This window comes from Centroberyx affinis, unplaced genomic scaffold, assembly GCF_046629955.1.
Source record: "Centroberyx affinis isolate AG114_WGS23_722 - 3 ecotype Tasmania unplaced genomic scaffold, CSIRO-AGI_Caff_v1 ptg000269l_1, whole genome shotgun sequence".
Taxonomy (NCBI): domain Eukaryota; kingdom Metazoa; phylum Chordata; class Actinopteri; order Beryciformes; family Berycidae; genus Centroberyx; species Centroberyx affinis.
In genome coordinates this window covers 60,606-193,774 of record NW_027278949.1, presented here as the reverse complement: position 1 = coordinate 193,774, position 133,169 = coordinate 60,606, and the positions used below count along the sequence as shown (strand labels likewise).

Genomic DNA, 133,169 nt, shown 5'->3' with positions numbered 1-133,169 from the left:
TGTTGGCGTTCGTTTATGTGCTAGAAGTGTGATTTTCAGACCTATGTCAACATACAATGGCAGTGAATGGAGAGAGAAAAAAACACAATTCTCCAATCTCCTCTACTGGAACAGATAACAGAGAATTTGTTTTTTTTTTGTGGTTTTGGAGTTTTATCATGGAGTAAGCTACACAACCCAATGTACTACCAAAGTTCAGCATTATTTTAAGAACATGCTTGTGACACACTTACTGTATGTTGATGTCAGTATACACCAAGCTTGATGAAACTAAAGGTAAGATATTGATTGTATGTTATATATACGTATGGACCATAGTAATCTTGACTTATTTTTATTATTATAGATAAATAAGAGGAAGGGACAAGAGGTGCTGTTTTTGTGTTCGCTGTGTCAGATGGTGAGCGGCCGAGTCACTGAGTAGCCTAGATGCCATTTTGCCATGCGTTTGCATCCTTGGATTTTGTCACCAGCTGACTAGTGACTTTCTTACATGTGTACATGATGAACATTTGTAGAATACTTCTTGGCTTGCTTGGATAACTGCATTCGCTGCAGCAGACAGTTCCCATTTCCGGACATTTCCCTGGACAATGTCTGTAGAATCAGAATCAGCTTTATTGGCCAAGTATGTACACATACAAGGAATGTGACTCCGGTTTTTCATTGCTCACAATGAACTTACACAGAATAAATATACAGCTAAAAACAAGGACAACAAGATGAACCGAGGTAAACATAAACATTTAACTACTATGTACAAATATGCATATATATAAAAAAAGTATAAGAAAGTATATATATATATATGTGTGTATATGTATACACATATGTAAACAACACTGGGACAGTAGTGCAATGGTGCAGAGTGCAAAGATGCTGGAATAAATGCTGGAAAAAAATGCTGGAATAAATATTAAATATTATATACACAAATCAGATATTGTACAGATGATGATGATGATGGGGGAGGAGGAGCAGGAGGAAATCCCTGTTCTGGGCACATGGATAGTTTCTGTCACTGTGTGACTGATTTAAGTGTTCATCAGAGTGATGGCCTCTGGGAAGAAACTGTCCTTGTGTCTGGTTGTTTTGGCGTACAGTGATCTGTAGCGCCTACCAGAGGGGAGGAGCTGGAACAGGTTGTGTCCAGGGTGTGATGGGTCTGCAGTGAACTTTCCTGCCCGTTTCCTGACTCTGGAGATGTATAAGTCCTGAATGGAGGGCAGGTCGGCACCAATGATTTTTTCTGCAGTCCTGACTGTCCTTTGTAGTCTGTTCCTGTCCTGTTTGGTGGCCGATCCAAACCAGACAGTGATGGATGTGCAGAGAACAGACTGGATTCTTGCAGTAGAACTGGATCAGCAGCTCCTGAGGCAGGTTGAACTTCCTGAGCTGGCGTAGGAAGTACATCCTCTGCTGGGCCATTTTGATGAGTGTGTCTATGTTGGACGCCCACTTTAGGTCCTGGGAGATTGTGGATCCCAGAAACCTAAAGGTTTCCACAGCAGACACGGTGCTGTTGAGTATGGTGAGGGGGGGCAGTGTTGGGGGGCTCCTCCTGAAGTCCACTGTCATCTCCACAGTTTTGAGCTTGTTCAACTCCAGGTTGTTATGACCACACCAGAGGGCCAGCTGTTCAACCTCCCGTCTGTATGCAGACTCGTCACCGTCTTGGATGAGGCCGATGACAGAGGACATTAAGAGGCTGCATATGCAAAGTAGAGGCAGCATTAGAACTCACTGTGACAGAGAAAAAACAAGCAATATTTACAATATTAGAATATCACAGTATATTAATACAGTAGTTACAGTAGTATATATGCAGGATGAAAATGTGCTCATATTCACATTAACAGGCCTACAGCCAAGTCTGTAGGTGTGAGGTCCATCGTAAAAGACTATACACTTTATCAAATGTATTGAAATGACCTGTGTAGATAACCTGTGCACACCCTGCAAATTTGGATGTGTGCAAAACTAGCTGTAAAAAACGATACACCTTATCAAATACAGCTGTAGATAACATGTACAGAACCTGCAGACTTGGATATGAGTATTGTATTACTAGCTGCTCATCAAAAACTCCCAATGGAGGAATCAAATATACAGAAACATCACAATGTTCAAGGTGCATGTGCATTGTAGTCTGGTCTCAATACCATTTATATCACTTCATATGGATGTACAGACAACATATGTACAGATCAGTAACAATTAGGGCCAAGATGATATACTGTATATCGAAATTCAATATATAGCAATACAAAAATGTGACAATACGTATCGTGGGGCAGCAAAATGAATTGTGATTTTAGCTCCATTTTATTCTGCTGTAGTAATCACAAATGAGACGCTTGCCCATCACAATTTCACAAGCTCTCCTTTCAAATTATATTATTTGCACTTTGCACCAAACATTTGTGGCTCAGAAATAAACATAATTCTCCACAGTCAGACTTTGTTGTCACTGAACTTTTATTTATTACATCGTCCTTGACTTGGTATTCTACATTTAGACTTGAGACTTGACTTGAGACTTGTGCCTCAAGACTTGAGCCTGACTCGGGACTCGAGCAAAGTTGACTTGGTCACACCTCTGAATGTTTACTTCAACTCATAGTGTTGATCAAGTAACATGTTCAGTCATAAAGCTGTGACTTAGGCTCCTTGTGTCTGACAGAGGAGGCTGCAATACTAGTAATTATTAGTAATTTGTTTGCTTTTGGGTTGAGCCCAATAGACTTGAGACTCAAGAATAGATTTAAATTCAAATTACTTCATTCCTTGATCCAACTATTTGCATCTTTCACCGTATCCAGAATCCCGCTGCAAGACTATAGTCTACACAAAGTGACACACACCGTTCAACACGCACAAACACACACACAGACACACACACACACACCTCAAAACCTGTCAGCTTCAAATTGCATTATTGTATTGTTTCATTAGACAGCATGTGTTACTGTAGGCTCAGTGAAAAACACACAAGTCAAAAAATACCAGGTCATTATCGATAAACCCACATAAAAGCAGCCAGAGAGCTCATATGAATCGGCGCTCGGGAGATTGAGCGGTCTTGAGTCAAGTGTGTGTGTGTGTGTGTGTGTGTGTGTGTGTTTGTTTACCGACTGTCTAATGCGTGTGATTCTACTTTTGACTGTTGCCCAATGTGAATAGTTGCTTTGTCTAGGCATATATGTTGTCTGCTTTTTTTTTCAATTTAAAGTTAAACCACACAAGACTCTGTTGTTCATTTCCACAGCAATAAATGATCTGAAGCAGAGTCTGATGAGACTTGTTCAAGTCATGTTTTATTTACTGCATTATGTCATGAAGCTGATACAGTTTTTTACTGTGAAATGGATGCATTTTTATATGAAAAGCATAAAGCTGTGCACATCACATTGTTTATTTGTTCATATGTAACAGAAGTTTGTGACATAAAATTTTGCTCCAAATTATACACTAAACATGATTTTTCAAGGGTTCTTTATGGGCTATGGTCTATACAACTATTTGAAAATAAGAAAACAAGAAAACATCAGACTTCAAATCAAATTGTTCCTACAAAAATCCTATAGATTGTACCTTGTCCCGAGATAGTATTGTATTTTTTTTTTTTTTAATATCAGGTATTTCTGTTTACTTAAGAGTATATAGCGAAAAACAAACAGGAAATATTGCAACAGTCTCACAAAATATTTCTGAAATGGAGATTACGTATTGGGGACACAAATAATGGGAAGATTACTTTCCTCCACCATGAAAAAAGATTATGTTACAATAGCACAAATTGGACACATCATTTTCACATTTGTCACATGAAACGGCTAGCCAACAGTTAAGTTTAGCCAAGTAAAACAACTTTGGTTAATGTAGGGTGATAATGTTTGGCAACTAAAACAATTTTGTTTTGGTCATGGTTTAATAAGAAAAGTGTTGTGAATGAAAACTACACTCACAGAAGAAAACTTTCTCATATGAAGGAACTGAATCCAGGATTTGAAGGCGACTGTAGACACCCATCTGTCACCCCAACCTCTACTGTCCCCTTCTATTGCACTACTTCTTAAGACGATTATTTTTATGGTATTTCTGCTTTATACAGTACAGATAAGAGAGACAGGAAAGGGGGATGACATGTGACAAAGGTCCCAGGCCGGAACCCAAGACGTCACGATTACACGGTGTGCGCCTTAGACCGCTGACCTACTGGGACGCCTCTATGTGGTGGGGAAATAATAATCATTTTACTTACTTTTCATGTACACCGTATGTTACTCGCATTTTAAGACATCAGGCTCATTTCACTAAATTTCGTGAGACCAGGCTGGAAAGATAAAAAAAGAGAGAATGTCATGGAGCTCATTGGGTTTGCACGTGAACAAAATGGCATTTGAATATGTTTTTTTAATTTTTGAAGAAAAGAAAAAGGCTTGATTTAGCTTTGCTTAACAGAGGTTTCTGCTGTCAGGACACTAATGAGCCTGACGACTGAAATCAAATGCGTACCGTCCCAAAAATGTAGGGTTATTCGAAACACGACGCCCGCAGCGTTTAGCTTTGCGCTTTGGCCGCTGGTTGGCTGTCACAAAATGGACAGGGTAGCAGAGGTTCTCAATAGCATCACAAGCCACAGTCACATATCGGTTGCGTTTAGTTAAACTCTTAATAGTGCAAGACGGGCTGGACGTGTTCACTTTGACGACATATACCGGCATGGGGCTGGCGCTGATGCACTTGTTCCCTTCGTATCGAGTGCCGGAGCCGCGGCAGATCTGCAGGACTCTGTCTTGGTTTGTTTTTGTCGATGAAGGTCTGCAGCGGAGTTCTGTGGCAGAGCTTTTTCTTCTCCAGGTAGCTATAGAATGACATCAATAATACAATCAAACTGACTGTACAGAGTTATATCCACTGTAGAAGTCCTGCTGTTTTCAGCATGCTTGCTAAACTACTGCTGCACTGCTGCTCGATCCCCAGTTTTTTTTATAATTTAATGACTATTTGAAAATTCTAAAATCATGACCCATCCCTACTTAGGACGGCAGCGGGGAGACAAGCGGAAGGCGAGGAGGGCAGGTTAAACTGAGAAATGAAACGAGGCCTTTGATACAGCACACAGCTGTTGCCATATTGAACCTGAGATCTTCTGCTAGTAAGAGAGTCTGTCTACCTGCCAGGCTATAATGACACACAATTCATTTGTAGGAAACCAAACTGACCCTTGCATCACAACCACATGACGCTGATATGTGACTAAAAATAAATGCTTCTTTTTCACTCATTAATGTACAATCTAATGTGCAACTGTATTTTCTCCTGGCTTTTCCATGTCTGGTTTACTGTTTAATTCACCTTATCCATGCAGGCTCCGAATTTCTGTCAAACTTCTCCCTCAGGAAATGCCTGTAGACAAACTGGTTGTATGCATTGTTGTTGCTGCTCTTCTGACAAGGCTGTCGATTGTACTGAGGTGGCGCCAAGCCGCTTGTCATGTTGTTGCCATGGCTACAGTTGACCACTCCCTGCCACGCTTGAACAAGAGCTAGAGGGAGGAGAATGGCGGTCAGAAGAGTGATGTTCATCCTGTGGAGAGAGAAGACAGACAAAGAGAGTGTTTTGGGGGGATTCATTTGATGTTTCAAAATCAACAACAAATGAATAATTGACAACTGCTGTACATGCAGGATCTGAAATTAATCTAGCAGATTAATTAACATTAATCTAATTAATCATCATAAAATTAATTAACAGATTAATTAGCCAGATCTCAGTTACAGTCTTTGGTCGTTGCCTAGAAGTTTTGACCAAGAAAACTAAGCTATGTGTTCACACATAGTTCTCATAGTGATTTAGAAATGTATTGTTATTGTTTTTATAGAGCAGCTAACTTTATTTGATATTAGGTTTTTAGCTATCAAGCTATCAAGTTTGATAGCACTAATTAGCTGGAATTGATCGAAAATCAATGGTAAAATGACTTCAGAGCTTGTCATCGACAACAACGATGGATGAAACTGTTCTCCAGGCATCGTTTTTGAGATGTTTATTCCTGTAATCATTCAAATAAAAGTTGTAGAGAACCGGGAAGCTTTGAATGGCTGTAATCAATTTCTTGTCCTTTTTGCACTTGCAAGACAGAACTATTAATCATGATATCAAATCACATTGGTAGGGAAACAAGGAAGTGCAGAAATCTGGCTGTTGATAGTTGACGACCACAAAAAGTTAAACCATGGCCAACTTTTGTCGCCCATGTTTGAACTAGCTAACTCTAGTTGAACAAACTTCTTCCTGATGCCTTCCCCGCTCCCTCCCCAACTGCACCTTCACTGGCCCGTGTGACGCATACAGTTTGAGATCACCCTTGTTAACAGGAGCTTCCCTTTTACTGAAACAACTGTTGGTTGTTAGAATAGGGTTTTAGTGATAGTATGTTACTTATCGAGTCTACAAGGAACCAATGAGAACCTTCAGGACCTATAGGACCCGGACCTGGCTATTTTACATCAGTGAGGAGAAGCAAATAATCACCCTCAAGGAGCTAGTCTTGGAAGAACATATTAAGAGAAGATATTCTTTAAATGCAGGTTAAAAAGTATATGTAATTCAGCTGTAAAAACAGTCACAAACAAAATCAGATCGTAATAATATATTAACTCAATCAATAAGAATTTGAGGGAGAGAGAGAGAGGGAGAGAGAGAGAGAGAGAGAGAGAGTATTCTCACTTACTCTGAAAGCTGTCAGATCAGCCAGCCCAAGAAATGAGTATGGAGAGAATTGATGTGTCTGGAGAGATTTGATAACAGCTGATGCAAGGTTTCTGCTAGAAGTCCTCTAAATGTCTTCCCCTTTTTATACCTTCTCTCTCTCTTGCATATGTTTGATTACAACCAATCATCTCATCCCAAAGCAAACAGCTTACAGTTTTTTCTGATTGCTTAGGCACTATCTTTGAAACTATAGGCTATTTTTTGCAAAACTCTAACCACAAAACACACTAACACTAACACACTAACCACAAAACCTTACACCAAACTAGCAAAACATTATACATCTCTTGCAAAAGCAAACAATTCTTGCAAAACTCTTCAAACTCTTTTAAAAATTGTGTTTTTGCGTCAATACAGTACACACAAACCATCATTTGAATAAGCACACAAAGCACCAACTACGCACTGATAGTATAAATGAAAAACACTTGTGGCTTTTGCTTTTTCTGTGTGCAGGGCATAGCAGTTTGCAATAAAGTTTTGTCATACATGTAGTAAACACACATACACACAGGTATCCAAATGTGTAAAGTATGGATGTGTATTCCGAACATAACACACTATCAATACAAATAAGGGGAAAAAGTAATTTATTTTTTTCTCAAAATGTTCTACAGTAACACTCCTCAAACAACAAAAGCGCAGTAGAAGAAAACAAAAACATTTGTGCTAGAAAAAAAAAGAACAGAAAAAAATAGGCTAACAGTGTTGTAAAAGAAACTTTTTACAGCTGAATTCAGACAAAACTGAGATACTCATAGTTGGTCCTAAAAATCAGAGAGAGAAAATCTACTCGGACTTGGCAACACTGTCTCTGAAACACAGTGAGCAAGTCAGAAACCTTGGCATTATTTTGGATACTGATCTCAATTTTGAAAATCACATTACCAATATCACTAGAACAGCGTTTTATCATTTAAAAAATATATCAAAACTTAGAGCATTTATATCTCAAACTGACTCTCAGAAACTAGTTCATGCATTCATCTCAAGCAGGTTAGACTACTGTAACGCTCTGTTTGCAGGATTACCTAAACAATCTGTAGGACGGCTCCAGCTCATTCAAAATGCAGCAGCCAGAGTCCTTAGACGCACACGAAAATTTGAACATATTACTCCGGTACTGAAATCTCTTCATTGGCTCCCTGTACAATACAGAATCACCTTCAAAATCCTGTTAACAGTCTATAAAGCACTTAATGGTTTGGCTCCTCAATACATTTCTGATTTGCTCACTGATCATAACCTGATCAGGCCTCTCAGGTCATCAGGCAGAGGTCTTCTAGCTGTACCCAGAATTAGATCCAGGTCTGGTGAGGGTGCCTTCAGTTACTGTGGTCCTGCTCTCTGGAACAAGCTGCCTGCTGACCTGAGGTCCATCACAACTGTGTCCACTTTCAAAAACAAACTAAAAACTTTCTTATTCTCCAAAGCTTATGATTAGCTACTGTGTATGTATTTGTGTATTTGTGTGTGTGTGTGTGTGTGTGTGTACTTGTATTGCGGCACTTGTATTTTTGTGAATTTGATTGCATGTGCGGCTGTGTGACGGGGCGGGGGTTTATGTTTGATTTATTGGGTCTTATTGCTGTGTGGTATGTTTAATATAACTTGGGTGTATGCTTCATTGGTTCTGTTTCAGCACTTTGCTCATGCTTATATTCCTATATTTATGTTGCTCATGTTACCTTTATTCTCATGTTCTATGCCTTCTATGCCTTTTTTTCTTTTTCTTTTTTTTTGTCTTTCAATGTAAAGCACATTGAGTTTACTTGTAATGAAATGTGCTTCATAAATAAATTGCCATTGCCATTAATATATCAAGGGCTACACACATGCTCTATTTAGTGTTCTGTGAATGTGACGATAATGGTCAATTACAACACTGTTAGGTTTCATATCAAACATTTTTTTATCTGTCAAAATTAATCAGCTTTTTTTGATCTTGATGATAGACAATAAAAATTGAATACATGTCAAAAATAATATAGTAACAAAATATCACTATCCCTCAAATCTGTGTTAAAGAACGGCAATAAACTAACACTAGCAACTGTCTTTCTGTTTTTTACTTATCGGCCAATCGCAAACAGATTTGCATGTGCAAAGAGTGTTATTTTTTTTCACTGTGAAACTGATGTGTCGTGTGCAACAGCTGTATTGCTAAACTAGCTAGCTTAAATGAAAGCAATTGAAGGAGGGGATTTGCAATATGGCTTGGAACGTACATTTTGTAAATTAAATTTTGAACACCAGCTCAGGATAAAAAATGAGGGAATTAAGACCTACTCCTAAACTGGACATAATCCATTAGAGTAATGGTGGATCGCGTTGCTTCAATGTGGATACCTACCCAGGAGTGGAATGGCTAACAGGTAACAGTGCTGAATAAGCTCTTTTGTTGGATCACAGGGGATAATAATCCTTGGATTACACACAGGTTTGACGAAATTAAGAATTTGTCAAGGACCATGAGGAGGCATGGTAAGCAATCAAGCTAAAGCTGTTTGGGCGTGTGAGAATTGATGAAGCCCTTAGCCAGGCAGCAGCCATCAGGACACGGTCATACAGGGTGACTTGGCTGATGGCCTGCCAGAAGTGGTCAAACTCCTGAAACCATTCCTGTAACAAGTGTCTCGGGTTGGTGTCTCAGCTGAAAGATCCTTCTCTTGCCTAAAACGAGTGAAAACCTACTTGCGCAATACCTGTGGACAAGGACACACCTGGGGACTATCTCTCTGGAGTCAACATAAACACAGGCGTTCAAAAAGAAAGGGAACACTGACAGAGCCATAGACACCTTCGCTTCAAAGGACAGGAGGATGGACTTCTTGCACAAGTAATGGGGGAGTCAGATTGCTTTTATTTCCCCATCATGTGGGCTCACTGAAGCCAAATGCATTATTTCACACCTTGTTATGTAAACAGAACTTCTCGTGGAGGGTGTAAATAAATGGGAATTAAAATATATTAATTCTATAAATTGTAGCTATTGCATCTGTTGAGTAATCTCATAGTGAAATAGGATAATTTTGGGATGTATAATTATTATTTGCGTGTTGCCCATTTGCTGTGGTTATAGGTGACCATGATATCGTCTAGGTACATGACTGGTGGTATTTATAATTTACTGTCTGTCTCGAGTCTTCTTTGGGTGAGACTTAGGTCGTTTTTGTAAGTGATGCTTTGAAATAAATGGGGCCTTTTACACCAATAGCATATAAATATTTATTGAAGCATTGTGTGCGCGCTCACAGGGAATCCTCATGAACACAGGGACAACAAACTTCACGCTGAAAGGGTTAGGTATTGAACCCAGGACCTTTTTGCATTAGTCTCTCTTTATTTTAAAATTAAAGACAGCAGAGGTTCTTTCTGTAGATAGATAATTCAAGTCACAACCATACATCAGTAACATTGAATTTCTTTACTGTATTTCATCATACTGAGCATTTCTACATCAGCATTGCCCACCAAACACAGTGAATGTTTGAACATTATAGAAACCCTGCAGTTTAGTCTGTAGAGCTCCGACAGTCAGATTCTGCACTCCACTATTTTGATCAGACCCAATGAAACCAGAAGAGTGATAGATCCCATTATTGTCACGGTAACAGTAAGCACTCCAATAATACCCAGCCTCCATAACACGCCCTGCAGCAATCTTTTGATTTCCAGGAACCACACCAGTAACTACATAGGAGTTGGGGTGTGTAGATAGGATGTTAACCAGGCTCAGCTCGTGTGCCTTCCACTTGCCACGGTTGAAGCTGAGGTCCTGAGGGGCAGCGTTGGTCAGGGTGAAGGTGGCCTGCATGGCACGTTGAGTGGCGGTATGGGACACCGGGTAGAGGTGGCCCTTGTCACAGCGGGTGCCATCGTAGTCACACACCACGGCCTGGCGATGACCTATGTTATTGGATAAGAGGCTGGTTGGTGCAGTCATGCACGCTCCATTGATACCATCCAGCTGTGAACGACAAGTAACATAGTGATAGCAGCTATATTGTATGTTTTTAACCCTTATTATACAATGTTGAATGGCTGCATCTTCAATGTCTGCATGTGGTTACTTTAAACCTAAATTTAATGTAATCCTGTTGCTCCAAAACATCTTAAAACAATGTAATCTTTGATCAGTTGAATCAGTTGAGGTAGTTTAACTATCAAAATAGCAGCATTTTGAGGTGGCTGGAGCAAAATGAGAGAGTTCAACAAAGTAAAAAAAAAAAGACGGACTGAACCCAGTTAAATTTTATGATGATGAAGAATTTTTAAAGGTCCCATATTTTACACTTTCCAGTGTTTTATTTTATGTCTTGAGGTCCATTAAAAACCGTTTGTGTGATGTCATGTACCAAAAACACACTCAATCCATTTTTACACGTTCATTTTCCAGCACCTCTCTGAGCCTTACCAAGAAACAAATGCTAAATTAGTCTATTATTTCTTACAAAAATGATAATGAGCGTACCTTTGTGACGCCACAAAGTTACGGAAGCAAAGTTGATAATTTATTTATTTAGGTAGTAACACAGCAAAGCAGAGCAATGTTAAAGTGTAACAGGAGTTACTGGAGTTATCTTTGGCAAGATGATCAACTGTAACAAAATCATTTAATTCAAATTTAACAGCACATGAATAGGCTTTTTCCCTTTTGCTTGTTTATTTGTTCACTAATTGTATAATCTTGGTTTAAATGATTTAAATTTAGCTTTAAATCATTAATTTGTTAAGTTGGGGTTAAATTTAAATTGTGCAACACGGCTCTGATTCATTTTAATTTGCTGTATTAACTCATTTTAAACCCTTTTATTAAATTCTGATTGCAACTAAACTTAGATTAATTTAAACTGTGTTGGTGCAATCCAGCCTACGCAGAGCAGTTGGAGGGGGTTACAAATATAAATACCCTCACATCTGGGAAATGCCCATTACTGCACCACAGTGGGTTTTTCTTTTACTGTTCGTGAATGATCAGTTTGACTGGATACATTTGGGTTTTCATTGCCTCGACAGTAGTTAAGTGTGGAGCTTCTTATTCACTTGTAGATATTTTCAGCTGAATGATCTGAAACAGTGACCTGCTTCTAAAGTTTGAAAACAGCATCGTTTAATGACATTTAACCAGGTCTCTGGAGCGAAATCTTTGGAATCAAGTGTTAACAACAACAACAAGAGTTTAACATTAATAAAACATTACTGAAAATAATTAAAGTTAAGGCAACAATACCTGTGGCTCAATTAACCATTTGTCTTGTCTGGGCACGTGTGGATGCTGAAACACATAGGCAGAGTACACTGGGATCCTGTTCTCTGTGTCGTAGAGTGTAGCGTAGAAGTACTCAGGCTGGTTGTTTCTGGTTCAGGAGACACTGACATATCTGCTGGTAGCGGTTGTTGTTTGTGAGGATTGTTGGCGGGATACCATTCAGAAAGAACTGTGGACAGTTTGCAAACAAGCTCACTTCTCCTTTTGAGAGCAGAGGAAAACAGTAGCAGAAAAAACTACACGGAACATATTGTCTGAGGTCTGTTCTTGGGTAGAAAGCTGTGGAGGTAGAAGTACTGACTGGTTTATATATGCAGGGCTTCCAACCCTCACGCATTGAACAATTTGCTCCACTCACGCAATCACACCACACTTCATCCCTTCATCCCCAAGAGGATCTTTTTGGATTAAGGGGAACCTTGACAATGGATATCACAGTATCACATTTGTTGCTGTTGCTGCAGCAATTGCATGAAACAAAATTTTTGGTGGCTTTGAGTTTCCATGGTTATTTACAGGTTACAAGTTTTATGACCGTTTGGCCCTTGAAACCTATAAAAAAACAAGTGTATTATTTGAAAAATTCATGGGCATGAATGAGAAAATGAGCATTATTTTTCTCCATTTCTGAAAAACTGCAGTTTTAGACTGACAGAAGTGACATTCATTTACATTACATTTCAGTAATTTAGCTGACATTCTTATCCAGCGCGACTTGAATGAATGAGCAGGTAGGGGTTCAGTGTGTTGTTCAAGCACACTCTGGTCCCATTCCAGTACTCATATGCAGTATACAGGCCCTCCTCAAGTTCTATTTCACACAGGCTTCGCCCTCTAACAGGGCTCTATTGGCTTAGCCACTCATCTAGTCGCCTCAGCGCACTGAAAATTTTGCATGCACGTATACACCCTCTATGGGGCCCTCGCACTATGAATGGCGAGTGGCCCGTCATTCAGCATCCACTTTTTCTTCAGCGCCTGATGAACAAGTTTGCCTAGGATGGCATCGTCTGAGACCAACATCGCTAAATACTGCCCGGGGCTGCCCCGGCCTGATCGCGACGACGGATCCGCATGAGGCGTGTTTCGAGTGCCTCGGCCCGGAAACACGGCGTGGACGGTGTCTCCGACTCGCCGGACTGCAGCAGCTGCAGGGCTCTCTCCATGGTGAGACGCCGGCAGCGTTGGGCTCATTTCGAACGCTATCAGCATCAGTGTTCCCCTGAAATAGCCCTGGTCCTCTCAGCGCTTCCGCTGCCGGCTCCACCCTTGGTGGCAGAGGATGAAGAAGGGATGCCGCCGGGGGACAGCGATGACAACATCTTCTTATTTTCGCTATTATTATCAAGTTTTATGTGAAGCACTTGGTGCATGTAATTTCTTTGATGTAAAGCACTTTGAGCTGCATTTCTTGCATGAAAGGTGCTATACAAATAAAGTTTATTATTATTATTAAGTTTATTATTATTAACATCTCCTCCATCTCCGTCACGGCTGCATCCTTCACCTCCGCCGCTCTACCTCATCCATCGTTGAAACAAGACTTCCCCAACGTGATGAGGACGGCCGCCGAGAACGTCGGGATCCCGCTTCCGCCCCCTGAACCCCCTCACGCCGCTGATCTCCTGGCCCAGGGAGTCTATCAACTGGCGGCAGAGACCAAGCCGGTCTTCGTCGCTCCTGCCTTGGACGAGGTTTGGGCGGCTGTGGAAGCATCCTGGAAGGAGCCGCTCCGCTGCAAGGCTCCTATCTCTGGCCTCTCTGATTTTTCCAATGTCCAGCGCTATCTGCCGCTCTGGTGTTCCCCCGCTTGATGACGCGCTGGCCGCTCATTTTTCTCCTGGCTCAACCGGCTGGTCTGGCAGCAGGAGACATGTTCCTCCTCAACCCAGAGACAAGGAGACGGTGGAATTTTATGGCAAGTTTTTCCACCTGGCGGCCCACACGGCAGCCATGGCCAATAACCTGGGGCTGCTGGGGGTGTCCCTATCCACCGTGTCCACTGGAAAAGCCTTCCTCTCCACTTCTGAATTGGATCATGTATCCCGTATTGCCCGTATTCCTCCCAGGACCCAAGGGAACGGCGTATGGCAGCGTCCAAGAGGCGTGGACAGTGTAATGTGGCTTCCTCTTCCGCTACGTCCTCCTCTCGCCCCCCGCTGGTTTCCGCGACACAGCCCGCCCCGCCACCGGCTCACTCCGATGCCACTGGCCCAGAGAGGACCCCGGGGCTCCCGTCGACTGTTGGCTTGTTCCTGGAAGGCTGGGAACCAGCCACCCAGCGAGAAGCGATACTCACTGCCGGAGGGGGGAACCGACCTGGCTTGCGAGGCTTCTGGTCAGCCCCAGCCTTGTGTTAGTGCCGTTGTCCGCGCATCCCCCTACAATGTTCCTGGATATGTTCCTATTGTGCCTTGTGTGAAAGATGTCTTTGTTTGTAATAAAACAAATTACTTCTTCCATAAAAAGCCTATTCCTATCACCATGACGGCCGTTTGCTCTCTGTCCTCCTCCCACAAGGGAAACCGGCCAGAGTGGCGATCACAATCATCATTTTGTTCTCTGCTCCCTTCCCACACAGAAAGCGCGGCGGAGCAGGGATCGGTTCGGTGGTTCGGTAACCCCCTTCCCCCCAGGTCTTCGGGCCGAAATGGGGCGGCTGATGGTCTCAGTATCACCAACCCACCCTGCTGTCTCACGGGACAACAGGAAGGAAGCCGGAAGGCTTTTACTGCTCTGCCTGTCTTCCACACGGAAAACACAGCAGAGCGGCGAACGACTGATACGTTGCGTAACCACTCCCCGCTCTCCGGTCTCGTGAGTTGGCGTGCGTTGGAGGCTGGTATCGGCAACGTTGACCCACCCCATCGTGCTTCGGGACGACGGGATGCATTGCCGGGAGTCGCTCCGAACTCTCCACCTTTTTTCCATGAAAGAACGGTGGATAAACCACAGACCGGCACGTCGTTTCTTCGGCCGCCTCACTCGTCCACAAGAACGCGGACTCGATGACGGCAGAGCGGCCTCTCAACCATTTCGGCCGGCGGATGAGCTCCAGACGGCAGATCCATTGTGAAGCATGGGGAATCAGTCGCCCAGGTCGGCCTCCTGCCTCTCGTCTCCGACAGTGGGCTTGATTTCTCCTAGACGCCGGCCAGTGTATACAGAGCGAGAGCAGACGAGTATTCAAAATACTCCGCTCCCCAGCTCATTGGACCGTTCTGCTGATGTCATCGTTGCGTCCCCTCAGAGACAAGCGGATGTGTGTGAGGACAGTCTCACACAGCGTTGTCAACGGCGTTTTCCCCCTCCGCTGCCTACTCCGCCTCAAAGCGAGTAGCGGACATCAAAGGGGACTGTGTAGGCTATTACACTCTATGGCGAGAACACCGTCTGCTGATTCCAGAGCCAGGCGGCCCTATACACTCACTACGCAAGTTGCGTAGGCACCGCAAATTACGCAAGGGCCCCTGTCAAAGCGTGTGTCAATGTTTACAACTTTGATGAGAGGATGAAGCGAAACTATCCTTCTGGTCACGGAAAGAGGGAAAAAAAACATCATGAGAGTGAATTGCGGCAAATAACCAGTAACGTTATGTTGATGTGCTAGCTTGCAGTGCATCTCTTTCTAGTCTGTCTGTCTTGCTAACCCAGCTGCAGTGCACCTCTTGGTCTGTCTGTGTCTTGCTTGCTTACCAGCCACTTCCAGGGGTGTTCTGTGACTTTGTGCCTGACAAAAGTGAGAGTGAAATACAACTATTTCACAACTAACCCCGGTGTGTAAAAGAGCAATACAGGAGATCATTCCTGCCAGGTGCCATCAGACTGTACAATTCATCTGCCTTTGCCAGGCCTGGTGACATTACACTGTCTGTGGACTAACTTTTATTATTTAACTTGTCAAGTATTTATATATTTATATCTTTATTTATTCATCCAGTCAGTTGCTTTTTAGCCAACATAGCCTCTCGTGTTCTTATCTGTTGCTTTTTTTTTTAATATATTTTGTCAACTGTGTGTCTTGGACGACTCAATTTCCCTTCTGGGATCAGTAAAGTTTTCTATCTATCTATCTATCTATCTATCTATCTATCTATCTATCTATTACGTTTGATAAACGCCAACGGGCAACGGTGTTTATAGACTGCTGCTCAGAAAAGATAACCGCATCGCGTATGAACATGCGTTTATATGCGCATGCACAAAATGAAACTCGCGCTTTCCAGCAGCAGCCTCTGTGGGGACCAGTCCAGACAATATATGGGCGTGATGGCACTCCTCATAGGCGCACATAATTTTAAAACACGACAATGATTATCTAGTCTCTCAGTCAAGGTTTAGTTACAACTCTGGACTAATGCAAGATGGAAAGCAATGGATTGATATTGACTATTGATTAAATATTGAATTTCAAATGTTGATTAGCTGGGCATACTGGGCAATATGGATGCACATTTCTCAGTAAATAATAAACATCAAGTATTCAGCCAAGCCATGGTATAAATAGTATTTTATATTTGAAAATGTATAAAAGGAAATTAGTCCAGGCATTTTACCCAAAAATGTGGGTCAACCTCTCACAAATTGCAACAAAAACAAACTCTATGGATTTTGTGTCCTCAATATGTTCTGAATGAGAGAAAAAAAGTCCTAAGGAATTGTATGAAGGGAAAGTTTTGAAAATCACCTAAATATGATCCTACAAAAACGCCTTTTTAGCCTTTTTTTTTTTTTACAATGTAAGTCTATGGGAGGACTGTTCAAACCATGCCCACTTTGAACTCTAACTACTCTTTCATACTTTAAGCTAGAAACTCCATTCAAACTTTGACCAGGTCACCACTTTTAGTACTTTATTACTGTTATTCAGCTTTTTGATACCTTTTGTACTTTTTGAGAAATCGCAGTTTAAGTTTTATACTTTTTTCAACCTTTATAATGGGATCCTATGGAGTCAGCCTACAGTGTGTGATGTCATAACACACTCTAGCAGACTGTACAGGCTGTACTTTTTACTAGATTCACACATTTTAAAACTGTGACAGTTCACACAGCTTTAACACTACATATAGTGCAGGAACAAACCCTCAAAAAGGGCCTTAGTTTTTGTTCTTCCCCTACCCGGGGTAGAACAAAACATGACATTGTTTTTTCATAACTTTGACATGTCCCCTTCATGAAATGGATGGTCATAATTTTTCTTTTTACTGCAAAAGTAATTAAAGTGAAGTGATTCACCACATAGGCAAAAAAATGCAAAAAAAAAAACCCTGCCCTGAAAGAGGGAGTACCAAGTTAATCCCGTGTCATTTTCTACCTACTGGTTGCATTTACATCATATTTGCACTGATGGTCTACAGGTAGTGTCCCTACACTCCAAAGCAGTAGTCACTGACATTGTCTCATCAAAAACAACAAGTAATAGTTTGTCACTGAGCACTATTATTGTGACTATCCAGTGAGTATAACAAAAAAGTACACAAAAATGCCTGCCTCGTAACAGGGAATACCAAGTTGATCCCATGTTTTTTACCCACTGGTTGTATTTACATACTTCATATTAGCACTGATGGTTCTCAGGTAGTATCTCTAGACCTCAAAGCAACCTTAAATTAACCACAATGTCCAAATCGAGGGCTTGGAGCCGAAGGGGCGTAAGTGCGATTTTAGTCGAATAGTATTATATATCAATTGAAAGGTCTCAGTGAGATCTTTTCAGTGCCAAAAGGACACAACTGAAATCATGACCCATAAGTTTTAATAACAAAAACTGAAAGCCGTAACAGTAAATGTAGGGTTTTGCTTGCTGTCAAAAGGGTGTAACTGCACTCACGCCCTTTTGACACCAAGTAAAACCACTTTTGACACTGAACAAGCATTGTGGGTAGAGGATTCTAACAGCACTTAGGTCAGCTCAAATGCATGCTGACATAAGTAATGCTAGCATGGCAGCATGATCACATCATTTTTAGTATCCTATTCATATCCTAATTAATATTCTAGGTCAATATTAGATGAATGTAAATATGTTAATATTCCCATTAAAAACTTAGGCCTATAGATTCAAAATGTTATTTTATAATGTTAGGAGTGTGAACTGGTCAAGATGAGCTCTGATAGTCAGACTGCTGCTAGCTGAAGTTCTCCCTCAGTGTTATGAGGAGTTTTACAGTCTGTGAATGTGTCCCAGGACACATCAATAAGTGATGTGTACAAAAATGTATTATACTAGCAAAAGAAAAAAAATACTAGTTTAGAATCAAAAGTAGTTTCTTATGTCTATAGAGCTTTATTAAAAAGGTTTATTAAAAGTTTTTAACAGAAAAAATGTATCAATCAATTTGATATGTTCCATGTAGCGTACAATTTTAAAGGCCTTGGTGAAAGTTGCTGAGCATTACTTCAAGATAAAGATATTCATTCTGATCTTGTTTTATATTTCAGTGTTGATTGAAGTGTAATTGCTAGAATTGTATTTAAATGAATGTGCTTTACAATTGTTTACTTACATACGCCCATATTCTGCATGGCTGTATTGGGACAATGTTTGTGCCAAAAAGGCGTATTTCACTTTTTTGCCATTTTTAAAAAAGTTAACAAATATAATTCAACTTAAACTGTAGCAGTATTGTTTTTATAGTAATGCTCAATCTGATAACACAAAAAGTTAAAATATTGTGCTTAGTGTGTGGTTACGGCAGCTGATCCAAGTTTGATCAAAATTTGTTTTGGCTCTCCTGTAAAATCTACTATAACGCACTTACGCCCCTTTGGCTCCAAACCCTAGAAATATGGTTTTATTGTGAATCAGCAACATAAAGTGCAGTCATAGGTGGGAACATCAGACAGAGACATTTCCAAAGAACAATTATTTTGCTTGCATTAGTGAAATCATTCATTTATTTCATTCATTCATTTCATCTAATCCTCCTGGCCATTTTCAAATCCACCTGCTTTCAATGAAGTGTCTTGAGAGGGAGAGAAGAGGAAACATAAGAGGCAGCAGAACACATCACATCACAGGAACCGGAAGTGTTCCAAATTATAGACTGTACACAGCTGTGGTAACAAAGAAGCCCTTTGCTTGTTTGTTTCAAACTACATCGTCAGTGCAGCACCTAAGAAACTCAAAGACCAAGGACATGTACTGCTCATTTACTATGTCAGTCGAGGGTTAGGGTTACATGCAAAAAGAACAATATCCTAACCCTAACCCTCTATTAAAACTGTATAGGCGGAATTGGGTACTTTTGACTGGGGTCCCCCAGGACCCCAATACATTGGTATTTTTAAAAAGCACTAATTAAAACAGAAAGAGAAAATAATGATATGAAGTCATTAGGAACAAATTGATTGACAAAGTCATGAAAAATTGGAATGATAGAATAAAAACACCAGTGAGATATGACAAAAAGTATAGCTCTGGGGTCTGCGGGTACCCCAGTCGGTAGGATTAAGGTTAATTACAAAAATAAACTCAAAACTGGATTTCTCATCCCCACAAACCCCTGAAATGTGGTAATTTGTGGGAGGTCAAGTTACATTATTACTGGACTAAATCGGGGGGGAAATTTTGAATGGGCCTGATGCAGCTGATAAAATTAATAATAGTAGGCTATTGTTATCTATAATTTACAGATAACAATATGTGCTATGCTTAATTGTTGGATTGTAGTGGGAGCACTGGGGTGTCAGTTGTGACTGTGTGGCAATGGCAAATGGTTTGCATGGTTATTATGGCTATCTATTCTGGATCTCCGTCCGCTCAACACATGCATCACCCAGAGACCATTTTGCATGCTTACTGTGAAAAAGACGCTGGAATTGGTACAGCCAGGCGATTGGTTCACCACAGTGGATTTGAAAGATGTTTACTTTCATGTCCCAGTGGTGCCGAGACACAGGAAATTCCTGCGTTTTGCCTTTCAGGGGGTAGCATACGAGTACAACAGACTACCGTTCGGCTACTCCCTGGCCCCCCGCACTTTTTCGAAGTGTGTGGACACGGCGCTCGCACCCCTGCGCCGCCAGGGAATACGGGTCTTCTTTTATCAAGACAGCCTGATTGTCATGGCCCGCTCAAAAGAAGGGGCTATTTTCCATACAGTGCAATTGGTGCAGCACTGAACCAGGTTAGGTTTTGCCATCAATTGGAAAAAGAGCGCACCCATACCAAGCCAACAGGCAGTGTATTTGGGAGTGCAGCTGGATTCCGCCACACTACGGGCGTGTCTGTCAGATCCCAGACAGACGGCCGTGTTGGAGGCGGTTCGGCGACAGGGCGGAACAGTGACGGCTTTGACCGTCATGCGGCTCTTGGGTCTCATGGTGGCGGCTCACCCTGTGTTTCCACTGGGGCTGCTCCAATATGAGACACCTACAGAGATGGTTTGCCAGATTGTGTTTGGATCCACAACGTCACAACCGTCACATGGTAACCATCCCCCCAACAGCCAGGGAGGACCTGGCATATTGGGGGACCCCCCAAATACTGGCAGAGGGAACACCGCTGGGGAGAGTGACCTCCTACGTGTCGGTGTTCACAGACGCCTCCCTGATCAGTTGGGGGGGAACCTGCCTGGGGCAGTCAGTCGGTGGTGTGTGGCCTTCAGCGACAAACCAGTACATCAACCTACTAGAGTTGAGTTGCAGTCATGCTGGTCTTACAGCACTTCCTGCCTCTATTACAGGGGAAGGATGTGCTAGTGAGGACGACAACCGTTCGACGGTGGCCTACATCAACAGACAGGATGGAGTGCGGAGATGAGACAGCTGCTGGTGGCTCTGCCCTGGACAGTTCCCCAGTTTTGGGGGGCATTGTCTCAGGCGAATGGACTGTAAAGACTGTATATAACTGGGATCCAAAAGTTGTGGCGGTATTGATTTACCAGCCTTACAAAGTTGTTGAACCTGCTCCTCGCACAAGGCTGATGATTGTAGTGAGGTATCACCAAGTCACTTGTCATGTTGTTGCCATGGCTACGGTTGACCACTCCCTGCCGCCCTTGAACAAGAGCTAGAGGGAGAATGATGGTGGTCAGGAGGGTGACGTTCATCCTGTGGAGAGAGAAGGGAGACAGAGGGAGAGAATTTTGGGGGGATTAATTTGTTGTTTCAAAATCAAATAAACAAAATGAATAATTGACAATTGCAGGGTCTGAAATTAATACCAGCCAAGTGCCAAATGGCAGTAAAATTTTTCATTGGCAGGTAAATCAATACCGCCACAACTTTTGGATCCCAGTTATATACAGTCTTTTGTCTTTGCCTGCTCCCAAATAGCTAACTAGCCTAATGTGGGAGGCGAGTCACCTTGCGAGGCAGCTGGAGAATCCATCTTGCCAGGCTTCAAGTTATGCATTTGTGGCCTAACCACAGTGGTTCGGACCAATCGGCATCCTATGAGGGCAGCTACGGGCGTGGTTTAGGTGTTACGACAGCGAGAAGCCTCAAGTAGGCTAGTGTAGATGCTGCTATAACGTCAGTTATTTCTGAACTGGAGAGTATTTCTTCATTGAAAGAAGAGCAAAGAACGGCACTGAAGGCTTTTCTGGATGGAAAAGATGTTTTCGCTCTTCTCCCGACTGGCTTCGGCAAGAGTTTGTTTATATGGTTTGTTGATCTGATTGGTTGAAGTTAGCCTGTGATAGACGGTGATAGACAGATGGTTCATCCAATCACCTGCCAAGTATTTTTTGAAAGTGCCTGCCCTTTTCCAAACAGTTTCCAAGGACCACTTCCCAGATGGTTCTGTGTAACAAACCATCTGGTGCGTCAGGTTAGAAGGCGAGAGCCTCCGATTGAATCTGTGTACTAGTCTCATGTAAGTTTTGACCAAAGAAACTCAGCTATGTATTCACACATTTCGATATATTCTCGTCATGATTTAGTGTCATATTATTTTTGTTTTAAATAGAAGAGGTAACTTCTACCATCTACCCCAATAGTGGATGCAACCGTTCTCCAGGCATCGTTTTTGAGATGTTTATTCCTATAGTCTTTCAAATAAAAGTTGCAGAAAACTGGGAAGCTTTGAATGGCTGTAATGACATCTTCTCCTCCATTTTGCACTTGCCAGGCTGAACTATTGATATCACATTGGTAGGGAAACAAGAAACGCGGAAATCTGGCTGTTGATGGTTGATGAGTGTAAAAAGATCAGCTGTGATCAACTTTTGTCAGCCATGTTTGAACTAACTAACTCTAGTTGAACGAACTTCTTCCTGATGCCTTCCCCGCTCCCGCCCCAACTGCACCTTCACTGGCCTGTGTGAAGCATACAGTTTGAGATCACACTTGTTAACAGTAGCTTCCCTTTTGCTGAAACAACTGGTTTACCTGGCTAGTAACACCAATGAGGAGGAGCATTAAATTAAATATATGTAGGTCAGTGTATGTGTACACAAAGGTATGTGTAAAGAAAAACTGTAAGTGGGTTTGTGTAATAATGCTAATAAAGTTATATTCTTTTCTTTTGCTCTTTTATTCTTTTCATATTTCCTTAACCTGACTTGAACCGAAAAGTGCTTGGTAAGTACTTAATAAATCAACAGCTGATTCCAGTGAATGGAGAAGTATTGCTTTGTGGACAGCCATGTGTTAAGGTGTCAGGGTGGGTGTTGAAATGCAACTGACGCAGCTGATTCCAGTGAATCAGCTGTACTTCTCCATTCACTTCTCAGCTGTTGATTAACTACTTACCAAGCACTTTTCGGTTCAAGTCAGGTTAAGGAAATATGAAAAGAATAAAAGAGCAAAAGAAATGCAATAGAATTTCAACAGTGAGTATGTTGAAATGCTATTGCTGTCCTTGGATTATAGGTCACGGTGAAGTTCAGTTCTTCAACTCTATGTCAAACCCTCAAAATACAGAATATATCAAGCATGCTCTATTAAATGGTATATGATGATAATGGTCAATTACAAGAACAACATATTTCATATCAAACATTTTTTTATTTGCAAATTTATTTGAATAAATCAGTAATTTGCAATCTTGATGATAGAGAATACAAATTGAATACAAATATATATGTACTGTATATACAGTATATATCTTAACAAAAGATATCAGTACCCCTCAAATCTGTGTAGGAAAAATAAATGGCCAGAATATAGAAAATTACCCCTAACACCAGTTATATTACATGTAATCTCCTTCACTATAAAAATGTGGATAATTGAACTCGATATACCATTTGAGTACAAGACTACTAAATGTACCATAAAACATAATATCAGCTTTTTTTTCTTGTGTGTTATATGTACAAGCCAGTGTTTAACAGCAAAAGTGATCAGTGATATAACTGTCCATGATTCAGAAAATATACTGCATACATTGTAAATGTATTAAAATGACACAAAAACAGAATATATGCATTACCTCCCCAGCTGTGTAACAAAACACACACATACACACACACACACACACACACACACACATAAGCAGGCCACATACATACATTTACATTTTAGGCATTTAGGTGATACCATTATCCGGAGTGAATTAGTGCAATAGTAGAGTAAATCTACTTCCTAAATCACCATCATCACAAGTAACCATGAGATCATCATGTGAAAGAGAAGTGGTTGTATAGCTAAACATTGGGCCACCTATGCTAAAAATGTATGCACTCATGGTACTGTAAGGAGCTATATGGGGAAATGGATTAAAGTGTCCACTGAATGGCATATGTTATATGTAAGTGCTACAACAAGATACAAATAAGAGCTAAGGATAGACGTAGAAGCATTTTTTGTATTGCATATCCAACAGTGCATTAGAACTCCTACACTCCAATACAGCAGTAACACACCTGCAAAAAACACACATGTAACACTTCCATCAACGGCTCATGTTATGTGTACTATTGTTCCTACAATACTACACCAATATGCACTGGATGAAAATGATAGAAGAGACATTCCATTGAAATAAACATGTCTAGGAGAAATTATGATCCTCTTCAAAGGTGCATAAAAGACCTGGATATACCTTCCTAATATATATATAATAGTCCAACCTCGACAATCTAGATGGATACAAGTTTAGAAACAGGTAAAAACACACAATTAGAGAATGAGTCAAATAACTCTTCAGCAGGATATCACTTTTAGTTGGATATGTATTGGGGGAATATGCAAAAAAATTAATCAAACAGGTCGCATATACACATCCAGTGTTTCCCCTTCTTTCAAACCCAAAAAAATAAAAGTTACACAAGTCAAACAATACACAACATTTCAAAATAGATTTTACAGAATTAGGCTTGTTCAATTGAACCTGGGTGCTAACGATCTCGCGAATCCAGCAGTCTCGCAAGGTTACCTGGGTGCACCCTTACTAATAGTTTTATGCCAGCTTGCAGCAGTTTGTTGGCGCGCGAAATCGTTGGAGCTCATAAAAACAAGATGGACGGAGTGACGAAACTGTCCTCAACTGAAACACAGCTTACTCACAGTACAGGAATCACTTCCCTGTTGCTGATCAAATCCAACGCTGGTGCAGAAAACACACCGGAATCTCACACCTCAAGGAAACGTCCACCGGAGAATCCACAGTTCACTCCCGAATCCGCTGCACGTTGTCCTCACGGCAACTCTTCATCAGAAGGGCACGACGATCAACACGCCATGCGGACTTCTCCTGAACTCTGTAGACAATCTCACATGCAAGGACAATCTTCAAGCAATGAGCAACGACTGGTTTCATGGACCCAACAACGCAATAACTTCACTAAACATTGTAAAATAAAACCCGACAGCTCTCCAACATCTCGTCTTTCTGTTTTTTTTCCTTCTCCAACATGGCGCGTTCCCCAAAGGTTTTTCTAGCTTCCTATTGGCTAAGAACTTAACAAGCATCGCTATTGGTTAGAATTAGCTCAGGTAACCATAACAACGGGGAGTAATGTAGGAACTCAACACTTTGTTTAGAATGTTCACCAACCTTAAAATGTACTATGCAGAGAGTAAGAAAATACCTAATGCATTACATGACATTATATAAAATGGTTAGCACTACTGATGACAGTAATAAATATAAGATGCAATACACTGCATTAAACCCAAATACTCACAGCAAAAGGCTGTAATGTAAATAAAAAATAACAATACATGGTTATAAACCCAGGGCATTAACAAGGGTATTACACACACATACACACATTCTTCATGACATGAAGAATCTCTGATTGTGTTTCACAGCAGAGATGATCAGAGGATCAGAGTTTTTCTCATTTTGTTTAATATGTGGACTGAGATATGGGTAGAGCTCCCCAGTGAACGAGCACCCTGTAAAAGAGTAGATGTGAGAACGAGCCTTCACATCATAAAAGGACACAAGGCCGTCTTCGTAATCCACAAACACTCCCACATTCTGAGGTTTCTCTATCAGGTTAAGGCGAATTGGTGGGGCTGTCATGGCTGCATACTCTTTGTCATTATAATGTGCAGTAACCCAGTATCCGTCGTCTGGGCTCAGGGAGAGTTTCCCCTTGAGGTTTGCATTCCCTCTCGCCACACCCAGATCCCATCCTGTCTTGTTGGTGACCTCTACCTCCCAGTATGACTTCCCAGAGTTCAACTTGTTGAGACCCAGGACACTGCCAAAGAGATCAAATCCCTCCGGAGCATCAGGTACTTCCTGGATCTCGCCTCCGTCTCTCACTTCCTTCCCATCGTCTGACAGAATAAGACGTGTGTGTGCGGTGGTTGGGTCCAGCTTTACATCCACTACAGTTGAGATACAATCATGACACAACACTTGATATGGCTAAAATGGTGATGCATAAACTGTATTTACTATACGTACATATGTTAAGGATTATACATGTTACTTTGAAATCAATCTAAATGTTCTTTACTTCTAAAAACAATAATACCAATCCTTAAGGAAACCAAATCCAAGGGACTCTTCATGAAAAAGTTTGACCAATGTAGACCAATGGTAACAAGGAGGAATTACTTATGTTACATCAATATTTGAATAGCACAAACCCCAATATTAAACTGTCCGTTGACCACAGCAAGGGGGAAGGTACATTTTCTGGACATCAGTAAAGATTATCATGGCTTTCTACATACCCCCATCTTTAGAAAAACTATGGACAGAAAAACTGTCTTGCGTGCAGATTCAGTTTCCGAAGCTGGGGAACAATAGTCTGGTTAAGGGTGGGAAGAAGGAAAAAAGAGGAGGAAAAGAGAAAGAAAAAGAGAAAAAATGTGGAAAAAAACAGAGAAATGGAAAAGTCCAAGCCTCTCACGCACATAGTGTTTAATTGATGTAGGCTAATTCATGAGAATAAATACTAAATTCATGAAAATCTCTTCTTTTCTCCTTTTCGGGGAAGCTTGGTGAAGATCCAAAGGTCGCAGGTTCGATCCTCACCTTCGGCATACAAAAATAAAATGTTATTAAAAAAATCCACTTTGTCCTTGTCGTTTTCATCCATCTAAACAGATCATAAATTGCTCCATTTCACCATGTAGTCTAAATGCTGTCCCAGTGGACATTTTGCTCCACCAAGAAATATTTATGGAATAACACTGTTACAGAGGAACTATAGTGAAATAGAGCAATAAGGAAGGCTTGATGTTACATGTGGAATACATGTATGTTCAATTTTTCTTCCACATTACACATTGTGAGGTGGTTTGGATCTTTGAAGTATATGAGCTTGTTTGGTAAGTAATTCAAATCTATTCAGCTGCATGAAAAAAAGTTTTATTTAAATAAATAACTGAACATATGATTTGAGCATAGAATGCAAATGTACAAATATGAATAGAAATACACAAATAATAATCATGGAGCACTATCAAGAACATAAACATCATTAAATGAACATAAACATCATCAAATGTGCAAATATGAATGAAAATACACAGATATTAATCACGAAGCACTCTATCACGAACACAATATAATTAAAATCAACACATAAATAACCAGCCCAACATATATTTTATGTAAAAAAAAAAGAAGAAAACATAGACTGTATGTGAGAAGCCACCTGTCAGCTGGGACAGCCACAGGCTCTGGAGGCTCCTGGCTGGAGGCTCTGGTGTGGGAGCCTGGTGGTTGATGAGAGCTGGGGCAGGTGGGTCATACCACAGGTTTAGGTCCCGACTGAGCTGATGATTTTCCCACAGTGAGGACACAATCCATGGAGGAGCAGCAGCTAGGTGAGGAGGCAGAGCAGCAGAGGGAGTGGTCACACTGGGTCCTGTAGTGGTGGTGGCATCAGCTGTAGGACCATCGGACACACACACACACACACACACACAGATACAAAAGCTATCAGTTCAAAAATGATCCAGCTCTGTCAACACTTACAGAGCTAGCTGTGAAAGAGGACATCATGGAGACAGATGCCTTGGTTCTCACAGAGGCAGTAGAGGAGGCAGCAGGGAGAAAGGGGGGGCGGTTTGGATCACAGCCTTTGCAGGACTAGATGGGTAATGGGGTCTGGGAGAGGTGGTCCTCACAGCGGCTGGTGGAAACAAGTGTGGTGGCTGCAGTGGTGAGAGGATGCTTCAAGAAAGAAGTGTCACACAAAAGGCAGTTTATGGGATGCAAGAGTATATCAGAATGTAAAATTTCAGCTATTGACAAATACTTCATCTGAGAGAGATAGTCAGTATTTAACACAAAACCATTCATGCCGCATCAAACCTGAGCAGGAATCTGTGCCAAGTTAAGGTCGGGCTTTGCAGCAGCACTATGTGTCCCACCAAACTGAGATTTCACAAACTGGGGGAGATAAAGACAGAAAAGCACCAATCTAATCAATCAATAATCAACATTAAAAATTGAATTCAGTCCTCTATCACTCCTCTATGTATTCACCGTTCCTAAGGCAGCAGCTGAGACAGAGGGGCGACAGCAGTTCGGTTGTTATGGCCGGTCCAGCTTCAGGGGCAGATGGTAATTGGTGTTTGCTGGGGGGCAAAGAAAAACGCATGGGACAAAAAAAGAAATTCATTACAATCAACACACTCTACCTCCACTCATATTTTATGTCTGTCAGTCAGCTATGTTGACATTACCTTCACAGAGTGGAATCTACAAACACATTGGTCCCCCAAACAAAGATGTCTGCCCCTTCAGCTGAGCCGGACACACAAGAAATGTAAAAAAAAAAGACTTACATCTACTGGCACACTAAACTAATACGCTCTGACCTGCAATATCATGCAATAGCTTGATTCAAAATTGTTCTCTTTCCATGTTATGTTTGCATGTCGATCATCCTGTATAATAAGAACTCAGAAACACAAACAGCTTTACCTTTTGATAAAGATCAGGCCATTTTTTCTGCCTTGGGGCAGCAAACCTCTTCAGCCTTGCCATCCACTCATCATCTCCCATGGCCCTATGTTTTTTTTTTTCTTTAGAGGCCATCTGAGGGCAACAGAGAATGGAAATCAAGTCAACTCCTCAATATTATGACATTTACAGGATCTTGTTATATAGGCTAGCAAGTATTTAACAGGAGTTCCAGACCAACAGACCAACTAAAATTCATTGTCATACCACATTTACACATTTATCATAAGGTTACCATCAATAATGTATAGGTAGACATTGTGACTCATCAATATTCAATATTTTTTATCTGTTCAGTTATGTATTCTGATCAGTTATCTTAGCCATTTACCTAAAAAAAATTAAAAATGTATTTATTTAGCTTTGTGTAGGGTTTCATTCCAAAATGCTACATAACAAGTTTGAATACAGTCTACATTTTGGCTAAACCCTTCCAGTTTTACTGGAATGAATGAATGAATGAATGAATGAATGATTCAATTAATTAATGAATTAATCACCCTCCAAATGTCATGGTAAGGATCAAAATAGCCAGTAACTTCACTAATATTCAATTATTTTACTTTCATGTCAGCAGTTCTTTTGTCAGAGAGATTGCAATATCTTTCGAATGGAGGCTATCTCACTTTGGAGGCTTTTTGTCAGCTTTTGGGTGGGTGGGGCATACAGGCCACATTGAAGTAAATGAAACGTATATACGGGATTCAAACTTAATGTAAGGAGTAAATGCAGACAGTATCTGAGGCTGACCAAAATGCATGGAGAATAAATGAAGCAACCCTGCCCTCAAGTGTTGAGCAGAGAGACCACTGCACAGCAGAAACTACACAAAACTAAACTATGAGTGAGAGTGAGACCCAATCCCAAAAGGCAAATGAGGAGCAGACTGCAAAAAATCTCCATCTTAGAAATCTCCATCCCAGTCATTCAGTCTATTATTGAGTCCTCAAATAGTAATTTTCTTAAAAAATTTCTGAAAATCTGCCTTAGTCTGTCTTGTTTCAAATGAGACTAAATGACGTTTTTTGAAGTGTAAACGTCATTGTGTATGTGTGTGTGTGTGTGTGTGTGTGTGTGTGTGTGTGTGTGTGTATGCGTGTGTGTGTGTGTGTGTGTGCAAACATGTAGGCATGTACTGTGGGTATAAAAATGCTGTACATCATATAGCTGCATAGTTAATACTGTTACCATATTTCTTAATACTCTGCCACACTTTTTGTTGAGTAATACACCAATATTGTGACTACAGTCCTTCTTGAAGGAAACCAAGAGCAGAAAGCTCTGTGATAAAACTTTATCTTGACCTGTGCAAATATTTTATAGCCATTGCAATGTATCCTATGCAGCAGGATAAAACGGAAGCCGTTGTACTTCTAAAAGCAAGTATACTCTTAATCAACTGTATACTTTTACCCTTAATATTGACCCGTTTCTATGGTTTATCACCTCTTGCAGCTGTAGGAGTAAAACAAGGAGGAAAGGAGGAAAACTATTCTGTGATGAACCTACTTATTTTGAAATTTGAGTAACTTTGTACAGACATAGCTGTGCTATACAACAAGTATGGAAGAAAAAATGCATTCGTTATACTTGTTCTGTGGATACTAACGGCAACAAATAATGCAAACAAGAAATCTTTTTTTCCACTTCTCTGCAGTAGTTACATGTCATATTACTGCAAGGCAAATTGCGGCATTGTTGTGATCTGCCGTACTTGATAACACGGCTAACATCAGTCATTTTAAAGCAGACAACTACTGTGTTTGCCATCAAAAAAGCTCCACATCTATGCATGGCTCTTGCAAATATTGTTCACTTGTATTGCAACAGCCACAGCAAATTTGAATTTTCCAAAGAAGTTCTCAGAAGTGGAGCAACAGAACAGGCATGGAGTAAAACATACTTAGGACTTATTTAGTATGGGCTTCTGCATACTCTTCTTCATTTACTTTGCTTGTTTTGTCAACAATGTCTGGCGGACGTTAGAGGAATTTCTGCTGCCACCATTTCCTTATTGGCTTCAAAATTCACCTGCGGTTTTGGCCGCTTGGCCCCAACTCCGATGATATAATTCATATTGACATGGAACTTGTTTTTCTCTGTAGCCTATAAGTGTTTTCAGCTGAGAGGAATGAAATGAGACAAAGGTCCTGAACCCGATTTGAACCCAGGATGTTGCTGTTACGTGGTTTGGGCCTTAGACCACTGAGGCACCAAGAAGTCCCAGAACCCTTCCCTGTTATGAACCAGGAAATGCTCTTCTGTGACGTTCTTACCTCATGACATCACACCAACCCTGCCATGAATAACCCCCTCTGTCATTTGAATTTGTTAGGATTTTAAGTAATGAATTTGAACCAGAAATATCATAAGCTTTATAGGGAGTATATATATAGCATAATTTCTAAAAAAAAAAAAAAAAAAAATGAAACTAAACTAAATGATCACTATTTATTAGACCACCTATCACAGGGCGAACACAGATAGACAATCACTCACATTCATACCTATGGAAGATTTAGAGTCTCCGATCCACCTGACTTGCAATGTCTTTGGAATGTGAGAGAAAATCAGCGCACCCATGGGAAATCCACATGAACACAGGGAGAACAAACTTCACACAGAAAGGGTTGGGAATTGAACCCAGGACCTTCTTGCTTTATTTTAAAGTGAAAGATAGCAGAGCTTCTTCCCACTCAGACAATTCAAGTCACAACCATACATCAGTAACATTGAATTTCTTTACTGTATTTCATCATATTGAGAATTTCTGCATCAGCATCTCCCAGGGAACACAGTGAATGTTGGAACATTATAGTGACCCCGCAGTCTAGTCTCTAGAGCTCTGACAGACTGCAGATCCTCCACTCTTCCATTTTGATCAGGCCCAATGAAACCATTAGAGCGGTTCTCATTAGGGTGAAGGCAACAGTAAGCATTCCAATAAAACTGAGCCACCCTAACACGTCCTCCAATCTGTTGATTTCTGTTGATCACACCAGTGACTACATAGGCCCGGGTGCAACCCTGCAGGATGTTAACCAGGTCGCCCTCGTGTACCCTGCAGTAGCCAGTGTTGAAGCTGCTGTCCTGAGGGGCAGCGTTGGTCAGGGTGGAGGAGAGACCGGTACTGTGCGCCCGGTTAGGTTCTCTCTTTCCAAAATCAAGAGGGCACATTTAGGCTATACCTGGATCAGATGCAGCAGTCTCATCGTCATGTGACGTCATGTCGGTGTCTCCCTCTTTTCTAACACAACGCCGTTCCCCCCGTTATCGAGGTGACACGCCCGTCAAGAGGAGAGAGCGTGTCTCCTCACCCCGCCGGTGCACTGAGACTGTCGATGCGCAGCAATGCGCTTCTTGCTGTCATATTTTATATCGGACCATTTCTTTTTTATATTTAGTTGTGTAAGGGGTCAGGTGGTGTCGGCTCTGTCGGAGCTGGCGGCATTAACTGCTGCTATGACATTTCGCCTGAACTGAAGCCACCGGGTAAATTTATCTTTTTCGTCTTGCTCCGGCTTTGCCATTTTGTCACACAGAGAATGGAATGACAAAGCACTTTTACATGCACATCAGGGCATTCCATAGTTTCATTAACCATATGGTTAATTGTGAGAGTTAGGTAGAGCTCAGTGGGTTATTGTGCTGTTTACGATGCAGCGCCACAGCGGAGTGATGCCGCAGCAGTTACAAATGACAGAAATCCATTGAGTGTCGTAGAGTGTAGCGTAGAAGTACTGCGGCCGGTTGTTCTGGTCCAGGAGACACTGACATATCTGCTGGTAGCGGTTGTTGTTGGAGGAGTCAGTGAGGATTGTTGGTGGGTTATTCAGACTGTGGACAGTTTCCAAACAAGGTCACATGTCATTTGGAGAGCAGAGGAAACAGTAGCAGAAAAACTACGTGGAACATATTGTAACACTGCGGCGTGGCTAATAGTCAAAAGGAGAGTAATTCCTTTTTGCTAGCTGAACCGAGCCCAGATGTATTCCCTGCCCAGCAAACAGTCTACCCGGAGTTGGAGGTGATCCCGGAAAACAACAAAAAGGGCGGCCAGTCCCACCGACTAGTCTGATATTCTCAGGAGGAAAGCAAACAATTTAACATTTTTTTCGCAGGTGGAAAAACAACGCCACACACCCTTCTTTCCCAGAGTCACTCTGTTTCTCCCGTCCCATTCCTACCTGGGCCAATTACCCACTACTGTGAACAGCTCCCTCACAGTCACAGTTTTAATTGCTTGAGACTTGACTTGATGCATGAAGAGAAGACTTGAGACTTGACTTGGGTTCTGCTGACTTGGGACTTGACTTTTACTTCTGCTTCGATGACTTGAAAAGATTTCTAAAGTCTTGACAAACGATCGTGGCCCGGATTTACTAAATGTTTGCGCCAGTGCAAATCGCATTGCGGGTGATTAGACCTTGTTCTCTGCACAGCGCATTTTGCGCCTGAAATCATGAGTTGATCTGGGTGCGCCTTTTTTTCGGTTTGATATAATTGCATATGCATTTGTGGGTGTTATGGTTAGGATGACGCGCAACATTAAGGGAGGGTTTTATGGAAATTGGCAGAGGATGTGATTCATCAAGAGGCAGAGGCCGTTAAGACCTGTCGATTGCGCACGGAATTTAAGACCTAGGAGAAGCACGTCTTATCATTTTTTGCGCACAGAATGGCTCCAACGAGACTGGCTCTGGAACCGGCTCTAAGATCGAGGTGACACAGTCATCTACACATCATAACGTGTAGACATTAGATCGCATCCCTATTATAATTCCAATCAGGTTTTAAACGGGTATGCTGATGTAAAAATACACCTTACGCATCATTGGCAGAGTAGCAGAATGCGCACTCAATATGCAGACCATTACCTCAATATACAAAAAGGAAAACGCACGCTCGCACATTCTTGTCTGGATTTGCTGACACTTATTATGACCCAATATCTGAGCGGCATGGCCTTGATGTAAACAATGCAGCTAAAACATGTGTGCTAACAACCTCTCCGTGGAGAGGTGTGTGTGCGGCTTCATACCTTCACCAGGTCTCCATCCCCCCCCACACTGGCACCTGCGTCTCAGTCAGGCTCTCCTGCTGCTCCTCCAAGGGAGTTAAGGCTCCTCTTTGGCTTTATTTATGGTAAGTGTAAAGTTTCTGAAGAAAACACCTACACACATAAACATCACATGCCATAAGCCATAAAGCCATAAAGCCACATCACATAAGCCATAAACATTACAGTAAGCATTTTGACTCACCCCATATCATACCAACGCTTTTACCTCCGCTAAAACGCGCTTGTGGCTACCCAACTGCATTCACTGTATTTGTTATATCGTTCCAGAGTGACTTTTTACGCGCGGGTAAAACATCTCTTCTTTCCAGCTCTTTGTGATTTTCTCTGCCACCAACACTTCCAGCTCCACTGGAGAGAAATTTGCGCTTCTTTTGTCCATCATTACGTTGCCGCAAATAGGCTATTGTGCGCATTGTTTGGCCCTTATATTTGCGCAATCGCAATTATAATTAATTATATGCCCTTCCGCTCATTTGCGTGCGCTACTTTAGTAAATACCATGCGCTGGCGGTACAAATGTCACCCGCAATTACTTTTGTGCTGCGCCTGGAATTACGACATGTTAGTAGATCCGGGCCCTTGTGTTTGTGTAAATGACTTCGATTGAAAGTGATGAAATTTGTTCCAGCAGACGACTGAGTTTAAATTCTGTTATCTCAATTTGTATGGATTCATTTATTGAAGTTGAAAGTGATTATAGAAATCAAACTCATGATGCTCTTACCAAGTTTGTATCCTATTAAAACCATATTGCATTGAAAAGTCCTAGATAGATTGAGTTTTCTTTAAGATATTAAATTGATACTGGACTCTCGATTTGTTCTGACTTGACTTAGGCTACTGTTCTACATTTAGACTTGAGAACTGAGTATTCTCACTTACTCTTAAAGGAATAGTTCACCCAAAAATGAAAATTCAGTCATCATCTACTCACCCCCATGCCAGTAGAAAATTGGGTAAAGTTTGTTAGTCCATGCAACAGAGTTAAAAAAAAAAAAAAAAAGTTTTTTGATGTAACAGAAAATAACCATAAAATGTCTCCATGCAGCTCTTACAGCATACTCCAAGTCTCTTGAAGCCAACCGACCCCAAAGTGACTTAAAAAGATCAACATTTACACCATTATTTAGCTGAAATCGCCACTCTAGCTGTTGATTTCAAAATATGTCGTTTGCGAGCACCCGGCCGCGATAGGTAAGATTAGCTCGAATTAGCAGAAACAAAACTTCCGGTTTGGCCGTTTAGCCTTCAAAATAAAAGCGTAAGGTTTGAAACTAGGTAGAAATACTGTTTTAAACCAATTACTTTGTATTTAATCGTCAAATTCAATAAGTGAGCACCCATAATAATGTTTGATGTCCACTTTAGTCTTTGTTCTGTAATACATGCAGCGTTTATAGTTAGAAATGGCACATTTTATGGCATTTTCATTATTATGACATCAAATGTAGCTCTCCCATTTTATACCTTCTCACTCTCTCTCTTGCATATGTTTGATTACAACCAATCATCTTGCCCCAAAGCAAACGGCTTAATAGTCAATCATATAACAGCAAAATCATTCCATGATCATTACCACCAAACTTGTGAAGGTTAATGTATGTGTACACAAAGGTATGCATAAATAAAAGCTGTAAGTGGTTTTGTGTAACATTGCTAATAAAGTTATTTTCTTTTGCTCTCTTATTCTTATTATATTTAATTCCTCAGCTTAACCTGACTTTGTTGAACCGAACAGTACTATCAGCAGCTAATTCTAGTAAATGGAGAACTATGGTTTTGTGGGCAGCCATGTGTGAAGGTCTCAGGGTGGGTGTGATTGAGTGCAAGAAAATGCTAAGACATATACACCAGGGCCCATGCAAGTAAAGTATGTTCAAATGTTATTGCTGTTCTCGGATTAAAGGTCAGCTCTTCACTCGTTCTCTTGCCTAAAACGAGTGAAAACCTACTTGCGCAATACCTGTGGACAAGGACACAATGGCGACTATCTCTCTGGAGTCAACATTAACACAGGAGTTCAAAAAGAAAGGGAACACTGACAGAGTCATAGACACCTTTGCTTCAAAGGACAGGAGGATGGACTTCTTGCACAAGTAATGGAGTCATATTGCTTTTATTTCCCCATCATGTGGGCTCACTGAAGCCAAATGCATTATTTTACTGCCTTGTCATGCAAACAGAACTTCTCGTGGAGGGTGTAAATAAATGGGAATTTCTATAAATTGTATCTGTTGAGTGTCTGTTTATAGTAGTAATCTCATAATTTTGGGATGTATAATTATTATTTGCGTGTTGCCCATTTGCTGTGGTTATAGGTGACCATGATATCGTCTAGGTACATGACTGGTGGTATTTATAATTTACTGTCTGTCTCGAGTCTCCTTTGGGTGAGACGTAGGTTGTTTTTGTAAGTGATGCTTTGAAATAAATGGGGCCTTTTACACCAATAGCATGTAAATATTTATTGAAGCATTGTGTGCGCACTCACAGGGAATCCTCATGAACACAGGGACAACAAACTTCACGCTGAAAGGGTTAGGTATTGAACCCAGGACCTTTTTGCATTAGTCTCTCTTTATTTTAAAATTAAAGACAGCAGAGGTTCTTTCTGTAGATAGATAATTCAAGTCACAACCATACATCAGTAGCATTGCCCACCAAACACAGTGAATGTTTGAACATTATAGAAACCCTGCAGTGCAACCTCTAGATCTCCGAGAACCAGAGTCTGCACTCTACCATTTTGATCAGGCCCAATGTAACCAGAAGAGTGATAGATCCCATTATTGTCACGGTAACAGTAAGCACTCCAATAATACCTAGCCTCCATAACACGCCCTGCAGCAATCTTTTGATTTCCAGGAACCACACCAGTAACTACAAAGGAGTTGGGGTGTGTACCTAGGATGTTAACCAGGCTCAGCTCGTGTAACCTCCACTGGCCACGGTTGAAGTTGCTGTCCTGAGGGGCAGCGTTGGTCAGGGTGAAGGTGGCCTGCATGGCACGTTGAGTGGCGGTATGGGACACCGGGTAGAGGTGGCCCTTGTCATAGCGGGTGCCATCGTAGTCACACTCCACAGCCTGGCGATGACCTATGTTATTGGATAAGAGGCTGGTTGGTGCAGTCATGCACGCTCCATTGATACCATCCAGCTGTGAACGACAAGTAACATAGTGATAGCAGCTATATTGTATGTTTTTAACCCTCATTATACAATGTTGAATGGCTGCATCTTCAATGTCTGCATGTGGTTACTTTAAACCTAAATTTAATGTAATCCTGTTGCTCCAAAACATCTTAAAACAATGTAATCTTTGATCAGTTGAATCAGTTGAGGTAGTTTAACTATCAAAATAGCAGCATTTTGAGGTGGCTGGAGCAAAATGAGAGAGTTCAACAAAGTAAAAAAAAAAAGACGGACTGAACCCAGTTAAATTTTATGATGATGAAGAATTTTTAAAGGTCCCATATTTTACACTTTCCAGTGTTTTATTTTATGTCTTGAGGTCCATTAAAAACCGTTTGTGTGATGTCATGTACCAAAAACACGTTCATTTTCCAGCATCTCTCTGAGCCTTACCAAGAAACAAATGCTAAATTAGTCTATTATTTCTTACAAATATGATAATGAGCGTACCTTTATGACGCCACAAAGTTACGGAAGCAAAGTTGATAATTTGTTCCAAACTAGTTTATTTAGCTAGTAACACAGCAAAGCAGAACAATGTTAAAGTGTAACAGGAGTTACTGGAGTTATCTTTGGCAAGATGATCAACTGTAACAAAATCATTTAATTCAAATTTAACAGCACATGAATAGGCTTTTTCCCTTTTGCTTGTTTATTTGTTCACTAATTGTATAATCTTGGTTTAAATGATTTAAATTTAGCTTTAAATCATTAATTTGTTAAGTTGGGGTTAAATTTAAATTGTGCAACACGGCTCTGATAAATTTAATTTTCTGTATTAACTCATTTTAAACCCTTTTATTAAATTCTGATTGCAACTAAACTTAGATTAATTTAAACTGTGTTGGTGCAATCCAGCCTACGCAGAGCAGTTGGAGGGGGTTACAAATATAAATACCCTCACATCTGGGAAATGCCCATTACTGCACCACAGTGGGTTTTTCTTTACTGTTCGTGAATGATCAGTTTGACTGGATACATTTGGGTTTCATTGCCTCGACAGTAGTTAAGTGTGGAGCTTCTTATTCACTTGTAGATATTTTCAGCTGAATGATCTGAAACAGTGACCTGCTTCTAAAGTTTGAAAACAGCATTGTATAATGACATTTAACCAGGTCTCTTGAGCGAAATCTTTGGAATCAAGTGTTAACAACAACAACAAGAGTTTAACATTAATGAAACATTACTGAAAATAATTAAAGTTAAGGCAACAATACCTGTGGCTCAATTAACCATTTGTCTTGTCTGGGCACGTGTGGATGCTGAAACACATAGGCAGAGTACACTGGGATCCTGTTCTCTGTGTCGTAGAGTGTAGCGTAGAAGTACTCAGGCTGGAGGTTCTGGTCCAGGAGACACTGACATATCTGCTGGTAGCGGTTGTTGCTTCTGAGGATTGTTGGCGGGATACCATTCAGAAAGAACTGTGGACAGTTTGCAAACGGGGTCACATGTCCTTTGGAGAGAAGAGGACACAGTAGCAGAAAAACTACGCGGAGCATATTGTCTGAGGTCTGTTCTTGGGTAGAAAGCTGTGGAGGTAGAAGTACTGACTGGTTTATATATGCAGGGCTTCCAACCCTCACGCATTGAACAATTTGCTCCACTCACGCAATCACACCACACTTCCTATTTTATCACATTTGGATAGAAGTACACTATTTCTCAATTTTTTGGTTATTTTCAGGAGCCATGTTTCTGCTAGCACGGGTACTCTGCATGCATGGAAGTATTATATTGTCAAAGATCACTGGTACACTCAAATTGACTATATAGAGTTATATCCACTGTAGAAGTCCTGCTGTTTTCAGCATGCTTGCTTGACTACTGCTGCACTGTTGCTTCATCCCCAAGAGGATCTTTTTGGATTAAGGGAATCCTTGACAATGACTATCACAGTATCACATTGTTGCTGTTGCTGCAGCAATTGCATGAAACTAATTTTGGTGGCTTTGAGTTTCCATGGTTATTTACAGGTTACAAGTTTTATGACCCTTTGGCCCTTGAAAGCTATAAAAAAACAATTGTATTATTTGAAAAATTCATGGGCATGAATGAGAAAATGAGCATTCTTTTTCTCCATTTCTGAAAAACTGCAGTTTTAGACTGACAGAAGTGACATTCATTTACATTACATTTCAGTAATTTAGCTGACATTCTTATCCAGCGCGACTTACAATGAATGAGCAGGTAGGGGTTCAGTGTGTTGTTCAAGCACACTCTGGTCCCATTCCAGTACTCATATGCAGTATACAGGCCCTCCTCAAGTTCTATTTCACACAGGCTTCGCCCTCTAACAGGGCTCTATTGGCTTAGCCACTCATCTAGTCGCCTCAGCGCACTGAAAATTTGCATGCACGTATACACCCTCTATGGGGCGGCCCCTCATTCAGCATCCACTTTTTCTTCAGCGCCTGACAAACAAGTTTGCCTAGGATGGCCCTGGCCTGTCGCAACGACAGATCCGCATGAGGCGTGGTTCGAGTGCCTCGACTCGGAATACACCGCGGACGGTGTCTCCGACTCGTCGGACTGCAGCAGCTGCAGGGCTCTCTCCATGGTGAGACGCCGGCAGCGTTGGGCTCATTTCGAACGCTATCAGCATCAGTGTTCCCCTGAAATCGAGCTCCGCTGTGATGACAACGAGGCGGAAGCCGGCGGCGGCTCGCCCGAGCCCTGCTCCTCTCAGCGCTTCCGCTGCCGGCTCCACCCTTGGTGGCAGAGGATGAAGAAGGGATGCCGCCGGGGGACAGCGATGACAACATCTTCTTATTTTCGCTATTATTATCAAGTTTTATGTGAAGCACTTGGTGCATGTAATTTCTTTGATGTAAAGCACTTTGAGCTGCATTTCTTGCATGAAAGGTGCTATACAAATAAAGTTTATTATTATTATTAAGTTTATTATTATTAACATCTCCTCCATCTCCGTCACGGCTGCATCCTTCACCTCCGCCGCTCTACCTCATCCATCGTTGAAACAAGACTTCCCCAACGTGATGAGGACGGCCGCCGAGAACGTCGGGATCCCGCTTCCGCCCCCTGAACCCCCTCGTGCCGCTGATCGCCTGGCCCAGGGAGTCTATCAGCTGGCGGCAGAGACCAAGCCGGTCTTCGTCGCTCCTGCCTTGGACGAGGTTTGGGCAGCTGTGGAAGCATCCTGGAAGGAGCCGCTCCGCTGCAAGGCTCCTATCTCCGGCCTCTCTGATTTTTCCAATGTCCACGGGAAAGGCGCTATATGCCGCTCTGGTGTTCCCCGGCTTGATGACGCGCTGGCCGCTCATTTTTCTCCTGGCTCAACCGGCTGGTCTGGCAGCAGGAGACATGTTCCTCCTCAACCCAGAGACAAGGAGACGGTGGAATTTTATGCCAAGTTTTTCCACCTGGCGGCCCAGACGGCAGCCATGGCCAATAACCTGGGGCTGCTGGGGGTGTCCCTATCCACCGTGTCCACTGGAAAAGCCTTCCTCTCCGCTTGTGAATTGGATGAACAATTTAACCAGGGGAATCGCCGCCGCCGCTGGACGTGCCATGTCTCTGGCTACCGTTGGTACTCGGCACATGTGGCTCAGTCTGACTGCCCTTAAGAAGGACAAGGAGGACCTGCTGGGTGCTCCGCTGTCGCCTGATGGGCTCTTCGGCACATCCGTCACCTTGGTTACGCAGCGTTTCCAGCGCTTAGAGGAGGAAAAGGCTCAGCTGCGCTGCCATCTGCCGTTGGCATCTTCTTCTGCCAAGCAGAAGACTTCCTCCCAGGACCAAAGGGAATGGCATACGGCGGTGTCCAAGAGGCGTGGACGGCATAATGTGGGCGGCGTAATGTGGCTTCCTCTTCTGCTATGTCCTCCTCTCGCCCCCCCGCCGGTGTCCGCGACGCAGCCCGCCCTGCCACCGGCTCGCTCCGATGGCGACGCTCCTCCTCCGCCACCGGCCCAGAGAAGACCCCAGGGCTCCCGTCGACCGCTGGCTTGTTCCTGGAAGGCTGGGAACCAGCCGCCCAGCAAGATACTCACTGCCGGAGGGGGGAACCGACCCGGCTTTGCTCTCTAGGCCAGAGCGGCGTTCACAGTCATCATTTTGCTCTCTGCTCCCTTCCCACACGGATAGCGCGGCGGAGCGAGAGCGGACAAGTTTTCAAAATACTCCGCTCCCCCGCTCATTGGACCGTTCTGCTGACGTCATCGTTGCGTCCCCTCAGAGGCAAGCGGACGTGTGAGGACAGTCTTTCTCACACAGCGTTGTCAACGCCGTTTTCCGTCTCCGCTGCCTACTCCGCCTCGAAGCGAATAGCGGACGTCAAAGGGGACTGTGCATTACAGTCTATGGCAAGAACGCCGTCTGCTGATTCTAATGCCATTTTTGCCACTGAGCAAATAGCGGCGGCATCAGACAATGGCTATACGAGTGTGGAGGCGGGGCTTCAGATGCCGGCGGGCCATTCATTGGCTGCCGAGCCTCTCCAGCCCCTTTGCCTCTGGCCCCGTTCTGCCCCTACCGGGCAGCTCGGTGGCGGCGAGGGCCAAGGCTGCATACAGATAATTTCTCTCCTCCGCTCTACAACTGTCTGCTCGCCCCCTGACAGATTTTTATGACAGAATGGCGAACCCAGTGTGTGTTGACTGAACGGAAGGACAGGATGTTACGACTGGGCTATTCACTCCAGTTTCATTGCGTACCACCCCCATTCACAGGAGTGAGAGAGTCGATCATAACTTCTCAGGAAGGCATGAGCGCCCTCTCCAGGGAGATACAGGAACTACTCCAGAAAGGAGCAGTGTCTGTGGTTCCCCAGGAAGACAGGAAGAGGGGTCTCTATCCCGGTTATTTCCTGGTCCCCAAGTAAACCGGAGATATGAGACTTATTCTGGATGTCCGTCCGCTCAACACATGCATCACCCAGAGACCATTTCGCATGCTTACTGTGAAAAAGACGCTGGAATTGGTACAGCCGGGCGATTGGTTCACCACAGTGGATTTGATGCTTACTTTCATGTCCCAGTGGTGCCGAGACACAGGAAATTCCTGCGTTTTGCCTTTCAGGGGGTAGCATACGAGTACAACAGACTACTCCCTGGCCCTCCGCACTTTTTCGAAGTGTGTGGACACGGCGCTCGCACCCCTGCGCCGCCAGGGAATACGGGTCTTCTTTTATCTAGATGACCTGATTCTCATGGCCCGCTATTTTCCACACAGTGCAATTGGTGCAGCACTTAACCAGGTTAGGTTTTGCCATCAATTAGAAAAAGAGCGCACCCATACCAAGCCAACAGGCGGTGTATTTGGGAGTGCAGCTGGACTCCGCCACACTACGGGCGTGTCTGTCAGATCCCAGACAAACAGCCGTGTTGGAGGCGGTTCGGCGACAGGGCGGAACAGTGACGGCTTTGACCGTCATGCGGCTCCTGGGTCTCATGGCGGCGGCTCACCCTGTGTTTCCACTGGGGCTGCTCCATATGAGACACCTACAGAGATGGTTTGCCAGATTGTGTTTGGATCCACGACGTCACAACCGTCACATGGTAACCATCCCCCCAACAGCCAGGGAGGACCTGGCATATTGGTGGACACACCAAATACTGGCAGAGGGAACACCGCTGGGGAGAGTGACCTCCTACGTGTCGGTGTTCACAGACGACTCCCTGACGAGTTGGGGGGGGAACCTGCCTGGGGCAGTCAGTCGGTGGTGTGTGGCCTTCAGGGACAAACCAGCACATCAACCTACTACAGTTGAGTTGCAGTCATGCTGGTCTTACAGCACTTCCTGCCTGTTACAGGGCAAGGATGTGCTAGTGAGGACCGACAACCGTTCGACGGTGGCCTACATCAACAGACAGGGTGGAGTGCGATCCGCACCGTTGTTGAAGGCTGCCGAGAACCTGTGGCGCTGGGCCACAGAGCACCTCCGTTCTCTCAAGGCGCTGCATATTCCAGGCCTGGAGAACACGTGCCTGCTGAAAAGGGGGCTGGTGCACTCCACTATTAAAGTGTATGTGTCGGCAATCTCTTCCTGTCATGAGGGGTTTGGAGAGAGGTCAGTTTTCGGCCATCCCCTCATGAAGGGTTTTTTGCAGGGGGCTAGGAGAAAACGCCCAGTGGTGCATTCCACTGCCCCCAGTGGGAACTGCCTTTGGTCTTGGAGGCTCTGTCTAAGGACCTGAGTGGCGCCACACTCAGACGGGCTAGTTAGCGATTTGGGATCCAAAAGTTGTGGCGGTATTGATTTACCTGCCAATGAAAAATGTTACTGCCATTTGGCACTTAGCTGATATTAATTTCAGACCCTGCAATTGTCAATTATTCATTTTGTTTAGTTGATTTTGAAACAACAAATGAATCGCCCCAAAATTCTCTCCCTCTGTCTCTCTTCTCTCTCCACAGGATGAACATCACTCTCCTGACCACCATCATTCTCCCTCTAGCTTTCTTTCTCCCTCTGAGAATAATAAATAGCATCAATGGCATCATTTTCTCTACTCATTTGGCTAATGTAACCTTGTTATAATGTGACTCGTGCAGGATCACAGTAGGCCACCAGTACCAGAAGATAACCAGCCAAAAACAGATCTTGTTTATCTTTTATTGGGGTAGCTAATGTTTGTGTGTGTTGAAACTCTGTCTCCCCTGTCAGCAGCAAAATAAAACTCGTGATGGATTTCATCACCCTACACCACCAGTCAAGTGTTGATAAATGTCTGCTGTGGCTGGTATGAAAGATATGTGCTTTGAAGTGTGGTCCAAAGTAGCCAATAAGGTTAAGACAGCAATGTGGTGTATCATATCATGATTAACAGACATATCAACCGGAGATGAAATTTATCAGCATTTGACTGGTGGTGTAGGGTGATGAAATCCATCACAAGTTTTATGTTGCTGCTGACTGAGGAGACGTGGTTTCACCACACACAAACATTAGCTACCCCGATAAAGGATAAACAAGATCTGTTTTTGGCTGGTTATCTTCTGGTACTGGTGGGATACCGTGATCCTGCAAGAATCACATGTTAACAAGGTTACAGCTAAATGTGTAGAATAATGTGTAAAATGATGCTAGTCCTACTTATTATTCTCAGTGTCAACTAACGTTGAAACTTAACTTTATTGTTGTGGATCCTGTACAGCTGTAGTGAGGATGGACAGCTCCCTTGCAACTACAGCATGAGGGGCTCTCACCACCTCTGTCACCAGAACGGTCCTGTTACAAAGACAGCTTTCTCTTAACAAGTTGTTTGGGGCTGTAGTAACACACTTTAACTTTGATAGGCCTGCTGCTGAACATGGTAAAAGATGGCTACATTTTGATTATTTCCCATTTGAAGTTCTCTTCAATCAGCCAGAGATCGATAATCGTACGACCATCACACTGCATAGGAGATTTAGGATTGGTTTATTTTGTTGGTGACCAGCCGTGATTATCACCAAAAGTTATATATCCACCATAGCACTTACTACTAGTGTGATCTAATGTTGCCAAGAAGCCGAGTCAAAATGATATTGCTGTATTGTACTTTCACTGCCACAGCATACAGACATGAACTTGAACTTGAACCTGTATGGATTGTACACTAACAGAGTAGTTAGCTAACTAAACATCATGCATCAAGCTCAAAACGTCTTAACTCATCCATATTAGCTACATATTATAAACACCAGTGGTAGGAAACATAGTGACATCGACTGGTAAAAATAGGCCTAACTGTATTGCTAAATCTCCATAGGGCTGTCAAAATTTATGCGAGACACTTTGTTAAAAACATGGGGCTGCCCAGTCCATGTTGAGTCTCTTTGTCTTCTTGTAGTTGTTCCTCTTCTTCTATGGCAGTAACAATCTCTGCCAAAGATCCTCTGCCACAGTGATAGCCCACTCCAACACTAGGAAGGCTTCCGTCTGGCCATTTTCAACTGGTGGAGTCACGGAGGCACAATAGAGCTGGCTAGTCGAGTGGTAATCCCAAAATCATCAAAGTGTTTTGGACATTCATTTGTAGTACCCAGATTTCAAAATAGCTTGTTCCATATGGTTCTATTCATTCAATCAATCAGAGACTTAAACAATAAAATAAATCATACAAGACTGTATTCCTAACAGCCTTAGCTCGGTAAAGTTTTGATCAACCGGCTGGCGGATTGTCACACTCTGTGGATTCTATGGTACTGCCCAAACAAAATGTTCTCCTTCAAATGTTTTGGGCGGAAACTGAATCTGCATGCAAGACAGTTTTTCTGTCCATAATTTTTCTAAAGATGGGGGTTATGTAGAAAGCCATCTTTACTGATGTCCAGAAAATGTACCTTCCCCTTACCGTGGTCAACGGACAGTTTAATATTCGGGTTTGTGCTTTTGAAATATTGATGTAACATAAGTAATTCCTCCTTGTTACCATTGGTCTACATTGGTCAAACCTTTTCATGAAGAGTCCCTTGGATTTGGTTTCCTTAAGGATTGGTATTATTGTTTTTAGAAGTAAAGAACATTTAGATTGATTTCAAAGTAACATGTATAATCCTTAACATATGTATGTATAGTAAATACAGTTTATGCATCACCATTTTAGCCATATCAAGTGTTGTGTCATGATTGTATCTCAACTGTAGTGGATGTAAAGCTGGACCCAACCACCGCACGCACACGTCTTATTCTGTCAGACGATGGGAAGGAAGTGAGAGTCATACTGGGAGGTAGAGGTCACCAACAAGACAGGATGGGATCTGGGTGTGGCGAGAAGGAATGCAAACCGCAAGGGGAAACTCTCCCTGAGCCCAGACGACGGATACTGGGTTACTGCACATTATAATGACAAAGAGTATGCAGCCATGACAGCCCCACCAATTCGCCTTAACCTGATAGAGAAACCTCAGAATGTGGGAGTGTTTGTGGATTACGAAGACGGCCTTGTGTCCTTTTATGATGTGAAGGCTTGTTCTCACATCTACTCTTTTACAGGGTGCTTGTTCACTGGGGAGCTCTACCCATATCTCAGTCCACATATTAAGCAAAATGAGAAAAACTCTGATCCTCTGATCATCTCTGCTGTGAAACACAATTAGAGATTCTTCATGTCATGAAGAATGTGTGTGTGTGTGTGGTTTTTTTTTGCAGGTGTGTTACTGCTGTATTGGAGTGTAGGAGTTCTAATGCATTGTTGGATATGCAATACAAAAAATGCTTCTACGTCTATCCTAGGTGGCCCAATGTTTAGCTATACAACCACTTCTCTTTCACATGAGGATCTCATGGTTACTTGTGATGATGGTGATTTAGGAAGTAGATTTACTCTACTATTGCACTAATTGTAATTCACTCCGGATAATGGTATCAACTAAATGCCTAAAATGTAAATGTATGTGTCCAGCTCACGTGTGTGTGTGTGTGTGCATGTGTGTGTTTTGTTACACAGCTGGGGAGGTAATGCATATATTCCATTTTGGTGTCATTTTAATGCATTTACAATGTATACACTATATTTTTTGAATCATGGACAGTTATATCACTGATCACTTTTGCTGTTAAACACTGGCTTGTACATATAACACACAAGAAAAAAAAGCTAATATTATGTTTTATGGTACATTTAGTAGTCTTGTACTCAAATGTTATATCAAGTTCAGTTATCCGCATTTTATAGTGTAGGAGATTACATGTAATATAACTGGTGTTAGGGGTAATTTTCTATATTCTGGCCATTTCTTTTTCCAATAACACAGATTTGAGGGATACTGATATCTTTTATAATACATAATGTATACTGTATATATTTGTATTCAATTTGTATTCTCTATCATCAAGATCACAAAAGGCTGATTTATTCAGACAAATAAATTTGCAAATATAAAATGGTGTATTGTGGTTTTATGATACTGAAAGCTGTATATTTTAATTACACTGTACATGTAAAAACCCAACTAGGGACAAGAGTTGAAAATTAGCAATAGCTATAAACTCTCTGTGCAGCACATCAGTTTCATGCTCTGTACTGGAACTATTTTAAATTGCATTGTCCCTATCAAATAAAATTCAAACAAAAACAAACAAACAAAATGTATGGTATGAAACATAACATATGTTGTTCTTGTAAATGACCATTATCATCATATACCATTTAATAGAGCATGCTTGATATATTCTGTATTTCGAGTGTTTCACATATAATTGAACTCTATAACTGAACTTCACCATGACCTATAATCCAAGAACAGCAATAGCATTTCAACATACTCACTGTTGAAATGCTATTGCATTTCTTTTGCTCTTTTATTCTTTTCATATTTCCTTAACCTGACTTGAACCGAAAAGTGCTTGGTAAGTAGTAAATCAACAGCTGATTCCAGTGAATGGAGAAGTGAATGGAGAAGTACTTCTGGGAAGCGACTTGGTGACACCTCACTACAGTCATCAGCCTTGTGCGAGGAGCAGGTTCAACAACAAATAATTCGGCACTTGCAGAACAGACGGCAGGGTCTGAGCAGGGAGTGAATAGGAAGTGATTGTGGGCAAATTTGCTGTATTTGTTGTTGAACCTGCTCCTCTTTTTGGATCCCAGTTATATACAGTCTTTTGTCTTTGCCTGCTCCCAAATAGCTAACTAGCCTGTGGGAGGCGAGAGCCTCCGATTTAATCTGTGTACTAGTCTCATGTAAGTTTTGACCAAAGAAACTCAGCTATGTATTCACACATTTCGATATATTCTCATCATGATTTAGTGTCATATTATTTTTGTTTTAAATAGAAGAACTTCTACCATCTACCCCAATAGTGGATGCAACCGTTCTCCAGGCATCATTTTTTAGATGTTTATTCCTGTAGTCTTTCAAATAAAAGTTGCAGAGAACTGGGAAGCTTTCAATGGCTGTAATGACAACTTCTCCTCCATTTTGCACTTGCCAGGCTTAACTATTGATCGTGATACAAAATCACATTAGTAGGGAAACAAGAAACGCGGAAATCTTGCTGTTGATGGTTGATGAGTGTAAAAAGTTCAGCTGTAGTCAACTTTTGTCGGCCATGTTTGAACTAACTAACTCTAGTTGAACGAACTTCTTCCTGATGCCTTCCCCGCTCCCTCCCCAACTGCACCTTCACTGGCCTGTGTGAAGCATACAGTTTGAGATCACACTTGTTAACAGTAGCTTCCCTTTTGCTGAAACAACTGGTTTACCTGGCTAGTAACACCAATGAGGAGGAGCATTAAATTAAATATATGTAGGTCAGTGTATGTGTACACAAAGGTATGTGTAAAGAAAAACTGTAAGTGGGTTTGTGTAATAATGCTAATAAAGTTATATTCTTTTCTTTTGCTCTTTTATTCTTTTCATATTTCCTACCTCAGCTTAACCTGACTTGAACCGAAAAGTGCTTGGTAAGTAGCCATGTGTTAAAGTGTCAGGGTGGGTGTTGAAATGCAATAGCATTGTTGAGGAAAAAGTTCAAGTTCAAGTTGGAGTCAGAGGTTAATCTTACTTGAGTATATATTTATTAAAAGGAATCTCATGAGAGGAAGAGATGCACACAGCTCAGAGGCTACATACACTTCTTCCAAGAGGAATAGAAAAACCAGTCCTTTATGTCAGTGGTTCTCAACGTGGGGCCCGGGGCCCACCAGGGGTCCTTGAGGGGATGCCGGGGGGTCCCAATGCAAATTGATGAATTGTTAAACTTCACCAGTATTTCATTTACAAGAAGTTTACACAATTAGAGAATGTAGAAGAATGACTGTTTTAATCATAGCTTCACTGTTATCTCTCTACTTACAATACAGACAGTCATGGAATTCAGGACAAAATCATATCTCACAATAAAAATATTCTCAGATTTGGGTCCGAGAGACAAAATCTCATAAAATGGGGGTCCGTGGCTCTAACGTGGACTAAATTAGTGGTCCTTGACATGAAAAAGTTTGAGAATCACTGCTTTATGTGTCTTCCAAGGACGTACAGGATGTGCTGACATTAGAACAGATAAGTTAGCGCTTCCACAGACATCTCGGAGACATCCAGGAGCCACTCTGATAACAAGACCTCTGGCACAGTAAGTTATGGCACAAGGGTTACAGTGAGGTGACCATTCAGCATGAAACCTTACATTCCCTGAGGGGACCCCAGGTCAGCTGTTAGCACATGTATGTTCAATTTTCTTCCACAAGCATCAACAGTGAGTATGTTGAAATGCTATTGCTGTTCTTGGATTATAGGTCATGGAGAAGTTCAGTTATAGAGTTCAATTATATGTGAAACACTCAAACTACAGACTATATCAAGCATGCTCTATTAAATGGTATATGATGATAATGGTCATTTACAAGAACAATGTATGTTATGTTTGATATCATGCATTTTTTTATTTGCAAATTTATTTGTCTGAATAAATCAGCCTTTTGTGATCTTGATGACAGAGAATACAAATTGAATACAAATATATACAGTATATATATCTTATAAAAGGTCAGTATCCCTCAAATCTGTTATAAGAAAAAGAAATGGCCAGAATATAGAAAATTACCCCTAACACCAATTATATTACATGTAATCTCCTTCATTATAAAAATGTGGATGATTGAACTCGATATACCATTTGAGTACAAGACTACTAAATGTACCATAAAACATCATCAGAAAATATAGTGTATTGTAAATGTATTAAAATGACACCAAAATAGAATATATGCATTACCTCCCCAGCTGTGTAACAAAACACACACATGCACACACACACACACACGTGAGTTGGACACATACATACATTTACATTTTAGGCATTTAGTTACCATATCCGGAGTGAATTACAATTAGTGCAATAGTAGAGTAAATCTACTTCCTAAATCACCATCATCACAAGTAACCATGAGATCATCATGTGAAAGAGAAGTGGTTGTATAGCTAAACATTGGGCCACCTATGCTAAAAATGTATGCACTCATGGTACTGTAAGGAGCTATATGGGGAAATGGATTAAAGTGTCCACTGAATGGCATATGTTATATGTAAGTGCTACAACAAGATACAAATAAGAGCTAAGGATAGACGTAGAAGCATTTTTTGTATTGCATATCCAACAGTGCATTAGAACTCCTACACTCCAATACAGCAGTAACTCACCTGCAAAAAAACACATACATCCACTCATTCTTCATGACATGAAGAATCTCTGATTGTGTTTCACAGCAGAGATGATCAGAGGATCAGAGTTTTTCTCATTTTGTTTAAGATGTGGACTGAGATATGGGTAGAGCTCCCCAGTGAACGAGCACCCTGTAAAAGAGTAGATGTGAGAACAAGCCTTCACATCATAAAAGGACACAAGGCCGTCTTCGTAATCCACAAACACTCCCACATTCTGAGGTTTCTCTATCAGGTTAAGGCGAATTGGTGGGGCTGTCATGGCTGCATACTCTTTGTCATTATAATGTGCAGTAACCCAGTATCCGTCGTCTGGGCTCAGGGAGAGTTTCCCCTTGCGGTTTGCATTCCCTCTCGCCACACCCAGATCCCATCCTGTCTTGTTGGTGACCTCTACCTCCCAGTATGACTTCCCAGAGTTCAACTTGTTGAGACCCAGGACGCTGCCAAAGAGATCAAATCTCTCCGGAGCATCAGGTACTTCCTGGATCTCGCCTCTGTCTCTCACTTCTTTCCCATCGTCTGACAGAATAAGACGTGTGTGTGCGGTGGTTGGGTCCAGCTTTACATCCACTACAGTTGAGATACAATCATGACACAACACTTGATATGGCTAAAATGGTGATGCATAAACTGTATTTACTATACGTACATATGTTAAGGATTATACATATTACTTTGAAATCAATCTAAATGTTCTTTACTTCTAAAAACAATAATACCAATCCTTAAGGAAACCAAATCCAGGGGACTCTTCATGAAAAAGTTTGACCAATGTAGACCAATGGTAACAAGGAGGAATTACTTATGTTACATCAATATTTGAATAGCACAAACCCCAATATTAAACTGTCCGTTGACCACAGCAAGGGGGAAGGTACATTTTCTGGACATCAGTAAAGATGGCTTTCTACATACCCCCATCTTTAGAAAAACTATGGACAGAAAAACTGTCTTGCATGCAGATTCAGTTTCCGCCCAAAACATTTGAAGGGGAACATTTTGTTTGGGCAGTACCATAGAATCCACAGAGTGTGACAATCCGCCATCCCGTTGATCAAAACTTTACCGAGCTAAGGCTGTTAGGAATACAGTCTTGTATGATTTATTTTATTGTTTTAAGTCTCTGATTGATTGAATGAATAGAACCATATGGAACAAGCTATTTTGAAATTTGGGTACTACAAATGAATGTCCAAAACACTTTGATGATTTTGGGATTACCACTCGACTAGCCAGCTCTATTGTGCCTCCGTGACTCCACCAGTTGAAAATGGCCAGACGGAAGCCTTCCTAGTGTTGGAGTGGGCTATCACTATGGCAGAGGATCTTTGGCAGAGATTGTTACTGCCATAGAAGAAGAGGAACAGCTACAAGAAGACAGAGAGACTCAACATGGACCGGACAACCCCATGTTTTTAAAGTGTCTTGCATAAATTTTGACAGCCCTATAGAGATTTAGCAATACAATTAGGCCTATTTTTACCAGTCGATGTCACTATGTTTCCTACCACTGGTGTTTATAATATGTAGCTAATATGGATGAGTTAAGACGTTTTGAGCTTGATGCATGATGTTTAGTTAGCTAACTACTCTGTTAGTGTACAATCCATACAGGTTCAAGTTCAAGTTCATGTCTGTATGCTGTGGCAGTGAAAGTACAATACAGCAATATCATTTTGACTCGGCTTCTTGGCAACATTAGATCACACTAGTAGTAAGTGCTATGGTGGATATATAACTTTTGGTGATAATCACAGCTGGTCACCAACAGAATAAACCAATCCTAAATCTCCTATGCCGTGTGATGGTCGTACGATTATCGATCTCTGGCTGATTGAAGAGAACTTCAAATGGGAAATAATCAAAATGTAGCTATGTTTATGTCTTTTACCATGTTCAGCAGCAGGCCTATCCAAGTTAAAGTGTGTTACTACAGCCCCAAACAACTTGTTAAAGAAAGCTGTCTTTGTAACAGGACCGTTCTGGTGACAGAGGTGGTGAGAGCCCCTCATGCTGTAGTTGCAAGGGAGCTGTCCAGCCTCACTACAGCTGTACAGGATCCACAACAATAAGTTAAGTTTCAACGTTAGTTGACACTGATAATCAGACGACAATCACAGTGAATAGGAGATTTAGGATTGGTTTATTTTGTTGGTGACCAGCTGTCACATTTTAATAAGGTTACAGAGTAGAGTTAAACTAGATTGGTATATATTGGTATTGGTATAACTAAGAAATTGTGATGTAACTGGTGAGGATGGGATAATACGACCTATATTGATAAAACATTTGAAATTTACATTTTCTAAATCAACAAAACCTTCAAAACAAAGTCTCATACCAAGTGCTGGACCAACTGGATGGTCAATGAGAGATGCTGTTGTGAATCTTTTTTTTTTAAAGGATCCTTGAATTAATGAATGAAAACAGTTTGCAGAAAAATGGGAAGTTTTGTTTTGAATTATTTTTGCAATCTAATGACACCACTTCTTCTGTTCTTTTTGCCTAACCACATGTTGTAACATTATCTGTCTAACAGATGGCGAAATAGAGGCCTATTTAAATTCGAAATTTACATTCTCTAATCTTGATCTTGGGATGTCTTGTTTTAGAAAATTTAGTCAAAATCAGCAAGATCAGTCTAATCCTGTATTGAAAAAAACATGATTCCAAAATCTGTAAAATTCTGCTCCAGATGAAAAGAAAAAGTAACGCAAATGACACAGTGCAAATAAATGCAAATAATAAATGTAGATTTGGATAAGTCCATGGATATATTCCAGAGGTACGTAATATCTGTGTGCAACATCATCAATAGTGGGAGCCTCCAGGTTGTTATGTGATTGTTGATCTATGTTATCATTGTTGATGTATATACTGTCAAGTTTTGTTGTTTTAAATATTTTTGTCTACATGCCTATATGAATAACACTGTACAAGTAGCAATGTTGGACCAATGGAAGATATAACCACACACTTATATACAATATGGCCAGCTGCCATACTGAATGGGAACATGTTTGATACTCTGTACGTTTTTAACCTTGTTCACTTAACAAGCCAACGGATTTGAAGGCTTTTTAACTTTTTCATGAAGAATACTTCGGATTTGCTTTCCTTCCTGATGTACTGACCCCACACCAAAGAGCACCTTCTACTTTAGGTTTCACTACCATAATCTTTCTTTAATGTTTTGAACCACTAACCTCCAAACTTGGGAATCCTCTTGAGTTCTGTGGAAAAAACAATATTGATTATTATCTTAAAATGAGTGAATATATTAAATACAAACCTTGGTCAACTTAAGAACTTACCAACAGAAGAGAGCTTTTCCAGTTTCTGTTGAATTTGTTCCATCATGGTTGATGTTATAGTTCTCAACGTACCGAAGGAGAACGAAGTGTCAACAGTTACCTTTTTCCAGTCTCTACAATCATCCAGGCCTGTTACAGGAGAAACCTACGTGTGTGTGTGTGTGTGTGTAAGGGGAAAGTATACCAAGTTGCATCGTCACTGCCAATTCATTTCAAAATGAAATATAAAACAGAAACAGAAATATTATTGATCATTTTGATGCTAGTTGTTTTTTCTACAGCCTCACCTGAAAGTCGGAGTTTCTGTCCAACTCAGCGATGGTCTTTTTGAGTTGGTCGATCTCTGTCTGCAGCTCTTGGATCAGATGTTTTGCCTCTCTCTTTGCTCTCCGTCTCCTAACAAACAACATATGACATTAGGTGGTCGTACTGTACGTACATTTTTAGCAAGGATGGACCCAGTGCCTGGCTCCACCCAAGGAACTACACAGGAAATGAAACTCCTAACCCAGGAAGTTTTTTTGTATGGATAAATAAACGTTTTGTTTGCTGATTGGTTATCCAAACATCCATTCAGTCCTGGTTTTACCTAGTAACAGCTGATGTACTCTGCTATGATTTGCTGCCTAGTGAAAAATGCCGTCTGACATGTGGCAGCATTTTGAGAAATTAGAGGACATTATATGTCACTTGCAACCATTGTGTTTGTTCAAATAATAGTTTTACATGGAGGTAGTTCTCTCCAAATGTAATAAATCAAATTAACTCAACAGGTCAGGAGTTTTAAGGAGATTTCTTTAAGTTGAGAGAGTTGAGAGGTTTCATGTGTTTAGTCGTTGGGACTCAGGCTTTGTCGCCCCCCTCTGGCAAAAATGAAAACCGTCCTAGAAGTAGACTACTGAAAATCTAACTGTTGTTCACTATACTGAGACACACAGCACCAACCGGCAGAGCGGGAGGGTCGTCACAAAAAATAATAATAAAAATATAGTTAATTATCGATAATCTTGTCCCAATATATCGATTTTTTTTTTAATTGCTTATCGTCCCAGCCCTACTGCTCTACCCTCAGAGCTACAAGGGACCAACCTGTCCTCCAGAGGTTGGAGGGCCTTCTGCCGAGCCTCCTCCACCTCTCTCATCACCTCTGAAAACACAGTGTTGATCTCCACCCACTCGCGGTCCAAGCCGCCCTAAAAAGAGTGATGGACAGGGAAGGAAGAGTTATCAAATCATAGAAAATCAAATTCAGAATAAAATATTTTAAAAAAAGATTTAAAAAATCTGAATCTGTGCTGCAGCTTACCTTGCAGGCTTTCACAGATTCTCTGATTTCATCCACCTTTTGTTCTCTCATCTGCATTTTCTGCTGTAAGTAAGCTTTGATTTTGTCTTGTCTTGCCTTGATTGAATATACACAAAAAGTAAGTGTATGCACACATACATGCACATGTAAGGACGACACGCACACGCACACACACACACACACACACACACACACACACAATGCTAAATATGATGAAGACTGACACTCTTTGGCTTAAACATCTAAAATATCGCAGGTTTGAAAGGGGAGGGGGATTGTCATGCCTGTCACAACTGTAGCTACAAATAATTATTAGCATTTGTTTTAATGTGCTTAGAGTACCAGATGGGTGGGGTTTACCATATCAGTGCAATTTAGAGGTGTTGGGTAAGTGGTCAATCAACAGTTATACTAAATTGACTTGTGAATACTTCTGTTATGTCTAAAATGTTGTGCGATCATTGTAATGTCTTCTGTGCTTTAGCTTCTCCCATTTGGCTCCTTAGTAAGTAAGAAAATTTAAAATACTATAAAGGGTCTAAAAACAATACAATAGTGGGTCTGGTACCTGTGAGAGTTTTTCATTCTCCCTGTCTCTCTCCTTTGGTCGGACTGCTGTTTCCTGGTATGTAGTAGTCGGAGGCTCCCAGACCAATCGCTCCACCTGCAAGATATTAATGTAAGAACTCATGCTGGGTCCAATAAATTAATAATAATATTATAACACACTTCATTTATACAGCACTTTTCAAACCAGTCAGCAATGGAACAAGTAAAATAAAAAAAAATAAACTACAAAAATGGTGCACATCACAAGCCACAAAAGGGTTACAAAGAATAAATAGAGGTAAATGTGAGAATAAATGAGGTAAAAACAAAGTACATGAAAGCCTATCTGGAGAAATCTGGTGTACCTGCAAACCAGTGGAGAAATCAAGCGCCCGACGCACCGCCTCTACGTTAGCGGCTTTTTGGCGGGCGCGGGGTGGAGTCTCATCCGTTCCAAGCACTGTGGGGAAAGGAGATGGTCGCCGTCAACCACAGCTGCCTCATTTTTGTCATGAGTGTCATGCTATCTCCTGTTCTGAATAAACAGTAATGCTGGTACTTACATGACGTGGTCGGATCCTCTCTTGTGGCCGTAGCTGGTGCAGGAGTCGTTTGGGTGTTGGTGCTTGGTGACATTGTCACATTCTGTCAGGGGGAAAGGTGGAAGGGTAATAATTATTTAAAGTGTTTCACTCCAAAGTGGTATTTATATTAACTTTTTTAAGAAACAAAAAGAAATAACTTACTCAGCATAATACATAAGCAGTGACAAATACAGTACATCTCCAAAACACACTTCTGTCTTGATAGCAAAGGTATTAAATTATGCTATGACTTCAATAACTATCCATAATTATTTTTATTTAATTCTGTTACTTCTCTGAAAATTCTTCATTTTGTCCTGCATTGATTACCCTAATTAAGTTGAGTGAATGACTGAATGACTGAATAACTGAATGAATAAATGAATGAATGAATGACTTCTAGACAAAGAGATGATACACTCAAAGCAGTTTCAGTGAACTCAGATGTCATGATGTATAAAAGAACCATACCGGTTTGCTAACTGGCCTTTGCTAGTTCTCATAGCCGTATGGTCTGAATATGCCTCTTGTGCTTGCTTGAACTTACCTCTGTCTTGACTAAGCCACTGTTGCCCTGCCAAACGGGCCTTTGTTGGACTCCCCCCGACCTCCAGAGGTACTGTTCACTCTCTGGGATCCTCATTCCCATCGGTGTGCATCCCATCTTCCCCTGGTGAATTCTCAGGCCCTGGTAACTTGTCATCTTGGACCAGCCGCAGTGGCAAACCTGGAAGCTCATGTTGGCTAAGGAATCTGTTGTGTCTGTTTGAGGCATAACTGGAGAGTTAACTTCCAAAAATGCTATCAATTTAGAAAACAACAAACATAACAAAACCTAAAGTTGATCGTTAAAAGGAATAGTTCAACTCAAAATGAAAATTCAGACATTATCTACTCTACTGAAGTTCGAGTCAGCTGCTGTTGGTCCATATCAGCTTTCTTCCAAACTAGTGAAGTTAACAAGGCCATCTTTTTACAGCTTCAATGTCCATCTAATTTCTTCAAATAGCTTGTGCAGCATAATCAAAGTGTTTTGTAGAGAAACACTTGCACTGTGGGTCAAAAAGTCTATTATTTACCTCCTGTATTTTCCTCACTGATGCTCTGGTTGCAGAGTCTTCCACCAGAGTGCTGTAGGGTTTGTGTGCAACCAGAGCATTGCCAGTGAGGAAAATATAGGATATTTTTCAGGTAAATATTTGACTTTTGAATGCACAGTGAAATTGTTTCGCTACAAAACACTTCAATTATGCTGCATGAGCTGTTTGGAGAAATGTTGTGGACATTTTATGCTTTTTTGGCACTGTAAAAAGATGTCTCTGTTAACTTTAGGAACTATTACACCATCTACCCTGTGACACCAGATTTGACACTATGCATACTCACCATCCTTGATAGGGGTGTAGATATCCAGCCAAGGTTCCTTCTGTTTGGCTGGAAGTCCTCGATTTCCCCAGAGGTACTGTTCACTCTCTGGGATCCTCATTCCCATCGGTGTGCATCCCATCTTCCCCTGGTGAATTCTCAGGCCCTGGTAACTTGTCATCTTGGACCAGCCGCAGTGGCAAACCTGGAGGCTCATGTTGGCTACGGAATCTGTTGTGTCTGTTTGAGGCATATATTCATACATTTTATTTATGCTGTTATGTTAATTTTTAGAAAACAATTCTTGTTATTCCGAGATAATAAGAAAATGATCTCATTATCTCGGGAAATGATTAGATAGAAATAGATAATGAAATAAATAACTTGATATCTCGAGAAAACAAAGAAAATGAACTTATCACAGGAAAACGGCGTAAATAAAATGTATGAATACATGTCCCCAATGGGCTTCCGTATTTTTTGATACTGAGAGTGTTGTGCCTCCTCTATGTATTATAATTGCACAAATTGCCCTTCCAAAATATGTTCACTTTTGACTCGTAACACTGGCAAACCTGGAGACGCTTTTGTCTGAGTAGTGTTACTTCAACATGAGACATGCTGTATTTTCTTAACTGGTAAATACATTATTATTTTTTATTTTTCCAGACATGTGAAGTCATATTCATTATCTGGAATAGGAAAATGATTTTTTTTTCTCCACAACAGGCTTGATAGATAGATACAGCTTCTGCCTTTTCATTTCTGTATCTTTCATATTTAAAGGCACTTCTCCTCATGTTGAGCCCATATCAGGAAGCTCATGTCTGATGATTTTACAGGCCTGTTTTTCTCTTTCAGAAGAAAATTTACCAGCTTAGGATGAGTGTAGGCTACTTCATGATTTTGCCTCAATTGCTCCATCTCACAGGAGAAAAACTGTCTCAAAAGCTTCCCTGACAATTCTTTGGAACACTATTTTTGTGAAGAGGCTATCTAAGCTTCTGGTTATATTGTGAAGTACTGAGTCATAATGCATTTCCTCAAGCGTGTTCTCAAACCATGATTGAAGTGGCTTCATTTTAGATGTTTGTGCTGTTTAGCGATGACAGATGGTGCTGTTTACCATTTGTGTACAGAGTGACTGAGATAGGACAGTGATTGGTCGCCCTCTAGCGGTAGAAATATATATGAAACTCATCTCTAAGTACTGTACATATACAGTAGTCCACCAGTCCCAATTTACACAGGCAGCAAACACTGCGGTTAAATGGACAAATTAATTCAATAGATGTTTATACCAACATCTGCACCAACATGAACACCTGTGTAAATAATGAGCCGAAATTAAAGCTGAGACGACGCCCATAGGCTCTCTTACCATTTTATAAAATGCAGACCGAAATATCTTTCTGATATCAGTTCAAACAATTTCAAAAGCTATTTACGTACTTTCTCTTGTTCAAGAATTTTTCAGTAATATCACGTTAAAGTTTTGTGTTCGTTTGAACTTGTCCACCGTTGTTGTTTGTTTGTTGGGAATCGATTTGAAGAAATAGCATGTAATTTCGTCGTTTCGTTTCAAAACGCCATATTTTGATTTGTGGGGAGGAAACATTTTCATGAGATGTAGGGTATCAGTCAATATTTTGTTACATAGGTAGGCCTAATCCCATCCTGGAAAATGTGGGTTATTTTAGGATATTTTCTAGTCAAAAGTGAAAACGTTTTCTGTGAGTTTTTTTTTTATGATTTTAGCAAACCTTTATACGTACGGGGACGAGGTGGCCGAGTGGTTAAGGCGATGGACTGCTAATCCATTGTGCTCTGCACGCGTGGGTTCGAATCCCATCCTCGTCGACGTGTTGTTTTCATGTGACCGCGAGGCGGTGAGTGCCCATCTGGAAGCACTGACAACGCTCCACCCCACCACACACACACAGACACAGATATCTATTGCTTTCATACACTAGGGAACAGTATTTCAACCGGTGTCTATAGTGACCATGGGTCGAAGTAATTATGCATAGGGGTACATTTACTCACGTTATTGTAACTGAGTAGCTTTTTGGTGTAGCTGTACTTTTCAAGTTTTTTTACTTTTACCAGTACGTTTTGTGACTCTTGTAACTTCTAAATTTTCCCAATTAAAATAAATTAGTTTGAACTCTGTCCTCTCCTCCTTTTAGAATTGCGTGGAAAAGATCACAGCTAACAACTTTTACTTTTCTAAAATATATATATATATATATATATATATATATATATATATATATATATACGCCTATAGCTCTAACTTTTACTCCGAGTACATTTTAAATGAGCTATTTTTTAGTAGATTTTTACACCATTAGGCTACCTTTACTGATAGTAAAAATATCAGCAAAGTAACAAGGATGTTCTAGTATTCTTTCCACCGCTGATAGTGACACACCTACACATTCTGTGGTTTGTTTCAAGGGTTAAGGAAGACTTCAGAAAGGTTTTTAAGCTTCACCAATTCGCCTACCTTGCTGCCGTGCCCATTTCCTGCCTTTTGCTGTAATGTCACGCAACAGTGAAATACAAATGGTATAGCCTAATTAAGCAGAATGACAATCGCATGGAATTAGTTATACAAGTTTGAATCAGTGATACTTACTGTATATCAAGTAGCAATTGATACAATACAAAAAATGCACACGATCACAAGTTAGTAAGATATAAAAATATAATAATAATTCTAATTCTAATCATTCTAATCATTCTGCCATTTTGCCTATAGTCGGCTACATCTACAGTACAATCGCAAATATTTATATTCATGTCATGACTGTAATGTCTATTGTATTGTCTTGAACCACATATTGCGAGTATTGCACATCCCACAGCGTATTAGCATTAAAAAATAATAAATAATAAGAAGAAGAATCAATTATACAGTACCTTACGCTCACTAACCCGAAGCTCCTCTGTGCGTCTGTCCGTCTTCAGTTTCCTCTCTCTGCCTGTCTCTGTTTACTCTGTAGATGTTACACTTACTTTCAGTTTCGTTTCTGCCTAAAGAAACGACCCACTTCCTTTGTCCCAAGCACATCAACACTTGTTGTAACATATCTTATGGTAAAATGTTGCATAACACTAATCTGGCAAAAAAGGTGGTGACTTTACAATTCATTTTAAATACTGTGACAGAGTCAATACGAAGACCATCAAAAAGAAACAAAGTTTGATTTGCGTTGGTTTTTATTTGGATTGAGATGAATCTGTATTTTTGTAATATAAATGTTCATGATTTACAAAATGTGCTATACAGTGTGGGGATTTAATAGCCTACATACTGTATGCACACACACACACACACGCATACACACACACACACACACACACACACACACACACACACACAGAAAGGATGCCAAATATCAGAAACAGCAGCTTACAAACATACAATACTTTGCATATTTGTATCATTTTAAAGGCCTTTATTTGACACTGTTATCCAGAGTGACAATTGATAGAGTGCGACAGTAAGCTTCAATTCCTAGATCATCGACATTACAAGCAGCCAAGAGTGGTAGCGCTCTGACAAGATACCTAGCACGATCTTAAGTTAGAGAGTAATAAAGGGGCGTAGCTAGGAATTATGGGCCCTGTGCACAGGAGGTGGCTCTGGGCCCCCCTCCACTTTCCCCTCGTCCCCACACCACAAAATCATTCACTGATTAATTATCGTACACATCGCTTGAAATTATGGGTGTTAGGTACTAGGCTGATAACACTAATATACATACTTACTACAGACAATTTTGTTTAATCTGCACAGGAAAGATTTTATTACGTTGGAAGGTGGTTATGTTTTCACCCCTGTTTGGCTGTGCTTTAGCAAAGATATTTCAAATCCCTCTGGAATCTGGGATTTCCACCATTAGACAGTAGTGTAATGAGAGTATTCAATAGTTAGAAATATACACATACAGAAGGACCACATACAGCAATGTAGTCCAGATACTTTAGGGGCCTTTCCTCAGCCTCCTTCTCCTCAACTTGGGGCCCTGGGCAGATCAGTACCACTATTTTCCCCACTACAGCACCACAGGCTCTATAGCTGAACATTGGGGCCACCCATGCTAAAAATATTATGCAATCATAGTACTGTAAGGAGCTATAAGGAGATTTAGACAAATGTGTCCAATAAATGGCATATGTTGAAAAATAAAAGCTAAGGTTTGACATAGAAAGGATTTTTTTTTTTGAATTGTAGATCTTACAGAGCATTAGAACTCCTAAAAACACACCAGTAACACACCTGCAAAACACGCACACAGACATTCATGACATACTCTTTAACGCCATTTCACAGCAGAGATGATCAGAGGATCAGAGTTTTTCTCATTTTGTTTAAGATGTGGACTGAGATATGGGTGGAGCGCTCCAATGAACGAGCACCCAGTAAAAGAGTAGATGTGAGAACGAGCGTTCACATCATAAAAGGACACAAGGCCGTCTTCGTAATCCACAAACACTCCCACATTCTGAGGTTTCTCTTTCAGGTTAAGGCGAATTGGTGGGGCTGTCATAGCTGCATACTTATTGTCATCATAATGTGCAGTAACCCAGTATCCGTTGTCTGGGTTCAGGGAGAGTTTCCCCTTGCGGTTTGCATTGCCTCTTGTCACACCCAGCTCCCACCCTGTCTTGTTGGTGACCTCTACCTCCCAGTATGACTTCCCAGAGTTCAACTTGTTCAGTCCCAGGACGCTGCCAAAGAGATCAAATCTCTGCGGAGCATCAGGTACTTCCTGGATCTCCCCTCCGTCTCCCACTTCCTTCCCATCATCAGAAAGACTGAGACGCGTGTGTGCGGTGGTTGGGTCCAGCTTTACATCCACTGCAAACCATATATGGAAAATTATTTTATGATCTGATACAATAAACTAGAAAGTCTGTCATTTGTAAGATATTTAGAAAAAAGAGTATACAACTCACCGGAAAACTTTGGAACTCTCTGAAGTTCTGTGAAGTGAAACAATTGCATTAGAACATTTAGGCCTACCTTTACAAATACCTTTACTACTATTTACCTTCATATTTCATCTCTTACCAATGGATGTGAGCTTCTCCAGGTCCTGTTGAATTTGCTCCATCATGGTTGTTGTGATTTTTCTCATGGTGCCAAAGGAGAGTGACATATCAAGAGCTACCTCTGTCCAGTCTCTGTGATTAACCAGACCTGCAAGAGATGGGTAGGTCTGAGTGAGAGAGGGAGACAGAGAAAGAGAGAGACAGTGAGAGAGAGAGAGAGAGAGAGAGAGAGAGAGAGAGAGAGAGAGAGAGAGGGAGAGAGAGAGAGAGAGAGAAGGAGAGAGAGATAAGAAGACAAAAAGTTAGGCCAGCAGAGAGGACAGATATGAGAGCAAGCAAAATAATTACAATAGGAAAGATGTGATAATATTCCATCTTGGTCACTGTCCGCCATTGTAATTACTTACGAGGTAGCATACAAGTCCATTTGTATTGTCAGCATAAAGTCATAACTGTGACATTTTAATATAAATAAATCTCCTTTTTGCTACTCTTTATTACTGATTGACACAACCTATAATACCCGGCTCATGAAAACTTTTGTTGTTGCTGAACACTTGGTTTAAGTTAGGTCTTTCTCAGAAAAGATTCTCTGGTATGCGCAAAGTGATGTGTTTTAGTGTGAGCAGCAACAGTGGTTTGTCTGGGATAAATAGCAGAAATCCTTGGTAGTTTGCATGAACAGACAAAGACAAGAGCGGTACCTACAGAAATTTAAATTTCATAAACAGAAAATCCAAGGAAAACGACGTCATAGTACCACCCACACTGATTGGCAAGTTATCTCTGGGAAATGTAGTGCAAAACACCACAGCAATAACCCCATAGCACCAAAAATAAGGCCAAAATCAAAAAAGTGTGAATCGCATGGATTACCACTTTAAGTATTTGGAGTGTGACTATTGTGCAGCACTTGAAACAATACACGCTCTCGCATCTTCAACTGTGAGTGTACACAACATTCAGATTCACAATCTTTAGATACTGAGATCTGAAAACATGTCTCATCTAAAGACTGAAAGGATAAGTTCATTGATTTTGCACCTATATATAATTTGTTGCTTATGTACCTGTAGCACTTGGACCCACAGCTCCTGTTGCTAGGCCTCTTGCTGCTAACAATGAGTCCAAAAAGGATTTGTCAAAATATCTCCAAAAAAGCCATTTGTAGGCTCCACAGGGGAGTTGAGAGAAAACGGAAAAGTTGCAAAGTACATAAATCAAAATTAGCTCTGATTTCCTGACACAGTTCTGCCATCACACACACTCACACTAATCAGGAAATCACTGAACTATTTTTCTCTGCTGTGGGGTGATCTAGTTTTGGGGACCGTCAGGTCAGATGGTAAACAGTTACACATGGAGCCAGGTAGAGTTTGGTAGAAGACTATCTGCTGAGTGGAAATGGTGCAGTGCTGCTGCTTTCCAGGCTGTGAATGTAAATACGCCATATCGTTTTCACAGACTTGCTTTCTTGGAGCTATTTTGACAAGCCCCATTTGGACTGCTAGCAAGAGGCAACGGCAGCTCGTCGTTTCGACCATCAGCTGACTCAGGAGCTAAGTAGTTCAAGTAAAAAGCAAAAGACAAATTATATATAGGTCCAAAATCAATTAACTTATCCTTTAAAGCAGACTCACATGGTTCTTTGTTTGAAGGTTTTATTTTTCCTCTCACCTGCAGAAAATCGATATGATCCTCTAGAGCAGATACGTCGTCCAGCTCAGACATGGCCTTCTTGAGTTTGCTGATTTCTGCTTGCAGCTCGTCTGTGAGTTCTTTTGTCTCTCTCTCCACAACGTCTCTCCTGTCCTTCAGCGGCTGAAGAGCTCTCCTCTGGGCCTCCTCAACAGCGACGATCACAGCCGTGAACACAGCGTCAATCTCCCACCAATCGGTCTCCATTCGGTCCTAACGATGGGAGAAAATTCAGGATTGTCCACTTGTTTCATCTTATTGATTTCCATAAATATATAATACGGATTGTCCCAAAGGGGGCGCTATTATTCAAGTTCAAAATTTATAACTCAAATGTGATATCACAGACACCACTGGTCTGATTTTGATTAGATTTGGAGGGATGACACATGTTTTCACTGGCCTAATGGTGACGCTATAATTAAAGGTAAACATTTTTTAAAATTTGATAGGCCGTAACTCCTACACTGTAAGTCTGATTGAAACAAAATTTGTTACACACTTCTAGCTGTCCTTACAAATTGATACACTGATTGGCCTAATAGGGCGCCACAATTAAAGGTAAAATAAAACAAGGGATGTTACATTTTGGCCCTGCTTTCTGGCATTTAAAAAAAATACACTGAATGGCATGAAGAGGGTGCTATAATTAATCGTCAAAATGTCAAAATTTGAAGGTCCATAACAAAATGCGCTTTGCATTGTTTGGCCCAAGGGTGTCTGCTTCATTTGTGGGGGACAACATGTTTACTTGTTTAACATATCCTTCCTTTTAAATGCCATGGTGTTGAAAAAGACTTGACTCGCTCTTGTCTTGGTCTTTACTTGGACTTGCCCCCCTTTGATCCTGGTCTTTCAGTCCTACAAGGATTTCTAGGATCTCATGATCTCAGGATTTCAGTATGTCTCTCATAGAGCTTACCATGCAATCCTTCAGAGATGTACTGATCTCCTCCACTTTCTTTTCCCTCTTCTTGATTTTCTGCTGTAACTCTGTCTTCGTGTTGTCAAGCTCAGCCTGTAGCAGACAAACATGCAAGTCAATATCAAACTTTTTACTTTCCATGGTACGTACTGTAATACAAAATAACACACAAATAAAATTGTTCCACATCTTATAATTATGTTTGGAATATATGTCTCAGGCACTGCATTTATCTAATTTACCGTAACATAATAAAACAAAATACACATTACTTTTTAGACTTGAAAGAGTAACAGCAATAAATAAATAATTTGTCCCACACAGCCTCCCATATATTACTTCACCTTCTTCATATTCCACTCCACTGCCATGGAGACAACCTCCAGACCTTCCTCCATGCAGAGCGTACAGATGCATCGCTGCTGTTTCCGGCTGTACAACTCTAGGGGGCGACCATGAGTCAGGCAGGCCTTCTTATCCATGTTCTGCACAGGCTCCACCATCCTGTGGCCCTTCATCCTTGGAATAGAAGAATGAGCCTCCAGGTGGGTAGAACAAAATGAGGCAAGACACACAAGGCAGGACTTCTCAGCCTTAAGCTTTCTTCCAGTGCAAAGGTCACAGGCCACCTCGCCAGGCGCCCCAGTGTACTTGTTGCCCTGTTTTTCCTGGGACTTTTTCACCTGCTCGACGACGTTCCTCAGGACAATATTTACTTCTGGGGTTTTCCTCAGATCATGCTTGCACAGAGGGCAGCTCGTGTCATAGTAGTTGATGTTGCAGTCCAGGCAGGACTTGCAGAAGGAGTGGCCACAAGCCGTAGCGACAGGATCCTTAAATACATCCATGCAGATGGAGCAGGTTAGATGCTGGTCCAGTGAGGCAGGCATGCCGGATGGTGGAGCGGAAGCCATATCTGGTTGAATAATTAACAATGACCATTTGAATTGTGAGTACTTGTACTTGCAACCTTTTAATATTTAACAGGCACTTTTTAATATTTAACAGGCATATTTCCAGTATTTGCTTGCTCTCTACTGGCTGTAATGCCATGAAGCTCATTCCTCTGGGCTCTATTGGCTTAGCCACTCATCTAGTTGCCTCAGCCCACTGAATGTTTGCATGCATGTGCTCAGCCAATCAGTGGTGTTCTCTGCTCTGAGAGCTTGCTGCATTCAACATTCAAGCCTAACTAGCCGGTGGAGTGTGGGCTCGAGAGAGATGGTTAGCCTGCCCCTCATATCTGTCTCTTGTCAAACACAGAGATGACAGTGCACAGGTAGCATCATGAGAATGGTTAAAGGATGTAGTGGTTTTAGTGAAGGGATAAAATGCTTATTGCTATAAACAATGCTGCTGCATTCTGCCTTGCTGTCATTGCATTCCAACTGCAATTCTGGGGAACGGTGGATAGGCGGAGCACTATGGGGTTGAATAGGCTCACCTGATTGGCTGAGCACATGCAAATCTTCAGTGTGTGGAGGCAACAAGATGAGTGGCTAAGCCAATAGAGCCCTGTTGGAGGACTCCACCTGTGATCATAGAACTAGAGTTACCATGCATAACTATCACTACACGCCCACTGGCTAATTCAGCCTTGGGTGCTGTGTGTACTCGCCCTAGCAGGCAGTCACGAAAGCAGTGAATCAGAAGAAAACATAAACATTAAATCTGTTACCTAACTTCGCATTGAGGTATGAAGTCCCAGTCTATAATATACAGTCACACTGGAGTTTTATTGAGCAATATCTTAAATGGCAGTTATTCTTGCAATAAGTAAGTAAAAGTAAGTACAAATAAATTGAAAAGCATCTTCTATTATAAATGTGTTGCTTTAATTCCCTTATTTACTTAACATAGTACCTTTGACCTTAAAAATCACATGTACTCACCATATGTAGAATAAAGTATTGGCATTACCTTATCAGCTGATGAAATTCTCCTTTCCTTACAGCTCCTTGGGTCTTCTCTCTCTCTCTCTCTCTCTCTCTCTCTCTCTCTCTCTCTCTCTCTCTCTATCTCTCTCTCTCGCAATGTGTGTCCTTGCATGCGTTCTTCCTTGTTCTTTCTGTGTTAAGTCTCATTTCTCTTGAAAACCTCTGCCAGTCACATGGTTTTATGGAATGGATGGGGGATAGGCAACTCAGCAACCAAATGATGTGGGTGTGTTTCTCTGTCCATGGGTGTGTTGCATTTTGAACAAGTTTTGAACAATACACAGAGCACACATTAGACCTGCCAAAAAGCTATGCTGTGATACTGATTCATTCTTTTTTGTTTATAGCCCTGCCATTAGCTTAATGCTAAGCCTATCTGAGTGACAAGCTTCATTTTTCAGCTAAAAGCATAACTCCAAATAAACTTACATTAATCTTTTTTTTTTAAATGTTTATTTATTTCTGTTTATTTTTTCCAAGCTCTCCGAGTCACAGTGTATACTGTATGTAGGGGATAGTCTTTTCAAAATTCAAACATTGTGTACTTATTCTTTTCCTGTACTGACAATAGGAAGAGGAGGAAGCAGAGAAGGGGGCAGTAGGCCATGGCCAAAGGAAATAGCTAAAAATTCTGCCTGATATTACCCATTATTAGCCAGCTAGCTTGGCTTTATACAGTTAGCTGGTGGACAGGCATGGTATTAATACCTTTTAGGGATACTTTTATAAATTTCTACAGACTCTACAGAAATTGTTGCTTGGCACTTTTTCCTGCACTGTTAATAGGAGGAGCAGGGAGCAGCAGCTGATTCTGCACTGGTGAGGAGTAACTAGCTGGCCAAATAGCTATGGGATAAGATAACAATGAAGTTCATATTCTGCTTGATTTCACTTGTCACAGATAGGCTTTACACAGTTAGCTGGTTGACAATCAAAGCATTCATTACAATTATAGGGATAGGCTTGTCAATTTTCTCTCATGCAAACTCATACAAACACTTACAGCATTTTTTCCTGCACTGTTAATAGGAAGCGCAGGGAGCAGAATAGGCCTATAATATCTCATTAATTATTTGAATCTTTTTGCAGGATACACTTAAAAATCTAATTGGGCAGGGTCATTCCACAAAGCTGGTAAATAAATGAATAAATAACTAAATGAAAAAATAAAATTGTCTTGAACCAAGCCTGTCCCCCTCACTTCTGAAATGATGGCTCCGCCCCTGCACATGAATCTTGCCAGTCAGAAACATCTGTCCGTCACCACTCACTGTGGTTTATTTAATTTCAGTCAGACAACTCACATATTGAATATAAAAGTTTTTATTGAGAATAAATGTAAATGCAGACTTTATTTTGTCACCAGGCTCTATTTTGATCATTCCGTGCAAGCATAATGTTTTAGAATCATTCAAAGCAAGCTGGGACCCCCAAGAATTCACCCACAGCACAACCAAGCCGGTATCCCACTTTGTCTCTCTGCGGGGAGCCAAAAGAGATATACTATACTTGAAGAAAAAGTATGTGCATAGTCAGGGCTGGGCCCTGCAACACCTCCACAAATGAATTTACTGATCAGTTATTGGACTCATCCCTGATTGAAATTATGGGTTTTAGGGACTATAGCCTATATTTCTGATTGGTTGCCATAACCATACTTTCCCCTGTTAAAAATCTGTCTAGGAGACACAATTTTGTTTTAGTTTGCACAGGAAAAACCTAGCCAAATTTTATTACCCCCACCCACAAAATTGGAAGGTTATTATGTTTATGTTTTCAACCCTGTCTGTCTATTTCTCTGTTTTGTTAGTTAAGATACAGTATCTCAAAAACCTCTGGGATCTGGGGTTTCTGAAATGATTATAGTTTTTCAAGTGAAAGAACAGGATGACATCCCATTGCTACAACTTAGCTGCATTTAGTTCCAGCATGTTTACCTTGTTGGAACACATCAAAATCATTTTCATTTATGAATTTAAAATCTATCATAAACAAACTCCAGCAGATGTTACTTGCTTTTTGTAAATAGACTTGATTGCATTACTGTGAAAATAAGTGATAATTTAGAATTTTATTATGTTGGACTGCCAACATAGTCCTACTTCTAATTACCACTTGGAGGTTGGTTGGCATGTTTGATATTTTTGAGAATGTGAGCTTAAGATAACTTTAAATGGATTTTTTTGTATTGCATATCCTATGCATTAGAACTCCTACAACACACCAGTAACACACCTGCAAACACACACACATTTTTCATGACATGAAGAATCTCTAACGGTGTTTCACAGCAGAGATGATCAGAGGATCAGAGTTTTTCTCATTTTCTTTAAGATGTGGACTGAGATATGGGTAGAGCTCGCCAGTGAACAAACACTCAGTAAAAGAGTAGATGTGAGTACAAGCCTTCACATCATAAAAGGACACAAGGCCTTCTTCGTAATCCACAAACATTCCCACCTTCTGAGGTTTCTCTATCAGGTTAAGGCGAATTGGTGGGTCTGTCATGGCTGCATACTGTTTGTCATCATAATGTACAGTAACCCAGTAACCGTTGTCTGGGCTCAGGGATAGTTCCCCCTTGTGGTTTGCGTCACTACTTGCAATCCCCAAATCCCACCCTGTCTTGTTGGTGACCTCTACCTCCCAGTATGACTTCCCAGAGTTCAACTTGTTGAGACCCAGGACGCTGCCAAAGTGATCAAATCTCTCCGGAGCATCAGGTACTTCCTGGATCTCGCCTCCGTCTCTCACTTCCTTCCCATCGTCAGAGAGAATAAGGTGTGTGTGTGCGGAGGTTGGGTCCAGCTTTACATCCACTGAAAACCATATATGGCAAATTATTGTATGATGTGATAGAACAAATTTGAAAGTCTATCCTTTGTAAGATATTTAGAAAACATAAAGTATGCAACACACCTGCAAACTTTGGAAATCTCTGAAGTTCTGTGAAGTAAAACAATAGTATTAGAACATTTAGGCCTACCTCTACAAATAATTTAAGTACCATTTACCTTCATATTTCATCTCTTACCAATGGAGGTCAGCTTCTCAAGTTTCTCTTGAATTTGTTCCATCATGATGGTTGTGATTTTTCTCATGGCGCCAAAGGAGAGTGACGTATCAAGACCTAACTCTGTCCAATCTCTGCCATCATCTTGATCTGAAAGAGATGGGTAGGTCTGAGCATGAGAGAGAGAGTGAGAGAGAGAGAGAGAGAGAGAGAGAGAGAGAGAGACACAGATGCACCAACAACAAAAGATGACAAACAAAGAAGTAGGCAGAAAGGAGGAAAATAAAAAGATATACAAGCCAGCAGAGGACACAAATGAGAGCAAAACCAAATAATTAGATAGTTGTCATTTTCACTTTTTATTACATATAATGAGGGAGCATACGGTCCATTTTAATAGTCAAGTTAAAGTTGGTGACATTTTCATACATATTCTTACATTTGCTGTTCTAAACATCCAGTTTAAGGTAGGTCTTTCCTGGGAGAAATCCACTGGCACACTTGAAGTGTATTCTATTTTTCTGGCAAATACTGTAACTGTTCCAAACAGGTCCCAAGTATTCTAACAGTATGAAAACACATTAGCAAGTAATGTAGCAATGGCTATAGCCAAGTTAAGTAACAAGCATGCTAATGTTAGCTAAAGTAACTATATTAGTATGTCATTAAAACCACCAGTGCATTCCTCTCACCTGCAGAAAATGAATGTGATCCTCCAGAGCAGATATGTCGTCCAGCTCAGAGATGGTCTTCCTGAGATTGCTGATCTCTGCTTGCAGCTCGTTTGTGAGTTCTTTTGCCTCTTTTTCCACAATGTGTCTCCTGTCCTTCAGTGGCTGAAGAGCTCTCTCCTGGGCTTCCTCTACAGCGGTGATCACAGCTGTGAACACAGCATCAATCTCCCACCACTCACTGTCCAGCTGGTCCTAAAAATGGGAGAAAATGCTGCATTGTTCATTTGTTTGATTGCACATTCACACCAAAAATGTTTGGACCACTTCAATCAAACTTTGGACTTTGGAGCATTTCCTCCTTTAGTTCGGGTTGTTTGGGCAGGTGAGAACAATTCCATTTGAATTCAGGTGTGTACCAAATTACCACACTGAGACCACCTGAAAATGCAGGTCTCAGCCCTCATCCAAGTGGACTGTGGTGCGGTTCGTTAGAAGTGAGAACGTAATCGTACCAACTAGGAACAACCCCAAAACATGGTTGGAGTATGTTGTTTATTGTTCAATCGTTTATTGTTTGGTCGTTGTTTTAAAGTGATGTTGAACCCCCAAATTTGCGATTCTCTGTTATCTGTTGAGGTGATTGGAGAATTCTCTAATCGTCTCTACCGTCTCTAATTTTTCAACTATGGTTCGGACCAAAGAAAACGGACTGTAGGTGTTAATCGCACCTGATTTTGATGAAATTTGGAGGGATGACACATCTTGTTACTGATTGCCCATGGGGCACCTGCATCATTTGTGGGGGACAACATGTTTACTTGTTTAATATATATTGCCGTTTAAATGAGTGTTGAAAAAGACTTCACTTGGGGTGTCCTGTCCCGTGGTCTAGAGTACGTAAAAAGACTCGATTACTTCTGGTTTTGGTCTTGGACTTGGCCCCCTTTGATCCTGGTTTTGGTCAGTCCTATCAGGACTTGTAGGATCTCATGAGCTCAGGATTTCAGTATGTCTCTCATAGAGCTTACCATGCAAACCTTCAGAGATGTGCTGATCTCCTCCACCTTATTTTCCCTCTTCTTTATTTTCTGCTGCAACTCTGTCTTGGTGTTGTCAAGCTCAGCCTGTAGTAGACAAACATGCAAGTCAATATCAAACTTTTTACTTTCCATGGTACATGCTGTAATACAAAATAATGAAAATCCAATGTTCTCTCCACACCAATAAAACAGTTTGATGTTTTATCAATGTGTTTGGGCTATATGCCTTTATCAGGTTGCTGTCTATTTGCGCCTTTTTTGGATATGTTTGTAACTTTACACATGTACCTAATGCATACAACTAATATACCATAACGTATTAAAACAAAATACACACTACTTTTGAATCAGTAAGTAAATAATTTGTCCCACATGTCTCCCATATATTACTTCACCTTCTTCATATCCCACTCCGCTTCCATGGAGACAACCTCCAGACCTTCCTCCATGCAGAGCGCACAGATGCATCGCTGCTGTTTCCGGCTGTACAACTCTAGGGGGCGACCATGAGTCAGGCAGGCCCTCTCATCCAAGTTCTCCACAGGCTCCACTAACCTGTGGCCCTTCAGTCTTTTGGTTAATGAATGAGCCTCCAGGTGGATCGAACAATATGAGGCAAGACACACAAGGCAGGACTTTTCAGCCTTAAGCTTTCTTCCGGTGCAAATGTCACAGGCCACCTCGCCGGGCACCCCAGTGTACTCGCCGTCCTGTTTTTTTTGGGTCTTTTTCAGCTGCTGGACGAGGTTCCTCAGGACAATATTCACCTCCGGGGTTTTCCTCAGATGCTGCTTGCACAGAGGGCACATCATGTCGTTGTAGACGATGTTGCGACGCAGGCAGGACTTGCAGAACGAGTGACCACAAGCTGTAGTGACAGGCTCCTCAAATACATCCAGGCAGATGGAGCAGGCCAGATGCTGCTCCAGTGACACTGGCATGCTGGATGGCGCAGGAGAGGAGGCCATATCTGGTTGAATAGAGCGACATAAGGTTATATATGGGGCTTCAGTTTCAGATTATTATATTATGTTATTATGACTGATGACTTTTTTGTTGTGTACTCAAATAAATCATTCAATCAAACTTTATTTATATAGCACCTTTAGTGCAAGATAGCAATACAAAGTGCTTAAGAAGATAAGAAGATCAATAAAGAGATAGAACACAATAATGAACATCAGAATATACAGAATATATTAATAGTATTAATAATCACAGTAATAATAAAAATATTAATAGTAAATAATAACAATAATAATAATCATAATCATAATAATCATAATAAAGTACAGAAAATAGTAAAGTAAGTGTTTAGCTTTTTAAAAACTAGTTTCTCAATGATTTTGCTTAAAAAAGAAAGATTTGAAAGGATCTAGGTTATTTTCTTGAGGAGAGGATCCACAATCAGCTTTCAGTGCCAGAGACAAGATACCAGTAAACAGGGATTGGAAGTAGGACCTCAACCTATACCCAGTTCCTCTCGTCTTAACAGTGGTGGGGATTGGGTCAAGTGAGCAGGAGGAGGGCTTACTACTTCTTTCCTGAGCATTCCATCATCAACTACAGCAAAATGATTCATCTTTTGCCAGAAAAGGCAGAGGGTTGGTTTATAGCCAACCTGATTTCTGTAATCTTGTTTCTGAAGAACACTGCAAACTCTTCACATTTTGATGTAGAGATGAGGTCAGAGTGGCTTTTTAGAGCTGGATTTATAATGTTTATCTAAGTGAACAATGATTAACAATTATCATTTGAATTGTATTTCTATTTGTGCAACTTTGTAATGTTTAACAGGGCATATTTCCAGTATTTGCTTGCTCTCTATGGGTCGTAAGGTCATGAAGCTCATTACTGTTTCTGCTGTCTTGGCAACACACTTGCAATGAAACTGTTGTCAGCAGGTCACTTACCTTACCCTTTCTTTAAAGGGGCAGTGAGTAAGATTTTTACTGACCCATAACACAATACCCGTGACTCAACGATTGCATCACCAGATGCTGAGATTTCTGGCTTTCAAAACTCACTTTCCAGCCTATACTCTGTGGAGGAACAAAATGTCTGCACACTTAGGTCCATGAGAGTTTCTTTATTTAACCAAGCTTTCAGTCTAGTTGACCTTGATCAGGGCAACTATTTAAGACACTCCTGATCCCCCCCCCCCCCCCCCAACCTATTACAGTATTTCACATCGTCATATGTTACCCCTTCACTGGATGTTTCTGTTGGATCTAATAATGGATATCTTAGCTAGCTTACTTGTCTCTGCTGTAAAAAAAGGGACGGGGGGTGGGGGGGTGTTCCAGAGATTTGTGTAGGAGGAGGAAGTTGTATCAATATTGTTGCAGTTCCTATTGGTTACCAATAGAGGCTGATAAAGTTCATAGATTACCTTAACCAGCAGGGTTTTAGTAGATAAAGAGATGCAATGCACTAGAAAAGTCTGAATGTTTACCAATAGGCATATTTTCTTTCAGTATTGTGCACAACAGTGAAATATGTTTGAGTGTACGCTAATACTGTGATAGCTGTAAGGTATAACCAGTTACACACCCACAGGATAATTCAGCCTTGGGCGTTGTGTGTACTCGCCCTACCAGGTAGTCACGAAAGGATTGAGACACAAGAAACCACAAACATTTAATCTGTTAGTTAACCGCATATTATAAAGTCCCAATCTATTAAACTACAGACAATCACAGAGTTAGAAAGCTCCTTTTATTGTAAATACTTTGGTTTTATTTCCTCAGTAGTTTTTGACCTTAGAGTAAAAATCACAGACAATAATTAGCTTGCCATTCTTCCCTTTCTTTGGAAATTGATAGCATATTTCAAAGGATACAAGACATAACTGTATACGCATAGAATAAGCTCATAAATTAATTATTATATATGGAATATAATACCACCATTACTGTACCTTATAGCTGTTGAGATTCTCTTTGCCTAAAAGCTCTTCAGGTCTTGCTCTCTCTCTCTCTTTCTTTCTCTCTCTCTCTCTCTCTCTCTCTCTCTTTGTCTATATCTCTCTCTCCCCTCCCCAGCGTGTGTTCTTATTTCAGTTCTTCCTCCCTGTGTTAAGTTTCATTTCTCTTGAAAAGCTCTGCTAGTCACTTCCTTTTCTGAATGAAAGAGGCAGGTCGGCATCCAATTGTGCCCCAAATTATGTGGGAGGGTTTCTCTCTCTGTGGGTGTGCTGCATTTTCAACAAGTTCACACAGAGCACACCTTCGACCTGCCAAGAGGCTTTGCTGTGCTATTGATTCATTCTTTTTTGTTTACAGTCCTGTCATTAGCTTAATGCTAAGCCTATCTGACTGGCAAGCGGAGAGTGAATGATATCCTCGATTTTCATTTTTGAGGTAAAAGCATAACTCCAAAAAAACTTACCATTAACCATTTAATTTCTATTTATTCTTTTTTTTTTTTACCCCCAAGAAGCAGTTTATTTTTTTGCATGGTTCATAATATGTTAAAATATCAATGATATTTAGTCATCTGGTCTAACAAAAACATAAAAAAAAAGAAAAAGACACATAATTGACATTAAAATGCTACAAAAATAAAACAAGAAAATCTAGTTCTTGAAATTTCAGTGTTACCTCACATTTTTACACACTGTCTAATACTATGCAAGTCAATAGCATCTTCTTTATTTGCATGTTACATGGTTGTTGTTAAATACAGATCAATGCCAAAAGAATAATATATCCTACAGGCAATACATTCATATGAATCCAATCAATTGGTAAACCAGACATGTCAGTCTCTTAGTCACTGTAGTTTATATCATTAATCCTTTCAGGAAAAAACAAGTTTGTCCCCCAACTCTTGAAGCAGTCCTCATCACTTGTGACCAGCCATTGGGTGTCTAGGTAGGTGTGTAAATCGTTGTTAAGACAAGACAGTGTTGTGCTTAAATGTCACTAACCCAGACCTGTAGGAAGTGGAGATTGTCCTCGGTGTCAGAGAGCTGCTCCAGCTCAGCGTCTCTTCTCTGTAGCTCAGTGATTTCCTCCTCCAGCTCTTTGACGAGCCCCTCAGCTCGTGTCCATGCCTCCTTCTGATTTTCTCCAGTTCCTTCATTGAGGTCCACAGATAGTTTGATGTGTTCAACTTCACCCAGTCTCTCCTGAATCATCTGCTGAAGTTTCATCCTCCTCATTTTTAATTTAACCTGTGGAAAAACATTAAATAGATCAGCAGAAAAAGTACATACTGATACTAATACTATAATTTATTTAAAGGTGCGACGTGTAAAATCTTTTAAACATCAATATATAATTGCCTGATTAATTAATTGTGATACCGTTGTATAATAACCGCGAGACCATGGTCGACATGATTGATGGTCTCTATCTCACACAAGTGGTATTGTTAGTGCTTGCCTTTCTCAAAATTAAGACCACATTTCCAATAAACCTTGTTGCTTGCTGTTGCAAAGTGTATGTTGATACTTGTCCCCTCTGTGTGGCTTTGTTTTCTCTTTTGCTTCACTGAAGACAATGAACACCGTCTGCTGTTTACAGTAGAAGAACAGCGCCCTCTTCCTATTTTGTGCCGTAAATCCATCCAGCAGATTTCCCACCAAGACCCTGTGGTACACAATATAAAATAGACACTCCTCTATATTGGTAGCCCAGTAGAGGCAACCAAGCTTCTCAGTGATGGTTTTGTTGTTTACAATAATTATACTAATGTCTTAAGATTAATGTGGTAATGATTTATTGATGTTAAAATTCGACATGCAACACCTCTGAATTGAATTAATGTTACAAAATACAAAGTGTGGGGTGATGAAATCAATGGCTAAGCAGCCCATTCATGTTGCATTGCTAGTGCTGCACCACAATAACTGAACTGTGTGGTGTTTCTAGATGTGGTGCGCTTGGTTGATTAGACCAGTGGTTCTCAACGTGGGGTCCTGGGTCCTTGAGGGGGTTCCAGGGGGTCCCCAGCAAATTGATAATGTGTTAAACTTCACCATTATATCATTTACAAGAAGTTAATACAATTAGAGAATGTAGGAGAATGACTATTTTGATCATAGTTTCTCTGTTATCTCTCTACCTACAATATAAACAGTCATAGAATTCTGGACAAAATCATATCTGAACAATAGAAGTATTTTCAGATTTAGGTCAGAGAGAAAAAATCTCATCAAATGGGGATCCGTGGCTCTAATGTGCACTAAAGTAGGGGTCCTTGATATGAAAAAGGTTGAGAATCACTGGATTAGACCTTACCTTCTTCCTTGCAGCTTCCTTGGTGATAGAAACAATGTGATGGCCCCTGTGGTCTGTCTGGACACACATGGCACAGATGCACGTCTGATCGCTCCTGCAGAACCTGACTAACTGCTTCCCATGCAGTCGGCACACAGAGTCCTCCAGGTTCTTCAACACACTGATGAGACGATGGCGCCCAAGCACCGCATCCCGGTAGTGAGGCTCCAGGTGAGCGTCGCAGTATGAGGCCAGACACACCAGACAGGACTTAACTGCTCGATGCTTTGCCGGGCAAAGATCGCAAGGCACTTCTCCAGCTCTTAAAGGGACAGCTGCGTCCTCACTCAAGGCACCAGCAGGTAGCGTTTGGTCCATTTTGAGTTGTGGCCTGGTGGGGAACAAGGCCTTGCAGAGGGGGCACTGGCAGGCCCCATGGAGCCTCCAGTATTCTCCTATACATCCCAGGCAGAAGCAGTGTCCACATGGGAGGGAAACGGGCCTGGTGAATTCTTCCAGGCAGATGCAGCACTTGGGAAGCTCAGACATTAAGCCAAAAGGCAGTGACTGACTGTCTTTGTGTGGGGGAGTGTGTGTGTGCATGCACAGACACACATGCACACGACTTTAGGTCAGATATGGCCTGGTTTTAACTTTCACAGATTTCCAAGACAAGGCGGTGTATTATTCCACTGATTGCTCAACGTGTATCTGTAGAAAACAAGGACTTTCGTTTTAGCACAGAGAAATACAGCTACACCTGACAGCCAGCTAGCCTGATTTAAGGCCTGTTGAGTCTTGTTGATAAAAGTGTTATTCTGGAACAGTCAGAATACAAGACGTCACTTCTGATTCTGGAGTCATGTTTTGAGATGAGTCAAAATGAGACAATAAAAGATAATAAAATAACAACAGAGATCAGAAAATTGGTCACACTTCATTTGGGATAGTCCAATACTGACACTCAACTTACTATCAACTGACTATAATACGTCACTACACCACTACTATAATATGTCATATGTCAAAAGGTCTAGTAAGTTTCAGGTGACACAGTAGTGTGAAAAGAAAAAGATTTTTTGTCACCTGATATTTAGTTTAGTATCAGCATTATCCAAAAAGCGTTACCAGAAATTAATTTATAGCTGTGAGAAATCAGCACAATGCCCACCACTGACTAAAACTTACATCCAAAACATTCACTGCAGACAAATATAGATTCTAGTTGAATGTCAACAAACATGAGTCATCACTGCCACTTGACAAAAGCTTACAGCAATAATAAACAAAATCTCAAGTCTTTACATACAGAGAACTGAATATTAGAATAGAAATAGACAGTTCACTCACCTGTCTTGTGTAAAAACCAGATTGTCTTTTCTGTGGCTCTAACAGTGCTGAGTAAAGTGATGCTATTGGTCCGTTCCTACTCGCTAGGCACGGACACACTATCAGTACTAGGAAAGAGGGCGGCACTGTTGGACTATGACACACTCTGTCATTTCCTCCATGCTCATAAACTCTACCTGGAAATGCAGGTGTGGTTCGTCATAACAAACCAGCTGGATCTACAGTCCACACGATCAAAATAAAAGCACTGAACTCATGCATAATTCAGCACTAATACAAATGCACTTTTGCATAATATACAGAGTGTATTGTTTATAGAATCTTTATTTTGATGGGCAAATTGGATAAATGTTCACAAAAGATATTAACATACATTTAAAAAGGAAAACATGTTAAAGAGAAAATTACAAATAATTTGTAATGTAGCTGACCAGATACCATCCATACTTTTATAGGAATCCTACATTTGTTAAATTAAAATAATAAGCTGTGTACATTCATTGCTGTGCCTTCTCATGTAAAGATAACATTGATGAATAACTGATAACATTTATGTGTGAATGATCAATTTTAGAAGTAAGAGATTCCACAATATGTTGATAATCAATCTCAAATCTCAGCCTTTCTTTTTTAGATTAACAGCCTGACATATTTTAAATTATGCAGTGTTTTTTTTTTGTTTTGTTTTTTTAGCTTTTCCTAATTGGATGTAATCCTTCAATGCATGCAAATGTAATTCAGTATAATAGACTTAGGGTTAGTTAATATATTTATTCCTTAACCAGCCTTTATTTTGACAAAGAAAATATATAGATCCTCAAAAAATTGTATATAGATATGTATGTATATATGTGTATATATAAAACCACTTTTAAAGGGAAAACATGCTAATGAGGAAATTCCAAAATTATCAATCATGTAGCTGACCAGATACCCTCATCTAAATTAAAATTATAAGATGTGGCCTTGCTGTACTCATGTGCTCATGTAAAAATAATATTGATAAAACATTAATAACATTTATGTATGAATGATTGATTTTAGAACTGGGATAGATAATCAATCTCATATTTTTTTATGTTGTTTTTTTCCGACGACTCTGCATCTTTTGAATTATGCAAAGTGTTTTGAAAGAGTTTAATCATCAATTGGAGTTGTGAGGTTTCACGTGACAACAGCACTATGCAGTTATTCTTTAGCTTCAGAGGCAGTGTGTATGCGAGCGAGGAGATACGCTGTATAATCTCCTATAAAGGTAAGAACCAAAGGCTCTGATTTTTTTGCCTTGCTGTACACATAAAAGTAGGGGAACAGTTTTTCAGTGAAAGACTCTCCTTTGAAAGAGTAAATATGTGACTTCTCATTCACGTCATAGAAAGAGACCCGGCCTTCCTCATAGTCCACATAAACTCCTACTTTTCTTGGCCTGGGATTCAGGTGAAGGGTTTTGTAGGTAGTGTTGTTAACTTCGTAATCAAAGCCACTCTTTTCCAGGGCAAAGAACCCATTTTCTCTTGTCACGTTGACCTTTCCCTTCCTGGATACTGTTTCCTTGGCTACGCCGACATCCCAGTCATTCCTCAGGCCCACCTGGACTTCCCAGTAATGGCGCCCAGAGTTGAAGCCCTCCTTCCCTAAAACCATGGGACGGTCAAACCTCTCTGGGTTATCAGGCACTGGATTTGCAGTTTTTGATATCTTCACACGTGTGTCGCCCTCAGAAAGAGAGAGGTAGCGACTAGCAGTGTTTGGATCCAGGGTGACTGACTCTGAGAAAAAGAAGTTTAGTTAAAGCACAGCTCTTATTTTCAATGACCATAATTGCAATTAATTGCAAATAACATTTTTAAAAGTCAATTCAAGTGACTGGTCTCACCTTTAAACTCTCTCATTCTGTTCAGTTCTGTAACATGTACAAACACAACACCGCAGTTATTTGGGAAACTCTTAAGCCAGAGATTGAAGCAACATTTCACTGATAAAGCAGATGCGTCAGATGCTCACCCATGTTTGTCAGAGTTTTCAGTTCTGCTTGAAATGCATTCACAAGATGAGACACGGCTCTCCTCACCATCCCCACACACACATCTGAGTAAACCCTGATCTCAGACCAGTCCTTGGTAGTTGGATGGGTGCAGAGGGCCTGGAATGTCTAAGATGATTAAGAAACACATGATCATGAATGGCATGGGTTTATTTTTGATTATGTTTTATTTTAATCTCAACTGTCTGTACCCAAAGAGTCATTCTGCAACTTGACATGCTGTCATTGAAAAAAAACAAAACAGTTTGAATATACAATCTTTTTTGGCAAATAAGCTCTTTAATCAACTTATTGTGTGACAAGAACATTGGAAGCATATCATGGTGGGTAGACAGGTTTTAATGAGGGGGTGGAAGACACCAGGGAGCCCGTCCTTTCAGGACTGGTCTACTGAAATTGGCAAAGTAGCCTCTTATGAGCAAATGTCTTATAGATGCACTGATAGGTAGGACAAATATATCGAAAAATGGGGAAAATATATTGTATATCTAAGTTCAGGTAACAGTGATTGTCCTCTGTTTGGAGTGGTAGCACAATAGGCCTATATGTTACTTGGAATGTATCACTTGGAAAACCTGGCTTACTACTATTAATAGAGGTCCCGTTTTGGTGGGGGTTTTTTTTATTTTTATTTTTTATGTATTTATTCTTTTAAATACATAAATAAATTTAAGTTCATTAGTTAATAACATTTTCTTTTCTTTGTCTTTTGTAAAGAGTTTTTTGATGTTTGTTATTCATGTTTTTTTGTCTGTGCTGTGTTAAAAATTTGAAAACTTTAATAAAATATAAATAAAAAGATAGGTAGATAGATAGAGAGATAGATAGATAGATAGAGAGAGAGAGAGAGAGAGAGAGAGAGAGACACACACACACACACACACACACACACACACACACACACACACACAATTATTTTTCTGTTATTTCTTTTTATTTAATAATTTTATTGAAGATTATTCTCTTGTTACATGCTTTGGCAATATTTTTTGTTTGTGAACTATCATGCCAATAAAGCACCTTGAATTGAATTGAAGAGAGAGAGAGAGAGCAAGAGAGCGAGAGAGAGAGAGAGAGAGAGAGAGAGAGAGTGAAACAAAGTAGGCAGAGAGAAGTGTTGCAGAGTTATTGTATGTTGTTTTCTTATAGTAGAGCTGACTGACTTGCAGAAGGTGAAGGTTGTCCTCAGTCTGTGAGAGCTGCTCCAGCTCCGACTGTCTCCTCTGCAGTTCGGTGATTTCCTCCTGCAGCTCTTGAATCATTGCGTCCGCTTTGTTTTGGGAGCTTCTCAGCTTCTCCTCGATAGACGCCTGCAGTCTCGTCTGCATCAACTGAACACGACTCATCAGAGCAGTGAAGAGCTTATTGCTGTCTTCCATCTCTTTATTTGCTTTCTCCTATAATAATAATAAAAAAGAAAATCAAGTCATTAGTGGAGCTTTACATTAAATGCAACATTTTTGGCAAAACAAAATTGTGAACATCCAGAAAGTTTTCCCAGTACTCACTGTGCCCATCTCAGAGGACCGTGTGATTTCCTCTATCTTTTTCATTCTCTCCTCAATCATCCTATGAATCTCTCCTGTTTTGGACTCAATCTTCTCCTATAGACAGAAAATATAGAATCTCAAGATGAAAAGTTGGATCAAATCCCATTATCCTTTGAGGCACACCCACAAGCTCTCTGGGATATTTTCCACCTGTACATTTAACTGAATAAATTAATATCTTACCTTCTGCTGAGCCCCCTCTTCTTCAACCGGCACTGTGTCATGGTGTCTGTGGTCTGTCTCAGTGCACAACACACAGATGCACATCTGTTCATCTCTGCAGAAACGTTCCAGAAATCTGTCGTGCTTCTTACACACCCTCTCCTCCAGGTTCTCCACCGGGTCGATCAGCTTGTGTCTCATCAAGGAGGGAACTCTCTGGTGAGGCTCCAGGTGGGCTTCGCAGTACGAGGTCAGACACACCAGGCAGGACTTCAGGGCCTTGAACTTAATTTCCGTGCAAACATCGCACGTCACCTCCCAAGCTGCGGCAATGCACTCGGGTACATCAAGTTTTCTCTTCTTTATTTGCACCGAAATCTCCTCCATGACTGAGTTTGTGGAGACCTCGGGCCTTGCGTAGAATCTTTTATTACATTTTGGGCATTGGCATAACTCGCTGTTGTCCCAGTGCTCGCTGATGCATGCCTTGCAGAAGTTGTGTCCACAAGGCGTGGTAACCGGATCGCTGAAGACATTCAGACAGATCCAACACTTGAACTGATCCTCCGGCAATACGGCGTGAATACTAAGTGATGACATTTCTACGGGAAGAAATGTGCTTTGTATGAATGTTTCTGGTCTTTGAGGTCTTTTACAGTATGCACAGTAGCCCCATGATGGGCATAAACACAAAGATAAGGACACTATAAGGCAAAATTTTAGATGAAAAGTCAACTTTGGAATCTATTGAATGAAGTCTATTTTTAGGATGTTAACAATGTGAATGCTGACCGCGCCCGATGACTCACTTGCCATGAATCAGCTTGCAGATCTTTTCCCCGAATCCATTCATACAGACATAATGTTCTGTATTTTGTGAAAAATGGAACAAAACAAAACGGAACACATTTGGATGGAAAAATAACTCACCCGATTCTTGATTGCTCTTTGACAATGTTTGGAGATTTTCCTACTTACACATACAAGAACTTAATTACGGCACCACAAACAATTCAATACTCTTCATCTCTCACGTGGAAGTGGTTTTAAACACAAGCCTCAGATGCTGGGGCAGCTCTAGTCGCTCAAGTCTTGAGTGGGTGTGGTAAAGTGACATCACTTTGCTGAATAGAAACCGAAAGCATTTTCCAACAGTCCATCAATCCAACTTAAATTAAATTAAACCAGAGCTTCTGAAATTTTGGGAACATTTGACACGATATTTATTGTTATAAACCATGAACACACTTCTCTTCAACATACAACATTTGGCGCATTAAAGAGGCTAAATCAAATTAACATGCAAATCACTAAACCAGAGGAGTAAAAAGTAAACTGTTTCATTCTTCACTTTTCAGTTATGATTTAGTAAAGTGTCATGCGTTCAAGGCTTTGCAGCATGAGTTGGACATAGATGCATAAAATGTACAATTAATATATTTGTCAAGCTACACTATTACAAATATACATACAAATAAACCAACAAACCACAGTCTCATGAAAATAGGTTTAAAAGGTTTGTCTACCACAAAACAGTTTAGCTTTCATTCTCACAGGAGCTTTCCAGTTTTTCTCAAACTTTTTCCTTAGCTTTGCTTGATTAGAGTCTTCTCGCTGACGGGACAGATCACCATGGTGTCAGAGGCTTTGTCGCAGCAGTACAGGTAAAAGAAAGGCAAGATCTTGTCCATGAATCTATCCTTGAACGTGTAAATGTGGGTCCGGGCCCTCACGTCATAAAATGACACTTGCCCCTCCTCGTAGTCCACGTAGACACCCACCCGTTTGGGCTTGTTGTCGAGGGTCAGCAGTAACGGTGGGGACGTTGACACCCGGTACTCCTGGCCTTTCTTCATGGCCAGAGCCCAGTAGCCTTGGGCGGTGCTTACAGAGATCCTCCCCTTTCTGTTGACAGAGGATCTGGCCACGCCCAGGTACCAGTCGTCCTTGTCCCCCACCTGGACCTCCCAGTAATGTCTCCCCGAGGTGAAGCCCTCGTGGCCCAGGACGATGACCACCGTGTCAAAGCGATCAGGGTGGTCAGGGAGGTCCTGCCACGCCCCCAGGTGCCTCACCTGACGTCTGTCCTGAGAAAGCTGCAGCCACGGGTTGGCTGTGTCGGGGTCCAGAGTTAAATCCGCTAGGATTGAAAGAAGAGAAAGATACAAAAGGATCAGAGAGTTTTGTGAGGGTTGTTAGATCTTAGAAAGGTGATTAGCACAGTGCCAATTGTAACAGGAGTTTTCCCATATATATTATAACGGTGAAGGTGAAAAAGAGTGATGGATGCAAAAAAATTTTACCTGTGTATTTCAGAATCTTTTTGATCTCTGTAACATCAAAGTAAAAAATTATCGTTAGACATGCTAAGTTTAGGCGATTTGATATAAAAAAATAAACAGTAAAACATAAATGGGCTATGGGATTGCTTAGGGAAATCCTACCACTTTCAGCCAGTTTGTTTATCATCTCGTTTAATGTTGCCTGCAGTTTGGACACAGCTCTCCTGGTGATGCCAACACACATGTCAGTGGGAACATTGGTCCCAGACCAGTCTTTGACAGATGGAGGAGTGCTAAGGGCTGGGAAACTCTACAGAGAAATACAGTACAATAAATGAAATATAAGTAGGTTTTGATCCAAAATGAGATATAGACAATTTTAATGAGCATGGGCTCCCTTGCTTACAATATAGAAAAGTTTACAATATAGTAATTGTGTAATCATCTGTGTTTTAGAAATATTAAGCAATAAATATCAGGAAACCTTTTTCCAAAATGGATATACAGTATTTTGGAATTAAACCCTTCAAATGATCTTATTTAAATAAACTGTAAACAAACAAGACCATTGCTGAGAAGATTGGTAGCCTCTACCGGCCTCTACTGTGCATTTTACATTGTGTGCCACCGGGTCAGATTTGGTGGGAAATCTGCTGAATTGCTTTACGGCACAAAACAGGAAGAGGGCGCTGTTGTTCCAGCAGAAACAAAGCTAAAGCTTTCAGAGTTCCTTGCAATGACAGATAGTCTGAACGAGTGAAATCTTGATGAAAACATCACTTCCACCTTGTTTATCCTTCTTGTCAAAGCAAAAAATAAAATAGGGAGTGATGCCACGGAGGAGGGACAAGTAGCAGTTGTCTTCTACAGAAAACAACAGGGTGTATGAGATGTGATCTTAATTTTGAGAAACACTAGCACTAACAATACCACTGGTGTGAGATAGAGGCCAATCTTCAAGACCATGATATATTGATGTTTAAAAATGCTACACATCGCACCTTTAAAGCCTGTTTTTAGGGCAAAATTATCCAAATATATACAAAAGTGACACCCAACTTTGCTCTTCACAACAAAACGCTCTCTCACCTGTAGGAAGTGGATGTGGTCGGTGCGTGCCACGTTTTCCAGGTCTGTATTCCTCCTCTTCAGCTCAGCGATTTCCTGCTCCAGTTCGGTGATGAGGCCCTCGGCGCACCTCTCCGTCTGCCTCTGCTTCTCCTCTATGGCCAAGACCAGCTCAGCCTGCGTCCTCTGGATGGAGCGCACCAGCTCCGAGAAGACCTGCATGCTGTCCGCTATCTCCTTCTGGGCGCTCGCCTGGGAGTGGAGCGTGACAATCATGGATGTCAGTTGAATTTCATTTTATTTAGAGCTGATACCAGTTTGAATTTTGATGACTTTGGCGACCCCTTGAGTCCCTTGGTGGTAGTGTTTTACATCTCTGTACTCGCCACTGCCTGCTTTGGTTTAGGCTCTATCTTTGCCATGAGTCAATCCTGCATAATTTCTAGGGAATCATAGCCAGGGGACACAGAAAACACAAAGCTTAAACTCTAGCACACAAGCTTTGGTCTTTTTGGTCTTCTCTGGACAGAAATGCTATTGCAGTAGGTATTGTTATAGCCTCATAACATTGTAATCAAATGTAACAAAACATGTCAGTGAATTCATTTACATAAACGTTGAATTCTGAATCCCAGCTCTTATCCCAATTATTAGGTATTTTTGGGATAAGCTCTTCCTCTGCCTCCTCATATCCCAATCACACATATCCCTGCGTATAAGAATAAATAGAATATTCTGAATATTATCATGAAAACAGAACTTACACTGTGAAAGGCCAAATATTAAATGGATAAGGAACCTATTACCTCAGTAGTTCAGCTAATATTGGGCGTATCTCAACTATCATATCTTGGTTTCTCATCATTGGGGTATAATCTTATCTGGGCTATTGTAAACAGGATATGCTGTTTACTTTAGTCGAATATTAATTCCCATGTAAATATACTTACTGACACTATTAGCATACTATACCACATACAGACTTGCAAACCATATATGCCAATTGATCATTTGATCCCATGAAATGTTGATCCCATATGAGTCTCACTTTGTTGAGCTCCACAGAGTGTTTGATCTCCTCCACCTTCTTCAGTCTGTCCTGGATCATTTGCTGGACGTCTATTTCTGTCCTCTTCAGCTGCGCCTGCACAAGAGGATTTCACAAGCAGGTTGCAATGACAATGACAATGACAAGCGCGCACTTGTTAACTTGATAAAAACATCTGTGCTGAACTGCACTTTTATCGTCATCATAGTCTTATAGGAAGAGGTATTTCATGTTATTTAACATTATGTAACACAAAAAGTAAGAGAAAAAGTTTGGTGTGTCAGTAGGGTATTGCAGAAAGTGGTTTTGCTTTACTGGGTAGTATAGATAGAAAATGCTTGGTCCCTATCAGAAAATGATCTCTGCAGCAGATTGGACTATATAAACATTTCTGAGAAGCAGAGCTGCTCTGGAGGCAGAAATAATCTGATTGGTTGAGTTAAACCTCAATGGGCGGAGCCAAAGAACCACAGTTTTTCTGAGCGCAAGTTAGCTAACTGGCTAACTTGAATGTCAAAGTAGGAACTCTGGTCAAAATATAAATAAACAAATATGAATGGCTTTTTTCATTCATTCAAGATCATGGTATTGATGTTAGAAGGTCAGAACTAGCATAGCTATAGGCTAGTATGGCTAGTTTTAACTTGGAAGATAAGATAGGCTGGTGTCTCCTCTCTTGCCCGTTGTCTTTTTTCACTGGACTTTCACCAGTCTCGTTACCAGAAAAACTGTGATTCTTTGGCTCCACCCATTGAAGTTTAACTAAACCAATGAGATTATTTCTGCCTCCAGAGCAGCTCTGTGTCTGAGAAATGATTGTATAACTAAAACTCCAATCTGCATATTTGAGTAGTAGCCATTAAATCCCTCTCACCTTTTTCTCTGTCCATTCCCTCTCTACAGGGACAGTGTAGTGCGCCCTGTGGTCTGTCTCGGTGCACAGTACGCACACGCAGGTTTGATCCTTCTTACAGAACAGCTCCAGGAGCCTTTCATGCTTCGGGCACATCCTGTCCTCCATGTTGGCGACAGGCTCCATCAGCTTGTGCTTGGTGAACCTGGCCGTGTGGGACTTGAGATGCTCCTCGCAGTAGGAGGTCAGGCACACCAGGCAGGACTTGACAGCTTTCGGCCTGTCTTCCCCCAGGCACACATCGCAGAGGACCTCCTCCCAGATGAGTGGTGGAGATGAAGTTTGGGGAGCTGGAGGCGGGGGAACTTGTGGCGAGGGTGGGGGCGTCGTTTGGGGCAGCGGTGGTGATGGTCCTTGAGGCGTGGCTGGAGGTGACATTTCGCACCCTGGAGGTGGAGATGATGGTGATGGCGGTGGAGAGGTTTTGGGCACATGCAGCGGAGGTACCAATGGTGGTAATTCCTCTTGCAGTCCCATGAATGGCTTCTTCTCTGCCGGTTTCTCCTTTGAGCCTTCTTTCTTTCTCCTCTCCTCCTCCTGCTTTTGTTTCAGCTCCTCCAGAACCTGCTGCTTCTGGTCTTTCTCCAGGAGCCTCTCCTCATCCTCCTTTTTCCTTCTGTCCATGGTCCACTTCTTCTCTTTCTCCACTTTTACCTGTTCCTCCTCCTTGCTTGCCTTTACCTCCTGCTGTTGCTCCACGCTTCTAACCCTGATCTCTTTGAATTGCTCAGCGATTTCCCTCAGAACAGTGTTAACGCTAATATCGGGCCTTTTGTAGAAGGACTTCTTGCACATAGGGCACTGATACAAAGGGCTGGTCTTCCAGTATCCCAGGATGCAGCTCTGGCAAAAGTTGTGTCCACAGGGGATGGATACAGGGTTGGTGAAGACGTCAAGACAGATGGAGCAGTGCACCTGCTCTTCAGAAAGGTTGCCAGTAGTGGCCATTCCTACACGGCGGAGAGGCAGGGTCATTTTCAGCACAATCAACCCGCCTTTGGACGGGGCATCGAACCTGCTGTGATATCGAGGTCGCTAGGGTTAGATGGCATTAATTTAATTTGGGTCACTTGCATGCCAAACTACTAAGCAAAGCACAATGAGGCTCATTTATAATCCTAAATCCAAGCATTTAGGAATTTTAAGATGAGTTGATCTGAATGAATTGAATTGATCTAAATTCCAAAAACAGTGGGTCACGTTGATTTTCTCCAATTTTCTGTGATATATTTAAAACTGTTTTGTTTTTTTTAAACTGTTTCAAATATATCACAAAAACTAATTTCTGTCCTCACCTAAGGTGTTAATGCTAGAGGTATTTCTGTCAATTTTGACACAATTTTTGAAATTACTGCATTATCAGATCAGAAGTCTAAGATAAAATCAAAGAACATTTATAAATGAGCCCCAACTAGTCTCTGAGGAGTGTTGTTTTTTGTCCTTTTATGAACAATAGTTCTTAGTGGAAGGGTCACTTGTGATGTTTAAATTTTGATCATTTTTGACATTTGCGTCTTTAATTGCCCCTCAAGCTGAATATATTGTGCAAGTTTAATTAGCATATACACTGTCAGCATGTCTGTGGAGCTGTTATTATGTGAGTCTGCTTTTTAGCACGATGAGAGAGAGAGAGAGAGACAGAGAGAGAGATAGAGATAGATTATGAATACAGGGCTAGAAAAAGGCCTAGCTATTCATGGCAGGCCAGACACAAATAGCTAACATCTTTCCAAAAATATTGGTCTAGCCACTAACCCATCTTGCAGTGCTTCCCTCTTCTAAACCAGAACATATTTCTGGCTTATTTCAAGGCATTTAATCACTGCAGTGCCTCAAAAAAAGATAAACTATTATAGCTGTGATCAAACTCTGACGAAGAGCAGTTGTTTCATGAAATGTCGATCTGCTCGGTGTTAATAAATTGACTGCAACAGAAGCCTTAGTAGGGGTGGACTGTGTTTATATTCAGATCTAACCCTTTACTGTACAAAATCAGAATGGCATTTGAAAAGAGCAAAAGAGAGAGAGCAAGAGACAGACAGAGAGTGAGAGAGGGAGAGAGAGAGAGAGAGACAGAGAGAGAGAGAGAGAGGGAGAGAGAGCTTTTTTTAAAACCACATACACAAATATAGCTAAGCACCTCCAGGTCTCAGCTCCAACCAGCCATATGCTATTAAAAAAAAAAAAAAATCCAAAATACAAACAACACTCCCCAGAGAGACATACTGGTGGGTAGAGAAACCCTTTACATGTGTAGACGTGACAGTGCAGAAAACCAAGAGAGAGCAAGCACAGAAAGAATGAGAGAGAGGGGGAAAGGAGAGAGAGAGAGAAAGAAAAAGTAGATATGGGGACACTCACCAGAGAGCAGCTGCCTCCGAGGCTCCACTGTACACTGTGACACACGAGACAGGCTGTAACCACCACCACCTCTAACACCCAACCTCCAACACACACACACATACACACCTCAGTCCCAAAATATACCCCCCTCCCTCTCCTTTTACCCCAGATACAAATTTACACTCCTCTGGCTTGGCCCTCTGAGGAACGGCTTCAACCCTTCAGAGAATACTCATGCTTCTGTCTAGACTTGGGTCAAATAGTTGTAGCGAATAATTACGAATGTTTGCTCGAAAATGATCAGTTTGGAGTGTGAGGTTGACCTTTACCATATAAGGACAATTCAGATAGTGTCAGGTCAAGTCACAGAAATAGTACAAATCGCTGTTGTGGTGTGAAAACCTCATAACTCCAATTTTGGTGATTTTGATTTTCATGTTTTTACTTTAATTGAAGTATTACACGTTCCTCTATGAGTTGAGAAAATCCTCCGATCTCTTGAGCTTATGAAACCCTTTCAAAACCCATTGGATAATGTCAAAAATACATTGTCATCAAGCTGAAATCAGTTATTTTTATTGTTGACATTTTGGAGATATAACACTTTAACTCATATTAATACTTTGCTATGATTGTCAATCTTTCTGGCAGTCTTTGTCGAAAGTGGCAACCTCCATCCATCTGTCACCTAACCAGGCTAAAATATGCATTAATAAAGATTTGTTAGTACTGTTTTTCCGCTTCTGTTCCTATGTTTTTGATGCAATTTAATTATATTTGAGGAGTGATTTTGAGATAATTTCCTTATTGCACTCAATTCTTATTTTTCTCAACTCTCATTCCTCTCAGATTTGCAGTGAATCCTCGCTCAGTCACACATTTTAATTATTTTTCTTCAAGCCCCTGAAGCATCCTGAAGGAACATACCAGCTCCAGGAGTTTCTCCCTGGCCTGTTCGGTAGCTGACGCTGCACTTTGTAGTATCACAAAAAATCCTGTATATGATTGTGACTTATGGTAAACATCTTTATTGAACAGGTTCAGAACAAAAGTACAAAAGCAAACATTTCATATAAAAGTACAGTAGTTCAAAGGGCCAATATTTTACTTTTGATATTTTAAAATGCTTATATGTGATTGGTTGAACTTGCCTGGTCTAGTGGAATAAAGTTTTATGTGCAAATATCTCTCATTTGGCTCTCCAGGCAAGCCCAATCAAACCTATAGAAGTTAAAATTACATCTATCACTTGTAAATAAGTTCATTTCTTTACTCTAAACTCTCCAAAAGCTTGACACAGTAAAACATAGACTTACACAGTAAGGAAAAGTGCCAGAGGTGCAGTATTAGTCAAACAAGCATCCCTTAACCATGTTCAGCTAACCAGGGCTGCCTAAAGTAAGGATCACGGGCCAAATTTGGCCCTTGAAAAATATATTTTTACTCCTCCAAATGTTTCCTTACAGTAATATTCGTTTTGGTCATTTTTGATGCAATTAAATTACATTTGAGCAGTAATTTTGAGACAATTTTCTTATGCATGTTAACAAACACCATGATGACATGAGAGTAGAAGAAGAAAGTAATGGCTACTTGTTACATTTCTAAATAACCAATGTGCAATCATGTCTTTGTTTCATATACCATCCATGTTACAATTTTGCCCATAGCGCTCTATTGTGAAAGAGTTGAGCTCTTTTGAGCTAAACAGGCATAAGTAATATAATGTTTGTTTTCATTTTACTGCGAAACAGTTCAGTTAAGATTTGCCCTTATCTAAATGTGAAGTCTTTTATAAGAATGAAACAGCTAGCAGGAACCTCAACCACAGATAATCTGAGCTAATCTGGCATGAATACAGAAAGAGGGGGGTCAAAATTGTAATTGGCAGCAAACAAACCATGAATGATCGACTGTGATGTGAAGTGGCCTTGATGGGGTCAGGGTTAGGGCATTTGTTTTCCTTCATTACTCTGTACACTGCAAAAAATAACAAAAAAAAAAAAAAAAAAAAAGGAAAAGAAAAATGTATCTTGATAAGTCATTCTTGCATTCAGTCCTTAAAACCTGATTTTACTTAAAATTAAAATCTTAAGAAATCTGCCTATGGGGTGATATAGTTTAACTGGTTTCCAATGCAACTGCACTTCTGCATTTTCTAATCAAGTGACATTATCTTGATGCAAAATGATTTAGGCCCACTTTATTGTATTATATAGGCATAAAAGTGCTTTGGAAACTAATTAAATTATCTGGCATTTAAACTTGGAACTTGGAAACAAGTGAAATTATCCACTGGCAGTTTTTTTTCACTTGTTTAAAAGAAAAATATTTTTATTTTTTGCAGTGTACAGCACATTGCGACAAACCTGTTCTGTCAAAAGCACATTATAAATAAATGTAACCTGACTTGAGCTGACTTGATTTGCTTTTGACTGGCTGTTGATGTCAGGTGTGTTTGACGGCGCTTATGATGAGCGGAGCGGAGTTCTTCCCCTCCTGGTTGAGACAGGGGCTGAAGATGGGGTACAGGCTCTCGTTGAAGGTATCCACGAAGGTATAGAGGTGCAGACGCGCCTTTACATCATAGAAAGAAAGCTGGCCTCCTTCATAATCCAGGAAGATTCCCACTTTATTTGGTTGCGATGGCAGCATGAGGGGCAGGCGGGCCGCGGCCAGGGCCTTCACCTCCCCGTTCTTCAGCCACAGGCACCAGTATCCGCCCTCGGGACTCAGCTTGATCTCACCCTTGCGGCGGGCCGAGGCGGTGGCCACGCCGAGCGTCCAGGCCGTCTTGCGCCCCAACTCTACCTCCCAGTAGTGACGTCCCGAGCTGAGGCCCTCTCGGCCCAGGACAAAGAGGGCGGGGCTGAAGCGCTTTGGACCCTCAGACTGGGACGTTTTGCGTTCCTCATACCGCACATGGCGACCGTCATCAGACAGAACCAGGTTCCTCTGGGCCGTGGCTGGGTCCAGGAACACCTCACCTGGAAATAATAGAACAGGACAGAATAAGAGACTGGGAGAATAAGAGACTGGGAGAAGAGTTACTAACATTTATTATGAGAAGATCAGGAGATTACTAAGAGTGTACCCTCACAATAAACCATTTCTTATGCCTGAACGTTAATGAAACAGAGAAAGAGAGACAGGCATGAAACAGCATACATTAGAATCGGTCCCTTCAACAGTCATTTAGGGTACTGCAAACCTGTCTAAAAAGTAAAAACTGACAATTTCTTCAGAGAGAATGGGTAAAGAAAGCCTGATGGGCACTATAGATAATCAGAAACCCCCAAAACTCAACATGATTGTACAGAATGTGCTTGGACCCTAGTTCACCTTATAATTTCAACTCTATTAAGGAGATTTTTTTCATCTTGAACCTTAAGGCTTCAATAGTCTGGTTTCCAGTGTTAATCAGAGCTGTGTCACTGAATTTCACCGAAAACAAACTTGTGAATGTGAATCTTTTGAAATTTGTTGCTTTGTTGATGGTGCTTCTGATCATGTGACATGAGCAATTGCATTTGGCTGTGGGCTCCTGGTTTGCACAAGCCCCACTTGTCTGTGCTGTGGAGAAATGGCTTTTGTCACTGTGTTTCTATGAATTGTTCAGTGCTGCCATCCTGTGGACGAACGAGGAACTGAGCAGACTGAACATCACATTGAGTTGATATTGGGGCATGATTGCCAAATAGTCCTGCTCTTTTCATGACACTCTTCCCTGAACAAAGCATATTTGCAGTAAGTAATGGAGGTCGTACTCACTTGAATAGTTCTGCAGCTTCCGTAGCTCTGAGAGAGAGAGAGACAGGGAGAGACAGAGAGAGAGAGAGACCAAGAGAGTCAGTAGCCTAAGTCTAAAGAGTCAAAGTCAAAGCAGATGGCACGTGTGGGAGGTAAACATACTGTGCTAATCCAGTGCTCTAAATGCTCCAGACATGTGGTGCTGTCACTCAGCCCTCTGCTGCTGCCTCTTCATTATTTCCAGATGGCTGAACTCTGGCATCTAGCACTATCTCCATCTGCCCAGTGATCCTGCATGTATAAATGTGTGTGTGTGCGTGTGTGTGTGTGTGTGTTTGTGCATGTGGGGGTGCAATGATGAGTCACTTTTCTATTTCAAAGTGCTAGTCTAGTAACCTACATATCACTGCTCTGAATCTTGCACAAGAAGTGGGGTTAAGCAGAGGAAGTGGATGTTGAAGACTAACGTTGCATACATAATGCTACAGAACACCTCGTGATGCATGCTTGATATGAATGATTTACATTTGACACTGGCACTGACAACACCAAATTATTAAAATACAGTAGTTAAAGATTTTTTTTCTTGCATTGTACCCATTCTTATGTTGAAAGTATATGTAGAAAATGTATAATGATAGACAATTTTTATATAGGCTATCATTCCAGTAGTACATGTGACCCATCATGGAAAAACAGGCCCATTTTGGGAGATTTTTGTTGTTAATAGATTATTGATCTTTGCATTCAAACCTTTAAAATAGCATATTACATAATAGGGGTCAATAAATTAGTTTGTTAACTGAATCAAAAAGTGCCTTTAATTGATCTTTTTCTATGTAAAATGAAATGAGCCTGGGTTCATGCGTTCACCTTTAGTCACACGTTATATATCAGTAGTAGGCCTTGAACTAACTGTTGTCACTTTACGTGATGTCCTGTTGTCCTTGTAGCATACAGTATGTGTCAGTATGTCCTGTAAACCCTGTACTTTGTCATTATGTCCCCTGCACAGACAAACTCCTGCTTCTTTATTCCATTTGCAGACACATAGTAAATCTTTTACAAATCACCGAATTTGACCGCAAAAACGGAGCGAAAAATTAACTTTGGCCACGCATGCCCTCACCTTTTCCGTAGAGTCTTTTGAGTTCGACCTGGAACTTGTCGATGAGGCTGCTGACAGAGGAGCGGATGGTTCCCAGGTAAAGGTCGGTGTTGATGCTGACCGCCGACCAGTCATTAGGCTCCGGTGCGGGAGGCAGCGTCGTCACGTTCTATGGGAAGGCCGGGGAGGGAGAGAGGAAAGGTTAGATAATATGAAACTTTAATGATCCTTCAGGGGAAACTGGGTCATTCCGGCAGCAGAGAATAGGATCTAGCTGAGAATACAACAAACAGAACATATTGAATATCAGGCTAACACATAGCTCCAATTCTCTCTATGTTGACTATTGGCAGATTTAAAGGTTTACAGTTTTACAGACTAACAGATGTTGGTACTATACAGATCTATCAATTTGCAGTGTGATAATAATGTGCATCATTGGCTATCTGTATTATGAGATTACAGAGCAGACGTGACAGTGTGCTGTGTGGCTGTTCACATTATCAGACTTATACTTATGGCTGAAAAATGGGGCAAGGGTATTTGTTTACACCTATTCATTTGTGTTTCAGTAAGCAGCTGAAAATGTATGTCATAGGTGTAATACACACAGAAAAATAAAGGAGCTGACTAGAACAGAAAATGGTTCTTCGGAGTCGTTCTACAAAGAATGTCTATTGGATGGTGGGTGATGGCATAAATGTGGAAAATAACCAAGCCCCTCCATAGTATATATTGTGCAATTGCAAATGAGACTATACAAGGGCAGATAAACATAAACACAATGCAGGTGTCTAAGCAAAGAACTGCAGAAATGGTTCTTTAAAGAACCTTGGTCTGAAAGGTTCTTTGTTATCACTCCGAAGATCCATTTTTGGCACCTTTATTTTTCTGTGTGTATTGGTCCATCAAAGCTACCTGGAGGAAGACCACTTTGTCATGGGTCTGTGCGAAAGCGTCCAGCTCGCTGCTCCTCCTCCTGAGCTGGCTGAGTTCGTTCTCCAGGCCGCGGGCCAGCTCCTGGGCGTGGCGCTCCGCCTCGCGCTGCCGCGTGGCGATCTGCTCCACCAGCTCGGCCTGACTCTGCTCCACCAGGCGCTGCAGGTCCGCGTACACCTGCCAGCTCTCCTCTAACTCCTTCTGAGCACTGGTCTGCAGAGGAGGGGAACACAAGGGACAGGTTAATGTGAATACACATTATGGTCAAGACCACATTAGTCAATTTCAAACCTGATCCAATCGAGTTCAAGTCAAGATCAGCTCCAAAGGGGGTCGAGACAAAGTCAAAAGGGGGTTGAGACCAAGTCAAGACCGAGCATATCAAGTCCTATTCAATACCAAGACCAAAATAAGCAATAAGCACTGCACATGTATTTCCAAATGTACATATTAGCTAATCAATGCACAGAAATTTGAGGACCCATTCTGTACTATACACAAGGATAATTCCTTCATTTTTTTTCTAGTGCTGGGGACAAAATAAACAAAGTTGGATCGGAAGTTGGAAGTGGAGAAAAACGTATCTTTGAACAATTTTAGATAGGCGGGAAATAGTCAAGTCAACATCCAATAGTGGCCGAGACCAAGACAAGATGAGTCCAAGATGTCAAAAAAAATGTTCTCTAGACCACTTTTCAATTTACCCACTTCCTATAGGTAAAGAAAACCTGATACCTGAATTTAATTTAGGCTAAAAGGGCAAATCTATGGGTTCTCAATTGGGTTGGATGGGACGCTCTTCTCTATTGCAGCCCCACTTTGTGATTAAGTTAATAAGATGGGTGTGTTTTTACATAAAAATCTTGCCTAGTGCAGCTTTAAAGTTTAATCTAATCTAAATAATTTGTCTGCACAGTACTCACTCTCTCTGTTTCTGTCTGTCTGTCTGTCTGTCTGTCTGTATGTCTGTCTGTCTGTCTCTCTCTTCAACCTTTGACTCATATAGGGACCACACCTATTGTTGTTAAAACCTTAAAACACAATTCACACTTTTCTACAGTAAGAGATGAAGCTGTGAAGTGCTGTAGTTTCAGCAACCATCCTGGGTCTTTTGTGAGATTGAGAGTGTTGTACAACTGGCCGAACAGGTTTACGCTTTCCCCCACCCAGCCACAGGAAGCCACCTAGCTTCTCATGTCAGACGAACCCCTGCATGGTTTTTTAATATTTTTCTCTGCTCAAATTACATGTTCAACCCTCCCTAACAGAAGGTGCATAAGAGTCATTGTAAAGTTGTAAGTTGATGGAGTGTAGAATGACATTCTTGGTGTCTTGAAATTTAAAACTATTCGATGATATGTTTCTTTCTTTATCTCTCTGACTCTATCACTAACATGCAGTTGCGGCTACACACACCCACACACACACACACACACACACACAGATGCGCAGATATACACACACAACACACGCTGATATCCAATCCCTCAGTAACTGCATCCTCATTGTATTTTTAAATGCCGATCAAGCTGACCTCACTCTCTCACACTGTTCCATTTACAGTCAATAACCAAGCAGGAAACCAGCAAACAAGAGTAGCATTGATCCTGGGAAATTTTGCAAATCAGCACAATTGCAGCTAAATATACTGTATGCGCTGAAGAACGACAAAAAGCTGCATCATGTTCGTTTGGCATATGAGGAAATGTGTTTCTATTTGATGAAGAGTGGGTCAATGTACAGATTTATAGTAAAATACTCTTTTGATACTTTTTACTTTTATGTAATTGATTTTCTTTAATTAACTTTTTACTTATAATACATTTTCTCACACTCGTATTTACTCTCATGCATACACACTAATGTAAACCATCCAAATTCTCAATAATGATTCAGTCATATTACATATCAGCCTGTTGCTATCTCTACAGTATTTGTATTTCCTGTACAATGCTCTGTATTTGGTGTATACGAACAAAAGCAGTGTAATCCTATTATTTTTGCCCAACGTATCTTTGAGGGAATTCTAGACAGGCTGTAATTACAAACAGGGTGTGGGAAACTGAAGGTAAATGTGTACACTGGTCACACCAGTCTGACGGCCTCAGCCATGGATCTCAGCATATATACACAAGAGAAAAACAAACCGCACAGGCAGGCCTCCTCCTCCGCTACCACAAAACATGAGAGGCATGAGAGAGATGTGCTGCATCATACTTGGACAGATTTCTTGCCAAATGTGTTTTTTTTATTATCTAACATAGACCTCCAGTATCAGTTTAGTGGGCAACAATGTCCTGTAACTGAAACTGCAATGTCCTTGATCCCATTGGCAGCTCTGTGTCCTGCCAAAGTGCAACACCCTGAACCCCTACCTGCTCACTATTTGTAAGTTTGTCTGTTTAAGAGTGTTTTTTGCAGTGTAAAATGCAAATGACTAGTAGTAGAGTAGACTAGGCAAATATTTAACATGCAGTACATGAGGGAAACATAAACAAAGATCAAAATCTGTCCTAAATAAAAAAAAATGCTCATGCTCATAAAAATGCTCGAACAGCATCTTTATTTAGAGACTAGCTACTTCACTACTTCTTCAACAGATTTCAAACTTGCATGTATCTGCTCTAAACTACTATGTCTGGTGGCTGATATTGGCCTTTTATGTATGAAATTTGGATATTGGTAAGTCAGAATCGCCCCCCTCTGATATGATGCAGTTTGTCTGATTACATGTATATTTTATAGTTGATTAATGCTACACTGGTTGTCTATAGGAATCCAACTGGAATTGATTCTATTGTTATAAAATATGATTCTGCACTAATGTTTTGGAATCTAACAAATGCATGAATATGTACAGCTAAAATTCTGGTGGAAACAGTGAATTCATGTAAGGGCTATCAGCAGCTTCAAGGCAAAAAGATTGGTATTGGTATCAGCCTTCAAAAACCTGAACAGCTGAAAACTGACACCAAAAATAACAAACATGCCTCTGTTTTCCTTTATTTACCTTGGCTAGGCTGACTGAGCCCTTTATCAGCAGCACTTTGCAACACTTACACACAGGTCAGTCACTCACCTTGATGACCTTGATGGATTGTTTGATTTCCTCCAGTTTCTTGGCCCTCTCCTTGATCAAATGTTTCAGCTCCGACCTCCTCTTTCCCAAATTACTCTGCAAGAAGAAGAGAAAACACCCAGGATTTTTTTTTTTTGTAGATAATGGGAAATGGCGTAAAATATATAACAGTGGTTTGGCAGTGTGGTCTAGTGGTTGCAATAGGGAGACAGCTCCATGACCTGAAGGTTGCAGGTCAATCAGTGTGGCCATCAACAGGTATGGGTCCTGCTGAAGGGCCCTTGAGCAACATATAGAATCCATACCTGTTCATTCATTGTAAGGCGCTCCGATTAAGAACGGCAGTAAATGTCGAAAATATAAATGGCTTCAGGTTGCTACAAAGGCCATCATTAATGTGGAAAATCAATTTTTGAACACAGTTTTACAGATTGGCTGTTAGAAAATCTGTGTTATAATATATGAGTAGTAGTAGTAGTTTTTATCATCTAGATCATGGCTCATGACTCCTTAAAACGAAGCAATGTCTACTCGCAATCCCGGTCACAAGCATATAGAGTTTAACCCAACGAATGATTTTCCCTTTTCAGGTTGTTTCATTTGATTCATTATCAGAGGAGGCACAGAGGCTAAAAACAATTCAGTATTTTAAAAGAAAAAAAGAAAAAATTAAGGAAAAATCAGAAAAAATAGATATGATAAAACATTTGTATAGTAGAAATATGTTTTTTTGAATGACCAGAGCTTACCATCTTCTTCTTCCACTCGCGCTCAGTGGAGACGATGTCGTGGGACTTGTGCGTGGCGTCGGCGCAGGCGGTGCAGATGCAGGTGTGGTCGGTGCGGCAGTACGCCTCCAGCAGGCGCTCGTGCTTCTTACAGATCTTGTCCTCCAGGTGGAAAGTGGGTTCGATCAGACGATGGGAGGTCAGCGACTTCACCTGGGGAGAACGGCATGGAGGGAGGTGAGCGATGAATTCGTAAATGTGGGTAAAGCCAACTTGTGACTGCAAGACTGTCTGGGAACAAATCCCTCAACAGCTGCATTCATTTGCCCTTGAGCAAGGCTCTTAACCCCCAACAGCTCCAGTGAATCTGCTGCTCAGCGGCTAACAGCAGTAGGCTGTTTGTGCCAGGCAGCTCCCAAGCCCGAATGTGTCTGAAGTGCAAAAATATGGAGCAAGGCATTGATGAAAAACAGCATGCAAGCTCAGCAAGCCTTCCCTAGATAAAGGTAAAAAAAAAACATGCATATATGAACAAGAGAAGAGGATGGTAATCTAAATAATGAATGGATGAGTGAGCAGGAATGATGAAATTACCATACTGGAGATGCTGAAACAAGTATATTTTAGACATTTGAAGGAAAATTGTATAAAGTCTGAAATAATGAGTTGCACAATAAAACATTTATCTGTCTTTTTTTTTTTTTATGTATGTATGTTATGTTCCATTTGCTTATTAACGTAACAAAAAAATACATGTTTCATTCATACTATATCCAACACCCCCATCATATAAGTTTGGGTGTATGTGTGTATGTGTGTGTATGTGTGTGTGTGTGTGTGTGGTGGATCTGCAGATTGAGCATCAGTATTATGTGTAGGTAATTACTAATAACATGACATACAGACACCAACCTCAAATGTAACATAAATAATACAGCGATGAAGTATAAAACTATAACAATGCTGATAATAAATAACAAATTAAAAAATAGTAAAAAAAAGATTTTAATTAATAAAGTAATAATTAGTAACTCAAGAGGAAGTAATCTTGACATAGATATTCACTGCCGATTACCTCTTGTGTAGTCATGTACATTAATTTGAATGTCAAGCTCATATACATGTATATACTGTGTATATATGGCACACAGGCACAGTATCCTTACTTTTCTGTGTTTGTGTAAAGACAAATGGGGAAAAAATGTGAAGACACAAACTGACCTTCTTGTGGTGCCTGAGGTGGGCCTCGCAGAACGACCCGGGGCAGTTCACACAAGACTTCAGCGCCTTCAACTTCCTGCCAATACAGGCATCACAGGGAACCTCCCCCGCCCGGGCGAACTCCCCGGTGTCCACCACTGGGGAGTCCCCGCGGCCGGGACCTGAACTCAGATTCAGCGTAGATCCCCGTGAGGCGGCCCCAGCCCCCCCGGCCCCCTCAGCCAGCACCAGCCCTTGGAACTGGGAGGAGATTTCGGCCAGGACCCGGTTGACGCTCAGCTCGGGTCTCTTGGAGAAGCTCTTCTTGCACATGGGGCAGAGGAACTTCTTGCTGTGGTTCCAGTAGCCCTGCAGGCAGGCCTTGCAGAAGCTGTGGCCGCATGGGGTGGAGACGGGCTCCACGAACACCTCCAGGCAGATGGAGCACTGGAACTGCTCCTCGGAGAGGATCTGGCCTCCCGGAGAGCTGATGCCTGGCAGAGAGTAAGAGGGGGGGGGGTTAGAGTTTCGGGGATGGAGCTGGATAAGTTGGTAGTTAAGTCAAGTTTAACTTTAATATCCATTTAGGAAATTCATCTTGATAATACGATAAAACATTAACAATAACATCAAGAAGAAGTAAATGACAGAAGTTCTAAGAATAAATCTTACAGTTCTAAAATAGTTATTGTCTAACAGACAGACAGACACACATATGATACATACATGCAGATAGACAGGTAGATAGATAGATAGATAGATAGATAGATAGATAGATAGATAGATAGATATGGGAGAAACTGGATGCATGTATGGGGAAAGAGAGCAAAGACTGACTACGCTCAAAAATTTAAAGTATACTTTGAGAGGGAGTGAGGGAGAGAGTGTGAACAAAAAAAAGATGAATGATGGGTGATGAAGGACAGGAGAAGTTGTCTTTTTTCTCTATTTTTCTGTCTGTGACTGCATGTGCTACAGTGCTGCTCCACTGTCTAGTGCTCTTTGATCTCAGTGAACTACCTAGATAATTAAAAGTTATCTAACATACAGTACCAATAAAATGTATCAGAAAAAAACAATGCTGTTTCGCTCTGAGCAGGAAGCAGTTATGAAAGAGTCATTCTTTCCAGCGGTGGGTAAGAAACTATTTAAGGAATGCAGAAATGCAGGACCTTCTGCTTGAGAGCGCCTGCCGCAGGTTTAAAAGAAAACATATGACGTCCACTGGCATTTTACAGTCTACCATACAATAAACAACCACTGTTGGTGATTCATTTTTCATTTAGGCCTCAATAGCTCATCAGTTTAGTCCAAATTAGCTTGATTTTTTACCAAATCAGTATATGAGAATATCTTCCTCACAAACAAAGTCATACATTTTCATATGTTAGATATCAAAACTGACTGTTTTGATGACTAAACTGACTAAACTGAATATAAAAACACACTATGTTAAGGTAGATTATTGAGAATCCTTTCATTCATCCAACAGCCACTGAAACCTAGCCTCTAAAATGACACCAAATTAAAACCTGAAACAATCCATATAAGCCACCATAGTATCATTTCAGAACATTAAGACAGCTTCATAACATGAGCAATTGTTTCATAATCATCAGGTATTGATCATGTCATATAAGCCACACAGGAATTTTCTGAATGCTAAGTACTCTTCTACTCTGCTTTTCTCAAGGTTTTATGTCAAATAAGTGTTTCCAACTTCATTTTGCACCGATTGTTCATCTCACTTCTACATACAGTATGTGACCAAATCAACAGAGAAATATGATCGTAGGCAAAATGGCTGTAAACAAAAAATAGCATGACCAACTATCAAACCAAGAGATAATCAATAATCCAATCATCAAAAGATGAAATATAACTCACTCTGCATGTTTTCCTCTGATTTGTAGCAGTGCAGTCTTTCGCCGTGTGCTTTGCTGTGAGTCAATCATCAACAGGTAAGTCTTCCTGAAACTCAGGTGGCCCTCCCACTCACAGTGTGACACACCCAACCTCCACACATGCCCTGCCTTTGTTATCGTGCTCTGATTTCTGCAGCCCCTCAGTGTAGATATGCAAAAACTAAACCAAAGGACGTGACGTGTTCTCTCCATTTGAATAGGTCCACACATGAAAAGGCTGCTGCTATAATAGCTGTTATCAATGGGGCATCAATGAATGGCATGGGAATCTAAGACAGACTGCAGCAGCTGCTTAAAAAGTTGCAAAGTTTAGCTTTTGTTTTCCACAAGTTTCCACTAGTGCAAAAGAAAGAAATAGAGAAATCCACCAATTGATATTCTTACACTGTCAGATATCATCAATTTGTAATTATATTCCAGGAGTTATTTTGTGATAAAGTGTTGTAATTGACTTTTTTGGTGAACCCACTTTCCCTCAACCTGCCTTGTCTACTTTCCCTTCATTTAGTGATTTCCTACATTTCCCAGAATGTCTTTTAACAACCCACAGAGAAGGGACTTGAACTTGTTGCTATCAGTCAAAGGAGTGCATATCGTGAACATCGGGACTGTGATTGTCTGTGATTATGGCAGTACCCCTTACTCAAAACGATACGTCTTGTTGCTGCATTGCATTCAAAATGTGACATTTACCGATGATGTTTTAGATAACTGAAGCATTTTCTGCTAGCAACCTCCATTGTAGCTGCACTGGAAATATCTCTATGTGATGCCAGATCATTTGGCCAGTCATCTGCGGGAATAAGAAAAATTGATAAACCAAACAACAAAATGGCCGCGGAATTGCAAGGCACATCGTCAATCGTTTTATTTTTTAGTGTTTTAGGGTGTATTTTTCTTTTAACTTTGGGGTTTCAGCATCAGATAAAGTCAAAATAAGATACAAAGATAGAAAACATGTCATATATGTGTTTTCAAGAAAAAAACATCAGTTGACAAAATTGTCAGATACAGTATATGTATATGTATAGAGTTTTCTAAAGAGACAGGTGAGAAAGGTGGTAGCTGATTAGCCTCTCATTTTAAAGTAGAGTCCTTTAATTAATATACACACTGGGACATAAGGAACCACTGTTAAAACACATGCAAACAGTAACTCAGAGTCATAGTACAGAGTAGTAGTGATTTCCCTCCTCAGAATTCTAACATTATATCCATGCAGCATATGGGCCCACATATGTACAGAGCCACCATCATCTTGGCCATATTAACAGTTAGCAAAAGAAAATTCCTGAGAAAATTCCAACAAACAAAACCACCACCACATTGAACCCATGTGCTTAACACCATGAAGTTACATGAAAAACATACAGCCTTTACATGCAATTCCACTATTCTTGGATCAAATTTTTAAACGATTATGTACGGATAAAAGTGATCTTGTTATTGTTAATTTTGTGATCTTGACCTTCGTCTGGGATAGTGAACCTTGATGAGTTATTCAGTTTGTGGTCTCTAAGGTCTTAATTTGGAGAGGAGCGGTCTCTTTTTTCTCTGTGGCCAAACAGGGATCAAATATGGGGTAAACCTTCCCGGCAAAGTTGCACTTTGTGAACGTGAATATGTGAGTCTTGGCCTCCACGTTGAAGAAAGACACCTGACCCTCCTCGTAATCCACAAACACCCCTACCCTCTGGGGCCGGGGAGACAGCGTTACCGGGAACGCTTTCTGGGCAAACACCACATACTGCCTTCCGTCCTTGTGACCTACAGTCCACAGGCCTTTCTCCGGGGAGGGCGTCACATGCTCTTGTCTCTTCACGGTGTCGGCAGCGACCCCCAGAGCCCAGTTGGATTTGTCCTGAACCCCGACCTCCCAGTAGTGCCTGCCCGTGTTTAAGCCCTGCTTTGCGAGGGCACACGGGTTCTCTGTGAACCTCGCCGGGTTACTGGGAACTTTCTGCTTCTTTGTAGACTGTCTGACTTCTTTCCCGTCCTCAGACACGATAAGCCAGGGTCCTGCGGTGTCGGGGTCGATGGTGATGTCCTCTGTTAGGACAGGAGACAGGGAGTAAGAATGAAGCAGCAGGGTTTCGCCCAGTTAAATTTGAGACTTGACTTTTCAAGGCTTCTTAATGGCAGTTAGTTTAAACACTCTGCCCTCTATAGAGCGAGACCATCATCAGCATGGTGGGAAGGTTGGATTGTTTCAGAATCAACGAACAAACAATGAACGCTCGTATTTGACCAAGTTATGATGCTTGCTGTGATTAGGATCCTGACATGCACGATTCCTGTTGTCTGTGGATTTTTGGAACATATCGAAGGTAAGGAGTCACTATTTTGTGTGTGAAGTAACACCACTTTCCCGGCACCTATATGAGCCGGTCCATAAAAATTCAAACTGTTTGGAGGATTATATACATGCAGAATTTTCCAGAACACCCTACCGGTTATTAATAAACTCTCAAATTATATTGTCCGATGTGTGTTTTTTGCCGCTAAGCAAGGCAAAAACAAATTGGTAGATTTTTTAACAGACCTTGCCGTGGTAGGAAGGCCTTCAAACAACAACAAAAATATTAGCCTCACTTTGTTTCACTTTGTTTGACTCAGTACCATTTGGGAACCTCTGCTGATATTTACTAGTCACATTATGCTTCAGTAAAGCATGACGAAGGCATGTGGCCGAAACACGTCTGAGGTCTTTTTAATGTTCAATAGAACCTTGCCATATTAACAAAGGCATTTTTAATCTAAGGGAAAGAGTGGCTTGGTTCTCTTGCTTTTTGGACATTTATTAAATATTGATTTGTTATTTATTTATATGTTTGCAGTGCTAGCAAGAAAAAAATCAGTCATACCTGCAAATCGCTGCACTTTCTCGAGTTCTGCAAGGGAAGACAGGAGAACATGATTTAAATATGATAAAAGATGGTCACATGATAAACGATGAATGACAAGAAGTAGTTAAATGATGAAAATTACTCTGTTTTGATCAAATCACCCTATTTCAGTGACACCATGTCAGATCTATTGAACAACCAATATTATCATTTATTCATATATTGGTTTTCTCTACTCGCTGAATCCTTTTTTTCAGGGTCTCAAGGGACTGGAGCCTATCCCAGCATGCTTTCTCCACCATTGGGAAACGAATGCCATTGCACCATTAACCCACCATTCATTATTCAGAAAATTAAAGCATTATGTAAAAAACAACTTACCAACGGCTGACTGCTGTCTCACTTCCAGGCTGATGAAATCTTTTGCCTTAATCAGGGAGGCTCGTATAAAACCCAGGAAATCCACTTCGTAAACAGGGACGCTCGGCCAGTTTTTTGTTTCTGGTAGTGTGCAAGTTTGACTGAATTCCTGTTGAATGGGAAAGAGTTCAAAAAATTATTTATGTTCCTATCATTGAAATTTATTTCACTTATGTAATTTGAGATTAATTACTTGATTTAGGTTTTGCATATTGTTTGTTGAAATTCACTGGTCTAAGTAGGCTTAAAGGATAAGTTAATTGATTTTGGACCTATATATAATTTGTCTCTTAGTACTTGCATCCTCAGACAATATTGGCTTCAGAGTCTGCTTTTGGTTGCCATTGCTAGGCCTCTTGCTGCTAAGAAGCAGTTCAAATGGGGTTTGTCAAAATATCTCCAAAAAAGTCAGTCTGTGAAAATGATATGCTGACCAACTGACATATTTATATCCATGGCCTGGAAAGCAGCAGCACTGCACCATTTCCACTCAGTGGATCATCTTCTAACAAACTCTACTGTTTACAATCGTCCGCAAAGCTAGATCACTCCGCCTGCAACACACTTTCGTTCCACAGCAGCCTGTGCTGCAGCAGAGAAAATAAGTTCTGTGATTTCCTGATTAGTAAATGTTGCGTAATGGAGGAACTGTGTCATGAAATCAGAGCTAATTTTAATTTATGTACTTTGTAACTTTTCCATTTACTCTCAACTCCCCTGTGGAGCCTACAAATGGCTTTTTTGGAGATATTTTGACAAACCCTGTCTGGACTGAGTGTTGGCAGCAAGAGGCCTAGCAACAGGAAATCATTGTTTCGACAGCTGACTCTGGAGCCAATATTCTCTGCGGGTCCAAGTACTAACTTATCCTTTAATCCTTTGAGGATGTGATGTAACTGTATTGACAACTGTATTATTGTTTCCACAAATTGTTTGACAACATGTACCCACACATTCACTTGCGTGTTGCAGGTAATGTACAGTAAAACATAAGATTAGTTTCCCTCTCCTGACCTGGAGGAGCCTGATATGGTCTTCGGTGTGTGACAGCTGCTCCAGCTCAATGCTTTTCTTCTCCAGCACAGCAATTTCCTGCCTCAGCTCGTCAATGAGCTCTTCAAACCTCTTCTGTTCGGCATCGTGTCTCGCCTCAATCTCTCCCATTAGCTCTGCGTGGGTCTTCTCCATGGACTCCATCAAAGTCGTGAACACCTGAATGCTTGTCTCCATTTCTTTCTGTGCATTCTCCTGTGCAGTCAACCATGTAAAATTTGAAAATATGGATGCATTCAATTGTATTACTTTGGCAGGTCTACATAGGCCTACATAGAACCAGGTTCTACGTAGGCTTTCACATTCTTGTGTATTGGTGAATGAGTCTGAACTCACCTCGGTTTGTTGCATCAAATGATTGATCTCCTGGATCCTGTTTTTCCGGTCCTTTATCATCAGCTCCACCCCTCTCTCTCTCCTTTTAATGTGAGTCTGATGGGAAAGAGAAAATACTATATTCACGTTTTCATTATCTTGAGAAACACACACACACACACATATACGCACACACATACTGTTACAACTTACACATGATATCTCAGGATCTTAGGCTATTTCAACATGATGTGCTTTTATGTAATGATGTTTCTGGCAAAGTGCTCTTGGTTTTTTATATCTGGATAGAAGAATACTATTTTTGTGTATGTCACCTTTCTGAACAAAAGTCCTGTAAAACAACAGGAACAAAAACAATCACATTAACAAAACTGCAAACTTTACCATCTTTTGCTGTGACTCCACCTCCACTGTCACAACTTTGTGCCGGCTGTGGTCGTTCTCGGCACAGAACTGACAGACAAGCTCCTCGTCCGTCCTACAGAACCGCTCCAGGATCCTCTCATGCTTCTTGCACATCCTGTCCTCCAGGTTCTTGATCGGCTCAATCAGCTTATGTCTGCTCAGAGCCGCGGCCTTCTTGTGAGGCTCCAGGTGAGTCTCACAGTAAGATGCTATACACACCAGGCAGGACTTCAGGGCCTTAAGCTTCAAGCCTGTGCAGACATCACACGCCACCTCACCAGGTTTGGCCTCACACGCTTTCCTGGCTGTCAAGGCGGCCGCGTTTGTGTTTTTAAAGTGATCGACGACGTCTCGGAAGGAGGTGTTGATCCGAAGCTCGGGTCTTTTGTAAAATGTCTCCTTGCACAGGGGGCAGCGACACAGCTCTGCGCTGTCCCAGTACTGTTCAATGCAGGTCTTGCAGAAGTTGTGTCCGCACTGAGTGGAGACCGGGTCGGTGAACAGCTCCAGACACACAGGACAGTGAAACCCACCCAGAGTGTCCGCCATGTCTGAAAGCACAAGGAAGAGATTTGGTTTAAAATCAGATAGCCACCATTTGAGAACCAGAGTAGGGCTGGGCGATAAGGACCAAAAATCATATCTCTGTATTTTTAGGCTAAATGGCGATACACAATATATATCTCAATATTTTCTACAAAGCAGGCTAAATGTTCAGTTGTAAATAGGGCTGGGCGATTTGGACAAAATCAAATATCACAATATTTTTGACCAAATACCTCAATATCGATATTGCGACAATATTGTAGGGATGACTATTGGTGCTTTCATAAAATATTTACACAATGAGATTTTTGATAAATAATCATCAGTAATGTGTATATAATGACTAAGTGGGTAAAGGCAAATAATAGAACAGCTAGAACAGTCTGGTAAGTTCAGAAAATTACATCACTTTACTGTAATGCAGCCTTTAAAACCTGGAAAAGACAACACTTATGCCATATCACGATATTACCATATCCAAAATCTAAGACGATATCTAGTCTCATATCACGATATTGATATAACATCGATATATTGCGCAGCTCTAACCCAGAGGAAAGTAATATTGTAAAAAAGATCTCCTCTTCTTCCCATTTACTTCTCCGAAACTTACATGAGTTTAATTTAAAATCAGATTTTGACAATTTTTTCATACTTCTGAAATTCTGCTCCTGAGATATAAGCCTTGGACTGTCTCACTCTGGTATATCATGCTTCTCATTCTGCTCTTTCATTTTGTTTCTCACATGTTGTAATATGCACTTACTCTATTTTAAATCTCTGATGTGTCAGTAAGGAGAAACGTCCTAATCTTTCCTACTTACAAAAAAAACAAAAAAAATGATGGTACTTTTAAATGATAGACAAATTCCTGTACATACTTTACTTGTGAAGTGATTTTGATTCTAATCACTCTTCCTTCATCAAACAGGTAAGTAAAATATTAAAGCTGTCTGACAGACACAGGGTATGAAAATAAAGGTAATGGTAGTGGGAAATAACTTGATGAGGACTAGGGAGTGACCGATTAACGGAATTGCATTTAATCTGATAAAATGCAATCAGATTATGTTTTACATTTACGATAAAAGACATCAAGACATACCTGCAGATCCGTGTGTCTCTCTTGGCTGCTCTGCCCGCTATGACAGTTCTTGTGTTTTTCCTGTTTCCTGGAGCATTGGGGTGTAACTATTGGCATCATGATCTGTGATTGGTGCACATTATTAAGGGATGTGAAGAAAGGTACTTTTGGTGAGTTGCGTGAGAGAAAAGTCATCATGTGATGATCAACTATTCCTGGTATTTACAGCTGCAAACTGATCTGACTTGACAAATAGGTTTCTATTTTAAACGTCTGAACAAGTTATATCATATTCCAAGTCGTTTATTTCTTATTCCTGCTAGGTGAGACAACATACTAATTTGGACATGTACATCTAACACATACATTGCTGCTCTTATGTCCATCACAAGGTAAAGGGGAAATTAGTAAGATTGTTACTCCACAAAATGACCATAATACATCTGTGGGAGATTGATAGGTTGTTGATCAATACCAATGACTCAGCCATTACATTCCCAGGTGCTGAGATTTCTGTCTTTCAAAACTCCCTTTCCAACGGGCTGAAAGGGAGCTTTGTATTTAAAAGTCACAATGAAACCACATTTTAAGAGCATCTTGCTTCCTTCGTGTGATGTATTTCCAGTTCCAAACAGGATATTGAGGCAGGATATAACACAGTGAGGGATCATTAAAAAGTGTGTACATCGTGTGTGATGTAGTTTTGCCATTTTCACGCAGCACAAAGTATTCTGTTAAATTTGCCTTAAGATGTCGAGAAAACGCGCGGATGCTGTGTGTTTGTTTTTTGTTCTTACAGAGGCACGAGGGCCCGTCTTGGATGTAGTTTGTTTTTGTTTTGCTGTTAAGAGGAGGCTAGTAGAAGTAGATCAAACTTAGGTGAATTTGTTTCAGAATCGCTCAGAAAGCTCAGCCTTCGTCATTTCTCCGGCTGTCTGTGTGCGTGTCAAACAAACGTCTGTATTGGTACTGCAGCATAGCGAGAATGTAACTTGTACTACATTTTCCTACACACAATGTCCCACTACAGCAGGCTAGGGGCTGCGTTTGTATCGTTGTCACCCCTCCCCCCACACACACTCCCCCTCGTGTAGCTTCATCTCCCTCGCAGACTTCGAGGAGGAGTCGCAGAGAAAGAGGAATCTAGACAATCTGAATCCTACAGCTCTCTCCACTACTGCACTGATTCTACTGGCGTTCCCTCCACATTGTAGTCGGATTATTTATGTCAAGGTTTAGCGACAGAATACCAGCCGCTCTGCTGAGAACCTGTTTGTTTCTGGCACAGCGAGGCGGATACTCTACATTTTACCCCACCTACCCGCCCCAGCCCTTCTCCCTCTGTATACTTTCTAGTTTGCGTGATGGAAATGGATTGCTTGAAATGTGTTTATTTGATTTACCTGAAACAATAAGGATGGGATATATGTGTCCAGATTTTAACTAAAGTCTGTGTTGTTGTCTTTCTGCTACTGTGGAAGGGTGAGCAGGATTCAGAATTCTCAATAAATCTCTATTTTCTTTTCATTAAAAAAAAAAAAAAAAAAAAAGTGTACACCAATGGGAGAGTAGTTAGGGAGAGAAACACGGTTTTATTTGATGGGAAGGTCGGAGGTGGGATCGTTCAACTGTGACCGTTTTCTTGGCAATGAGATTTTGATATAAAAATACTTCTTTTTTTTTTTTAAATTTGTGGCATAAATTGTCAATGGTATGGTATGGTATAGTTAGGATTAGCTAAAAAGTTCTATCAATTCCTACTGATCACCAATAGAGATTGCTAAATGTTGTAGATTACTTGATGCCCATTTAATCTAGTATGAAAGCAGCCATGACAGGTGCCTGTATTTATCCTGTATTTCTTATCTTAAAAGTTATAAACCTTGTGTAAAGCACTTTGAATTGCCTTTATGTATGAAATGTGCCTTGCCTTTGTCATATTTTATAGCAAAGAACTTCACATCCATCTACATTGCAAATTCTGGCATTTGTTTACTGGCAAACATTATTATTATTATTAAACTTTTATTTAGACAGGTAATCTCATTGAGACACAGGGTCTCATTCACAAGAGAGACCTGGTTGGGCAACAGCAGCAGTACAACACCAAAGTTACAGACAGACAGGACACTCAATACAGAGACAAGATAGAACACAATCATAAAAGTGATAAGTGCCAAAGTGGTAGCCAGATTTTAGGCACTATGTACAAGAGCAAACCCCCACAGACGCTCTCTCCATATTTCTTAGAAGTAGTTTAAAATCCCCTAGGGGAATCAAGCTGGACAGCTTCAGTTCCTGCTGTAGCATGTTCCAGGCTGAAGGGGCAGAGCAGGAGGAGGCCTTTTTACCAAGTTCTGTACCGACTGAGGGGATGGAGAGAGTGATGAAGCCCTGGGAGCGTAGGCTATAGCAGCACTGTTTACGTGACATATAAGTGGATAAATAAGTGGGCAGCAGTCCAAGAATGGATTTATAAATGAAGTTATACCAATGCAAAGCTCTGCGCATGGATAATGACGACCAGTTGACTAAAGAATACAGAGTACAATGGTGGGTGAGGGGTTTACAATTGGTTATGAATCTCAGAGCTCCATGATAGACAGCATCCAACAGATGAAGAGAGTAAGCTGAGGCATTCATATACAAAACATCCCCATAGTCCAGGAGAGGCAAGAAAGTAGCAGCAACAAGCCGTTTCCTAGCATTAAAGGAGAAACAGGATTTGTTCCTAAAATAGAAGCCCAATCTTAATTTAAATTTCTTTAAAAGATGATCAATATGAGATTTAAAAGAAAGGCTTTCATCAATTGTGATGCCTAAATATTTATAGGTGGTCACAGTCTCAGTAGGGGTACCTTGTACAGACATGATACAGGGAAGAACAGCTGGCATGCATGCAGTACCACATAGAACATCAATTAAGATCTTTTCTGAATCATTAGGGTACACTGGTAGATTTGGGAAGTAGCTACGTAATAAAATAACCTTGACACACATTTAAATCTTCAGAGTGCAAACCATGCAAGACACACACCATACTTTGTGATATTACCTGTGTGCATGTGCAGCCTGTAGCCTAACTCTGTTATAGTACCCTGGAGTGTCATTAACGTTCCGGTTCTGAAAAAATAAATACAGGTCGCTTAAACAACTCGTTTTAACACCAGCGTTTGCCGGCTGGGCGGTGTTTAGACCTTACCGCCAATCACAGTGTATAAAAACGGAAAACTCCACCCAACCGGGAAACCGGGTCAGTTTAAACAAACGCCCAATCAAATGACAAGCACAGACCGTTTAATCTGAGCAGCGGAGTTGACAGGTTGTGATGTGAAAATGTCGAGAAAGAAGAAACTAGACATTCTGTCTCATTAGAAGTTATTAGTCATTTACAAAGTCTCCTATAGACACCATCAATGACTTCTGAATACATGCAGTGCTCTATTCTAACAGAACAATTTTGATGGAAGTGGCAGAAAATATTGATAGCTAGGTATACGATCACCTTTAAACAAGGAAATGCTAGTGAAACATGAAACAGGTGAATTGTATTTATTTTTTAACGCTTTCACAGCATTCTATCAATATCACAGCAACAAGAGACAAAATTGTCAGGTACTGCACTTTACCTTGTAGCACAGTATATATATATATATGTATACAGTATATACTGTAAATATGAAAACAGTAACTCAACATAGTACAGAGTAGTAGTGATTTCCCTCCTCAGAATGATTACATTATATCCATGCAGCATATGGGCCCACATATGTACAGTCACCATCATCTTGGCTATATTAACAGTTAGCAAAATACTGAGAAATTTCCAACAAACAAAACCACTACCACATTGAAAACAAATGCTTAACACCACGGAGCTACATGAAAAACATACAGCCTTTATATACAACTCCACTATTCTTGGCTCAAGCTTTCAGTGACTTGATTATGCAAATCTGTTTCTGATTATGTACGGATAAAAGTTATCTTGTTTTTGTTCATTTTGTGATCTTGACCTCTGCCTAGGATAGTGAACCTCAATGAGTTATTCAGTTTGTGGTCTCTAAGGTCTTAATTTGGAGAGGAGCGGTCTCCTTTTTCTCTGTGGCCAAACAGGGATCAAATATGGGGTAAATCTTCCTGGCAAAGTTGCACTTTGTGAACGTGAATATGTGAGTCTTGGCCTCCACGTTGAAGAAAGACACCTGACCCTCCTCGTAATCCACAAACACCCCTACCCTCTGGGGCCGGGGAGACAGCGTTACCGGGAACGCTTTCTGGGCAAACACCACATACTGCCTTCCGTCCTTGTGACCTACAGTCCACAGGCCTTTCTCCGGTGAGGGCGTGATGTGCTCTTGTCTCTTCACAGTGTCGGCAGCGACCCCCAGAGCCCAGTTGGATTTGTCCTGAACCCCGACCTCCCAGTAGTGCCTGCCTGTGTTTAAGCCCTGCTTTGCGAGGGCACACAGGTTCTCCGTGAACCTCGCCGGGTTACTGGGAACTTTATGCTTCTTTGTAGACTGTCTGACTTCTTTCCCGTCCTCAGACACGATAAGCCAGGGTCCTGCGGTGTCGGGGTCGATGGTGATGTCCTCTGTTAGGACAGGAGACAGGGAGTAAGAATGATTGTCTGCAGGGTTAAATGTAAGACTTTTCAAGGCTTAGTAATGGCAGTTAGTACAAATCATAATAGCATAGTCCAATCAGTTGATTTCAGAAAATCAGAAAATAGTACACAACATAGAGGAAACATCATTTTTAAGTCAATACTGGCGGTACAGTTACATATTTAAACCTATTTATACTCTTTTTATGTACCATTGCAACTCATGTACAGCTTTTTCTGTTTTCCTTGTGGTGTTCAAAACCCAGTGCTATATTCTTGATATCTGTATATATTTATTTTTATTTCTTGATTTATTTTTTTATATAACTGATTACTTCCATACTTTCCTATCAGTACATTCAGGGTCCAACAAACAACATATGCATATTGTACTGAAAAGTACGGAAGAGGAATAGGGCCACAAGTCATGTGAACAATTTATTTGAGTTCTGAGTTTGAAGTCAGAATTCTGACTTTCTCAGAATTCTGAGATTAAAATCAGAATTCTGACTATTCTCAGAAATCTGACTTTAAACTCAGAATTCTGACCCTATTCTCAGAATCTCAGAATTCTGACCCTATTCTCAGAATCTCAGAATTCTGATTTTAATCTCAGAATTCTGACCCTATTCTCAGAATCTCAGAATTCTGACTTTAATCTCAGAATTCTGAGAATAAAATATTTTTTCATATACTACTTTGAGCAACACACTGGTATTTAGGACTAAAAGGCAATAGTTATGTGTTCTGAAGACCTATTAACGGCCCTGCTCCACTACAGCCATTGGGCGTCAGGCATTGCCATCAGCCGTCAGCCATCGAAGGAGTGACTCAAGCACTGAAAGATGCTCCACTGCTCGCGTTGCGTTTGGTTGCATCCGATGGCTGCGTCCAAGCTACAAAATCGCCAAGGTTCAATTCTCAATGGCTGATGCACGCGTTCACCCTCAGTTGAATTGATTGTTTTCTGGTGTATCCATTCAAAAGTCAACGCGCTCTGTGGAGCAGGGAGAACGTCATGTTGGCGCACCGCTGATGGCAACGCGACGTGATGCTGGTAGTGGAGCTCTAACGTAAGACCTTGAATTTATGTAAGTCAAATGAAGGCTTTTCTAGACCATTCAAGGCCCGTCCAGAAACCTTATAGTATGTTTGTCGTATTAGTTATCAGTGCTAGCAAGAAAAAATGTCATACCTGAAAATTGCTGCACTTTCTTTAGCTCTGCAAGGGAAGATAGGAGAACATAATTTGAATATGATAAAACAATGTTGATATGATAAATGATGAATGACAAAAAGCGGATACATGATAAAAATGGCTCTGTTTTGATCAAATCATTATAATTTCAGTGGCACCATATCAGATATATTGAACAACCAATATTATCATTCATTCATTCATTCATTCATTTTCTCTGCTCACTTAATCTTTTCTTCAGGTTCACAAGGGACTGAAGCCTATCCCAGCATGCATTTCCCACCACTGGGAAATGCATGCCATTGCATCATTAACCTACCATTCATTATTCAGAAAATGTATGCATTATTCAAAAACAACTTGACTTTACATCAAACTTACCAATTGCTGACTGCTGTCTCACTTCCAGGCTGATGAAATCTTTTGCCTTAATCAGGGAGGCTCGTATAAAACCCAGGAAATCCACTTCGTAAACAGGGACGCTCGGGCAATTTTTTGTTTCTGGTAGTGTGCAAGTTTGACTGAATTCCTGTTGAATGGGAAAGATGATTGAAAAAAATATTTATGTTCCTGTCATTGTTGTTTAATTTTTGGATGTTATTGTTATTTTATATTCATTGACACCCATTACTCCTATTTTATTTACACCCTGATTGTGAAGCACTATGTAGTTTTTTATTTATTTATTATCATTATTATTATTATTATTATGCTTGGCAGAAGGACGAGGAGCTACAGTTATGTCATTAGTTAAGTCATTGAATTGCTTGATTTAGGTTTTGTATATTGTTTGTTGAAATTCATTGGTCTAAGTAGGCTTAAAGGATAATTAATTGATTTTGGACCTATATATAATTTGTCTCTTAGTACTCGGACCCTCAGACAATATTGGCTTCAGAGTCTGCTGTCGGTTGAATTGGTGAGCTCCCATTGCTAGGCCTCTTGCTGCTAAGAAGCAGTCCAAATGGGGTTTGTCAAAATATCTCCAAAAAAGTCAGTGTGTGAAAACGATATGCTGACCAACTGACATATTTATATCCATGGCCTGGAAAGCAGCAGCACCGCACCATTTCCACTCAGTGGATCATCTTCTAACAAACTCTACTGTTTACAATCGTCCGCAAAGCTAGATCACTCCGCCTGTAACACACTTTCGTTCCACAGCAGCAGAGAAAATAAGTTCTGTGATTTCCTGATTAGTAAATGTTGCATAATGGAGGAACTGTGTCATGAAATCAGAGCTAATTTTAATTTATGTACTTTGTAACTTTTCCATTTACTCTCAACTCCCCTGTGGAGCCTACAAATGGCTTTTTTGGAGATATTTTGACAAACCCTGTCTGGACTGAGTGTTGGCAGCAAGAGGCCTAGCAACAGGAAATCATTGTTTCGACAGGTGACTCTGGAGCCAATATTCTCTGCGGGTCCAAGTACTAAGAGACAAATTATATATAGGTCCAAAATCGCTGAACTTATCCTTTAATCCTTTGAGGATGTGATTTAATTGTAGTGGGCCTTGACAACTGTATTATTGTTTCCATTCACTCGCTGACAACATGTACCTACACATTCACTTGCGCATTACGTGCAGGTAATGTACAGTAAAACACAAGATTAGTTTCCCTCTCCTGACCTGGAGGAGGCCGATATGGTCTTCAGTGTGTAACAGCTCCTCCAGCTCAATGCTTTTCTTCTCCAGCACAGCAATTTCCTGCCTCAGCTCTTTGGTGAGCTCTTCAAACCTCTTCTGTTCGGCATCGTGTCTCGCCTCAATCTCTCCCATAAGCTCTGCGTGGGTCTTCTCCATGGACTCCATCAAAGTCGTGAACACCTGAATGCTTGTCTCCATTTCTTTCTGTGCATTCTCCTGTGCACTCAACCATGTAAAATTTGAAATTATGCACTCATTGAATTGTATCACTGATATATTCCCCGTTACTGACATCCAAACCAGCTTTCTACATAGGCCTTAACATTCTTGTGTATTGGTGAATGAGTCTGAACTCACCTTGGTTTGTTCCATCAAATGATTGATCTCCTCGATCCTCTTTTGCCGGTCCTTTATCATCAGCTCAGTTTCTCTCTCTCTCTTCTTAATGTGAGTCTGAGGGGAAAATGAAAAATGGAAAATGCTCTATTCACTTTTTATCTTGAGAAACACACACACACACACACACACATATATGCACACACACTGTTACAACTTGCAAATGATATCTCAGGATCTTAGGCTATTTCAACATGATGTGCTTTTATGTAATGATGTTTCTGGCAAAGTGCTATTGGTTTTTTATATCTGCATAGAAGAATACTATTTTTGCATATGTCACTTTTCTGAACAAAATTACAAAGTCTTGTAAAACGACAGGAACAAAAACAATCAAACCAAACTGTAACTACAACCTTTACCATCTTTTGCTGTGACTCCACCTCCACTGTCACAACTTTGTGCCGGCTGTGGTCGTTCTCAGCACAGAACTGACAGACAAGCTCCTCGTCCGTCCTACAGAACCGCTCCAGGATCCTCTCATGCTTCTTGCACATCCTGTCCTCCAGGTTCTTGATCGGCTCAATCAGCTTATGTCTGCTCAGAGCCGCGGCCTTCTTGTGAGGCTCCAGGTGAGTCTCACAGTAAGATGCTATACACACCAGGCAGGACTTCAGGGCCTTAAGCTTCAAGCCTGTGCAGACATCACACGCCACCTCACCAGGTTTGGCCTCACACGCTTTCCTGGCTGTCAAGGCGGCCGCGTTTGTGTTTTTAAAGTGATCGACGACGTCTCGGAAGGAGGTGTTGATCCGAAGCTCGGGTCTTTTGTAAAACGTCTCCTTGCACAAGGGGCAGCGACACAGCTCTGCGCTGTCCCAGTACTGTTCAATGCAGGTCTTGCAGAAGTTGTGTCCGCACTGAGTGGAGACCGGGTCGGTGAACAGCTCCAGACACACAGGACAGTGAAACCCACCCAGAGTGGCCGCCATGTCTGAAAGCACAAGGAAGAGATTTGGTTTAAAATCAGATAGCCGCCATTTGAGAAGAAGTGACACCTACCCAGAGGGAAGCAAAATCCAAAAAAAGATCTCCTCCTTTTATTGACTTCTCCTAGATCTACATGAGTTTTATTTAAAATCGGTGTGAGATTTTGACCATTTGCTCAAATCCTGCTCCTGAGATACAAGCCTTGGACTGTCTCACTCTGGTATATCATGCTTCTCATTCTGCTTTTTCATTCTGTTTCTCACATGTCGTAATATGCGCTCACTCTATTCTAAGTCTCTAATGTGTCAGTAAGGAGAGACACCTCAGAAATCTGTCAGCAATCTGTGAGTGCAGCCATCTACAAATTAGATATCATGCTTTTCTTATTTGTCTCCAGCACTTCTTACAGTAAAATGCAGATGTAAATCTCATGTGCATCTCTTTATTGTTCCTAAGGGAGGATTTAGATTAGAAGAATTTATCCTAAATTAATAAAATATTGAAACGTGCTGTATTTCTCAGAGATAAAGAAAGGATGATGACAGCAGATCTTTCCTACTTACAAAAAAAACAAATTACAAAACAAATTATGGCATTTTTAAAGAATAGCAGGTATTTTAATGACAGACTTTTCACAATGTAGTGGTTTGGAAATCAACATATAGCGTTTCAAACTTTACTTAAGAAGAATAAATGCAAATATAACTTCCATTCTCTTTAAACTTTGCATGTACTAAAGAACAAAACAGAGGAAAATCTAAATTCCCTCGTGGAAAATGCTACTATTTTTGACTTTCTTGCTAAGTGTAAACTTATAAGTAATTTGTTATTTATCATGTCTGCACCTGTGATACCAAGACAAATTCCGGTACATACTGTGCTTGTGAAATTATTTGGATTCTGAACCCTCTTCATTCATCAAACAGGTTCAACGGTATGTCAAATATTAAAGCGGTCTGACAGACACAGGGTATGACAGTAAAGGTAGTGGAACTGACCTACATATAAACTTGTTTTTCCTACTGCACATTTGAATTTTCTTCAATGTTTAAGAGATTGGAAAAAAGGGCTGTCCTACAGTTCCCTGCATTTTAAGTGCTCTTTTTCGAAACTTTCCATTCAGTAACATCTCCCAGTAACATTTCCCACAATTTTAGAACGCTTGACAACCATACCCATGAATCTTTGTAAACCTTATCTCAAAATAAGTTTTGTTCTACTGTGTCATACTCTTTCAAGGGAAGAAGACTACATTCCTCTCCACTTCACAACATACAATATGTGAAGACATACCTGCAGATCCGTGTGTCTCTCTTGGCTGCTCTGCCCGGTATGACAGTTCCTGTTTGGAGCATTGGGGTATAATGGAACCAATCATGATCTGTGATTGGCGCACATTATTAACCAGTAGCACATTTTCTTCTCCACAGGCAGACATGAAAGCATGAAAGAAGGGTGGGGCTTATTCATTAGATAAACAGGGGTGTGGAAAAAGGTACTTTTGATGAGTTGCGTGAGAGAAAAGTAATCTGTAGCTGTCACGTGTGATGACTAACAAATAGGCTTCTAAAGACTGAACAAATTAGTGATGTATTTCACTATTATATTCCAAGTTGTTTATTTCCTATTCCTGCTATGTGAGCCAACATACTAATTTTGACATGTACATCTAACACATACATTGCTGCTCTTATGTCCATCACAGGTAAAGGGGCAATTAGTAAGATTTTTACTCCACAAAATGACCATAATACATCTGTGGGGGATTGATAGGTTGTTGATCAATACCAATGACTCAGCCATTACATTTCCAGGTGCTGAGATTTCTGTCTTTCAAAACTCCCTTTCCAACGGGCCGAAAGGGAGCTTTTTATTTAAAAGTCACAATGAAACCACATTTTAAGAGCATCTTGCTTCCTTCATATGATGTATTTCCAGTTCCAAACAGGATATTGAGGCAGGATATAACACAGTGAGGGATCATTAAAAAGTGTGAACCAATGGGAGATTAGTTAGGGAGAGAAACACGATTTTATTTGATAGGAAGGTCAGAAGTGGGATCGTTCAAAAATCTGTGACGGTTTTATTGGTTTGAATTTTTATGTTTGCCTCCTGATATACGATGAAGTCACCCCTAAAGATTTTCCATTTTCCAGGAAGTAAAAGCAATGAGATTTTGATATGAAAATACTTCTTTTCCCCCTCCATTTTGTGGCATAAATTGTCAAATAGGTGTATGGTATCTAGTTAGAATTAGCTAAAAAGTTCTATCAATGTTGTTGCAATTCCTACTGATCGCCAATAGAGACCACTAAATGTCATAGATTACTTGATGCCCCTTTAATGTAGTATGAAAGCAGCCATGACAGGTGCCTGTATTTATCCTGTATTTCTTATCTTAATGTCGTATATACCTTGTGTAAAGCACTTTGAATTGCCTCTGTGTATAAAATGTGCTACAGTATATAAATAAACTTGCCTTGCCTTACCTTGCCTCTGTCTTATTGTACAGAACAGAACCTCACATTCATTGCAAATTCTGACATTTATTTACTGGCAAAGATACATGCAAGCAGTACCTCATCAATGAAGATCTTTTCTGAATCATTAGGGTCCACTGGTAGATTTGGGATGACATAATCCACCGAGGAGTGCTTATGTCAATAAAATGGCAACCTTGACACAGCAGCGCACGGTCATTTAAATCTTCAGAGTGCAGGCCTCTGAAACCATCCAAGACACACAGAATACTTTGTGATATTACCTGTGTGCATGTGTAGCCTGTAACTCTGACTCCAATTGTCACTCGAACATCCTTGTCACCAGTTTCATTATTTTCCAGTCCACTAAGCTGTACAGTTGTAATCGGCCATCAGAATTATTCCACAACATTCATGTTCACAAATGTTACAGCAAGTGGACTGCGTTAGTTGTCTTGTATTCCTCTTTAAATGCTATTGTTCAAAATAAGCTTTCAGTCCATTGAAGATAGCAGTGTGGAAATGTGTTGGAGGCTGCAATTCTTCACCACCTCCACTAGTGGGAAGCCTTGAGCTAACACCAAAGAAACAGCAGCTCCTACCAATAGATACTTACATTTCCATTGCATTTTTGCCATGTAGTTAATGCTCTTATCCAGAGACACATGAGTGAAACAATAGAATAAGCTTAAACTCCTAGATCATTTACACTGCAAACAACCAAAAGTAACTAGTGTGAGGGTCAAAGCCGCTGCACCCATTAAATTGGGCAAATATCTGCCTCTTGCATGTTCATGTATGACAGAGACAAGGAGCATGAATGAAGTCACTCGGGATACAATGCAATTAATGTAATTTTACTGACGATTTACATCTTTGTGGCCCTCAAATCCATTCAGAGAGATTGAGTTCTCTCCTCTGCAGTGTATCAATAAGACGTTGAAGGGGACACTCTGTTTTTTTTTTTTTTTTAAATGACCACTTGTCCAGGTCTCGAAGACTTTATTGATCCCTCTCACTTCCTGCAAATATTGATGTGTCTTTTTTTCCGTATCTATTACACATTATCGATTCTCCTTTATGTCTTCTTTTTACTCGGTTTCCATTGTGGCACTGTGTGTGCTCACATTATGATTTCTGATTTTTGTTGGGTGGTTGTCGTCTTTACATCACCATCTATAGCTGAAAACCTCCTGCAGTATTTCTTTTTTCACTTAGATAGTCATTTTTAGGTATTTTAGGTGTTTTAACACCTTTTATCACAAAAGACACAGACATGTTTTTAATCTGTGTACTCTTGTGTGTCTTTGAACTGTAAACACCATGATCTATCCTTATCAGTACTGTGTTTGCATATGGAGAGGTGCGTGTGTGTGCACATCTTCGTTACCTGTATGCATGCTACCATAATCTAGCATTATGATGAATGTTGAGTGTGTGTGTGTGTGTGTGTGTGTGTGTGTGTGTGTGTGCATATAATATTCAGTATAGCAACTACAGCATACCCACTGCAGAGATTGTGTCGCATGCTGTTGTAGAGCTAGAAATTCTTGGAATCGGGATTCTGCTTTCTCTCTTGTGCTGTCTCCCTGTCGCAGTGTCAGTCAAGGCAAATGTATTCCTCTTGCCCCCCCCCCCTCTCTCCCTCTCTCCCTCTGTCTCTCTCTCTGTCCACCGGCAGCTCCTGGTCTTCCAGCTCAGCAGTGTTTTTCTTTGTGTGTCATTCCATCTTTTCATCTTTTTCACCCGTCCGTCTTTTTTTCCCCCTTCTCTCTCTCCCCCTGTTCTTTTTCCATAACCCTATCCGAATGTTCTCTTTCAGGTTTATAAATAGAAGCTATACCCTCCTCCTTTGCTCGCTGGCTGTCTCTCCTCTCTCTCTCTCTGTCTCTCTCTCTTGCTCTCTCCTTCCCTTCCTGTTTTTCTCTCCTCCCCCGCAATCCGGCACTTAGCAGAGTCTCTGCTGGAAGCTACACTGCACTGTATTTTTCCTGTCTTGAACCCCCTTTCCCTCTCACTCTAAACTCCCTCTTTTTTTGCTGTTGCACCTCTATCTCTCTCTCTCTCTCTCTCTCTCTCTCTCTCTCTCTCTCTCATGTAATGATTTAAAGAACTCCGAAGGAACTCTGCCTGCACAACACACACTCATCTGTCTCAGCAAAATTTTGCTTTAGGTTACCCCTGTTCGCTCTCACTCTCCTCCCTTTCTCTCATCCGCATCCTCCTCATCCCTCTCATACACACACACAATCACAAAACATCCCTGTGTCAGCATGCAAACCTCCCCTACACACACACACACACACACACACACATAAAAACACACACATTCTGCCTCCTCTTCCCCCTCCTCCCATCTTACAACTCTCTCCCCATCTCTTCTTCCTTGTCTTCCTGATGCTCTCTGGTTTCTCAGAGAGGGTATCAGCGCTCTCACCTCCTTCTGGTGATATGGTAAGCGCTAGTGAGTATTATTGATAGTCAGTGCGGATAGTGTCACACTCTCTATGTTACTGATAACCTCAGTGCGCCCCGGCAGCGGAGGGCAAAACCCACAGTCGAAATGATGCCACTGGGAACCGATCATGTGACCCCCCCCCATGGGATGCACAGGCGATCATGTTGTACCATTAGTTCTCAAGATAATAATGTGATACTTTATTGATCCCCAAAGGGAAATTCTTCTGAGCCCAGGTCTGACAGTTGAAAGTTGGTGTTTCTAACCACTCAAGTACTGTACTTAAGTACAGTTTTGAGGTATTGGCATTTTACTTGAGTATTTCTATTTTGTGAGACTTTATACTTTCACTCCACTACATTTCAGAGGGAAATATTGTACTTTTTACTGCACTACATTTATCAGAAGGCTGGAGTTACTAGTTACTTTGCAGAATAAGGTTTTACATGCAAAACATGCGATGAGCTCATAAAATATGTTGCATTGTTAGAGTTTAAACTCCCCAACAGTATATGGAGCAGTTAGACCTACAACATTAAAATACTTCTGACAGGTTAATGAGTACTTTTACTTTTTATACTTAAGTACATTTTACTGCTAATACTTCTACTATACTTTTACTTTTGTAAAGTCTCAAAGGACTTTACAAAGAATTAGCCTACCTAGATCTAACTAAACAACTGTCAATCACAAAACAATGCACAAGACACAAGATAGCATGTTTGAGATGCATAGCAACTCTATCCGACCTACTAGCTGAGCCTGGCCTACCTGGCACCACCAACCTTAGACCCTCATTTCAACCCATCATCTATGGGTGACAGTTGTTTGAATTCCCAACTGCTTTGGAAAGTCTGAGCAGGAATACTGAATGAGTAAGGCTCTCTCAATATTCACCAATGCCTCTCCTCTAACTCAACAATATCATTAAACTGACATCTACTGGGTAAAAACATGCTATTGTGCTATTGCAATCTGCTATTGGCTGAGCTTGGTTACCTGTGATGTAGGTTACCTGTTTTGTCATGGTTTGTTATGGATCAGCCAATAGCAGATTGCAATTGCAATAGCATGCCTTTTTAACCAGTCCAACCTGAAAAGTAATCACTGTGTTTGGTTTCCCTTGAAAGTGATAATATGAGTGATAAAACAAGAATCCACAAGATTCTTGTTATTTTGGCGACAGCTTTGGCGTTTCTTTGTAGGCACTGGCCCCACACACTGTAATAATAAAGACACTCAATTTAGACTGCGTCTTTTTATGTTTCTTCTACCTTCTTAAAGACCCTATAGACAACTTTTTTGCTTTAACTTATCATTATGAAGTAAATGTTGATTGCACAGTGTAATGGCTATAGAATAATGACACCATCTGCGTTTAGATTGGTTCCCTATACGCCTCGTATTCACTATGCAATTCTGTCTGCCACCGGGTACAATCTCCCGGGAGAATGAAGGCTCGATTTACGGCACAAAGGAAGTGCGTCATCCATTGCGCAACCAAAAGAGGAATTAGGATAGGTTTTCCCCGGTAGCGGTAGCGTTAGCAACATGGCTAACGCTACCGCTAGCAGCCAGAAAACTAACCAGATTGTGAAAACGAACTATATTGTGTTGTGATCAAGGAGTTGATAAGCAGACAGATGGTTTGTTCTATTGCACGGAGCTAGGCTCTAACAGAAAGCGATCCGGTTGTCTTTGCGACAGCGGCGCAAACAACAATACCACTTGGAAACGCTAGGGGGGGACAACGGGGGGAAAGTTGAAAAGTTGTCTGTATCCAATTTAAATTTATTCTGAACAAGCTGCTGTTTTCGCTTCTGTAAACATAAAATAACACATCACTTCCTGTGCAGCAGAGGATTTTTCCCGGGAAAGAGGGACCTGCTCAACAGCAAATGTAAAATATTAAGAACTGCCTATAGGTTGAATCACTACTGTATGGTATCAACCGGCTATAGTAAGTAGCAAAACAAACACACATGTAACGTAAGAGCTTACAGTAGCCAGTAGTTGACATAAATAATGAAGTCATATTTTACATGGTATGTTCAGACTTACCATGTTGTGAAGAGCTAACAAAAAAGTCACCCTGAAAAATACTGTAATAAAAATACTGCTTTGTCATTTGTTTTGTTGGCTGGGGACAGAAATGTGTTGTGACGTCAGCTGCTTGCTCATAGCACCGTCCTCATTGATTGAGTCTTTGGTATTGACCAGCTGCCCTTTCACACCCTTGCATATATATTATGGTCATTTTGTGCTAAGGGACAGTAGAAGTCGTGCTTATTGAAGCTTTAAGATGCCCTTGAGCAAGGCACGTAACCTCAACTTGCTGTGCAATGGCCAACAGTGGAAGACTGTGGTTACACCGTAGGTCAATGGGTTGTACAAGGCAGCCTCCAGGTGTGAATGTGTGCAGCGGCATGAATGTGAAATGTGAAGGAGTGATGTGAAAGAGTAATGCTGAAAAAGCCATTCCCTGGATTAATAAAAACATATAGCATCTGCACTGCACCTGAAACGGTAATGTTTTCCCCCAAAGAAGCCTTCAAATGTCTACTGACTCACCGCATTTATTTTCCCTTTAAATCTGTCATTAAAATGTATGGCCTTATTTGCTTCTGTCCCTGGAGCTAGACAACACAATAGCATACAGCTGATGAAAAGGCACTTCACTGCAGTGCTTCATTCACATGCAGTCCTTGATTTGTGATCTGTCTTTATGAAAAGGTCTATTCCTACAGCTCCCGCCTGTTGCTATAGATGTTTGCTCTCTGGCTAGCCGCTCATGTTGATTTTTATGCACAGTCTGTGTGCGAGTATGTGCGTGTGTGTATGTATCGGTGCAGTTCCTGGCCGTGGGAGGGGGATCTCAATGTTCTCCAATGCATTATTGCTGGATTTTTTCAGTTTAATATCCGTGTCACATCCGTATCACCTAATGCCTTCACATGGCCTTTGTTGCACTTGATGATTCATATGTGTTTCCTGAATGAAACTGAGTCATGAAGGCATATATATGAAAGCCAAAAGTAGGATTTATTTATTTATTTTTATTCTTTTTTTTTTTTTTACCAAATTCTGCTTTGCTCATACTGCCTGTGCAGGCAATAAGCTCATACAGGCAAACAAGGTGAAGAGCTGTAGGTGTCAATTAAGTTATCACCTCTCTCTTCTGATCTGATCTGATCTGGTCTCATCTCTGATCTGATCTCTCCTCTCCTCTCCTCTCCTCTCCTCTCCTCTCCTCTCCTCTCCTCTCCTCTCCTCTCCTCTCCTCTCCTCTCCTCTCTCCTCTCTGATCTCCTCTCATTTCATACATTTTCTGCATATGTCTTAATACATAAAGCCACAGAAAGGCATGGAAAACAAAGGAAGGCAGGGAGGGTATAGATCATAGAGTTCAAAAGAGATGTAAAATCCCTCCCTTAAATTTATGGATTCCAAAAATAGCACTGTTGAAAATAATGCTATTCTTTTGGCCTCCTAGTATTTTATTTTGTCCAAGACCATGAAGGCCAAACACAGCCAAAAGCTCATGTTTAAGTTTCTACTGTAAGTTCTCTGGGTCCAGCTATGGGGAAATTTGTTTTCTTTTCATTTATCTCCTCATCCAAACAAAGCTGGGTGAATGATGAGCACAAATCAAGTAAGACATAATGAAAATATGTTGAAATAGTTTCTTGGATTCATCTAGCCATATGAAACATGTCTCGACGGACAAAACAAGAGATACGCTTGTTCCTCCGGTGCCTTTCTCCTTTTCTGGCATCTCGTTCTGCTCCTGTCTTGTAAAATACATGAAAAATGAAAAACCTCTAACCTCTTCTTTATTATGCATACAGTAAATATTCTAAGATAGCATCTGCTGTCTGAACTCTCTGGCTTTCACCCTTGCACTACCTGCTGTTGGTTGCTTGTAATGTTGGTGATCAAGGAACTTAAAGTTAGTCTGCTTTTGCACTTATTATAAGTCACTAATTGCCTAAAATGTAAATGCAAATCACTGCAGGCTTAGGATAATTGAGGACCAGTGACAGAGGGACAATGCCATCAATGACAAACTTTATTGATCCTCAGGAGAGAAATTGACAAAAAGGAAAACTGATCCTCAAGAGGCAAAATGCAGCAGCAAATAATAGGATATAGATAGCAGTACAATAGATTAAAAATATTGAATATTAGAGAAACGTCCTCATCATTCTAATACAGAGTTCCTATTGGCCATGTTCACCCATCACTGACAGATTTACTGATGTTAGCACAAATGTGCATCAATGGATATTCACATTATCAGATTTCAAAAGTTAAAAAAAAAATAAAAGAAAAGGGTAAAAAAAAAAAAGGTGAATGAGTTCCTTTTTTGCATGCATTATGACATCTAAGCTGGCTCCAGTGTGCAGAAGTTGTTTTCTTTTCATTTACCTCCAGCAGCCAAGCCAAAAACTACTGGATGAGTTGTGGATCCTCATTAAGTCAGACAGAATGAAAACATAATATTGTTTCTGCCTGAGCTTCAAGTTTTGCCCTCAGTGGTTTTCAACCATTTTGGCTCGTAACCCCCAAAACAAAATTATGCCTACTTGCAACTCCTGTTACAGGCACAAACATACAGAATGGTAAATTTTGACACAAATAATGATTTTTACTTTCCTTTTTCAGACTACATTAGTTGTTTAATTATTTGAATACATGCAAATACACCTTATTTGTCAGGAAAATGCATTTATCACAAAGGCTAAAAACACGATAATATTCTTGTGTATTTGAAATGTATTTGTTATATCTCATAAATCATCTTGTGACACTAAAAATCAGGGAGGCGTGGCAGTTAGACGTTTGATCCCTTAATTGCACGCTCACAGGTCGGAGGCCATGTGTTCACACCTGTCCTAAATACCTACCTGGCCCAGCAGGTGCCGCTCCTGGATGCCACTGAACCCAAGAGCACAGTACAGCCAAATATTCTGAGGGGGCAGAAACATGCCCACAATGCAAATCAGCTGAGAACATACAGTAGATATTAAAGGAAAAATCCACCCTCTGATACTCCTTACACTGTTAGATATCCTCACTTTGTGATGTTCAATGCATTCCAGGAGTTATTTTGTGATGAAGTGTTGCAATTAACTTTTTTGTCGTACCCGGTTTCCCTCAAACTGCCTCCTCTACTTCACCTTCAGTCAGTGATTTCCTACATTTCCCAGAATGACTTTCGACAACCCCCAGAGAACAGCGTTAACTTGTTGCTTTCAATCAAAAGTGGCCGTTTGGGCATATAAACTCACTAGGCAAGTAGTTTGTGAACATTGGGGCATGTCTGTGATCGTGGCTGCACCCCTTATACTCAAAACAAAGCCTGTCTTGTGGTTGCATTGCATTCTGGTTATTGAGGCTACTGTTGGTGGAGAAATTGGTCTCTCTGCCTCTTCTACGATGGATTTCTCCCTGTTGAAAATGGCGGCTCTAGGAAGAGGCCCTCGCTCTTTGATTCTGAGGGACTGACAACAAAACCTGATGTTTATTGTTAATGTCTTAGATAGTTGAAAAATATTTCTTCTATCAAACATATATCTTGACATGATGACGGCACGTTGTCCACATTTGACCTGTTATCCACAGGATAGAAGAAGAAACACAGCACCAAACAAAAAGGAACCAGAAACGTTGACATTAGCTTTTTTTAAACAGTATTTAAGTGTAGTATATATATGTATGATGTAGTATGGTACATGATGGTATAAAGCCCTTTGAGACTTGACTGTGTTAAAGGGCTGTATAAATAAACAAGACAAGACTAGTCTAGTTAAGTGTTTTAGGGGGGATTTTGCCTTTAACAGTAATAACCTTGGCACTAGCTGCATTATGATACACAGTTATAATTAATTCCAACTTGTTTGTGAACAAAAAACATGAAAAAGAGCAGAGGATGGATGACTAGTGTAGCAGCATCATGACTAAATATTACAAATGAAAAGCAACAAAAAAATGTATTTAATGCCTGAGAGATCTGTGATATCTCCTATCATGTTTGGCCGCTGTGCTAAAAACACTCTGACCCCTCCGGTGAAACGTGGACATGCATGTGTTTGTCTCAAAAGGGATCCGCAAAGACATACATTTCTCATTACGCTGAGTATAATATGATTGAGTGCTCTGGATTCCTGAATTCCTGTGGTACACGGCGCTCTAATGAAGAAGCCATGTACCGCCACCCACCAGCCTGCCTGAACTGGAACAGCACCCAGAGGGGGCCAGATTAAAACCGTCTCCTACGGGGGCGAAACTAGCATCCCCCGAAGGCTCGGCCAGGGTCAAAAGGATATCCTGCAAATGCTTGAAACTACTTTCGGAGTGCTAGATTTAGATTGACTTACCAAGAGTACTTGATACACCTATAGCAATGGAAGGTATGAGTTCATCTATCCAAACCAACAGTCTCCCTCTCTCTCTCTCTGTGTGTACACATGTGCCTGCCTGTCTGTATATTTGTCTATCTGGGTGGAAAAGAAAGGGAGGGAAAGAGAGACAGACAGCCCTTCACGATCACCGTCTGTCTTTGATGTCAACACATAAACACAAGCAGTAAACACGCAGTAGGTAGAGTTCATAAGCAATATGCAGCAACTTTTATTTAGTGCAGAAAACACAGTACAGGGAGTGTTCTTGTGCATTCTCACCTCAGCCACCATCTCTGAATATCCCACAACACGTGGTAGATTGAAATGTCAAATACATAGAGGGAATTCATAGCTTAAAACATACAAATATGGATTTCACATGCGTCCACGTCGGAAACACAACAAAACAAGTCGGATAATTTCACAAGAAGGCAGGTATTCACATAAATTATAGACACGTCATTTAATAAACCATCAATAAATAAAGCATTGATCATGGTAGAAGAAGAAACGACCCCCTTTAATTGCCCATTAATGAGGCAATAAGAAGAGTTCTGATTGGTTCAAACTGCAGAGTGGGTTGTGGGATGGGGCTCTGTGGAGCTTCCTGATTGGCAGATGCCTCCCTGATAGGACGGTGGTCACTGATCGGCCACACTGCAAAGGATAAGTCCACACCTCAACACCACAAATGTGAATTCACAATCAACGCAAGCGCAAACAAAAACCCTACACACTACATGTTCTCCTGCTATCGTAACTGCGGACAAACTTCCCACAATTCACTGAATTCCGACAACGGCAAACTTTTCTCCTCCAGTCGCATGGTCAGTGTGTAACTGCCGTGAAAGCACTGGCAAAGTAGAAGGATGCTTGGGTTTGAGTCTTCTTTCTAAGCTGGGCTACTTGACTATTGCTTTACGGCACTGCAGACAACACAAACAAGGGATGTACAAGAACAGATCATCTAAATATACAATATGTTTTTTGTCCTCTAAAGTATGGCTTTGATGTCATTTCCAGGCTGTAAAACTGTATCCAAATATCCAATGCTGGCACACGTCACCAATTACATTTCCCTGTCAAGTACATTACATGTTGGTCAAGCATACTTAAGCAAGTGTGGGTAAAAGGACATGAGGATTGGAGCATATTAAGATAGCAAGTGCGGATTTTGGGAGACACTGTACAGACACAAACGGTGTGTACAAAAGCACCGGCCGCTCTCGTCTGCCGTGACGTCAAAGGGTTTTTAAGGAGGATGTGGAGACTTCACTTAAGCCGCCTCGGACAAACTCTATGCTGCTTTGCTCCATTCACGATCACAATAGTGAGACGGGCTTTTCATCCCATCCATCCTCTCCTCTCATTCATCGCAGGCATGCTGTGCTCTCCGAACCCCGCATTTGATTGCCCTCAGGGAAAGTGAAATGAGGTCAGGCTAACAAAGCAAAAACACAGCGATGGCAAAGAAAGAAAGAAAGAAAGAGAAAGAAAGAAAGAAAGAAAGAAAGAGAAAACAAGGAGACCAGTGTCCTTATATGATACGTCATGCGGTAAATTACTACAGCTTACTGGGGGAGCTGAATGTCTTAAAAGTCATACTTGGACAGATTTAGCAGATTAAAACACTATTTATGAATTGACTCCGGGCAAATCCAATGATTGACCATAGGGAATTGTTTATTTAATGGCTTCATGAGCTTTCTGTTAGATGCTGAACCTGCATCAAAACCACTTTCTCTCCTTTAACACTGCACACTGGTGAAGTGGGCAGAATGGATGGGGCCCCCGAAATGATACGTGACATTTAGAGTTGAGGCATTTAGCGGACGCTCATCCAGAGTATCTTAAAATGAGTGAGCATGTAGGGTCTCAACGTCTTGCTCAGGTCACTCAGACAAAAAACATGCCCACAGACAGACACACAGTGGCTGCGGTGGGGATCAAACCTGTGACCTCTCAGTTACATGTCACTCTAACTAATCACTTTTCCACCCTGCTGCCCTGAATGATCTCACAGCCTCAGAGCCACTAGGCTTAGCACAAGTCTTACGGTCTACTCGCACTGAAACGACCGGCTTGGCATTACTTCCTCAGCTATCTCTGTTGCCAAGCAACATTTAGCTTCTTCAGATTCTGACAGGTAGCTATTTAGAGAACACAGACAGTGATTTCAATCATGACACAACTCTTTAAATTTTAAATGTGTTCTGGCCCTACACTGCAAAAAAAACAAAAACATCTTAACAAGTCATTTAGTCTCTTATTGTGTCCAAGAATCCTCATTTTCTTAAAACAAGTGAACAAATCTGCCAATGGGGTGAGATAATTTAGCTTGTTTCCAATGCAGTTTCACAGGAATTTTCTGAAATGAGTGTCAATATGTCAATATAGTGAAAATTAGGATTTTAGGACTCAGTAATAGACTAAATGAGTTGTTAATTTTTTTTTTTTTTTTGCAGTGTATCAGTACTGTGATCTTGGATCTTAAAGGGTCCCTTTAATAGGAATTCAAATTTTCCTTTGTTTATATACATATGTGACCAAAGATTTAAAATGTAGACATTGTTAAAATTGGATTTTGCTTGTGTGGTTGAATTAAAAGTTATTGCATTTGTAAAATCCATCTGGTTTTCCAGGCAGTGAGGGACTAACTCCAGTCAACACATCACAGCTGGACTCGGTCTTGATTGGCTCCCCTCGCTAAACAATTGTTAAACTCCTTCCAATCAGGCCAGTTTGCAGCATTTTAACTGACAAACCCCACTGGAAAGCCTCCAATCAATCTTTTAACTAAACTATGTTTATTTGCAAAACATCATGAAGAGCATTATTCTTATCCTGAGCCATTGTATATTTGAAAACAAAAACGTGAAAACTGAATAATATGGGACCTTTAAAATTTTATCTTGACCACTTTTATGTCCACATTCAGATTATGTGTATTCAGAATTGCAGTACTCCAAGATGAACATTTCCCACTCAAACAGTGTTCGCACAGCATGATGTTGGATAGCTGCTTAACACAGGTACATAAAGGAGGTGGTGTCCAGTAAGCTTATCTGAGTTGTATTTCTAACTTGTTAATCCTATCTGCTCAAGCAACACACGTACCTACACTGGACAGGGCCGCACAGATCTGGACAAAGCACATATTTGAAACGGTTTAAGAATTTCGGGGGGGGGGGGGGAATGCAAGCTATGCTTTACTTGAGGTGTCTATTCAAATGCCTGGCAAGTTAAATCCACCTAAATCCGTGTTAAGTGCATGTCAGGTAATTATTTGAAAAGCGTGTCAAATCCAGTCAGGGGGAAAAAGGGGTTCAAAATCAAACTCGGGGATAGTCTTAATCTCAAACGCCCTGCATTGCAATGATGTCATCAACCCCCCCCCACCTCCTCCACAGCCAGCATTGTCTTATCCGGTTTACTCTTCTACATTTTGAATAGGGATGGGGAAAGAAAGCGGGGCGGGAGGGGGAAGTGGTGGGACGGTGGAGAGGGGCGCGGCGGGCGGCGATGACTGGCTGGCTTGTGCTGGTTGCGCCTTTTTGCGACCGCTCTCGTCCTTGAAATAGAAAAGAGGTTACATTCCAATAATAATACTAGTAATTAGTGAGAAGATTATTATTAAAGCGTTGGAGAGAAGTCTGGCTTTTTAGAAGCAGTTCAGTGTGCTACATACATCGTGGGGCGAGGGGAGGGGAAGGGGGGGTGTAGCCGGGGCGGATATGAAGCGTGTGTGTGTGTGTGTGTGTGTGTGTGTGTGTGTGTGCAAATTGCCCCAACAGATGAGATTCTGTATTGTAGGGAACATCGTGTGTGTGTGTGGTGTGTGTGCAGACATAATGAAGGTTCTGCAACAGTAAAGTGTGCGTCATATGTAGCGCTGTAAATTGGGACGAGTCTGACTAATAAGAGGTGCGTCAGTCTCGGCTCTGTCTGTGTCTGACCGCTCTCATTATTTGTTTTTTTTTTGTTCCATGAACCAGCCTCTCTCATTCGGTCTCTTTCCGTCTGTCTCCGCCTCGCTGCTGGCCTGTTTCTGTCTGTTTGTCTGTCTCTCTGTCTGTCTGATCTAAAGGTGATCGGGTTCGGGTTCAAGGCTGGCATCTGCTCAGAACCATTATCGAGTGTTTATTTAAGGGTAAGGAGGTTCGGGTTACCTGCCGGACGATCGTGGCACAGAGTAACCCTACACCAGCAGCCGTAGATAGACAGCGTGTCGTAGTCGGATCTAAAACGTGGCTTACGGGGAAACGATATGGTGTCTGTTGTACAGCCGGGCGAAACTCTTTCTATATCAGTGGCTCTGGGCCAGCTGTCTGGCCATGGACAACACTATGGTGTTTCTGGGGCGCCGGCATCTGATCTGACCCGCTGGAGTTCAATGTTAT

The 133,169-nt window shown here is 41.0% G+C and overlaps 9 protein-coding genes, 1 non-coding gene and 1 pseudogene across 11 annotated transcripts; 1 reads left to right on the top strand and 10 right to left on the bottom strand.

The window, feature by feature from the left end:
• Nucleotides 1–10,027: 10,027 nt before the first annotated feature.
• LOC139667646 (endonuclease domain-containing 1 protein-like) lies at nt 10,028–13,218 on the bottom strand (annotated as a pseudogene).
• A 22,705-nt stretch (nt 13,219–35,923) lies between these two features.
• LOC139667765 (endonuclease domain-containing 1 protein-like) lies at nt 35,924–38,175 on the bottom strand. The gene is made up of 2 exons (XM_071547257.1): nt 37,875–38,175; nt 35,924–36,622 (listed from the first exon to the last, which is right to left on the bottom strand). Exons 1-2 carry the CDS (start codon nt 38,157–38,159, stop codon nt 36,110–36,112), a joined length of 798 nt encoding a protein of 265 aa, XP_071403358.1. The 5' UTR covers nt 38,160–38,175; the 3' UTR covers nt 35,924–36,109.
• A 10,851-nt stretch (nt 38,176–49,026) lies between these two features.
• LOC139667725 (E3 ubiquitin-protein ligase TRIM21-like) lies at nt 49,027–59,868 on the bottom strand. The gene is made up of 12 exons (XM_071547220.1): nt 59,814–59,868; nt 56,910–57,128; nt 56,071–56,285; nt 55,503–55,584; nt 55,305–55,399; nt 54,959–55,054; nt 54,391–54,486; nt 54,174–54,277; nt 53,372–53,480; nt 53,085–53,229; nt 52,977–53,003; nt 49,027–50,340 (listed from the first exon to the last, which is right to left on the bottom strand). The coding sequence occupies exons 2-12, from the start codon at nt 57,103–57,105 to the stop codon at nt 49,778–49,780; spliced, it is 1,728 nt and encodes a 575-aa protein (XP_071403321.1). The 5' UTR covers nt 57,106–57,128; nt 59,814–59,868; the 3' UTR covers nt 49,027–49,777.
• trnas-gcu (transfer RNA serine (anticodon GCU)) lies at nt 58,667–58,748 on the top strand. The gene has a single exon. It is a non-coding gene; the product is annotated as a tRNA-Ser (tRNA).
• Nucleotides 59,869–60,195: 327 nt separating the features above from the next.
• LOC139667738 (E3 ubiquitin-protein ligase TRIM21-like) lies at nt 60,196–66,601 on the bottom strand. 2 transcript variants are annotated; one of them, XM_071547235.1, is made up of 7 exons: nt 66,496–66,601; nt 64,920–65,491; nt 64,573–64,668; nt 63,630–63,863; nt 61,972–62,119; nt 61,857–61,883; nt 60,196–61,758 (listed from the first exon to the last, which is right to left on the bottom strand). In XM_071547235.1, exons 2-7 carry the CDS (start codon nt 65,487–65,489, stop codon nt 61,214–61,216), a joined length of 1,620 nt encoding a protein of 539 aa, XP_071403336.1. In that variant the 5' UTR covers nt 65,490–65,491; nt 66,496–66,601; the 3' UTR covers nt 60,196–61,213. The 2 variants fall into 2 exon arrangements, with proteins under 2 accessions (XP_071403336.1, XP_071403329.1); XM_071547228.1 differs by having other exon boundaries at nt 66,468–66,548.
• Nucleotides 66,602–67,860: 1,259 nt separating this feature from the next.
• Nucleotides 67,861–74,301, bottom strand: LOC139667685 (E3 ubiquitin-protein ligase TRIM21-like). The gene is made up of 7 exons (XM_071547177.1): nt 74,160–74,301; nt 71,635–72,209; nt 71,228–71,323; nt 70,218–70,451; nt 69,547–69,694; nt 69,432–69,458; nt 67,861–69,331 (listed from the first exon to the last, which is right to left on the bottom strand). Exons 2-7 carry the CDS (start codon nt 72,205–72,207, stop codon nt 68,787–68,789), a joined length of 1,623 nt encoding a protein of 540 aa, XP_071403278.1. The 5' UTR covers nt 72,208–72,209; nt 74,160–74,301; the 3' UTR covers nt 67,861–68,786.
• A 601-nt stretch (nt 74,302–74,902) lies between these two features.
• LOC139667774 (E3 ubiquitin-protein ligase TRIM47-like) lies at nt 74,903–77,849 on the bottom strand. The gene is made up of 3 exons (XM_071547267.1): nt 77,815–77,849; nt 76,486–77,175; nt 74,903–75,416 (listed from the first exon to the last, which is right to left on the bottom strand). The coding sequence occupies exons 2-3, from the start codon at nt 77,065–77,067 to the stop codon at nt 75,156–75,158; spliced, it is 843 nt and encodes a 280-aa protein (XP_071403368.1). The 5' UTR covers nt 77,068–77,175; nt 77,815–77,849; the 3' UTR covers nt 74,903–75,155.
• A 723-nt stretch (nt 77,850–78,572) lies between these two features.
• Nucleotides 78,573–82,604, bottom strand: LOC139667755 (E3 ubiquitin-protein ligase TRIM39-like). The gene is made up of 7 exons (XM_071547245.1): nt 82,501–82,604; nt 81,592–82,172; nt 81,367–81,462; nt 81,022–81,255; nt 79,819–79,966; nt 79,691–79,717; nt 78,573–79,583 (listed from the first exon to the last, which is right to left on the bottom strand). Exons 2-7 carry the CDS (start codon nt 82,168–82,170, stop codon nt 79,003–79,005), a joined length of 1,665 nt encoding a protein of 554 aa, XP_071403346.1. The 5' UTR covers nt 82,171–82,172; nt 82,501–82,604; the 3' UTR covers nt 78,573–79,002.
• Nucleotides 82,605–82,902: 298 nt separating this feature from the next.
• LOC139667633 (E3 ubiquitin-protein ligase TRIM39) lies at nt 82,903–87,829 on the bottom strand. The gene is made up of 6 exons (XM_071547131.1): nt 86,843–87,829; nt 85,969–86,064; nt 84,942–85,172; nt 84,015–84,162; nt 83,874–83,900; nt 82,903–83,710 (listed from the first exon to the last, which is right to left on the bottom strand). The coding sequence occupies exons 1-6, from the start codon at nt 87,827–87,829 to the stop codon at nt 83,157–83,159; spliced, it is 2,043 nt and encodes a 680-aa protein (XP_071403232.1). The 3' UTR covers nt 82,903–83,156.
• A 2,407-nt stretch (nt 87,830–90,236) lies between these two features.
• Nucleotides 90,237–101,968, bottom strand: btr12 (bloodthirsty-related gene family, member 12). The gene is made up of 8 exons (XM_071547167.1): nt 101,916–101,968; nt 100,050–100,522; nt 98,850–99,041; nt 98,101–98,196; nt 95,001–95,234; nt 94,104–94,251; nt 92,996–93,022; nt 90,237–92,211 (listed from the first exon to the last, which is right to left on the bottom strand). The coding sequence occupies exons 1-8, from the start codon at nt 101,920–101,922 to the stop codon at nt 91,673–91,675; spliced, it is 1,716 nt and encodes a 571-aa protein (XP_071403268.1). The 5' UTR covers nt 101,923–101,968; the 3' UTR covers nt 90,237–91,672.
• Nucleotides 101,969–102,836: 868 nt separating this feature from the next.
• On the bottom strand, nt 102,837–118,745 carry LOC139667625 (uncharacterized). Its single transcript, XM_071547118.1, has 13 exons — nt 118,721–118,745; nt 116,854–117,431; nt 116,459–116,554; nt 116,084–116,317; nt 114,832–114,979; nt 114,448–114,474; nt 112,698–113,240; nt 106,993–107,564; nt 106,609–106,704; nt 106,234–106,467; nt 105,181–105,328; nt 104,818–104,844; nt 102,837–104,002 (listed from the first exon to the last, which is right to left on the bottom strand). Exons 2-13 carry the CDS (start codon nt 117,427–117,429, stop codon nt 103,455–103,457), a joined length of 3,249 nt encoding a protein of 1,082 aa, XP_071403219.1. The 5' UTR covers nt 117,430–117,431; nt 118,721–118,745; the 3' UTR covers nt 102,837–103,454.
• Nucleotides 118,746–133,169: the final 14,424 nt, after the last annotated feature.

Bases quoted from the DNA above. Each gene is read 5' to 3' on its own strand.
- LOC139667765 (XM_071547257.1), bottom strand. From the start codon at position 38,159: ATGCTCCGCGTAGTTTTTCTGCTACTGTGTCCTCTTCTCTCCAAAGGA. The intron at 36,623-37,874 runs GTATTGTTGCCT...TGTCGTTCACAG, and splicing joins AATGGTTAATTGAGCCACAG to CTGGATGGTATCAATGGAGC.
- LOC139667725 (XM_071547220.1), bottom strand. From the start codon at position 57,105: ATGAGCCTCCAGGTTTGCCACTGCGGCTGGTCCAAGATGACAAGTTAC. The intron at 55,055-55,304 runs GTACACCAGATT...AATATCTTGCAG, and splicing joins ATTTCTCCACTGGTTTGCAG to GTGGAGCGATTGGTCTGGGA. The intron at 50,341-52,976 runs GTTAGTGGTTCA...TCTCAACTGTAG, and splicing joins GAGGATTCCCAAGTTTGGAG to TGGATGTAAAGCTGGACCCA.
- LOC139667738 (XM_071547228.1), bottom strand. From the start codon at position 66,492: ATGCCAATACTTTATTCTACATATG. The intron at 65,492-66,467 runs GTGAGTACATGT...TTATTCAACCAG, and splicing joins AATACTTTATTCTACATATG to ATATGGCTTCCGCTCCACCA. The intron at 62,120-63,629 runs GTGAGAGGAAAA...TCTCTCACTCAG, and splicing joins ATCATATCGATTTTCTGCAG to ACCTACCCATCTCTTGCAGG.
- LOC139667685 (XM_071547177.1), bottom strand. From the start codon at position 72,207: ATGGCCTCCTCTCCTGCGCCATCCAGCATGCCAGTGTCACTGGAGCAG. The intron at 71,324-71,634 runs GTGAAGTAATAT...TGTCTACTACAG, and splicing joins CGGAGTGGGATATGAAGAAG to GCTGAGCTTGACAACACCAA. The intron at 69,695-70,217 runs GTGAGAGGAATG...TCTCATGCTCAG, and splicing joins ATCACATTCATTTTCTGCAG to ACCTACCCATCTCTTTCAGA.
- LOC139667774 (XM_071547267.1), bottom strand. From the start codon at position 77,067: ATGCACACACACACTCCCCCACACAAAGACAGTCAGTCACTGCCTTTT. The intron at 75,417-76,485 runs GTAAGGTCTAAT...GTTTTTCCACAG, and splicing joins AGGAAGCTGCAAGGAAGAAG to GTTAAATTAAAAATGAGGAG.
- LOC139667755 (XM_071547245.1), bottom strand. From the start codon at position 82,170: ATGTCATCACTTAGTATTCACGCCGTATTGCCGGAGGATCAGTTCAAG. The intron at 81,463-81,591 runs GTAAGATATTAA...TTCTGTCTATAG, and splicing joins AAGAGGGGGCTCAGCAGAAG to GAGAAGATTGAGTCCAAAAC. The intron at 79,584-79,690 runs GTGAGACCAGTC...TCTTTTTCTCAG, and splicing joins CAGAATGAGAGAGTTTAAAG to AGTCAGTCACCCTGGATCCA.
- LOC139667633 (XM_071547131.1), bottom strand. From the start codon at position 87,829: ATGGCCACTACTGGCAACCTTTCTGAAGAGCAGGTGCACTGCTCCATC. The intron at 86,065-86,842 runs GTGAGAGGGATT...CCTCTTGTGCAG, and splicing joins GGGAATGGACAGAGAAAAAG to GCGCAGCTGAAGAGGACAGA. The intron at 83,901-84,014 runs GTAGGATTTCCC...TTGATGTTACAG, and splicing joins AAACAAACTGGCTGAAAGTG to AGATCAAAAAGATTCTGAAA.
- btr12 (XM_071547167.1), bottom strand. The intron at 99,042-100,049 runs GTCAGTTTGTGT...CGTTCTCCCCAG, and splicing joins ACCTCAGGCACCACAAGAAG to GTGAAGTCGCTGACCTCCCA. The intron at 92,212-92,995 runs GTGAGTACGACC...TATTATTTCCAG, and splicing joins GAAGCTGCAGAACTATTCAA to GTGAGGTGTTCCTGGACCCA.
- LOC139667625 (XM_071547118.1), bottom strand. From the start codon at position 117,429: ATGGCGGCCACTCTGGGTGGGTTTCACTGTCCTGTGTGTCTGGAGCTG. The intron at 113,241-114,447 runs GTATGACATTTT...CTGTCCTAACAG, and splicing joins GAAAGTGCAGCAATTTTCAG to AGGACATCACCATCGACCCC. The intron at 104,845-105,180 runs GTAAGTTGTTTT...CTTCCCTTGCAG, and splicing joins GAGACAGCAGTCAGCCGTTG to AACTCGAGAAAGTGCAGCGA.